Below are 144,179 nucleotides of genomic sequence, written 5' to 3' on the forward strand. Positions count from 1 at the left end.
GGCAGCCAGATAAAATGTCTGTCGGTCTGACAGACATTTTATCTGGCAGTGTATGCCCAGCATTAGATATATAAAAATGGAAACTGAAACTTTTATCAAGTCATACCTCCCAATTGTCCCATTTTTGGCAGGACAGTCTTTATATGAGGGCTCTGTCCAGCCTTTCCAATTAGGTTTGCATCGTCTCGATCGGCCAGGCAGTTGGGGAGATACTGTAAGTTCCATTAAGAACTGCTTTGCATAGCAGTGAATGGAACTTAATTAAATGATTGAATTAAAGCTTACATATAAATCTTTTAGGTTTCTTTATCTGAGTTTCGCTGAGATGTACCATTGTGTGCCACTGTACATAGAATGGGGAGGCAAAATAAATCTGAAAGAAGAATGATGTGTGACCGATGTGCAACCGATTTTTCCGATGTTTTCGCTGTTCTACTTAAGCAGCGGATGTGAGATGCTGGCGATGGGCGTCCCAGTGCACAATATGGTGGCTGATTTATTAGCATATTTTGGCAAGTATGCTGCGTATGAAATCGCAGCAGCGAAAGGGATTGCATGCATCTCTGCATCAGGCCCTCTGTACGTTCTATTCATTAAATTGACGTATCGGAAACATCCATGTTTGTGGTTTTAAAATGAGTAGAGGTAGTCCACAACAATGGGCCTGATTCAGAGCCGTTCGCTATTTGCGGTCGTTCGTTCAAAAACAAGGGGTGGCTATTCAAATGATCCGTTCGCAAATTGCAGTCTGTTCACACCTCTAAGTCTGAACGAGCGAGCAAAACATACGCTCGTTTATTTGTTAAAAACGCCCCCTGGCCGCTCGCACCATACGTCATGTCCGCTATTTATTCGATTAATCGAGTACATCGACCAGCGTATGAACTGCTCGCTATTCTTGTGGTTGGTTTTTGCTACCACAATTTTGCGAACAGTTCTGGCTTAAAAAAAACCCAGTGACGTGGTCAATGACGCTGCTGTTTTAAATATGCACACCCATAAAACGCCCGTTTTGACCTTTAAGCACGCCTGCGTTCTGATTTCCACTCCCCGTTTTCAAGCACCTTCCCCTGTTACCACCCACATACGCCTCATCCTGTCACTCAAATTATCAGGCATTCGTTATTTTGCGAGCACATGAATTTCGGCCGCACTGACTGGTTCGCGCATGCGTATAACGATCCGTACGCATGCGCAGATGTGCGAACATCGCTCGGAACGAGCGTACTGCCGCTAGCGAGTGGCTCTGAATGAGGGCCAATATTCCTGTTCACACATAATTACAAGAAGTATGGAAGTGTACATGGAAATATTTGTTATGCTGTAGAGAAAACAGCTTGGTTACTGTGAAAGTTTCTGGCAGGGACATGGTTACATACTTAATGGCCACAAAGTATTCATTATCTCATCTCCTGTTGGTGTGCGAAGAGAGACTGATCATTATGTTCTTCTGTGCCACACATCTCAAGCCCACTGTAATGCTGAGAAATGACTGTTAGGTTAGCGCAAGCCACAATAATCTTTATTGAGACATTAGTAAAGTAACACTTATTAAAAACCATTATATATATATATATATATATATATATATACACACTAGTGACCTGCCCCAGCTTCACATGGAGCAGTTTCATCTTGCCACAGCTCCCTGCAGAAACTATGCCATGTCACCACAGTTCCCTGCATCTCACCACAGCCCCCTGCTTCTTACTCCTAGCCCCCTGTGCTTCTCATTCCTACCACTGGTTCTTACCACAGTCCCCAGCATCCTGCAGCAGGCTGGGGTCCGGCTACTAGGATGTGCTGGGAAGGGCAGGAGGATCATGGGATGCTGTTTAGAGTCTGTTTGTTTTAGAATTTTATGACTTGCTTTTGGTGTGGGTGAGGTTACGGGGAGGTGGGGTGCAATGCTTCACTATATATTTAGTAGAGTACAGGCTGCAAGCCTGTTACAAGGCTGCATATGTTTTTATTTCAAAGTTGTTTTTTCTAAGTGGTATTACATGCACAGCATAATTTAAAGCGTTAAACAGGAGATAAACAGGAGGAACACAGGAGGACAGCATTTAAAAATAAATCCTTACACCTTGGAAAATTGAAAAGGATCTTCTGAGTTTCTGTATACCCTGCAACTCAGCTACCAGCTTTCATTATAACCTAGACACACCTTTTGCCAACACCCTGCTTCAGCATTGCAAGCAACTACCAGTTAGTTGGCTGCACTTCAATTTTTGTATGTATGTTTTTGACTCTACACCGTTTAAATCATTCCTGTACCACTGTCAATTTATCTCTATACCACTGTACTATCTACCATTGTTTAACACCTATACATCTTTAAGAATACTTTATCCTAAATTTAAAGTCCTGTAACTTTAACAGCTCAAAACTCATTTTGTTTATTAGATACTATTGTAGTTGTGCCTTTACATCTACCAGCACTGTTCTTCCTTTTATCTGATTTTAGACATTTTAACTGTACTGTTCCTGTATCTCACTCTCATCACTACTACTGCCGTTTCTCTCCCAATTTCCTTATCTACACTATGGGCCTGATTCCGACCCAGTCGCTAAGCTGCGCTCGCTCGCTAGGGGTGATAACCGTACATCTGCGCATGCGTATGAGTCACAGTGCGCATGTGCAAGCCAGTCACTGCAATCGGGAATCGTGCGCTTGTTGTACACTGACTGAGAGCTGCTTTGAGTGACAGATAGTGCCATTTGTGGGTGGTAACAGGGGAAGGTGCTTGTGAATGGGGGAGTGGTGGTGCGAACGCAGGCATGTCTGAGCTTCAAAACGGAGTTTAATGGGTGTGCATAATTAGCAAAGTAGCGTCATTGAACACGTTACTTGGTTATTTTTTTGCCTGAACTGATCGCAGTGCTTGCGGTGGGGTAGGGGCTACCTCAAGGGCTGTGACCTGCTTTGATGGCTCTCGATGTTACAGATGATTCATACACTTTGTAGATGACATGGGTAAAGAATGGAAAGTGGGCGTCTTTAAACACTGCTCACTGCCATCGCTCTCTAAGACAAAGAGGGCATCCTTAATAATAATAATGGATGAGAGATTTGTATTGCAGCTACCTATCAGCAGCATATCCCTGGCAGTGATGTGCGGTCAGGTGAGCCAGGTCAACAGAGCCTTTCCTGTTATACTTCAGAGTTTTCACTATAAAAATGATAATAAAAATGAAAGGAAATATTATAAATATCTTCTTATTATTATAATCATTTTTATAGTCAAAATTCTGGAGTAAAAAGTGTATGGCAGGTTAGGCACTGCCTCACCTGTCTACTATTTCCGTACATCCCTGATCAAAACACACCAAAGTTACAGCACTATATACTCCTGTACCTTTGTACAATGCCTACATGAACCCTTGGGTTCATATATGTATAAATCTGGTACTATCCAGTGCCTCCCTAGTCATTTACCTCTCCATACGTCACTGATCTCCAGGGCTAGGGCACTAGTGAATATTTCAGTGCACCCTTCCCTGCCTGCTGAACATGGTGATGAGCAATATCCTCTTTGCACAAGGTACCCTGTATTTCCTGGTCTTCCTGTTGAGCTTCTTTGTCATGGTGCTCCTCTCTGAAAACAGCACTGACTTCCATGGATGGTGCCTACTGTTCACCAAGGGCATGTGGCTGACCGAGAATATCAGGCTGGAGAGAGAGCACTTCAGGGTGGAGCAATGGTGGCCAGAGTCCATCTGCAGGTTCAGCATAGGGATGGACATTGGAATCCGATGGTTACTAACCATCAATGTTTTTGTTTCGATGGTAGCATTTTTACCATTTGATGGTGGCAGTCCAAAGTATGCCACTATCTAATGGAAATAATCTGATGGTGTTCCGATGGTTGTTTTTCTTATAATTCCTAATAGCTATGCCTCCCCTGGCTCCTTCCTGGCTTCTATGTCTGCATCAGGGCTTCTTCATGGGTTCATTGTAGGCTGTCTCTCATTTTCATTCTCTGTCTGCCTCAGATGTGATCCTGCCCAGTCCAGGACTCCCTCCCCTCTCTAGGCTGCTGACAAGCAAAGGGCACATTGCTGTCTCTGATTGGCTCTCACTGTCTCAGGGAGCCAATCAGAGTGCAGCCCTCACCATGGTAGCAGCAGCAGTCAGTCACTCACATAGCACAACAGTTGTTTCTGCATCTTGCTTCAGTAAAAGGTCACTGCTTAGCTCACTTTTTCACAGATGAATGGTTATACCTAAACCTTCATTCACCAATGCTGTATAGAATAGTGAATACCCCAACAAAATCTGTCCAGTGGTTCAAGAGATTAGCCTGAACAAACACACAGACCCCTAAAATAGGGACTTTATTTTATACCTATTATTCCATCTATCTGTATGTATATATATATATATATATATATATATTATATATATATATATATATATATATATATAATATAGATACAGCTGGAGGTGCGGCACTCCTGTCCATAACAAATAACAGGCTCAGGCAATATAAGCAACGTTTCGGTTTATCACTGTCCAGGATTGGCATTGAGATCCACATATATATATATATATATATATATATATATATATATATATAAATCACAGAAGCTCTGCACTCAGCATATACATTATGAACACTCTAAACTGTATTCCCTATTCTATTCTATACTATATAAAAGCGAAAATTTGTCCTTCTGTCTTTCTATACAAATCCAGAAGATCGTGAAATTTTACATACGAGTGTATTAAAACACGGCGGAGGCAACTAAAAAAATTTGAAATCGAAATTAATTACTGTTCATTTCAAAATTAATTACTGTTAATTTCTAATTAATTAAAAAACAATTTTTGCATAGCATTCGCCCTCTACAGTTCAGGTACGGAATTAGAAAAGGATTTAGCTTATCTACTATTTTTTCTTTTCTATCTTCTTCTCTACTATACTATATAAAAGAGAAAATTTGTCCTTCTGTCCTTCTGTCTGTCTATACAAATCCACAATTTACAAGCGAAGATCGTGAAATTTTACATACGAGCGTATTAAAACACGGCGGAGGCACACAAGCTTTTAAAGGCTAGAACTCCACCAAGGATATGAAACAGATATTATTACTTGTTTGCACGCACCCGAAAAATGTGCAAGACCACATCCCGGGGCCTGTCTCACCGCTGATTGCTGTGACTTGCTTGGCTATGCAGCTAATGGCGCTGGACTAAGGTGGTGGGTGGAATGGTGTACCAGCTATTCATTTCTTAATGGTATACCGTACTGGCCATACTACTTTACTTGCACCACCAAGCATAGAACGCTCCTGACACAAGTTGGATTAAATTCAGACTTGCCTACCTTCCTGATTTGGGTACTGCTCCCGGGCCCCCTGGAAACCAGGCAGGCATCCCGTCTGGCCCTCCCCAAGGTACCAATAGAAACCCCTGCAGCAGGGGTGGGTGGTAACGCGTTTCGTGCTGCATAGCGTCATCGTGGCCTCGTCCCCTGCTTCACAATACTGTTAATTTCTGCATTGCGAAGAGGGGGCAAGGCCACAATAATGTCATCCTGTGGTAATGCCCAAGCTCCACCCCCAATGGAGTATCATCCCCATGTCACACCTCCTTTCAGACGCAACACGCCCCCCCACCGTGGAAGCCTGATGGCTCCCTCCCAGAAGGAGGGAGCTGAAAGTAGGCAAGTATGATTAAATTAATTGACACTGGGGTGCATGAGAAGATGTGACCACAAAAAGGCATTGATCCACTGCACTCCCTATTCCTGTATCTGGGGTGCATGTGGTATGTGGCCACATTGTTAAAATAAAAATAAATAAATAAAAAGAGCTCTGAAATCATCATATTGTATATATTAAAGCTATAATTAATTATACACAAGGAATGTTAGTTTTAATTATTGAAACATTTGTTAAGTTGACAACTGCGCCAAAGACTTCCCCATGCGGCCATACAATTATAGTGAAAAAAATGTCAGTCTTAAAAGAATAAATGACTCAATAGCTGTCTATGAAAGGGGTTATCAGTACAGCTTTGGAGTGATGTGTTGTAGTTTTGTAGAGTAAAATTAAACTTTAGATTGATTTTTTCCCAATTAATCTCTATCATGTGTTCTGTAAATGCATAAATTCCAAGCATGCATTCGTGAAAGAGAGTTTTGGGTTCCTGCTTAAAAGCCAGACAATAAGAAACACTAAAATATCAGGGACTAGAAGTGCAATAAAACCTCTGGGACCAGGACTCTTGCCTTATAGGGAATCGGTAAGAAATACCGACAGTCGGGATCCTGGCGGTCAGAATCCCGACACAGAGATCCTGACAGGGTTAACATACCAACACTTGTTGGTCTGTATGTTAACCCTCCCCATCTCCCTACCCTAACCCCCTCTACCTGGTGCCTGAACCTAATCTTCCCCCTAGTGCCTAAACCTAACCTCACCCTTCCTGCACCCTAAACCTAACCCTCCCCCCTTAGTGCTTCACCCTAACCCTCCCCCTGGTGACTAACCCTTTCCCCTAAACCTCCCCTCAACCCCGTTTCTCACCTTCGGCATCCCAGCAGTCGAGATGCCGGTGCCGGGATTCTAACCGGCGTCGGTATTCTGGCACCGGTAAAGTAAGCGTCGGCATCCCGACCTCCGGGATGCCGAACACATACCGTCATTAATAGCACTACAGAGTTCTTGCTGAGAACCTGTTGAGATAATGGGCCTGATTTGCAGGCAGACATGGCTGGGTCTTTTGCCGAAGCTGCGTCTGCTTCTTTATGTTAATGCCACCACCGATTTTCAATTCCGAGACATCCACTTGCACCATCTTGCTCCTGCGGTAGTCTATCTCGGTGTGTCTTTAGATGCACCATCAAAACTTGCACTATGCAAGGTGCAGGTTCTCCGTCCTCTGTTTAATAGCCCCCTGTTACCTCAAAGAAATGGCCACTAAAAACCACACTCCGTGTGTCTCATTACGGTAACAATCTGGATGCATGCGCAGTGTGTTAAAGTGCTCTGATCCGAGTCTCCAACACATGTGATGATTGCAAGCAGTTCAAATAAGCGCTCAATATAGCGATTGTTAGCCATTGCTCATGCGTTTAAGTTGCAGTGTGCACACGCAATGATTGATTTGTGAGTACGCTCGCACAGAGGATTCGTTCGCAAAGTGAGTGATAAGTAGTCAGCGTTTGGGGAGGTAATGGGGGGGTAGTGGTTAGAAAAACGCAGGTGTGTCGCATTGTTTAAACACTGTTCTGTGCATCCATAAATTAGTCACTGCATTCTTACAGCCCTCTGCATATCTGGAGACCCACTATGTCTGCAACAGCTTAGACTTACTCAGAATGCTGATGGTCGCCTGATCTGCGCTCCATGTTTCTGTTTTTTGTACATGAGCAGCATATGTGAGATGCTTTCAGTGGGCATCTCTAAGTACTGGACAGCGAGTGGCTCATTAGCATATTTTTGCAAATGCAATCTGCAGGTCTCCGGGAACATGGCATTCGTGCTATGTTCCCAGAGACTTTTCTGCTATGCATGCACCAACCAAATGGAAAATAGCCAATGCACCATTTTGCCGGTGATTTCTGTCTAAAGCGTTGGCCAACATGGGAGTTGGGACTCCAGAGAGGTGAGTATGATTATATGGATGCCATTACAGTCCAAGTGTTTAGAATATCGATGCTTGAGTCCAGATGGTTGAATCAAATTGACTTATGTACTAATTAAGGCAATGTCACGCTTCCAAAGCAGAACAATACAGTCCACGGAATGGAGAGGATGATGGCGGGGGTACCCTTTGCAGGAAGGTTACTGACGCAGCCTCTGGCTGTGAAGTAATCTTGAGGACTAATAGCAGATGCAGCCCCAGGACTGCGTAGCAGCCTTGAGGGTGGAGGAGGATTTGGCTACTGGACTGTGTTGCAGCCTTGAGGGCTGGTAGCGGATGAAACCTCTGGGCTGTGTAGCAGCCTTGAAGGCTGGTGGAAGATGCAGCCACTGCGCTGTGTAGCAGCCTTGAGGGCTGATGGAAGATGCAGGCACTGGGCTGAATAGAAGCCTTGAGGGCTGGAAACAGATACAGTCTGGGCAGTTTAACAGCCTTGAAGGCTGATGGAAGATGCAGCCACTGGGCTGTGTAGCAGCTTTGAGGGCTGGAAAACAGAAGGAGCTTGATCGGTCAGCAAAGACGCAGGGGTGCGACTTGTGCCGCCGAGATTACACAAGCGGCTGATGACGCTGGGGTTTACTAGTGCTGCCGAGACGACACAAGCAGCAAAGTAATTGGTGAGCACACTGGAGATGCTGGGTTTTGGCTTGTGTTTCCAGGATGACACAAGCAGCAGGAGACACTAGATGAGACTTGTGCCGCCGGGATGACACAAGCGGCAGGACGCTGGAGTGTGACTTGTGTTGCCGAGATGATACAAGCGGCAGGACGCTGGAGTGCGACTTGTGTTGCCGAGTTGACACCAGCGGTGGATGTCGCTGGAGTGCAACCTGTGTCGCCGAGTTGACACAAGCGGTGGGTCGCTGGAGTGCGACCTGTGCCGCCGAGATCACACAAGTGGTGGATTTCGCTGGAGTGCAACCTGTGCCACCGAGATAACACAAGTGGCAGGACTCTGGAGACAGACAGGCTGAGGTTCAGGACATTCGACCAACACGATGCAGACACCAAAACCGGAAACACATGGAACGCTATCTCAGGCATCTGACAATGCATCAGCAAGGTAGAAAAACAAGGATGCACCAATTCTCTTCTATCAGAAGTGATGTCAGCCAGATGGGAGGACTTCACGAGCTTACAGCGAGGTGTCTCTGTCTCCCAGCAACCGGCCTGCAAGAACCGCCATCCAACAGGACATGACTGCGGCTTGGGTCAGTCACCTGTGCACAAGCATGGATATCCTTAAAACCTGGACTGTAATGGCAGAGTTTGGGAAACTCTGGAGTAGAGGTAGGGACGTTAACCATCTAGGCACCTCCTCCCTGTTATATCATTTGCAGTGAGGTCATCCAAGTTGTTCATCAAAATCTGGAAAATCATACATAATAAAAGGCTATGTTAGCATTAGATCTGCATCCAATATCTGCCATCAATGCATCTGGTTTTAGCTGATTAGTTGAGGTCATGTGTCTATGCTACCAAATTCTATCTCGATGTTACCAGAACCGCAATTTCTCCCCTGTTCCAGTACATTAAACAAAAACGTATTCCTTGCCTAAAAAATGCCATTGTACCGACTATCCACTCAACTACAGATATGTAGTAAGCGGAAACACACACTGAGGAAAAATCCTCACAAAGGCGCTAATGTGACTAACAAAATAAACGGTTAAACACAAATTATTAATATAAATAAAATCCCACTTGAATCATAACATGCGATTACTGTATTGGTAACAGCTACTAACGGATAAGGAGGAAACAGCCCCTTTTTGCCGTGGCTGAGAAACGCATCAAGCTCCACCCTCTTCAACATTACAACCTAGGACGGGACCTTATTCAACTTCTTTAAAGACCGGACTACAGCCGCTATTATCTGGGAAGAGAGGCAGGTGATCAAGGTGCTCCGGCACTTGGTGTACACCGTGGCACAGCAGCCGAGGCTTACGCTCCACTCCAGACTGTGACCCAGAGTAAGAACTGTACCTCTGGAGTTTCCCCATGCGGTAGCGGTAAGCTGCATTTATCTAACAAGCCTTAGCCCAAAAGTCTCTTCCATGCTAATAGTGGAATTGAGCCCTATACGGAGGGTAAATACAAATAATTAGCCTGGGAGTTGCTTTGCCTGCCGGTTATGTTGAATTACTCTGATTGATTAAAAGAATATGGAACTTTTTTCAGACTATCTGCTGAATTAATGTTATTCATTAAATGCGGCACATTGTTTCAATCTAAGTTTATACTGCACTCAGCTGGCTGGCCTATTGACTGTTGCTAGTTTTGCAACATTGTAAATCGTATGCTGCTGATCCGGTTCATTAATATCTTACCTTGTAACTTAATCTTTGAGAGCAAGAGAGAACCAAGGAATAATTATCCCTTATCAATATTTTTCATGACATTATGCCAAGGATTTTTTAATTGTTGGCTGTGGAACACCATCCATCAACTCTTTAATAGAAGGAAGTTTTTATTTTTATTTTTTATTTTTATTTTTTATAGGTCTCCAGGCTCCTGAGGCTGTGTTCTATTTGATGTGTATTCCAATGTACATATGCTGCACAGTACCACTACTATATTAGAGGTTATTATTTCAATTGGGTCATTTATGTGCAGCGTATATAATAGTGATTTTATATATTGTGTTTCCTATTTTTTATTTTTCAATTATCTATCTATGTATTTATATTTGCAATATTGTGATTAGGTCTATGTGACCAGCAATTCTTATTGGTATATATAGTATAGTGAATTGTTGGTATTAATAAACTGTGATACTGTTAATGGTTAGCGCTCTTTCTTTTTTGCTGTATATGTAGTAAGCGGTACTGGTCAAACTCAAGATTACATGACTGTGACAGCCCACTGGGTGGGTGTATTGCTTCAACAGCAGTATCTAACACACAGCGCCCGCCAACTTATTCACAGTCATGTTACTAGCTGTATCATTGGCTTCACTAAGAGGCATGTCAGTGTCAATATGTTGGAAAAACTCAAGGATGTGATAATAAAATGGCTTAACCCTGTGCCGCACCCCTTCCCTCCCCCTGAGCGTTTACCCAATAACTCCAACAGGAGGGTGGGGGGTGAACTTTTCTGTCGGGCCCAGCCGATAGTGACCTTAGGCAGAACTGCGCTCTTTAGGCTATGGTGCTCCGGGCAATGGCCCTGCTTGCCCATGCCTAGAGCCGCCACTGGCCATAGTTAGGGAGAGAGAACAGTTTACCTCAGCCCACTGGAGAATTTTATGCAAGCTACTGAAACCATTTGAAATTGAAACCTATGAAAAGAGTTCAGACACTGCCAGCCAAGTCTTAACCTTAATAAAACTTCTGAAAAAGTAGATAAGTAGAAGATGAAAATAAGTGATTCCGCTATGTTGGACTTGTAGATCAAATTCTTTTTTCACTTTGTCAGGACCAAAGGGTTTGCAAAATCTGGCAATTAGATCGCTACATTTTTTCAACCATGCATGATTCTAGATTTAAGTCCTATGTAATGTCTTTCTTTCCAACTGACACAGATCATAAGAGATGCAAAAAGCTATTTGTGAGCGAGTTGTTAGGTCATATGGCACATGACACAACATCTTCTGCTTCAGGTTCTCCTGCAAATGCTACTGCCAGGAAAAAAATTACCTTTTCCAAGAAACCCACTGATGATGACGAGGCTTAAAATAAATGCTCATATACATTGACACCTCTACTGTGACTCAATAGAATGGTGGAGGATTACTTTAATGTCAATGTACAAATTAGAATCTCACAGTCCCTTTGAATATGGGAGGAAAAAAAGCAATTTGGAGTTCCTTGTACAAACTAGGTATGGTATAATTAAGCTGCCCACCATCCAGTATATACTCGGAAAGACTTTTAAGCACACTTGAGAACCTTGTGAGCAATCGTGTTGTAAGCTACTTTTAAAAAAATTTGGAAAACTGATGTTAATCAAAATGAACTAGAAATTCAAAGAGGAATACCTTTGCCACCAATTCAAACAGAGACTTTAATGTTGGATTCCAGTGGGGATGAGCTAATGTTGCATGATATTATCATATACTGGTTTTACTATTTTTTATATTTTACTTTGTCTCTGTCTGCTACCTGTGTTATTTAACTATGTAAGAACCGTGTGATGTGGTTATATTATGTGCAAGATATCCACCTACAGATGTGTCCTGCGGCATTTTGGCTTCCCTGCCGCAGCATTGCAATGCGTATTATGGCATGGTGTACTGTATGCCGCAAAATTCTACACGCCATGCAGTACACAGTTTAACCACTGGGTGGCGAATGGTCCATGGATGAAAACTACAGTACTGCATACAATACTGTAGCAGTGGACGGTGATCTGTGAGAGGCTGGCCAATCACATTCAGTTATTCTTCCAGGTGCTTGAAATGATCTATTTGTTTCAAGACTAAACTGCTATGGACATGAAACTCATTATGGGCTGTCCATACTGTATACTGTCGCTACATGGTATAAAGACACCTGGCCTAAAGACGCATGGGCAGTTTTTCCATCAATAGAGATCATTTGAGGTGTACTCTGCTCAACTTTATGCTTTGATCCGCACTTTCCACGTCCCTTCATCTCCATGTTATGACTATAAACTGCTCTCTATACATGACATGCACAATAGATGTCACATCTGCTATAGCAGGCTTGCATGGGTGAGTGGGACACTTTCCAAAGCTTGTGCCTCTGGTTTGAGGCCCGGAAAATGACAATATAATTTTTTGCAATTCAGTATGTTTTAATAATTTTTTTTTTATATCTTCAATACAGGGTTAAATAAAGAGTTAAATCACTTGGTGTATGTCCTGTGTTTTACAAGAATACATATCTGCATTGGGGTGAATATGTACACACAGCATTTCAAAAAGACAGAGGAAGTCAAGTTCAATATTACCATGTTTCCCCGATAATAAGACACTGTCTTATTTTTTTTTTTGGGTCAAAAAAACTCCATAGGGCTTATTTTCGGGGTAGGGCTTATTTTAATTAACACTGACAGCATCATGCCCTCAGTCCTGCTTTTATCCCCATAATGGCCTCAGTCCTGCTTTACAATTCTTTACTTACCATTATTTTTTTTTCCTCTTTTTTTTTTGTTAGGGCTTATTTTGGGGTAGGGCTTATTTTGGACCGTTTTTCAAAAGTAAGGGTAGGGCTTATTTTCGGGGTAGGTCTTATTATCAGGGAAACATGGTATTAAGGTACTCTGCCAAACTTAATACTTTGTTTCGAACTTGCCACCACCTTTCATTTCTGTTACTGTGTCCTACCCTGCTGCATTTTACTCTAAACTGCTATAGACATTGTATTGTACTCATTACGGGCCATCCGTACAATATACTGCTGCTACATGGCTTAAAGATGCATGGCTTAAAGATGCACCTGCAGTTTTTCAAAGAGACAGATCATTTCAGGTTTAATACTTTTAAAGTACTCTGGTCAACTTTATGCATTGCTGTAAACAGGGGCGGATTGGGCCGCCGGGGAACTGGGCTGGTTCCCGCTGGGCCGGTCCCCATAGTGGCCGGTGGCCACCCAGCACGTGCCTACCTCCCCGCTGCCACGATTGGAGCTCAGCTCCAATTGGACAGCTCTGCAACTTCAGCAGTGCATGCGCAAACGCTGCTGATGAAAAAGAAAAAAGGCTGATGGGGAGCTGCTGCACAGCTGTAGTAGCTCCTCCCACAAGCCTGTCAGTCATCACTGATGGCTCCACGTCCATGCAACCCCTCTGCGGCCTGGCCCGGCTCCCCACCTACAGGACACAATGACACGGTGCCACGCGACCAAGACAAGCAGTGGGCAGAGGAGCTGCAAGCAAGTAAGTACCGGTGGCGGTGGCTGCATGGGGGGTGATGGGGGGGTTTGCAAGTTTGGGCTGGTGGAATGAGGCTGACACTGACACACATTGGGGCTGGGCCACATGGGTTGCTTAGACTACAGGAGCTGGGGGAATGAGGCTGAGACACACTGGGGCTAGGGCACACTGGAACTGATACACACACTGGGTCTGGGAGGAATGGGGCTGAGATACACACTGGGGCTAGGAGGAATGAGGCTGGCACACTGGGGCTGAGACACACACTGGTGCTGGGGGGAATGAGGCTGGCAGACTGGGGCTGGTACACACACTAGGGCTGGGTGGAATGAGGCTGACACACTGGTGCTGGGGAATGGGGTTGAGACACACTGGAGTTGGGGGGAATGAGGCAGGCACACACTGGGGCTGGGGAATATGGTTGAGACAAACACGGGCTGGGAGGAATGGGTCTGAGGGAATGGGGTTGAGACACACTGGGGCTGAGGCACAGGCTGGGGGAATGGGGGGTCTGAGAGACACACTGGGTCTGGGGAATGAGACACGCTGGGGGAATGAGGATGAGAGATACACTGGGTCTGAGGGAATGGATGATAGTGCACAGTCTGTAAAGTGACAACAACACCACTCTCTTTCAGCCAGGCCTGGATATTTTATGTTGTCTGGTTTTCTTTTTTCATGTTAGCAATTATCTTGCTCATGGATTTGCTGATTTTTGTCGGCATGTTTGAGGACATGAACTGTGGAGAGACCAATAGATATACTGTTATTGAGTATTGTAAATTTAATGTACTGTCCAGTATCTTAAAAAAATTAATACTGTATCACATACTGTACTGGGAAAGGGATTGAAATAACAGTGGCTGGTTCAAATCCTGACAGCAGATGCCCGACAGATGAAGATCCCAACTGGGGCAGGTAAGTACCCTAACCCCTCCTATCTCACCCCCTAACCTTCCCTTAGTGGTGCCTAACCCCAACCCCCCCTAGTGCCTAACCTCTCCCTGGGGGTGCCAAACCCTAACCCTCCCCCCTAGGGGTGCCTAGAACTAATCTAATCCCCCCCAAACCTGACCCTAAGCCCACTAGACTCCCTAATTCTAACCCTCCCCCCCGCGTCTAATGCTAAGGGCGCCCCGGACTTACCTTCATTCGGGCTGGTATCCTTGGCATTCTGGCGTCAAGATTAACATACTGTAGGCATTGGTATTTTGACGCCTATGTTAAATCCCCTGCTGGGATTTTACTGTCAGTATTGAGACTGGCAGCCATGCGGCCACTGATCTCATAACTACATTCCCTGTATTGTATTTAACAACACACAGGGGGATATTCAATTATTGCAATGGGTTGGGTACGGGATGCTGGCGCTCAGGATCCTTGCTGTCAGACATCCAGACCCTAACCCCGCTACTGTATCCCGTCCTAACACCCATGATACACTATAATTAATGGATGCCCTCAGAGCAAACCTCAGAGCAATACAAATGTTCTGGGCAGACATAAATTAACATACTGTACTCCTCTTACTCAATTATACCACTTTCAGGTGCTAAATCCATCTTAGGGTGCGTACACTAGTTTTGGTAAGAATCCTTCCACGTACAACACTGAACCATGAACACAGCAATAATTGCATTGCACGATCGGATGCTGCAGCTCTATGAGACTACTGCAAGTCATACTGTACCTCCCACCATGACCCATTCCAGAAAGGACAAAATGCTCTGTTCCTAGACATCCCTCAGTTTCTGAATGCCACCACCTGTGTTGTGAAGTACAGTACTGTATTTAAATGAAAAGAAAGATGATTCACCACAAATGACAGCAATTCTCCACAAGTTACAGCAATCATAAATTAAGAGTGAAGTCCAGGAAACAGAGCATATTTGAACCTCCTGGAATAGGTCATGTAGGGAGGGATGTAGTCAATATACCGACGGCCGGGAAGCTCTGATTAAATCCCGGCGTCAAAAATCCCGATTTGGGACTAAAGATAGGCGTCTAAGTCCGACGCCTATCTTTAGACCGACGACGGAATCCCAAAAGACGGCCTCCCAAACAAAGGTAAGCTTTCCACTGTTAGCTCTTAGCCGCGAGAGGGGAAGGGTAGGTTTAGGCACCATCGGGGGGACTTTGCGTTAGGCACCCCCTCGGGGAGGGTTAGGTTGTGGAGAGGGAGGGTTAGGCACTACTGGGGGGAGGTTAGGGAGGGTTAGGTTTAGGGTGTGGGAAGGTGGGGTTAGCTTTAGGCACTCCTGTGGGGACTTAGGGTTAGGTACAACCCTGGAGTTTTAGAGTTAGGCACCACCAAGGGAGGGTTAGGGTTAGGGGGGGAGGGGTAGGGTTAGCTTACTTACCTTAGCCATCAGGATTCTTCATGTTCGGGCTTCCGGCATCGGTATTTCACCCGCCGGCTATTCAGCCGCTGGGATTTCATACCCAACCCTATAGGGAGACTAGGAAGATGGTCTTTGTAAGAGAAATAAGTAGCAATCATGCTATAAGTTTATAGTACATTTCTTGTGCGACTAAATACTGGACTAAATACTAGATGATGTGTGTATGCGGCAATATTGTCTGCAGCGGGACCCGGCGGGGGGTGCCGACATTGCCAATATCGGCCACGACGAACGATGGCTAGGGGGCATGATGCATTCAGCAGCATGGCATCATTAACTATATTCCCAGATTGAGCTGCATGTTCAGCCAACTGGGGATATCGTTTACGACCCGCGGGAGCGTGCATCATTGGTCTTTCAGCGCATACACACTGGACAATATGAACGACATGAATGATAACGATATCGTTATCATTCAGAAATATCGACTAGTGTGTATGCCCCTTACAGTAGGCTGTGTTCATTAAGAATATTGAACTTGAATTGCTTTATTTAATACTGGGCAATACTGAGCATGCGTCTTCTGGCCAACACTCACCAAATGATTTAATTCTTTATTTAATATTGTATTGAAGATTAAAAAAATAAATAAATACTGATGTAGAAAATGACATTGTCCCTTTCTGGGCACCGGCTCTGTAAGGCACTCACCTTACCCACTTAAGTGTGCGACTTTACAGCAGGTAAAGTGTACAATACAACATCACTAGCGGTTTTGAATGTAATGTAGCTGGGTAACATACAGTAACTTAGAGATGAAGGGAGGGGGAAAGTGCAGAGCAATATACAGTATAAGGCTGAGCAGAGAGTTTTAAGAGTATTGAACCTGAAAAAAAATCTGTTTTTATGATAAACTTCCAATGCGTCTTTTTACATCACATTAGGACAGGTTACTGTGCAGACGGCCCTGTACAATACAATGTGTATAGCAGTTTAGCGTAAAATGCAGCTGGGTGAGATAGGGTAGAAATGACAGTTGGTGGGAAGTTGGGATCAATGTATTGAATTCGGGAGAGTTCTTTAAGAATATTGAACCTGAATTGCTCTGTCTTTATTTAATACTGGGCATGTGTCTTCTGGCCTCCGCTGATATGTAGCTCACACTCCAAATTATAAATTCTTTATTTATTCATGACAAAACGCAGTTCAGTACTACTGTATAGTGTAGTGAATGATAGGTTCCATCAGCCATTCAGCAGACAGCGCTACAAAAGCTTCGCTGGCTATTTGACGCATGCGCTGTGTAGCTTAGGAAATGTGACATCTGGTGGACAGAAAGTTGTATTACATGCTACGGCTTTTCCAGCACTTCAGTACATTACGTTGGGCCTTACTGCAGCATGAAGCAACTTAGAATGCCCATCAACAGCATGACAGGGAGCGACTAGCATGGCGCGCTACATGGCGTATGGAGCAAAGATGTAGCAGGACATCATCTGTACTTCTCTCAAGGTGGAATTGATCACCTTATTTAAGGAGAGTATTTATATGTGCATGGTGGATAGACCTCATTATGCCTCTAATGAAGCTGTGTAATACAGATAACCTAGTTACTCTAGCTCCTCCTGAGCTGAAATTACTTAATTTTGCTGTTACAATCCTTTGCCACTGGACCTCATTTCATCATAAGAGACCTATATCCAACTCCACAGAAGTCCTTATACAGAATACTCAGCCATCCACTGAAGGATTCACCAAAAACTCTGGAGGGACTGCACACAGCTGCAGAGATGTTATCTCCCCCATTTGGTATCTCTTCGCTTTCATTGCTTTGAACTTCACATATGGAAACAGTAACTACTCTCTTCAATTAATTAATTAATTTGTTTGTAGAAACACCAGTGACTATTTCAACACACAGATATACAGCTCATTCAGAGGCTTTATATATCTTTTATACATGTGACTTTTACCCTCTATATTCGTGCAAATATTTTTATTATTGTTATGATAAATACTGTAGTGTTTTAGCTCCAATAAATGTGTATTTATTTATATCTCACATAGTTATATAATATATATATTTTTTTCAATATACAGTATAGTGCACACTATTGCGCTGTTATTATTTTGTTGTTTACACCTGATGATGATTAGGATGATGACATCTTGAACTTATTTAACCAAACCATCAAAATGTTTTCTTTTGTGGGGGCCCAAACAAACCAAGCACTTCAGTCACAAAAGTGATTGTCCCTGTTGCTGAAGTGCTTGGTTTGTTAAACTGTGCATGTCCTTTTGACTACTAGCCTAAACTCCATCTCCATTTACCTGTACTGGCCTGAGAACTGTCATTTGCTGGTTGGAGAAATTTGTATTATTATTATATTTTCTACTAGGCTGTTACATTGACTTAAATCACTTGTAATGGCCCAAGGCATGCGATTTGTTGTTTGAATGCAGTTTGCATTTGAAAACTTATATTTGGAAGCTTGGTTTTTAATAGTGTGTTTCCAAATATTTCTTATAATAATCAATGCATTACCATCCACTAAATACTCCACCTCAATTCACCTGTACTGGCCTTGGTCTTGTAATCTGCTATTTGAAATACGTTTGATGGTGATCTAGTTATTTACTAGACTTTATTCTGGCAGAAATCACCTCCACTGGCCTGAGGCCTTTAATTTACTGTTTGGAGAAGTGTGTTGGTAATGCATTATATTTTCTACTAGTCTTTTACTTTTAGGCTATTTGATTAATGAAAACACTCTATATGGTCATTTAGTTTATATTAAACTGCCATCCTGTCTGCCACTGCTGTGACACTATGTTTCATAGATGTCCTTTTAAACTGCCGCTGCCCTATCACTTAAGGTGCGTACACACTGGGCGATAAAGTGGACGACTGAACGATAACGTTATCATTCAGTCGTCCACTTTATCGTTCATTTTTAACCCCAAAAAGATGAATGATGACGACGACGACGCGCGTTCCCGCGGGTCGTTCGTCATCATCGTTCATCGGGCTGACATGCAGGCCAACCTGACGATCTCGTCAGGTTGCTGCATGTCAGGGAATGGGGAGAGAGCCCGGCAATGAACGATATCGTTAATGATATCGTTCAGCGGCTGTGCTCAATGTCATGAACGACATTGAGCACAGCCTGCCGGGGACAACACTACACGATATCGCTCAGGTTTAGTCAGCCAACTCGCTGCAGCTTTTGCCAATATTGGTGAAAGCAATGTTGTGGACTGTGAGGTGGTCAAAAATGACTGGAAATCAATGTTATTGATGTTAAATGTACTGTAGGAACAAAAACAAACCCAAATTACATGATTTTGGCTGTTTTTATACATTTTTTTAAAGAAATCCAAAAGCAAAACATTTGAGGGTGATCAGTGACTATGTACAATAGAAAATGTAAGTCCATCTGACATAGTGTTAGGCTGGCCATGCACATCTTTCTGATGTCACACACATCCTGGCTTGCTGTTGACTGGTGGTGCTAAAAGTTTTTATGATATCTTTTGGAGGTATTATATAAATTTATGCATGCAGTTTGAGCAATCTTTCTGTCCAGGACATAATAAAAAGTGGCACGTTAAACCAATGTATTCAGTGGTCACTAATTAATATTTAATTAAAGGGCCCAAACAATTAATATATATATACTTATGTGGCACAATTATATAATAATTTTTATGGGGGGGACAAATTAATAATAGAAAAAAAATACTCAAATTGTGCGTGCTGGCACTTGTAGTATTACATATTTATAACATAATTGGTGCCAACACAATAGCTTGGGCGTCCTTCTGGTACATATAATTTGTTTTTCAAAACTTGACTGACTCCTTAGGTCTTAGATAAGCCAAGTGAGAAACATTTTTAGAGTTGAATTAGTATAACTCCTTCAAATAAGAATGCACATAATACTGCAAAGGACCTGCAGAAATACAGTCAGGTGCATAAATATTGGGACATTGACAGAATGTTCATATTTTGGCCTCTATTCACCACCACAATGGCTTTGAAATTAAACAAACAAGATGTGCTTTAACTGCAGACTTTCAGATTTCATTTGAGGGTAATTACATCCAAATCAGGTGAACGGTGTAGGAATTACAACGGTTTCTATATGTGCCTCCCACGTTTTAAGGGTCCAAAAGTAATGGGACTATCAACTCAAAAGCTATTTCATGGACTGGTGTGGGCTATTCTCTCATTATTTTATTATCAATTAAGCAGGTAAAAAGTCTGGAGTTGATGCTAGGTGTGACATTTGCATTTGGAATCAGTTGCTGTCGACTCTCAATATGCGATCCAAAGAGTTGTCACTATCAGTGAAGCAAGCCATCATTAGGCTGAAAAATCAAAACAAACCCATCAGAGAGATAGCAAAAACATTAGGTGTGGCCAAATCAACTGTTTGGAACATTCTTAAAAAGAAAGAACGCACCGGAGAGCTCAGCAACACCAAAAGTCCCGGAAGACCACGGAAAACAACTGTGGTGGATGACAGAAGAATTATTTCCCTGGTGAAGAAAAACCCCTTCACAACAGTTGGCCAAATCAAGAACACTCTCCAGGAGGTAGGTGTATATGTGTCAAAGTTAACAATCAAGAGAAGACTTCACAAGAGTGAGTATAGAGGGTTCACCACAAGATGTAAACCATTGGTGAGCCTCAAAAACAGGAAGACCAGATTAGAGTTTGCCAAACAACATCTAAAAAAGCCATTACAGTTCTGGAACAACATCCTATGGACAGATTAGACAAAGATCAACTTGTACCAGAGTGACGGGAAGAGAAGAGTATGGAGAAGGAAAGGAACTGCTCATGATCCAAAACATACCACCTCATCAGTGAAGCATGGTGGTGGTAGTGTCATGGTGTGGGCATGTATGGCTGCCAATGGAACTGGTTCCCTTGTATTTATTGATGATGTGACTGCTGACAAAAGCAGCAGAATTAATTCTGAAGTGTTTCGGGCAATATTATATGCTCATATTCGGTCAAATGCTTCAGAACTCATTGGACGGCGCTTCACAGTGCAGATGGACAATGACCCAAAGCATACTGCAAAAGCTATCAAAGAGTTTTTTAAGGCTAAAAAGTGGAATGTTATGCAATGGCCAAGTCAATCCCCTGACCTGAATCCGATTGAGTATGCATTTCACTTGATGAAGACAAAACTTAAGGGAAAATGCCCCAAGAACAAGCAGGAACTGAAGACATTTGCAGTAGAGGCCTGGCAGAGCATCACCAGGGATGGAAACCAGTGTCTGGTGATGTCTATGCGTTCCAGACTTCAGGCTGTAATTGCCTGCAAATGATTTGCAACAAAGTATTAAAAAGTGAAAGTTAGATTTAGGATTGTTTAGTTTGTCCCATTACTTTTGGCCCCTTAAAAAGTGGGAGGCACATATAGAAACCTTTGTAATTCCTACACCGTTCACCTGATTTGGATGTAATTACCCTCAAATGAAATCTGAAAGTCTGCAGTTAAAGCACATCTTGTTTGTTTCATTTCAAAGCCATTGTGGTGGTGAATAGAGGCCAAAATATGAAAATTCTGTCAATGTCCCAATATTTATGCACCTGACTGTATTTAGCTGATCGTGCACAAAAATTATCCGCATGGAAGAGTTGTTAAAAGTCAATGTAAAGAATTTAAAATAAATAAATCAATAAAATGAAGTATTTAGAGAAGTTAGAATGTTTTGGAACAAAGTGCTGTGGATTGATGAAATACAAATGTTACCTTTTTTGGCCACAACCACAAAAGACACATTTAAAAAAAGAAAAACAGGAGAAAACAATTCAATTAAAGAGCACTTTGCCGTGAAGCATCAGAGTGGATCGTTTATGCCTCGAGGTTCTGCGGAGCTGGAAGTATTGTCTGGATGTCATGAAGAAAGGATTTACTGCGAAAAGAGGCTGCTTGTTTCAGAAAAACCACCATCCAAAACATATGTATTTAAAATCATATGGAAAATACAATTATGAAAAATTAAAGCTTAGGAAAAGGTTTCACTTCTCAGAGTACAGATGTGTCCTCATACCCTTATCCCTTTTGATCGATATGTCACAATTCCCAAACTGCATACTTTTTTCTCTATTTTTCTACTTTCCTCAAATTTGCATCTTAGTTCACAAATAGTGTACTAGGTAATTAGGATTACTTTTTTTGTTGCAAATAAATTGGTATAAATACTGTACTCAGATAAAGCATTGCATGGCATAGGTCACTCATATCGGACCTGTATTTTGCCTTCTTACACAGACTGCCTACTTTTCCTCAGTTTTGCTAACTTCTACTTAATTTTGTGTCTTAGCGCCTGATTCACTATCATACACAACTCCGCTTACCCACGCAATCTGCCGATTGTTTTGCACTGCCCATGCGTACACATCGCAGTGCACGTGCGTGAACTGGCTGCCGTGATGGGGACTGCGATCGCAGTGACTACGCAGACCCATCACAGAGTGATTGATAGGAAGTGCCATAGTTTTGCAGTCTTGCTAAACAGTACGTACTGTACAGTATGTCTGCTGTATAAAGTGGGCGTCCTTGTGCAGTGCTGTGACAGGATAGCAACTGCAATGTATTAGCATACTATCGCAGTTTAACTGGCTACGAGCTAATTCGTGGATCGCAGACCGGTGGCCAATCAGCAACGACCGACGGCATATTGAATTTGGCACCTACGTAGCCGCCCCTAATTGGCTGCCGGTCCACGGCTGGAGCTAAATTCAATATGCTGCAAGGAGTGAGGAGCAGAGGGAGCAGCGCCAGTCAGCAAAGTGCAGTGCGGCACTGGTCAGCAGAGTGCTGCGTGGAGTGGTGTGTGCTGGGAGGGGAGGTAAGCTGGAAGGTGACCTGGGAGGGACTTGGAGGTGAGCTGGTAGCTGTGCTGTGAGGGCAGGTGAGCTGGTAACTGTGCTGGGAGGTGTTAGGGCAGGTGAGCTGGGAGGGCAGGTGAGCTGTAAGATGTGAGGGCAGGTGAGCTGGGAGCTGTGCTATGAGGTGGGAGGGCAGGTGAGCTGGGAGTTGTGCTGTGAGGTGGGAAGGCCGGTGAGCTGGGAGCTGTGCTGGGAGTGAGGGCAGGTGAGCTGGGAGCTGTGCTGGGAGGTGTGAGGGCAGGTGAGCTGGGAGCTGTGCTGGGAGATGTGAGGGCAGGTGAGCTGGGAGCTGTGCAGGGAGGTGTGAGGGCAGGTGAGCTGGAAGGTGTGAGGGCAGGTGAGCTGGGAGGTGTGATGGCAGTTGAGGTGGGAGGTGTGAGGGTAGGTAAACTGGGAGCTTCGCTGGAAGGTGTGAGGGCAGGTGAGCTGGGAGGTGAGCTGGGAGGTGTGACGGCAGGTGAGCTGGGAGGTGTGAGGGCAGTTGAGCTGGGAGGTGTGAGGGCAGTTGAGCTGGGAGGTGTGCTGGAAGGTGTGAGGGCAGGTGAGTTGGGAGGTGTGAGGGCAGATGAGCTGGGAGGTGTGAGGGCAGGTGAGCTGGGAGGTGTGAGGGCAGGTGAGCTGGGAGGTGTGAGGGCAGGTGAGCTGGGAGGTGTGAGGGCAGGTGAACTGGGAGGTGTGCTGTGAGATATGAGGGCAGGTGAGCTGGGAGGTGTGAGGGCAGGTGAGCTGGGAGGTGAGGGCAGGTAAGCTGTGAGGGGAGGAAGTGGGGGTATGAAAATATAATGGGGGCTCACGGTATACAGTATGCACCAGGTTACTGTAGAGAAAGTGTAGAGATGTGGCCTGACGGTGTTACAGTAATAATTGCATTATCCTAATTGTAAACAATGTAATAATTTATGAAGTGTCATATACCGATGAGAAGAAAGTGTCTTGATAGTGTTGATAAATGCAGAAATTACATTGATAATATAAAATATGATTAAATCCAAAGAGCCCATTATCAAACAGGAATCTTCTTTTTTTGACATAGTCCAAATAAATATCAATTAAGTGGTGGGCATACAGTAGATGGTCGCAACTTTATATTAAATAGCAGCCACACAATGAATTATGTACTATCAATGGGAGGGGTCAATACGCAATCAGAAGTGGCTAGATAGTGATGCTCATATCATCATCATGTACAGAAATATATACTTTATGTACGTCAAAATCTACATGAGCCTTGTGAAGCCACTTGATCAGCCTTCAGGAAGCAATCAGGTTCTCCATGGAAACCAAAGGTTGTCTAACAGACCCTTCCAGAAAAGAGATGGGAGAGTAGCACAAACAGTACTGCCTGGTTTTGTGATGACGTAGATAACCTGCAAAGTCTGTGGCTGACTTGGCCAATTAAGATATCTATGCACACATAAAATGCCATAAAAGGGCCTTTTTATTATGACCAAAACATAAGTTTAAACAAAAAATAGCAAAGCAGACAAAATAAAATAAATCCAATGATCCAGTTCACAGAGAAAATGTATATAATGAACATGTCCAGGTTGAATCGCCAGCCGCGACTTTCATCTTCAAAATCAAATCTGTGTCCCCCGTGCGGAAACTGCCTTCTTGCTACAGGATCAATGTGTCTTCTGAAATCTGTCACAGAGACAAAGAATGTATCAGAAGAGGAGCCTCAGTCAACAGCATCATTACTAGAAGCAAGGGAGTGACTACCATAGCTGCTATGGGGCTCCATAGATGGAGACCACTGTTCCCTGTGTGTATGGGAGTTTATTAAGTATTGTGCAGTATTTGGAGGCCCATACAAAGCTTTGCTATGGTGCCCAACAAATGTATATTACTCCCCTGACTAGAATATATTACTAGAAGGCATGGCCCATGCACAGGGCACATTTATTTATTTATTTATTAACAGTTTCTTATATAGCGCAGCATATTCCGTTGCGCTTTACAATTGGAAACATTGATAGAACAAAACAGGGTAATAACAGACAGACATAGAGGTAAGAGGGCCCTGCTTGCAAGCTTACAATCTATACTGTATGTAAATCTAACAATTAACTAATACAAAATAAGCTTTTACATTTTTTGTTTTATTTTCTTTTCCTTATTATTTGTATCATTTATTTTGGTGCAAGGCTGAGCGGGTGGTGCATGTGCCTGCTGGTACCTTTTGCCAGGTGGATGGAGAGATTACATAGAAAGGTGCCTGGCACCCACCTTCCTGCTCCCGCTGCTTTTTCTGTGATGCCATGACGTTACTAAATCACACACTCTCTGAGATGCTACAATGAGGTTTATACTTACCCTTTTTTATCTGTTCATTTTATTTACAATTACCTCTTTTGTCAAAAAAGTTGCACATCATACTGTAAGTCTATTTTTTATGTGTGTGAGGGGATGTAGTCGGCAGCCCGGTACACAATGTCTGCAGTCAGAATCCCGACAGCAGTCAGAATCCTGGCTCCGCGGGATTACACTGCCAGGATTATCAGCAGCAAGATCGTGGACCCAACCCACTGTAAATAATATTTTCCACTATTATTGTTGTCTATCACTTGAATATTGATTGTATGCTACCAGGTTTTATACTAATAATAATAATTATATGATTATGTATGGCTTTGAAGGAGGCATTGGTAACTTATATTCACAGTTCAAAGAACTATAATAATCACCAATACATCTTACCAGTTACAATACAGAAGGATGGAGATAGGTTAGGGATGAGAAACCTACTTGTACTGCAAAAGCTTACATTCTAAAAACACACTGTGCTCCGTATTCAATTAGCTGCGATGTGCGGCTGCAATGTTCAGAATTGGCGAGTCGAGGATTTCTAACATGTTGGATATTGCAGATCAGAGAATTGGAGATCGGAGAATCAGAATAGAGAATCGAATCAGGGATCGGGGAATCAGGCTTGTTGGTGTATGGGCCCCTTTACACTTAAGCTGATGTATGGGCCCCTATACACACTAGATGATATGTCACCCGATTTGGTGGATCAGGCTGACATATCGTCCACATCGGCCAGTGTTTACCCACTATGTTGCTGACTATGCACGCTCATCAGCAACATCCTCCGTCAGACCTCCATGCAGATCCAACGGGCGTTGTTCTGACGCTGCCGGGATTGGAAAGCATGTATGCACTGGCCGATGCCGGCACCCCTGCTGCTTCCCGACACTGCCGATGTCGTACACTCTATAAATCGTCCAGTAGTGTGTAACCAGCATTAGAGAAGGCAAAAAGTGCCAGTATGCTTTAGCATTGTACACGGGCTCATTTTGACCACTGGTCTTACCTCCCAAAACTCTGAACAGTATATTGCAGCTAGGTAGGGGCCACTTTGCACAATTTGCTCTCTGAAAGCTTTGTTTTCTTCTATGATATTCATTTGGAAATAAAGCGGCAGAAGATTTGCTGAGATCTGCAATTAAACAAAGAAAATAAAACGAGGTGATGTTTCCAATTAATACTTCTACACAATCTTCTTACAGTCAACATGTTGGTCCGCCCCTCCCCTTTAGATTGTAAGCTCTCAAAAAGAAAAGTGCAGGTGCAATTCTGCAATTTAAGTCAAACTGAGTACTTAGCATAATTTTGGCCAAAATATGGGCCTGCCCACCACATCCAGGTGACCTAATTTGAAAGGCCCCTAACATTCCTATGGTACAACTCCAGGGCACGGGACACCCCTGGTCAGCACAACCAAACCACCCTAAGGCATCACACTAGGGGATGCAGTCAGGATACCGGCGGGCGCTGTCCCACCCGCCAATATCCTGACATTAACAGCCCGGCAGGGGACTAAAGCTAGGTGTCGAAATCCTGACACCTATCATTAGCCCCACTACAAAATACCGACCCCCGGCATACCGAATGAAGGTAAGCCGGGTGTCTTAGCGTCTGGCCACGGGGGGAGGGTTAAGTTTAGAGACCCCCAGGGGGACTTAGGGTTAGGCACCCCCTGGGAGAGTTAGGGTAAGGAAACGGGAGGGGGTTAGGGTTAGACACCACTAGGGGCGTGTTAGGGTTAGGCACCCCCCCCGGGAGGGTTAGGTTTAGGGTGCGGAGACGGGGGATTAGGTTTGGGCACTAACGAGGGGAGTTTAGGGATAGGTACTAAAGGGGGGAGGTTAGTGTTAGGAACCACTAAGGGAGGATTAGGGGGGGGGAGAGGGGAGGGTTAGGTTACTTACCAGCCCCAGTCAGAAATTAGGTTCGTCGGGGTTCCGCTGTCGGTATTTGATCCGGGGGCTATTCCGCTGCCTGCATTAAATACTGATTCCCACACTAGTGAGAGATAACAATTAAAATGTTAAGCTGGGCACACACTGGTTTCATTGAACGGGCGATATATCTATAGACCCGCTGATCGCCCGTACCTGGCGGTGATTGACAGCTCAAATGGTCGGGCACTTTGAATGCCCGCCCAGTTGAGCTGTCAAGCCCCACACTTCAGGTAGATGATTGGTAAATGTGTGTACACTTACCAATCGTAAGATAGGTCAACCTGGTGTGTACCTAGCTTTATGGAGAGTTAGATATTAAATAAGTTGCAGCTATGTGTGAGGAGTCTATGGGTGAGAGGTGGTAATAAGAGTGTTAAAACTTTAAAATAGATTAAAAAAAAAAGTATTAAAGAGTGCTGAAATGAATGTTACATTATGATGCCCTGAAGTGGCCTGGCCACACCAACCCAAGGAGCTCCACGCTCCAAACTCTCCCCCATACTGACATGCTAAATAGATTTATTAAGGTCTTAGCATAATAGTGCCTTCTTCATTATGCAGTCTGAAAATGCAAGGATTCCATGATCAACAACACCCAGGGTCAGGTGAGAGGGGTGCTAACCCAGGTGGAAGGAGACTCCCCCCATTGTCAGGTATGGCCAACACCATTTTGAGAAAAGGCGAAAAGTGAGTCTTTTCTCCACTTGTTACACTGACTAAGGGCCTGATTCAGACCCGCTCGCTAGATGCGATCGCTTGCATCCAGCGTTTGCAAATTTTTCAAAGTGAGGACATGGGAAGCGATCGCTCACCAAGGCATAAGCACACCCACTTTGGCTGTGCGAGCGATCGCTCGGTGTATGCAGACACACATTAGCATATGTTGAGACGCCCACTTGAGCATGTCATCTCCAGGAAGTGTATTAAAACATTGGTACATCGAGCACCATCGGAAGCTAATGCAGTGCTTGTGGTTGCTTTACCCTGCCGCAAACACTGTAAGCAGTTCAGGGTAAAAAACAACCAAGTGACGTGTTCAATGATGCTACTTTGCTAATTATGCACACCCATTAAACTCCGTTCTGACGGTCAGACACGCCTGCGTTCGCAGTACCACTCCCCCGTTCACAAGCACCTTCCCCTGTTACCACTCACAAAAAACCCACATATAGGGAGTTTGCAGTACACACAGCATTGGTGGGTCTCACGCCACCGTCTCAAGCTGTTAACAAAACTCTGCCCCTAGCATGCAATGCAAACTCTAGCAGCAAATGTTGCCTACCCTCGCTATATGCAGTAATTTATAGATACATTTTTAACAAGTATCTTAGAATTACCTGGCTGGAAAGCTACACTCGCAATGTTTGTTCTGCAAAGGGGACACGGCGTTCTTGTGGGATTATCTCGTGCAAGCGTCCGTAAGCATGGCTCACAAAAAATGTGATGGCATGGAGAACACATGTAGGGGTTGAAATACACATCTAAGCACACAGCACACGTGTAGCTTTCCTTTTCCCTGCTAAGCTCATCATCCTCTTCTGTGGTTATATATGACTTATTGATCTGCAAAAGAAAAATAAAATAGACTACATTGAATATATATATTACTTTTTTGCACACACCCCGTAATTTCACACGAGCATCTAATGACTCATACTGTAAACCCATACGAGCGTAGGGAGTCAATTTAGCACAGAATTAACAGGCACTTCACAAAGTCATGTGAAAGCCAGTTATTATATCTTCCCAGTAGTGAAGGCAGTGAGTGGGCAGCAGGGGAGGGAAGGATCCATGTATCACTGCGGACGAATCTCAGACTGCCATCAGTAAGTGGAAAGAAGCCTTTTCCATACCTAGAGTAAGGGGATAATGAATACTCCGTCACTGACATTTGCATAGTGGAATGTCTACGACATTGCTAACATGATCTTCTCTGCAAGCGGCCCACAGTGATTGATGCTTCATGGGTCCTGGCACATTTGTCACACAGATAATCAGCTGAGTCTACGGTATTTCTAACAGAGGTCTATCATGAGTGTATTCAGAAAAGGCTCATCCTTCTATGCCCACTCCTTTCACTAAGATGAGTGTCAGAGCCAGCGTGATATGCAGAGCCGTAACTAGACTTTTTGGTGCCAGAGAGAGCATTGTCACCCCCCCCCTCCTCCCATTTTTTAAATAGGAGCATAAGATAGTGCACCTTAAAAAGGGCCATGGCCTCATGGGGAAGGGCCAGGGGAGAAATAGGAGAGGCCAGGAGATGCTGGGGATAAAAGAAGAGGAAGCTACAAGTGAGAATGATAATAAACAGCAAGATTGACAGGCCCATACAGCGCCCCCTGCCCTGCGGTGCCCTGTGCCATGGCACTGGTCGCACTACCCTAGTTACGGCCCTGGTGATATGAGATTGCACAGCGTAGTCAAAGGCGTGGTGTTTCATGTAAAAGAATGTATGCAATAATGTATAATATAATTCCATAATATAATGATATTATAACAGCATACATCACCAGGGACGTCATTAGGGTCAGTGTCACCCAGTGCGCCACATAGGCCATGACTCTCGGAGATGCCAGGATGCCCCCAGAGACTCGCCCTGAACTGCCGGTTTCTCCTTAGTGAGCTGGGGTGCTGCACAAGATTGTCACAGTGCTGTACCTGGCTCCTGGTCACTTGAGGAGAAGCCGACATATTGGTGCCAATCCCTCGGATGGTGACACCTGGTGCGGTCTGCACCCCCCCAACCCCTTAGTGTCGCAACTGTACTGTATAATCACTCTAGCTAACATGCAAGGGGAGATGTATCAAACCTTGAAAGTGATGATAAAGAACCAATCAGCGTCTGTCATTTTTCAAACACATCACAGCCTGTAAAATGACAGTTAGGAGCTCACTAGTTGGGACTTTATCTCTCTCCACTTTATCTTTCTCCAAGCTTGGTACATCTCCCCCTCAATCTGTTATATTGTTATTACAGTCATGGTTTATTCTGATACTTCTTTTTGAAACACAACTAAAAGTCCAAAATTGACATGTAAAATACATTGCTTACTGTTATCCTGACATTCCACTGCTGTTCAGTTACAAAGTAACTTCATTAGGATAGTGTTCTGGTGAGATCTGACACAGGACAAGGGGCCCATTTATTAATGATCGCATTTGCAATGCGATTTGGGCATGGTATTACCGCCCATGATCGCATTGCAAGATGAGATCATATCGCCAGGATGTATCATCGGGCACCCGCAGGGTCTGGAAGGAGCATGTCCCTGCAATGTACCTGGAGTGCTGTCGAGGCTACTACGCAGTCCTGCTGACGGCACATGGTGGTGTGTAGCCCATAGGCTACTGCCATCTTCAGATGGCGTTAGCTGCGTGGTCCAATAAAGTTGATAAATCTGGCAGCATCGCATTCCTCATAGAAACCTATGGGGCATGCGGCTGCCTGCAGGAATGGATGGATCGCAGCAGGTATCGGAGATATCTGCTGCGGACCCTCCTTCATACATGGGGGTGATACTAAATTGTAACTGAGTTTTTGTGTCATCACTGGCTCCGCTCCTGTGTATGCATTGGCCAATCCAATCTGCTTTTCTGCAACATAAACCGCTGTATGCAGGGGCACCGAAAAGCCTCTCTGGGGAAACGTGCCGGGGATCACATGGTCACACCCCATCCACCCACCGTAGATGCAGTAGTGGGCAACCGATGTATGCTTTATGTTATTTTAAAATATTACTGTAGTCCAATAATATATAAAATAAATAATTATGACCCATTGATACATTTGTAATTACTGGGTATTCAGTAGTGACCGGGTAATACATATGTTTAATGTGTTTAATATGTTTAATGTGTTTAATAAGTTTTGCCCAGATAGCTTGCATGCATTGTGACCAATATCCAACCAGAGGCATTTCCTAGAGAGTTTGTCCTTTCAAAGCCGCCGCAAATAACCGGAAGTTTGTCAGTTATCCACAGACTCGCTGCATATTACATCCAGCGACTTTGAGCTCAAACTCAGTGACGAGTTCCTGCAATTTGTGGAGTAATAACTTGCCATAAATTTGTTCCTATTGCCGTCTGGAATAAAAAAAAATGACAGCCAAATCAACTACAAACCTAAGCTATAGATTTTCCTAGGCTACTCATTCCAAGAAGCATTAATCCAAACCAAGCAAATCAATAAATCAGACTTGTTCAGATGTACTAATCTTTGTCAAAGTTCCATTTCAGTGAGCTCAGATTTGTGTGTGTTGAATGACTCATTGGGGCTTATCTAATAGCCTGTGAGATGTAGGAATGGGTACGATTCCAGCGAGTTAGCCCTATTTTTAAAGCACCAATTATTTAAATGGCAAAACCAGGTTGGTTTTGCCTTTTGAATGATTGCCTCTTTAAAAATATGGGCTATCTTGCCGGAATCACATCCATGCCTGCATCTCACAGGTTATTAAATAAGCCCCATTGTCACCACATTCCACACAAAATAAGCAGTTATGGTGCGTACACACGTAGCGATTTAAATGATCGATTTGAATGATAATGATATTGTTATCATTACCGTTATTGTTCAAACCGGTCATTTAAATGGTCCCTACCAACTCACCATCGACCAGTGATGCGCAGCCATGTATGGACAATAGCGATATCGTCCATCAGCCGTGCATGCCGGTCAACTTGCTCGATGTCGTGTAGGGTACTATAGGGACCCTATAGTCGTCGGTGACTAGGTAGTGTGCTGGATGATCGATATCGATCATCCAGCACACCATGGAGGGTGCATGACGATCAGCCAGCGATATTGTATCGCTGACTGATTGCTACGTATATATGCACCATTACTGGTATCTGATTTGCACATTTTACAGAAAAAGGTGTGATCGTGCATACTGTAGTTATATTTATATGGATGGGTGTATATCACTGGCCGACAAAGGCAGGCATTAGCAGCCCTAAAGTGGAAGTCGTGATTACTGAAGACATGATTTGCGGCAAATCGTGTCCTCGGACCCAACTCCTGCTGCAGAAAAACTAAAAGAAACAGTGTAGTAAGTAAAAAAAATCTATGCAAGGAATCCCTAACACTTCTAGGCCTGCAGGATATTACATGTATTATTCAACAACTTAGTTATTTTTAAGCACATCATCATTAATATTGGTATATCCTCCAGCAATGTAAACTGTGGCGAATAAAATCCAGCGCTGCAGAACCAAAGAACAGGTAGTGGAAATTATAACTAGCATGAGAATAAAATTTACTGACAATTATATTTGGGTCCCTGGTACCAGAAACAAGCAATACTGCATAATTCATCATCTGTCACTATAAATCCTGCTAAGCACCAGGAGCTGCTAATTTAGCTGATTGGCCAGTATTATACACTGCCATGAAGCTATAAGATGTGTATGTATCTTAGCACCTATAATAATACATGCGGTACTGTACTGTATTGTAGAATGGGTACTGCATACAGTATATACTCCTGGCAGCCAATTTATGTGAAAACAGAAATTATATGTGATTTTATTTCATTGGTTGAGTTGTCCTTGTGTAGCAGAGAAGTGGGCATCCCTCTGTTCTAGCCTCTACTGCTGCTGCTGCATAATGACCTCCAGTATTTGCTATCTATAGAATGTGGATACTGGAGTTGCCAGGAAACATTGCGCTGTTATGGAGAGGCTGATAAGGTGCTGCCTGGTTGGACTTCCATTCTGATATCCTCATTGGCTGCTGGCCATCAGCCCGCAGCAACTCAAGATAATTCAAGCAAGTCCCAGAGCTGTATCGAAGTAAAATAAATAGACAGATAGAAAATATACAGTAATCGTCACATACCAACTCTAAGATGCAGACCAAACGGGCACTTATATGAGGCCACGTCCTCCAGTCTATACCCACCCAATGCACAGATGGCAACTCCATTAATCCAATCACCAGTCTCATTGTAAACAACAAAATCCACATTGCATATATCTTCAGACACAGGACCTCATTCAGAGCCGCTCGCAAAATGCGAGCGAGCGCTCGCTCTGAATGAGGGCGGCCGCATCTGTAAAAAGAGCCGGCCTCCTGGCCGCTCGCTAAGCTGTGGGTGACCACCCACAGCTTTAGCGAGCGGCCAGGTTGATGGTCGCGATGGTCAAGTCCATCGCGGCTTGCGACGAGACCCTTGTGGTAGGATCTCGTCTGCCAGAAGCCCCAGAGAGCTTCTGGCTCAATAGAGCCGGAAGCTCTCCCACTGACATCACTGGTGATGTTAGTGGGCAGGTGTTCATTTGGGAACGGCTCTCTTTGTGAAGCTACCCTCCGCCACGCCTACAAAACGGGGGGCGAGCTGTCGATCAACATTGACAGCCACCCCTTTTGTAGTGAGCCCCGGAGCGAGAGAAATTCTCTCTCGCTCCGGGGCTTGCGCGCTCGCAGTGCGGCTGCTGCGTGTGCGCAGAGCCCAACATCGACCCTCTTGCGAGCGCTCAGGCGCTTGCGAGTGGGTTTGAATGAAACGCACAGTACACTGACCCCTACCTACATTTCATTGATACCCCCAGGCACAAACAATGACCATTACATCCATTGCTCAGTAGTATGCATCTCAGTTCTTTTTCACCGATAACTGAATGGACATTATTGGTTGGCAATTGTGCAGCAATGGGGCCTTCGCACATTAGAGAAATGTTTTGTGGGCATGTTGCTAGAGAAGCGACCTACTCTCAGTAGTGCGCATGCAGAGTCCGCGCTATTTTCTTTCACATCTTACCTTATCTTATCATCGTACCTAGCATGGGGTAGGTGTAAGCGCCATTACTAGTGAGGACGACTGCTCTCCGGGCCTGAGCAATGGGAGTGGTGCGATCCCATAAATGCACATGACTTGGAATACTAGCGGAGAGCCGCATAACACCTATGAGGACCTATATGGTTAATATTTGTTTCAATAGAACCCAGCAGGTCTTACAAAAAAGAAGTTAAAGTTAAAATAATAGATCTCCGGCATATGAGACTATAAATCACACAACTTTCTTTTACAATGGGATCAATGTTTTACTTACTCTTCCCCAGAAGAACTACTGCATATGCAGTTGTAGCTATTAAAGGAAGAAACCATTACTGGGAATGTAAGAAGCCTTATTGCTGAAAAGTAGATCATTAATCAGACATGTCAGTGCAGTCTTTAGATGTGAAATCAAATTATCAGTCCAGTGAACAATTTTTACTTAATCCTTGAAGTTAGTTTTTAGCTAATCAGCATTTCTGCTATTTTTTCTGCCTCTGTGATAATTAAAGGGAGTGTATATATTCATATACTTTTTTAAAATTTATTTTTTAAAGTTGCATTTAATAAGGGTCTGGGGGGCCTATTTATTAACACTTAAATAAAGTTTTTAAGTACATTTTCCTTAATTACCGTTATTTTATTTTAGTATTCATGAAGAGACTTAACATAGGAGATATCACTGATATCTTCTGGTTAAGTCTCCCTGCGTTAATTTCCACACTCCCCATACATTAGTACAATAGTATGGGGATATGGAAATTATGCTATTCGTCAAATTCCGAAAATTATGTATTTTCGGAATTTGATGGAGTTGCTATCCGCCACTGTGAGGTGGCATACAGCGAGTTACACTTACCTGTGTCAGTGTGTGCAGGTCCCCCGGCGTCTTCCTCCATTGCTCTGGTGTCTGCTTGAACACTGTGTTCTCCCAGCAGAACACAATAAAGTTTAGAAAAAAAAAAAAAAGTTTTTTTTTCTTTCTAAACTGTGCCGCGGTCTGCTGGGAGAACACGTGCCAGCCACCGGAGGCAGAGGCACTGCAGCAGGCAGGTAAGTGCGGGGGAGGGGGGACGGGGGACACACAAAATTACCGCAGCTGTGGGAAGCTGCGCACAAATGTAACAGCGCCTGCGCAGCACAGATTCCAGCTGCGGTAAGTTAGTGTAGAGAGGGAAAACTATCTATTTCCTGAAAAGCTGTCATCGCAAAAATTACAGCTTTTCAAAATAGATAGTTATGGGAGGAGGAATGATGAATTCCTCCGTTATTAATACCCCTTTTCCACCTAAATTCCGGGTCTGACCCGGAGTTGGAGCACTCCATTACATTACAATGAGCGGATTAGCTAGTTTCTCCTCTGTGCAAGTCCTCTTAAAAAATGGTTGCATGGGCTTGAAAATTGCAAACAACAAAAATGGTCAGACCTCTGTTAAGCACATCTTAAGAAACGGAAGACTCTAAACAAATGCTGACTCAAGCAGATTAAATAACACAGCTTTCACAATGTAATGTACATTAGCCATCCACAATACGGCCCTACTGCCAGAGCATGACATCAGACACATTCCAGTAGGCAGATAGAGAGCAGCCTAATCAATGTTCTCATATTCCATTAAACTATTCAGCAAGAACCATTTTTTTTTCTCTGGCAAGGAAAACAAAATGAATAATTAAAAGAGCTTTTAAGTGCCACAATCAATACCACTATTTTTAATGGATCTTAAGAAAATACTGCATAAAGAAATTACTTTTTCATCAACGGTTGCCGTGCAGATAAGTGTAAATTGGTTCAGGAAATTGCCAAATCTATGAAGCCAGCTGTGGATTAAATGAGATACTTGGCATAAAGACCATCATCACTCGCCCCAGCAGTTCCTCCATAAACACCTGCCACTGATAGCATCAGGTATTTACAAGTAACTGCAATGTCATTTGCTGCAAAAGGGTGCGTTTTCTTCAATGAACTCCAGCAGGCAGTCAGAGTGTATTATGCAGCGGGCAGCGTTGGTTGTAGAATATCTAAGAGAGTGTGTTCAGGAGATCAATAAAGGAAGGTGCAGTCTGTGAGGTTTCCAGAAAATTACGCCACAAAACCCCCTATTAAACAAATTATATTTAAATAATATGTGGTACACTACTCAAAGCTAGGGTTATGTTGTGGGAGGGTTGGGTTAGGATTAGGGTAAAGGTTAGGGCTAGCCTAAAAATATTTACGGAAAATGGCCTGCATTTTCACTGTCGCTGGGATTCTCACCGCTGGGATTCTGAATGCCGAGATGCTGTCCCCAACCCACCCCCCAGGGTGCTTCCTAGGTCCTTTTTTGTTTCTCTCTTTACAAATTATTGTGGGCCTGATTTAAAGTTGGATGGATTTAGAACATTGGCTGCGAGCACATAGGGGTCTATTTACTAAGCAGTGTTAGGAGACAGAGTCAAAAGTGATAAGGTACCAACTAGGGGTGAGCGGGTTCGGATTTCTGAAATCCGAACCCCCCCGAGCCCCCCCCGATCCGAGTCCGATCCGAGTCAGGCTCGACTTTTCCCGCCTGACTCGGATCTGACATCGAGGCAAAACGTCATCATCCCGCCTTCCGAGTCTCGCGGGTTTTGGATCCTATATAAGGTACCCGCGTCGGCGCCATTTTCTCACTCGGCTGTGGACAGTGAAGAGGGAGGGTGGGAGTTAGTGCTGTGTAGTGTAGTGTAGTGTAGTGCTGCTGTTGTCCACTACTTCAAAGTCCATAGGGGCTGGCTGTGTTGTGCTGTGCTGCTGTTGTTAATAGGGGCTGTGTCCACTACTTCAAAGTCCATAGGGGCTGGCTGGACTGTGTTGTGCAGTCAGTTCTCCATAGGGGCTGTGTCCACTCCAAAGTCCTGTGCAGTGTCCCAGTCCTAAAGGGGTGCTGTAGTGTTGTCCAGGGGGTGCTCTGTCCATCAGGGGTGCTCCCCCCAAGTGCTAAAAAAATAATATATTTTCTGTGTTTGTGAATTGTGTGCGCAGTAGCCGCACGTGCATCAACAAAGTAGTGCCAAGCGTGCGCCTGTGTCATAAGTAAAGGGCCGGCTGGCTTGACCGTTAAAGGGTGCTGTAACCCCCGAAAGTACACTCCAGTCCAAACCAAAAAAAAATTATTTTCTGTGTTTGTGAATTGTGTGCGCAGTAGCCGCACGTGCATCAACAAAGTAGTGCCAAGCGTGCGCCTGTGTCATAAGTAAAGGGCCGGCTGGCTTGACCGTTAAGGGTGCTGTAACCCCCGAAAGTACACTCCAGTCCAAACCAAAAAAAAAATTATTTTCTGTGTTTGTGAATTGTGTGCGCAGTAGCCGCACGTGCATCAACAAAGTAGTGCCAAGCGTGCGCCTGTGTCATAAGTAAAGGGCCGGCTGGCTTGATCGTTAAGGGTGCTGTAACCCCCGAAAGTACACTCCAGTCCAAACCAAAAAAAAAATTATTTTCTGTGTTTGTGAATTGTGTGCGCAGTAGCCGCACGTGCATCAACAAAGTAGTGCCAAACGTGCGCCTGTGTCATAAGTAAAGGGCCGGCTGGCTTGACCGTTAAGGGTGCTGTAACCCCCGAAAGTACACTCCAGTCCAAACCAAAAAAAAAATTATTTTCTGTGTTTGTGAATTGTTGTGCGCAGTAGCCGCACGTGCATCAACAAAGTAGTGCCAAGCGTGCGCCTGTGTCATAAGTAAAGGGCCGGCTGGCTTGACCGTTAAAGGGTGCTGTAACCCCCGAAAGTACACTCCAGTCCAAACCAAAAAAAAATTATTTTCTGTGTTTGTGAATTGTGTGCGCAGTAGCCGCACGTGCATCAACAAAGTAGTGCCAAGCGTGCGCCTGTGTCATAAGTAAAGGGCCGGCTGGCTTGACCGTTAAGGGTGCTGTAACCCCCGAAAGTACACTCCAGTCCAAACCTAAAAAAAAATTATTTTCTGTGTTTGTGAATTGTGTGCGCAGTAGCCGCACGTGCATCAACAAAGTAGTGCCAAGCGTGCGCCTGTGTCATAAGTAAAGGGCCGGCTGGCTTGACCGTTAAAGGGTGCTGTAACCCCCGAAAGTACACTCCAGTCCAAACCAAAAAAAAATTATTTTCTGTGTTTGTGAATTGTGTGCGCAGTAGCCGCACGTGCATCAACAAAGTAGTGCCAAGCGTGCGCCTGTGTCATAAGTAAAGGGCCGGCTGGCTTGACCGTTAAAGGGTGCTGTAACCCCCGAAAGTACACTCCAGTCCAAACCAAAAAAAAATTATTTTCTGTGTTTGTGAATTGTGTGCGCAGTAGCCGCACGTGCATCAACAAAGTAGTGCCAAGCGTGCGCCTGTGTCATAAGTAAAGGGCCGGCTGGCTTGACCGTTAAAGGGTGCTGTAACCCCCAAAGTACACTCCAGTCCAAACCAAAAAAAAATTATTTTCTGTGTTTGTGAATTGTGTGCGCAGTAGCCGCACGTGCATCAACAAAGTAGTGCCAAGAGTGCGCCTGTGTCATAAGTAAAGGGCCGGCTGGCTTGACCGTTAAAGGGTGCTGTAACCCACAAAGTACACTCCAGTCCAAACCAAAAAAAAAATTAATTTTCTGTGTTTAGCCGCACGTATATATCAAATCGATATAACATAAATGGAGGACCAAACTTTCTCCGATAAAAATAAAATAGAGAAAGATCAAGAACCACTTCCTCCTAGTGCTGAAGCTGCTGCCACTAGTCATGACATAGACGATAACATGCCATCAACGTCGTCTGCCAAGGCCGATGCCCAATGTCATAGTAGAGGGCACATACAATCCCAAATGGCAAAGTTCAGGAAAATGACCTTGAAAAAGACATTTAAATCAGCTGAAGAGAAACGTAAACTTGCCAATATGCCATTTACGACACGGAGTGGCAAGGAACGGCTAAGGTCGATCCCTAGTATGTTCATGACTAGTGGTTCAGCTTCACATGACGATGGAAGCACTCCTCCCACTAAAAAAATCAAAAGAGTTAAGCTGGCAAAAGCACAGCGAAGAACTGTGCTTTCTAAGAAGATATCACAAATCCCCAAGGAGAGTCCAAGTGTGGTGGTGGTTGCGATGCCTGACCTTCCCAGCACTGGACGGGAAGAGGTGGCTCTTTCCACCATTTGCACGCCCCCTGCAAGTGCTGAAAGGAGCACCCACAGTCCACTTGCTGATATGCAAATTGAAGATGTCACTGTTGAAGTACAACAGGATGAGGATACTGGTGTAGCTGGCGCTGAGGAGGAAGTTGGCGAGGAGGATTCTGATGGTGATGTGGTTTGTTTAAATCAGGCTCCGGGGGAGACAGTTGTTGTCCGTGGGATGAAAAAGCCCATCACGGTCATGCCTGGGCAGAAGACCAAACATTCCACCTCTTTGGTCTGGCAATATTTCTATCCAAATCCGGACAACAACTGTCTTGCCATATGTACCATATGTAAAGGTGAAATAAGTAGGGGTAGGGACGTCAACCACCTAGGAACATCCTCCCTTATACGGCACCTGCAGCGCGTTCATAAAAAGTTACTGTCAAGTTCAGAAACTTTGGCTCAGACCGTAAGCAGTCCAGGGACACCTAAATCCCGTTGTCCTGTTGTATCCAAGCGCCTGCAAACCACACCGTCAACTCCCTCCTCGTCAATTTCCTCCTTAGTCAGGATCGGAAGTAGTCCTGCAGGCCATATCACTGGCATGACTGACTCTCCTATCCGGGATTCCTCCGGAGGATCCTGCATTGCTACGCCTACTGCTGCCGCTGCTGCTGTTGCTGCTGCTGCTGGGAGTCGTTCATCATCCCAGAGAGGAAGTAGGAACACCACTACTTTTACTAAACAATTGACCCTCCAACAGTCCTTAGCGAGGAGGATGAAGTACGACAGCAGTCATCCTGAAGCAAAACGTATAACTGAGGCCTTGACTGCTATGTTGGTGTTAGACGTGCGTCCGGTATCCGCCATTAGTGCAGTGGGATTTAGACAATTGATGGAGGTAGTGTGTCCCCGGTTCCAAATCCCGTCTAGATTCCACTTCACTAGGCAGGCGATACCGAGACTGTACAGAAACGTCAGAAAAAGTGTCCTCAGTGTCCTGAAAAATGCCGTTGTACACAATGTCCACTTAACCACGGACATGTGGACAAGTGGAACAGGGCAGACTAAGGACTATATGACTGTGACAGCCCACTGGGTAGATGTATCACCTTACGCAGCAACAGCAGCAGCGTCACCAGTAGCAGCATCTCAGAAACGCCAGCTCGTTACAAGGCAGGCTACGCTGTGTATCACCGGTTTCAGTAAGAGGCACACCGCCGACAACCTCTTAGAGAAACTGAGGGAAATCATCGCCCAGTGGCTTACCCCACTTAGACTCTCCTGGGGATTTGTGATATCTGACAACGCCACCAATATTGTGCGGGCATTACATCTGGGCAAATTCCAGCACGTCCCATGTTTTGCTCACACAATAAACTTGGTGGTGCAGAATTTTCTGAAAAGCGACAGGGGCGTGCAGGAGACGCTTTGGGTGGCCCGAAAAATTTCTGGCCACTTTCGCCATTCAGCGACTGCGTGCCGAAGACTGGAGCGCCAGCAAACACTCTTGAACCTGCCCCGCCATCACCTGAAGCAAGAGGTTGTGACGCGGTGGAACTCAACCCTCTATATGCTTCAGAGGATGGAGGAGCAGCAAAAGGCCATACAAGCCTATACATCCACCTATGACATAGGCAAAGGAGGGGGGTATGCACCTGACTCAAGCGCAGTGGAGAATGATTTCCGTGTTGTGCAAGGTTCTTCAGCCCTTCGAACTTGCCACACGTGAAGTCAGTTCAGACACTGCCAGCTTGAGTCAGGTCATTCCCCTCATCAGGCTTTTGCAGAAGCAGCTGGAGAAAGTGAAGGAGGAGCTAAGACGGAGCGATTCCGCTCGGCATGTGGGACTTGTGGATGAAGCCCTTCATTCGCTTTGCCAGGATTCCAGGGTGGTCAATCTGTTGAAATCAGACCACTACATTTTGGCCACCGTGCTCGATCCTAGGTTTAAAGCCTATGTGGTGTCTCTCTTTCCGGCCGACACAAGCCTGCAGAGGTGCAAAGACCTACTGGTGAACACACTGTCAGCTGAAGCGGAACGTGACACGTCAACGGCTCCTTCTTCATTTTCTCCCGCAACTGGGGCTGCCAGGAAAAAACTTAGGTATCCTAAGCAACCCGCTGGCGGTGATGCAGGGCAGGCAGGACCAAGTTTGGACATCTGGTCCGGACTGAAGGACCTGGCAACAATTTCTGACATGTCTACTGTCACTGCATATGATACTGTCACCATTGACAGAATGGTGGAGGATTACATCGGTGACAGCATCCAAGTAGGCATGTCAGACAGTCCATACCTGTACTGGCAGGAAAAAGAGGCAATTTGGAGGCCCCTGTACAAACTGGCTCTATTTTACCTGAGTTGCCCCCCCTCCAGTGTGTACTCCGAAAGAGTGTTTAGTGCAGCCGGGAACCTTGTCAGCGAAAGGCGTAGGAGGTTGCTTCCACAGAATGTGGAGAAGATGATGTTCATCAAAATGAATTATCAGCTCTTCCAGGGAGACCAGCCTCCAGAACGTACAGAGGGACCTGTGGTGGTGGATTCAAGTGGGGACGAGTTAATACTTTGTGAGGATGAGGATGTACACACTGAAGAGGGTGAGGAATCGGTGGATGAGGAGGATGAGGATGACATCTTGCCTCCGTAGAGCCAGTTTGTGCAGGGACACATTAATTGCCAGCTTGTTTTGTGGGGGCCCAAACGAACCAATCATTTCAGCCACAGTTGTGTGGCAGACCCTGGCGCTGAAATGATTGATTTGTTAAAGTGTGCATGTCCTGTTTATACAACATAAGGGTGGGTGGGAGGGCCCAAGGACAATTCCATCTTGCACCTCTTTTTTCTTTGCATTATGTACAGTTTGGGGCCTAGTTTTTCTAACTGCCATCCTGTCTGCCACTGCAGTGTCACTCCTAGATGGGTCACGTGTTTGTGCCGCCCACTCGTGTCGCTTAGCATAGTCATCCAGCTACCTCGGTGCAACCTTTTGGACATAAAAACACTATTGTGAGGTGTGAGGTGTTCAGAATAGACTGGAAATGAGTGGAAATTAAGGTTATTGAGGTTAATAATAGCATAGGAGCAGAAAAAGCTACAAATTCTGTGATTTTAGCTGTTTTTATGCTTTTTTTCAAAAAAATACAGATCCAAAACACAAAACCCAGAACCCAAAACACGGAAGGGTGGTTTTGGCAAAACCAATCCAGATCCAAAACACGAAGAAAGATCCAGATCCAAAACCAAAACACAAAACACGAAAAGTGGCCGGTGCACACCCCTAGTACCAACCAATCAGCTCCCAAATGCTCTTTTTTCAAACACAGCCTGTGAGATGGCAGTTAGGAGCGGATTGGCTGGCATCTTTTCACTGTCTCCTAACACTGCTTAGTAAATAGACCCCTAAATGTTTTAAATGTTTGCATACGCATACCTTCCAAACTTCCCGCTTCCAGCGGGACAGACCCGTTTTTCTGGGACTGTCCCGCCCGCGGTGGGGGGGCAGTTGGGGGAAGCATACACTGCTGCTCTGCATAGCAGAGCAGCGCATATGCAGAGTGAGAGTAGATGCGCACAGCATCTATTCACAGTATGGGGGGGAAGCCCAGCATCTTGGAGATGCTGGGCACGCCCCATTAGTGATGTAAACGGGGGCGTGTCATTGGGTCACGCCCCCTTTACGATCACACCACGCCGCCTTTTCGGGCGCGCGCACGTGCCAAAGGTCCCGAATCTGGAGCATCAAATGTTGGGAGGTATGCATATGTCCCAATGGTTACCGCTGGCAGACGCATATCGGTATGTACCAAAAACTGACATTTGCCTGCATGACACATGCATACATATGGACACATTTTTGTGTGCACAAGTTATTTACACTTAGCACAATGATACACAGACAGACAGACTCATAGGGGCCAATTTTATTAGGGGCAATGCACCGAAATATAAGAGGACACCCCCGATGCATTAAAACTAGGGATGTGAAGGCTCAGATAGGTTCGAATATTCCCGTCAAGTTCGGATTTTTCCCCCCAAAAATCGGGTCTCAGGAAGAGGCAAAACGTCATCTTTCATAGGCAAACATCATCTTCCATGGACTTTTGTCCAGGAATGATGTTTGTCCATGAAAGATGACGTAAAAAATGTATAAAAAAAATTGAGCAAAATACTGTATACTTACTATGTAGGATTAAAATCATATATATTCGATCAAAAAACAAAATAATTCTAAAACCTAGGATTAAGATAAAATATTTCTCACTAATAGGAAAAACTGGATGCGTTTCACAGGTCCTGTCCACTTTCACAAGCAGTAAAAGAGTGAAACCATCAAAAATTAGCTACACAAATTATCCCATTACGACATCCCAAAGTTTTCCTGTGCACCTCTATGGAGTTTTCCGGCACATCAATGCCAAGCCAATAACTAAATTGACAACATAGTGAACAATTTTAATTTAATCAATTACAAATTACAGATAAAGTCTAATGTTATAAAGCAGTGTTCGCAAATACGCGCTATAGCTATAGCGCGTATTTACCGGCTATTGGGCACTGGGGACTCACTTTTTTTAAAGAAGCTGGGTCAGGTAGGACCCCATTTTTTTTAAAGTGGAGGGTCCCGGGGACCCACATATTTTGTCACTCACCACGATCACTGTAAAGTATAAAACATTAGTTAGAAATATTCATATAATTCATAATGTGATTTTTTTTTTGCATATTTAATAAAATTTTAATAACAATACATTATATATAACTAGTATAATTTACACAACATATGCTGGGACACCTTAGTCTCAGCTCCCATTCACTCCCTACCCCACTCTGGCTGGCCCTGCCCTATCTCTGATGTCCTCCTACTCCCTCCATTGTGGCTCTGCCCCGCTTCCATCCCAATGCGGATCTATCCTGACCCCTCTGTGCTTCAACTGTGCGTGCATTAAGGAGACAGGACAACTTGACACAATTATTATATAGATTATAAGAAAGAATAAACAACCTAATACATAATGGCCTTAACCTCTGTATCCACACTTACACACTAGAGCCCCCCAAACCCATTTGATATCAATAAACCCAGCATAATCAAATTAACATTCCACCTGACACCTATTGTGACCACCACCCTACTAGGCTATATCAATTCGTTATGGGCCCAGGCACCATAAGTGCAGTGGCGTAACTAGGGTATTTGGAGCCCAGGGCAAATGTAAAAATGGAGCCCCCCCTATGTGCGTGCGCCGAAGGCGCACGTCGTTCGAAAAATGGGCGTGGTCACTTAAAAATGGGGTGTGTCAACATGACACACCTCTTTATCATCACATTACTTTCCATATGCACCTTAACCCCAGTAGTGCCCCTTATACAGTACCCCCAGTATGCAATGTCCCCAGTTGTGGTCCCTCTTATGCAGGCCCATAGTAGTGCCCCTTATACAGTACCCCCAGTAGTGGTCCCCATTAAGCAGCCCCCCATTAGTTCCCCTTATACAGTACCCCCAGTATGCAATGCCCCCAGTAGTGGTCCCCCTTATGCAGCCCCTCATTAGTTCCCCTTATTCAGTGCCTCCAGTAGTGGTTTCCCTTATGCAGGCCCCCAGCAGTGACCCCCCCTATCCAGTGCCCCTTATACAGTGCCCCCTGTAGTGGTCCTCCCTATTTAGTGCCCCCAGTAGTGGACCCCTAGTAGTAAGCCCCTTATATAGTGCCCCAGCAGTAGCCCCCGCCATGCAGTGCCCCCAGTAGTGGTCCCCCTTATGCAGGTCCCCAGCAGTGATCCCCCTATCCAGTGCCCCCTGTAGTGGTCCTCCCTATTTAGTTCTCCCAGTAGTGATCCCCTAGTAGTAAGCCCCTTAAATAGGGCCACCAGTAGTAGTCCCCCCCCAGTAATGGTGCCCCCAGTAGTAGCTCCCCCCCAGTAGTAGTAGCTCCCCCCCAGTAATAGTGTCCCCAGTAGTAGTAGCTCCCCCCAGTAATAGTGTCCCCAGTAGTAGTAGCTCCCCCCAGTAATAGTGTCCCCAGTAGTAGCAGCCCCCCCAGTAATAGTGTCCCCAATAGTAGCAGCCCCCCCAAGTGATAGTGTCCCCAGTAGTAGCAGCCCCCCCTCCAAGTGATAGTGTCCCCAGTAGTAGTAGTAGCCCCCCCCGTAGTGCAGACACAAAAGTAAAAAAAAAAATATATACATACCTGAATCCACCCCCCTGCTCCGGACAACGCTCCCGCTGCCGCACGTCAGGCCTCTTGGGCTGGCGCGCTCTGCATTATGGGAGAGACATCATGACGTCTCTCCCATTACCCCCTGCAGGAGCCGAAAGGGAGCCGGCTTTTGCAGTGGGCGCGCAGCAGTCAATGAGAGTCTGACTCTCATTGGCTGCTGATTCACACACATCTCCGCCAGCGCTGGCGGAGGATGTGTGTGCAACAGCAGCCAATGAGAGTGTCTGGCTCCTATTGGCTGCTGAATAACACACACACATCGCTACCGTGCTGGCGGCGACGTGTGTGTTAGCACAGCCTGAGGCCGCCTGCCACCCTCCTCCTGGTGCTATTGAGCAAGCGCTCAGGGGGAGGGAAGGGGCTCAACTGTGCAGCACAGGACCGGCGCTGGAAGCCTAGTGCCGGTCCTGTGTAAATGTGTAGCACTGGCCGCACTCACTGCGGTCGGCGCTACACTGGCTAACTAGGGTGGGCTGGGACAGTAGCCAGCGGCGCCCCCCCGCACCGCCGGTCCCACGGCGCCCAGGGCACGTACCCCGCTCGCCCTGCCATAGTTACGCCACTGCATAAGTGTGAAGTAAACAATAAATTCCTGAATTTGAATCAGCATATACAGAAAGAAACAAACACAATACAGCTGCAAGCATGACAGTCACCAAACAGAGGTTCAGAGAACTACGCCACGTGGAAGTTGACTATGGGGTTGCAGCTGCAGCGAGAGAAGGAGAGGCCATAGAAAATCACAAATGGTAATGGTGACAATACAAATTCTCATAAAGTAGATAGGGCCATGGTGACCATAGGAGCAGCATGTGTATTTCAAAATTCACAGCAAAATGTCAGCACATGACATATGGATAGCCCTGCAGGCAGCATATGAAGATAAGGGTCTCACAAGGTGAATAAACTTGAAGCATACACTGCATGGTACTAAACTGAGTGCATACAGAAACATGAATGAGTACACTGGCAAGATGTTATCCATATATCAGTAACTGATTCAGCGTGTACTGCTGAACGCTGATTCCCGATGTTTGGTTCATTGGCTGAGAGAAGTCAGGCCCCGCCTCTCAGCCAATGAACGGCTCCTCCATTGAACTCAATGGTGGGAGCCGCAGGATAAACTTTAGTTACCCTGCGGCTCCCACCACTGAGTACCATGGAGGAGCCGTTCATTAGCTGAGAGGCGGGGCCTGACCTCTCTCAGCCAATGAACGCACAGACAAAGGAGCTTCAAAGGAGGAAGCCGAGTCTGTGTGCTTCATTCGGGAAAGAGTAATCATTCTGGTTAGCATGATTATTCCTTAATGCGATGGTCGAGTTTTTCGTTTCCTTATTTTATCCCATGGATGCCTACTGGACAAGGGACCACTGGAGGTAATATAGGTGAGTATGTGTGAGTGTGTATGTATGTATGTATGTATTAAACTTATACTGTGTAAGGTGTGTGTGTGTTTCTTTCAACATTTCTTTACAGGTGAACTACAGGTCCCAGTGGGCCCTTAATGCTCCACATGCTGGTACTTGTGGTTCTCCAAGTACCAGCATGCGGGGGAGGCTTGCTGGGACCTGCAGTTCTACTGGAAAGACATTGTTTTATTACTTCTATTTTTACACAACACTCACACAATCAACCTGCCACCCACCGTCCAGGGGTGGCAGGGATAACACCGGGCTATCAGCCTAGGCTAGGGGTGCCCTGGAGAGGGATACCCCTTTTTTTGAAGGGGTCTCCAACTCCCCAGGGATCCCTGGCCTGGGCTGATGCTGCGGCTGGGGGGCCCGGTGATAGGGCTCTCCTGGCTGTGGCATCAGTCCCCCATTAGAAAGGGTCCGGGGCTATTTCTGTGATTTACAGGGAGACCCTACGCAAATTTTTCCCTGTAAATCCAGAACCAGTCCTGCTTCCCATAGCCCAGTACTGGTTGTACTGAGTACAGGGAGACCCTACGTCATTTTTTCCCTGTACTTAGTCAACCAGACCTGGGTTTCAGCAGTCCGGGGCTGGTTCTGTTTTGGGGGGTGACCTCACGTTTTTTTTTTTTAATTTTAACTCTTTAAACACTTATTCAAGGCAGATACATGCAGGCATCTCACTGATGTCTGCATGTATCTGTGTGAGAACGAACTGCACATGCTGAAAATGAAAGCATGAAGCAGTTCTAACGTGTCGGGGATTTGCAGTTCGTTTTGAAGGGTGATTTGCCATTCGATTTGTACATGAACATGCCAAATCGAACAGCAAATCACTGTTCAAAACCGACTCAAATCAAAATTTGTTTTGCAAATCGCAAAACAAATCAAATAACAACAGTAAATGCAGTGAAAAAACGGTTTTCACTGCATTCGATTTGAGAAGAGGTAAATCACTCCTCAAATTGACCTGCAAATCGACCTTTAGTAAAGTTACCCCTTTATGTGAATTAGGTCTTCTGGAACATGATGAAACCATCAACATAGAGTGTGACAATAGAGGTGCAATAGACTTGTCCTACTACACAAAGCCCCATGGATGGTCTAAGCACAAAGCTATCAGACAGTACTTGATCAGAGAGTTGGTAGAAAAGAGGTCTGTCAGCATTACCTTTGTGGAGAGTGATGAAAACTTTTCAGAAATCATGACAGTGACAGACGTCACAAGTTCTGAATATGTTTCTTAAAAGCGTGTGGACTGGAACACATTTAATATGTGTTGATATGTTTCATTGTTTTTATGCATAACCCAAATGTTTCTTGTTGCAGGATGGACTTTGCCAAATGATAATTCAGTAAAGTGCGATATATGTTTTATATAACCGGAGACAACCCAGATCGAGGGGGGCGGGTGAGGTTAGGGAGCAGTGCACGGTCTCCTCTCCTCTAATATGCATGCTGGGTACTAGGACCTAGAGCTAGAGTGAAGCTCCATCTTCACTGTGTAGACTGTCACAGTAACCATGCGATACCCCTATTTTGCTTGTCGCTGTGTAATTACTGTTACATGTTACCCTTTTGATATCAATAAATGTGATTAAAGGAATCTCCGTGTGGCCTAACAGTCACTTTCACATTCTGCCTGTCACCTACTGTGACCACCACCGCAATAGGCTATATCAATGCCGAAAGGGGGTGGGGGGCCCAAGCAAAAAAATTTATATATATGAAAAATAATGGATGGATTGTCAGAGGCAGATAAGAAAAATAGGGGGAGATAGGAGTGCAGGACAGGGGATGGAGGAATAGGGGAGATGGGAGGATTAGGGGGAGATGGGAGGAATAGGGGGAGATGAGAGAGAGGGATAGAAGCAATAGGAGGGAGAGGGAGTTGTGAGGAATAGGGAGAAATGGTACAGGGGATGGGAGGAATAGGGGGAGATGTGAGGAATAGGGGAGATGCGAGGAATAGGGGGAGATGAGAGAGAAGGATAGAAGCAATAGGAGGGAGAGGGAGATGTGAGGAATAGGGAGAAATGGTACAGAGGATGGGAGGAATAAGGGGAGATGTGAGGAACAAGGGGTGATGGGAGGAATAGAGGGAGATGGGAGGAATAGGGGGAGCTGGGAGGAATAGGGAGAGATGGGAGAGATGGGAGGAATAGGGGGAGATGAGAGAGAGGGATAGAAGCAATAGGAGGGAGAGGGAGATGTGAGGAATAAGGGGAGATGTGAGGAATAGGGGAACATGGGAGGAATAGGGGGACATGGGAGGAATAGGGGGGACATGCGAGGAATAGGGGGGACATGCGAGGAATAGGGGGACATGCGAGGAATAGGGGGACATGCGAGGAATAGGGGGACATGCGAGGAATAGGGGGAGATGGGAGGAATAGGGGGAGATGGGAGGAATAGGGGGAGATGGGAGGAATAGGGGGAGATGGGAGGAATAAAGGGGAGATGGGAGGAATAAAGGGGAGATGGGAGGAATAGGGGGACATGCGAGGAATAAGGGGAGATGAGAGGAATAAGGGGAGATGAGAGGAATAGGGGGAGATGAGAGGAATAGGGGGAGATGAGAGAGAGGGATAGAAGCAATAGGAGGGAGAGGGACATGTGAGGAATAAGGGGGGATGGGAGGAATAGGGGGACATGGGAGGAATAAAGGGGAGATGGGAGGAATAAAGGGGAGATGGGAGGAATAGGGGGACATGGGAGGAATAGGGGACATGGGAGGAATAGGGGACATGGGAGGAATAGGGGGACATGGGAGGAATAGGGGGACATGGGAGGAATAGGGGGACATGGGAGGAATAGGGGGACATGGGAGGAATAGGGGGACATGGGAGGAATAGGGGGACATGGGAGGAATAAGGGGAGATGAGAGGAATAGGGAGAGATGCGAGGAATACGGGGAGATGGGAGGAATAGGGGCAGATATGAGAGAGGGATAGAAGCAATAAGAGGGAGAGGGAGATGTGAGCAATAGGGAGAAATGGTACAATGGATGGGAGGAATAAGGGGAGATGAAAGAAAGATGGCAGGAATAGGGGGGATGAAAGGAATAGGGAGCAATTGTAGAGGGATATGGGAGAGGGAGACATAGTAAGGTGGAGGAAGAGAAAGAAAAAAAAAACATGAAATGTCATCCACTACAGCAAGTGTCCACTATAACAAGCGGTCCAGCAAATTACGTGTCTAAAATAGTACTTATAATATTATGGGATAAATTAATTTAGCTGTAAGTTGTTTTGTGGGTTGCAAGCAGAAATAAGCATAACTGCAGCCTCGGGGCTGATCGCACATCTGTAATTGAATAGCTCCAAGCAATTCCCCTTCAGTGCAATTAGAGGGTCTGTGCTCATACCTTATACTTACTCAGTCTGCCTATGACAGACATTTTTCATTTCCAGTCATTAAACTGTTTGTTTGTTTCTCTGTTGCAGTTCCTGACTTTATTCCCCTTCTGTCTATCCTAGAAGTCGGTGCGGTTCAAGTGCGCTACTTTAAATGACTGACGTGTATACAAGTACATAAATTAAATAATTTAAAAATGACTGCCAGGACATTATAGACCACTGTGTAACAAATAATATGTAAATACCTATGTGTCAATATATATATATACACACATACACATACATACATACACACACACACACAGTCAGGTCCATAAATATTGGGACATTCACAGAATTTTCAGATTTTGGCCTCTGTTTCATTTCAAAGCCATTGTGGTGGTGAATAAACAAGATGTGCTTTAACTGCAGACTTTCAGATTTCATTTGAGGGTAATTACATCCACATCAGGTGAACGGTGTAGGAATTACAATGGTTTCTATATGTGCCTCCCACTTTTTAAGGGGCCAAAAATAATGGGACAAACTAAACAATCCTAAATCTAACTTTCACTTTTTAATACTTTGTTGCAAATCCTTTGCAGGCAATTACAGCCTGAAGTCTGGAACGCATAGACATCACCAGACGCTGGGTTTCATCTCTAATGATGCTCTGCCAGGCCTCTACTGCAAATGTCTTCAGTTCCGGCTTGTTCTTGGTTCATTTTCCCTTCAGTTTTGTTTTCATCAAGTGAAATGCATGCTCAATCAGATTCAGGTCAGGGGATTGACTTGGCCATTGCATAACATTCCACTTTTTAGCCTTAAAAAACTCTTTGGTTGCTTTTGCAGTATGCTTCGGGTCATTGTCCATCTGCACTGGAAGCGCCGTCCAATGAGTTCTGAAGCATTTGACTGAATATGAGCATATAATATTGCCCGAAACACTTCAGAATTCATTCTGCTGCTTTTGTCAGCAGTCACATCATCAATAAATACAAGGGAACCAGTTCCTTTGGCAGCCATACATGCCCACGCCATGACATTACCACCACCATGCTTCACTGATGAGGTGGTATGTTTTGGATCATGAGCAGTTCCTTTCCTTCTCTTCTCTTCCCATCACTCCGGTACAAGTTGATCTTTGTCTCATCTGTCCATAGGATGTTGTTCCAGAACTGTAATGGCTTTTTTAGATGTTGTTTGGCAAACTCTAATCTGGTCTTCCTGTTTTTGTGGCTCACCAATGGTTTACATCTTGTGGTGAACCCTCTATATTCACTCTTGTGAAGTCTTCTCTTGATTGTTGACTTTGACACATATACATCTACCTCCTGGAGAGTGTTCTTGATTTGATTTGTTGTGAAGGGGTTTTTCTTCACCAGAGAAATAATTCTTTTGTCATCCACCACAGTTGTTTTCCGTGGTCTTCCGGGTCTTTTGGTGTTGCTGAGCTCTCCGATGCATTCTTTCTTTTTAAGAATGTTCCAAACAGTTGATTTGGCCACACCAAATGTTTTTGCCATCTCTCTGATGGGTTTGTTTTGATTTTTCAGCCTAATGATGGCTTGCTTCACTGATAGTGACAGCTCTTTGGATCTCATATTGAGAGTTGACAGCAACTGATTCCAAAGGTAAATGTCACACCTAGAATCCACTCCAGACCTTTTACCTGCTTAATTGATAATGAAATAATGAGGGAATAGCCCACACCTGTCCATGAAATAGCTTTTGAGTTGATAGTCCCATTACTTTTGGCCACTTAAAAAGTGGGAGGCACATATAGAAACCGTTGTAATTCCTACACTGTTCACCCGATTTGGATGTAATTACCCTCAAATTAAATCTGAAAGTCTGCAGTTAAAGCACATCTTGCTTGTTTCATTTCAAAGCCATTGTGGTGGTGAATAGAGGACAAAATCTGAAAATTCTGTCAATGTCCCAATATTTATGGACCTGAGTGTGTGTGTGTGTGTGTATATATATATATATATATATATATATATATGTATAAAAATAGGACATTTTGTGCACAATACATATAGCTATATTGGGTAAGCTCAACTGCGAATGTCAAGGCATCTCCTGTAGGTTAGTCTATAACCTCTGTAACAAAAAGGGTCATCAGGGTGTCCTTCCTGAGTCTCAATTATAAAGTGGGCACCAGCCACGGCTTGAGGTGTCTGTCCGATTCTGTCTTTTCACATTCATTTCTAACTGATAATTACATGTGCACACAATACATGAGCGCATAAAAACATAAAACATATATATTAATATGCTATGTTTCATAATGAGCTTAAAAAACATTCTGAATTATTGCAATTTTTCGAACCGATTGTTTGCAATAGAAACAAAGTGTATTTGTAAAAATATATTTGCCTTATTTTTCTAAACTATTATAACACTAGTATACAGTAGCATGTAGAGAATGAGATTAATATTTATGGAGAATGAAGCATGAAGTCTGGTGCCCTCTGCTGTTACTAAATAAATATGCCACCTGGAATTCTATTGAGCTAAATTACATACAATACTATTACCAATAAACTAGAAATATCAATGAATACACAGCTGAGCTGACCAGCGACAATTTTCTGACACTCCGAAGGACACCTATGGTATCTGACCATAGTTTTATATTTCATCTCTGATTTCTAAAATCAGCATTATAAAGCATACAAAAGCATAAAAAATAGTAAAATAAAATAAAGCATATAACAAAGCAATGGTACTGACAATAAACATCAATTTACTTCAAACTGAAGAATTGTGTAATCAGAATGTAATGTAAGCTTCCAGTACACTTGTATTACACAGTACACTATTTTAATGTTTTTTCAGGCAAAATGCATATTTGAGTTTGAAAATCAAACTCAAGCACCGGGGGGGGGGGGGGGGGGTTGCGGCAAGCCTTGGATAGAGATATAGGGCCCCATTCAGAGGCGGTCGGAGGATGCAAGCGGTCGCTCGGAAACTGGGCGGCCACTTGCATCCTGACCGCCCGCCTCTGTTGCGGTCGTTAACCCACAGCCTAACACCCACAGCTCTAACGACCGCTCGGCTGATGGTCGCGGTGGTCATTGACCATCGCGACCATCGGGGCTTACGACGAGACCCTAGGGTAGGGTCTCACTTGTCGTAAGCCCCGGAGAGCTTCTGGCTCTGTCAGAGCCGGAAGCTCTCCACTGACATCACTAGTGATGTCAGTGGGGCCTCCCCCAAACGGCAACGTTCCCATGGGAACGCCTCCGTTTGGGCTGCCACCCCCCCGGCCCGCCTTCCAAACGGGGCGAGCTGTCAATCAACATCGACAGCTCGCCCCCTTTGGAAAGAGACCCGCTACGACCAGCGCTGTCGGTCGTAGCGGGTCTCACGCATGCGCGCGAGGGAGCCGGCTCCCTCGTGCGCATGCGCACTGGCAAAACATCGAGGCGGCCGTGCGGTCGTAGCAACCAGGACATCCCTTATCTACTTGTATATAAAGGAAGGCAATGTGGCGAAGGGTAATAAATTACAAGGGAAGAACGGGAATGAAGTACAAAGGGAGATCGAAAATTAATTACATCTGAGGGGGGTGGAGAATGAATGATAGTTGGGAGGGAGACTTAAGTTTGGGTGGGGAGAACTGATTACAAGAGGGGGCTGTTGGGGAGAAATAATCTAGAAATGATTATTTCCAAATGTAAACTTTTATAGCTTTCATTGCGTTCTCATCTCTTATTTTCCCCTCTTTCGCAATTTTTAATTTGTGCTGGCAATGTTAGGGTTAATGTACTATTCCGGTGAGAGTACTAATGTGTGATGCTAGTGTTAGTTTTATGTGGGGTGAAGTGCTTGGGGTGCGTCTTAGTTTGCGGCATCAATGCCTATTTTAGAGGGTGGTTTCTATGCTTGGGATGCTCTGGCAGCTTGTTCCCTGTGTGTGGTCTCACTGAAGATGCGTGTTGTGCTCTTTCCCTGCCTGTATATTGGAGTGGGCTTTAGTGGTGGGTGCGCTGAGCAGGGGGATGACTCTATATCAGTACCTTAGAAAATAGAATAAAATAAAACCTGCATTAGCACTTTTCGCAGAACGTGACCTTTCATAAAAACTCTTGGCTTTCCCTAAGATAATTATATGCTTAATGGGTCGCGAACGCTGGGTCTGACTCAGATTGACGCAATGGCGATATTTTTCGCAGAACGAGTGATTGTTTGCTATTGAGCATGCGCAGCAATCACATTGTGACGTTTGTACGGAGGAACCACTCACAAAGTGAGTGACAAGTATTCAGCATTTGGGGGTAGTAACAGGGGGTTAGTTAGATGGACGCAGGCGTGTCTGACCATTTAAATATAATTTTACAAAACTTAGCCATTTTTGCAGTGTGAGCGCTCTGTGTGTCACGAGAGCCGCAGCGTTCGAGGCAGGTCAGACTTGATTTACATGTCGCCTGGCTGCCCGAGGTGCGTCGATAGTACTGATGTTTATGCTGTTGCACGTCGGATGGACATGAGAAGGCAGCAGTGGGCGTCCCTATGCTTGGCTGTGCTTTTGGAAGTCATTAGCATATTTTAGCAACTGCGATCTGTGGGGCTAATTCAGCATTGCACGCAAATGTCATGCAGATTATCGGGAATATGCAGAACAGGTCCTGCATGATAACATGCAGTCCCTTCTATGCCTGATTGACAAGAGGCTGAGGCTTACTCAGCTGGCCGATGGCCCGGTGCCGTCCATCATTGCAACCAATAGTCGCGATGGTTATCCCAGCCTGCGATAAAATCACATGCCAAGTGCTGCAGCTACAATAAATGTTCTTGAAGTTAAAATGTGGCGACAGGAACACACGTTTTTTTTAAATATACAGTATGTGACTAAAATACAGATTTTTGTTATTATTGCATCAGCAAGAAAAAATGACTCATCTTAGAACGTTGTATGCATTACTTCAGTTTGCCAATAAGAATGTTGCTAAGTCTATACATTACTAAAAGCCAGCAATGATGACTTGTTATTCAAATGTATTTAATAACTACGTTATGGCATTATATGTTCTGCCACAGTCCCATGTGCTGTGAGTGCAGTACCTTAGCTAGTCTCTATTGCAAAGTTTTTATTTAAACACAGAAACTTTACACACTACACAGCACTTTACAGCCAATATTTTTATCATTCACACTCTGGACCTCATTCATACCCGCTCGCAAGTGGGTCGATGTTTAGGCCCTGCACGTGCGAGGCGGCCGCACTACGCGTGCGCAAGCCCCGGAGCGAGAGAGAAATTCTCTCGCTCCGGAGCGCACTACAAAAAGGGGCGGCTGTCGATGTTGAGCGACAGCTCGCCCCGTTTTGTAGGCGGGGCAGGGGGGTGGCTACACAAACGGAGGCGTTCCTGACGGAACGCCTGCCGTTTTGTGGGCGGCCGCACTGACATCAGTAGTGATGTCAGTGGGGAGCTTCCTGCTTGATCACCTGGTCGGTCGCTAAAGCTGTGGGTGGTAACCCACAGCTTAGCTAGCGACCAAGATGCCGTACTTGAAAACACAAGCGGCCACCCTCATTCAGAGCGACCGCTCGCATTTAGCGAGTGCCTCTGAATGAGGGCCTCAGTCCCTGCCCCCAGCAGAACTTACAAATTATAGGGGATATGTATCAAACCTTCTAAAGAGTGTAGAAGTGGACAAGTGGAGAAGCTACCCATAGCAACCAATCAGCTTCTACCTATCAATTACCAAGTACATTCTATAAAATGATAGGTAGAAGGTGATCGGTTGCTATGGGAATGGATAATATGCCTGTTTCTCTCACAAAGGAACTATTATGTAACTGCAGCAGGAAACAGTTGATATTATATTGCAGAACGAGATGGCAGGGAGACCCTGAGTAGCTGAGCCATGTGAGAAGAGAGGACCCTGTGAAACACACCAGAGAATAGGTGCTATGCTATACTAGGCTTGCCTACCCTCCCGATTTAGCCGGGAGCCTCCCGATTAACGGGTGCCGCACCCGGCCCCCCGGAAAGGCAGCAACCCTCCCGACCAACCCCCAGAATAAACTAGATACCCCCGCAGCGGGGGGGCCGGTGACGTGATATGCGCTGAATCGCGTCATCGTGGCCCAACCCCCTGCTTCACAATGCCGAAAATAAAGGTATTGTGAAGAGGGAGCGGGGCCATGAAGACATGATTGTGCGGCTCCGCCCTCAATGTGACATCATTGACCGGGTATGCCCCCCGCTGTTAGCTCCCTCCTTCTGGTAGGGAGCTGATTGTCGGCAAGTATGTGCTATACTAGCAAATACACAAGCTTAAACTGAATAAGAAGAGGTTACAGACGCTAAATAGAAACAAACCTAAGGTGAAGTATATTAAGCCGGAGTACACACTAAATGACCTGTGTACCCAGCTGACGGCAGATGCGACGGAGCGGCATATTGTGTGGTCCCTACACACCACACGATCTGGTTAATGGATGCACGATATGTCGTTCTACTGCAGCATCCAAATGCATGTGTGGCAGGTCTGAAGATGCGATGGACGAACTGCGGAAACGCGCAATAGTATGTACATATTTGACAATTTGAATGATTTGTCATTCCGATCTGTTGGCAATTGACAAATCGTTCAAAAAAATCATGACTGCCACCTCAGTAACCAACATGCACAAAAACTTAATTCAGAGTCTGACATCTGTCCACTTGTCCATGCGTACCAAAACATTTCCATATTTAGATTTAAATGCAAGTTAAATTTATGGATCCCCCACATGCATAGAAGGTGAACAAGGGTATGGACAGCTTAACTAGAGCACAGAAAGGACATGTACTATACTTGCCAGCTGACCCAGAAACTTCAGGAGAGTCTAGGGATTCCAGTCCTGAAATAATTTACAGATTTCGGGATTACTGGGCTACAATATACAAAATGGTAAAAAACAAAACAAAACAAAATGGTAAAAAAACTCAAATGTCTACACTGGAAATTGGTTAGTTAGTTGACTAGACTGATGATGTAATAAAAACTGCAATGTTCTAATATATGTTGGAGTCTTTGCTAAAAGTACGACCTAAGGAAAAGCCAGGCGTCCAGGGTGTCATCGCTAATTTGTCTTCATAATTTAATCCCTATACAGACTGCAGAGAAAGCATGTTCAGTCTCTTTGCTAAGTATGTCCATAACTTCAGCTGCAATATCGCCTGCTGTTTCAGCTGTGCCTGTGTCAGACTCATTACTATCAGGCAGAGCTACATGACGAGTTACAGCTGTACAAGAGGAGGACAGATCAGTCATTGTTAAATATGTATGCAAAGTACCTTTTGTAGAACTGCCGAAGGTTATTAAAATAGCACTGCAAGTTTTACATCTTGTTGTTTGATTATCAACAGCTGTCAAAAATGAAACCAGACGTCTCACACGTAACTTTTTTATGGAGTAATGTACAAAGTTGGCTTTTTGTACTATTGCCATAATATAAAATTCCAAAGTGGAACTGTACAGATGGTACAGTAATGGTACTGTAGGCATAGGCTTTTTGCTGCTATTAAGCACCAGACAGTGCACCAAAGGCCTGATTCAGATACATACGGTATTGCAATCACAGTTACTGTGCAAAATCATGTAAGTGTCGCACACGCCGGGATATGCATTGAGACGTCCACTGGGAATGGCCGGTGTATTCACGCAGCTGAAACCAGTGAATCTGCTTACAAGGACGCAGCCACTGGCTTCAGGATGCCTAGAAAACAGGGCCAAAATGCCTCGGTTTTCAGGGATGCTGCCTGACACCACCCCTGTTCCACCCCTACATGGCCGCAGCCTGTCAATCAGGCTGCAGCATCTGGGCACTGCGAGTGACATCGCAGAAGGAGAACTGCGCACGCACAATCTCCAAACATCGGTGTTGTACGTAAACTCTCGGGTTTGTGAACAAATCTGAATCAGCCCCTCGGTCCACAAATAGAATTCCACAATGGTAATACTGACGGATACTGGACTATAGATAGACAGTTAAAAGGTCGACAATGTCTAGATAGACACCAGTTGTTAGACAGGCAATAGGTCGACTGGGAGTCTAGGACAAATGGTCGACGGGGACAAAATGTCGACACACTAAATGTCGATATGGAAGAAGGTCAACAGATAAATGGTAGACATGGTCAAAAGGTTAACACTAAAATGGTAGACACACAAAGTGTCAACATTTTTTTTTAGGGCTAGAGTTAGGGACTTACTGGAGGGTTAGGGTTAGGCACTTACCCCAAATGTTAGGGTTAGGCACCAAGAGGGAGAGTTAGGCACTTAAGGGAGGATTAGGGTTAGGCACTAGAAGGGACAGTTAGGGTCAGGCAATGGGAGAGTTAGGGTGAATAGGGTTTAAAAAAAAAAAAGTTTCAACCATTTTCACGTCAACCTTTTTGACCCATTCGTCCATTTGTACTAGGGATGTGCAGGCTCGGATAGGTTCGAGTTTGCACGTGGAGTTCGGATTTTTCCCTCCAAAAAAACGGAACTCAGAACGAGGCAAAACGTCATCTTACATGGACGAACATCATCATTCCTGGACAAAAGACCAGGAATGATGATGTTCGTCCATGTAAGATGACGTTTTGCCTCGTTCTGAGTTCCGTTTTTTTGGAGGGAAAAATCCAAACTCCACGTGCAAACTCGAACCTATCCGAGCCTGCACATCCCTAATTTGTACCTGTCTACCTTCTTCCATGTCGACCTATTGTCCCTGTCGACTTATTGCCTGTCTCACACCTGGTGTCTATCTAGACATTGTTGATCTTTTAACTGTCCATCTTTTATACCACACCCACTACTGACGCACTTTGAAAGTAAAAAAGTTTGTGTTTTAATTTTTTTAGACACACCTTTAATGTTATTACTGTACAGTATATACAAAATGTAGGTGCGTAGATAGAATATTATCTTGCATGATGTCATGCACCAGTGTGTAGTGGGACACCTGCTGGAATGTTTGCAAAGTGCAGAATAGCCAGATGGTAGATGCTTGAGATGAATGCGGACTGAATGGATACGGGGTGCACTCATACGCAGGTAGCTGGAGATTATGCCTGATACAGAATGCACTTGAATGCAGAACACTGAAGACTTAAGCTAGGCACTCACTTTCCGATTGTTTTGATCGGGAGGACAGCCGGGGCTATTTTTCGGCAAATCGATAGCTCCAATATCTGTATTACACATAAAAAAAATTGCATTATTAAAAGCAACCGATTTTCCGCCACACCACACTTATTTTGCATATGTCCGCCCACAAGGAGGAGAACAGTGACAGGAAAACATAGAAATATGGGCAGATTACTGAGAATGCACACAGACTTCTCCATAACGGGAAATTTAGGCTTAGATTTTCGGTCTTGATCGGATAATCGAAGGAATGAGTTTGTGGATGTTTTCGATCCGATTTATCTGTGAAATGCTGAAACGATCCTTCATACACACTATACAATATATGAGGCCGATCACCCAATTATTGGCAAATCGGCCCATTAATTGTATAAGGTGTACCCAGCTTTAGTCAGATGCAAATGCACTTTGCAAAGGCAGAACACTGGAAGTTGAGTCAGATGCTGATGCACTTTGTAAATGCAGATTACTGAAGGCTGAGTCAGATGCAGAAACTGGAATAGAGCTGGAAGTCACTGCAGCCAGGAGACTGTTCTCAGGAAGAAGAGTGTTGTCCTGGCAATGAGCTGGACAGTTGAGATCATTTAAATAGGGCTCAACCAGTGCTTACTAGCTGAGAAGATCTTGTGAGCGTGGCTGCTGGAATCTGGTTGGCAGATGTACAGTAGTCATGTGGGAAAATTCAAGATGGCTGTGCCCATGGTCCGCCTCTGCAGGAACTGACAGGAGGGTAAATGCCGGGCACAAATGCAGTAGTGCCAGCGCAAGTCTCAGGGATGCCATATTTGACATGACACTGCCAGATCCAGTAGCTAAAGCCCCTATGTGTGACAGGCATATTGACATGACATTTGTACATCTGATCTAGAGCTGAACCATCTCCATGTGATTGTGGACTCATTTTAATATCTTTATTGCCCGAAACCCACTACACGTCTTATTTTGTTTTTTTATTTGTTGAGGAATTATTGAGGATCCATCCCTAAAGGGGAAGAAACCAAAGTCACAGTGCCCCAATTGGAATAAGACCCCACAGAGACGCACTGAAATTATTTAATTTCTCCTATGTTTTTTAAATGATAGAGGGTGTCGCCACATCAATTCAAGCTACACTGACCTTTCTGTATGGGAATATTGCCTGCTGTTGAGTGAAGATACTAGATCTGATGAAAATAGAAGCAATACCTGCACAGGTATGAGTAGAGTTAATGCCCAGAGCAACCAAGAAACAGGAGCAGCACTATGACCAGCACCTGAATGTAAGTTCTCTGGCTCTTTATTGGGAGGATACTCTTGGAGGAAGTCACTGGCTCTTCCACAATAGAAGCATAAATTATTCTGCCATTGTCTGTACATTCTTTTATCCAAAATAAGACCCCAAATGCAGTAAATCCTCTTTGTACAGATTCTTGTTCATTCAGATTTGTCATTTTGGTTGGTCTTTGGGAGAAGATGACGTACGGGTGACATGACTGGTGGCTGAGTGATAGTGCTCTTGGTGTTTCTCTGCCCTTCATTCTGATAGATGACTGTAAATGGTAATGCATCTTCAATGAATTCATCAAAGTATAGTGGTGGATTCATCCATGCTTATTTATCTTTAATGTCTTACAGATCACAAAGAAATTGCTGATACTGGGCGGCCGCATTTCATGCATTCTTGTTCACCCACAGACTAAATTCATTCACCTCACCAGACACGGGACAAATTACCTTGCTTTATATGTGTCAGAACACACAATATGGATTTGCATTCTAGAATATAGGCTATTATAATGCTAACTTTAATGAATTAAACCTTGAGGTGTTGACAACTCTTTTGGCAGATGTTTTCTTTTATTTTTATGGCGACGGTGTACCCACTCTGTCTGTGGCATCCCCTGGGAGCGTGCCTAGGCTGCCCCACCCTCCCCCCCTTAAAAGATCATTGCATTGACTTAAGCAAGGTAAGTGGGACAGACCTCCAAAAATTCCCACTATTTGAGAAAAACATTCAGTGTATAGATCGGTTTGGTATGTTTGTTAGACATTCACAGTGTCATCTTTCATTATATCGACATGGTCGTGACGTTGCATGTCTACCTGTCATTCAGTCCCTTACCCTTACAATAACCCAGACGCTAACCATAACAGCAACCCTTACAGTAACCCTAACCCTAATGTAAATGTCTAAATTATGACAATGTCAACATTTTCAATGGCGACATTCTGTCAATGTCAACATTTTACAGATGTTGACATTCACTCTGTCGACATTTGAACCATGTCACCATCATCAATGTCGACCTGCTGCCGACATTATAAAGATCAACAACAACAAACAGAAAAAAATAATAATTTTATGTGGTGATGCACATTAGGCTGTATTAATATCAAACAATCCTATGGGTGAATTCAATTCAGTGCGATGTTGAATAGCCGTGGGAGGGAGCTCCCGAAGCTATTCAATGAACCGCGCTGTTTGGGTGGGCAAAGGATTTCTTTTTGTACCCCCCTGGGGATGCGAGGAGAAATCAGACAAAAGTGCCGCAGCTGTTTTACTGCTTAGCGCAACGCTAACAGCCGCGTGTCCGGCACTTTAGTCAGAGAATGCCGGTTCTGTGGCCTAAGGGCCTGATTCAGACCCGGTCGCTAGATGCGGACGCTCGCTCCCAGCGTATGCAAAAAGTGATGTCAAGGCAGGCGATCGCAAGGCAAGGCATAAGCACGCCCACTATGTCTTGGCGTGCGATCGCCCTGTGAATGCAGACGCCTACCAGCCTGTCTTTAGCCTCACATTAGCGCACGTCATCTCCAGGAAGTGTATGCAACCATCGGTACATCGGGTTGCATCAGAAGTGAACGCAGCGCTTGATGTTGACTGTACCCTACCACAAGCACTGCGAGCACTTCAGTGTTTAATTCAACCAGGTGATGTGTACTATGACGCTGCCTGTTAATTATGCACGCCTCTGAAACGGCGTTAAGATGCTCAGGCACGCCTGCGTTTGCACCTCCAATCCCACGTTTCCAGTGGCTTGCCCCTGTTACCACCCACAAACGGCCTCTCCTGTCACTCATTCAGCTGGGCTGTCTCTGCTGGGCGAGTGATTGATTCCCGATCGCTCGGACTAGTTCGCACATGCGCACTGCGATGCATACGCACTTTGCAAAACATCGCTCGCTCCGAGCGTTCGCTTGCTACTGAACGGGTCTGAATCAGGCCCTAAGTGCATTACCACATCAAAATTATTATTTTTTTTTTTATTCTTCTTCTGTGTATTACAATTACACTTAAGAATTAAGTGATAGGTCTCCCTATATTAAACTAAATAAAAAATCATAAGAAATTATTATTACAAATAAAGGATATAGGCCTAATATTGATAAATAAAAAATATCTGGTGCGAGGACTCTCTCAATTTTTGACCTCATGACGGTGACTTCCTGACTGCATAAGGTCTAGATAGCCGCTTCAAATCCAGACTGTTCCACCTAATTCGGAACAGTCGGGAGGCATGGTGCTGTGGTGTATGGCCCTTTTGTACCCCTACCTTGGCTATTTATACATAACAGCTAAGGATAAAATGGTATATTAGTTGAGAAGTGCTCTTACTGTATAACATATGCATAGAGAATCTGGTTTGAATTCTGGTGTCGGCTCCTTATAACCTGGGCACCTCAGCTTATCTGAAGGTGTTCCAGGCAGAAACAATAGACTGTAAACTCACGTGGGCAAATTAACTACAGTATGCCTTTGTAGGGTATTTTGCTCAGCGCGACACTGTGTAAAATAAGCAATATATGAAATCAATAGACTAAAATACATTCAGGGTCAATGCAGAGTTAGAAGAAAAATGGGTGTAAATTACTCAGAAGAAAAGTGCATGTAGAAATAACGTATCTTATCCCATATATAGAGCTCTACGCATGTCCATGTGCATCCGCCTCTGCAATGGCAACATATACTCCTTGTTGGCTACTAGTCATCATCATCATCATCATCATCATCAATGTGTACTAGCCCCTGCCCTATACTAGGTGCAGATTATATGACTCCTAACAAGCATAAAAACACCTAATTGCTGGTCTGCATTTGCCCTTACTGACACGGCTACTGTACGTGAGATCACTTGTCCCTTCCACATTCCACCACTATGGTCATACAAGTTGATATGTGCAAAACGTGTGCAGGGGTCTGAATAGCCGCATATAGATGCATTTGTTTTCGGAGCATGTGAGTGCATAGTCATACACCCTACATCAATGTTCCTGCAATACCTGTATAGTTAGGAACTACAACATTTTCTGCAATTAATCGAGAACATCAATTTTTACATTCTTTGTTTCACAAAGTTATATTTACTTCCATAAACAAAGTTATAGAGCAATGCTACGTGCTTTAGTAATGTATTACGTGCAAAGGTTACCAGTGGCGTAACTAGGGTATTTGGAGCACAGGGCAAGATGAAAAACGAAGCCTATGTGCGTGCACACCAAAAATTACATGTGGCCACATGTCACAAAACGGCATAGTTACTAAAAAATGGGGGTGTGTCAACATGACACACCACCGTTTCTCGTCACTCTGGGAACATTCCTTTCCATAACCACCTTAATGCCCCCAGTAGTAGTGCACCTCTTGCAATGCTCACTGTAGTAGTGCCCCTTATGCAATGTCCCCAGTAGTAGTGCCCCATGTAGTAGAGTCCCAGTAGTGCCCCTTATACAGTGCCCCCAGTGGTGCACCCTTATACAGTGCCCTTTATACAATGTCCTCAGTAGTGCTCCTTATAGAGTGCCCCCAGTAGTGGTCCCCCCTATGCAGTGCCCCTTATACTGTGCCCCTTATACAGTGCCCCCAGTAGTGGTACTCCCTATGCAGTGCCACCAGTGGTGGTCCCCCTTATGCAGTGCCCCCCTATGCAGTGCCCTCAGTAGTGGTCCCCTTATGAAGTGCCCCAGTAGTACCCCTTATACAGTGCCCCCAGTAGTAGTCCCCTCTATACAGTGCCCCCCCAGTAGTGTCCCTGAAACAGTGCCCCCAGTAGTGGTCCCCCTTTTGCAGTGCCCCTAGTAGTGGTCCCTCCTATGCAGTGCCCCCAGTAGTGCCCCTTATACAGTGCCCCCAGTAGTGGTCCCCCTTATGCAGTGCCCCCAGTAGTGGTCCCTCTTATGCAGGCCCCCGATAGTGCCCCTAATTAAGTGACCCCAGTAGAGCCCCTTATACAGTGCTCACAGTAGTGGTCCCCCCTATACAGTGCTCCCGGCCATTTCTGCCTCTTACATATATAACACACAGACATCACACACACAAAACACATACCTGAATCCCCGCTCCTGCCGCTGTCCGCTCCTCAGTCCTCCCGCTTGGTACTATGGGAAAGACGTCATGACGTCTCTCCCATCACCTACTGCAGGAGCTGGAAGGCGGAGTTCATGAGTGAGCTCCAGCGGCCAATGAGAGTCTGTCAGACTCTCATTGGCTTCTGAAACAAACACAGCCACCGGGTAGTATGAGTGTACTATCGTGCGCCGGGCAGTACACTTTGTTACTGTGTAGTGCAGACCACACTCACTGTGGTCCGCACTACACTGACTTTAACGGACCAGGACGGAGGCCGGTGGCGCCCCACTCCCAAGACCCCCCCACTCCCCCCCCACCCCTCACCTCCCCTCGCAAGCCGCTGGTCCGACCGCAACCAGGGCATGAGCTCCGACCAACCCCACCTGGTTACGCCACTGCAGGATACTATCAATTTAACACTACGTTGTCATTTTAAACAGAACACACAATGAACTGTATGTATTTGAAAACAACGCAGATTATAGGGAAGGTCATTGGTATGACGGGGTGTTCTATGAATGCGATTACTTGTATTATTGTGCACACATAAGATAGTGTAACTTAATGTATGAATTGGTTTACCTGTTTATGTCCATGCAACCACTTCTCTCTTTTCTTCTGTTTCCTTCTTAGGCTCTTTAATTTGTTTATTTCCTTCTTGTTTAACCTTTGGCTAACAGTCATCAATCTGGGGGGCGCTGGCTGCATACTCTGAGTAGGAAGGTCCACTGAGGCGCGAATACAATCTCCTCTGGGTGCTGGGGCGTTGGACACTGCAGATGAAGACTGACCATTGTCCTCTTGAAGTCCTGAAAGTGTGGTGGTTGTTCTGTTGTAAAGCAATTCACTAACTCCTGAACGGTTTTCTGCAGGCACTGCAAATCTTACTAGTGAACTATTAATTTCAAATGTATGGCAGTTGTTATAATTATTATTACAACTAGCACTGTCTGAGCTAAAATGTGGTCCTTCCGATTGTCTTTGTCTGACGTTAAATGTCCCCTTCATACTGTTATAGAGTTTCGGCAGCACTTGTTTTTTGAAGTCTAAGTCCAAGCTATTTGATTTTCTATGAAACAGATTTCCTCTATGGCTTTCCCTCTTCTCCTTTGATGCAGAATTAGATTTCTTGACATTTAAGGTGAAGAGAGATTTTTTCCAACTTTGCTCACAGTGTTTGTCAAATGCTGGCACTTCAAGGCACAATGCCTCCACTAAGGTTCCTGGGGCATCCTTAATACTGTCCATAGTTGAGAACGTTTGACTCCAGTTGTTGATGAGTTGTTTCGCTATCCCATGTCTGGTGTGCTTGTCAAATTGTGTCTGAGATGCAGAAGCAGACAGAAATGGGCATTGCATTATGGCTCTAATGTCTACATCGATCTTGCTCTTGCACAGACGTATGACTGCGAGCCGGCCGCAGGAACATTTTGTGCTGTCCAAAAAGTTAAAGGCCCGAGACGTGCCCTGCAATAGGGACAGTTCAGCTTACCAGTCGCCCAGTGTACCTAAAAGGAAGGAAGAGATAGGAATAATCATTCTACACAATGACACAATACTACTACGCTGATGTTTTGTTTGTCTACAAAAGAATCGCCTTTCCTGGTTTGTTTTATGTGAAAACATGAGCTCGTCAGCAGAAAACACACTTTTCAGTGAGCATTGAAAGATAAATACGTAGCAACATAGACGTCCCTAGAAAAACCATCACGGTGTTAGTACCATCTGTGTCAGGCAGCAGCATAAGAATAATCTATTTATAGCCCATGCAATGTAATATGCAAAACAGGATTATTTAATGGATGAGGTCATTAAACTAGGCAAAATCACTATTCTGTTATGAGGATTACACACAGAGCAGGGAACATAAATCTGGTGTCTGCAGCGATGTTAGGCAGTTGGTCCAGGCCACTATTGATCAGATCAATATCAGGCGTGTTGGTGACTGCAGCTATTCCTTTCACCCAGTGACCTAGTAACTCAGCCTGGCACCCAAATGGCCGGATCTCATCCAGTTGATTGCTTGTGTGTGTGGGATAATTGGGCAGTAACCCTGCTGCAGCATTGCTATGACTGTGGTCAGCATAAGTATTGGTGCAATAGATGCCTTACTAGAGCAGCAGAGAAAAAGTTTGTAGCTCAGGGGTCAAACTCTAAACATTCAGCAACAGAATATATTATTTGCTTCCCCTGCATCGATACCAGAATTTCGACATTCAGAATGCCAACATGTCGTATGTCGACACTCGGCCATTGGCCATGTGGTTTTGGTAAATATCCCTGACTCTTAAAAACTAAACCTAGCCCCAGTTTAACCGGATTATAAAAATCATCGTTTGACATTCTATTGTCAACATTCACAATGTCAACTTTATGTCACGTCGACTTTGGCATTGCCGACATGTTGAATGAGATTATGGGCCTGTTTCAGAGATGTACGCAATGCCAGATTGAGCGATTGTTTGCCATCGCGCATGCATATAAGCCGCACTATGCATGCGCAGCGATCGCATTGTGATTACGGATGCACAGAGGAATCCATCGCAAAGTGAGTGACAGGTTGTCAGCGTTTGGGGGGCGGTAACGGGGGTGTGGTTAATAAAACGCAGGCATGTTGGACCGTTTAACTGCCGTTACATGGGCGTGCATAAATTACACCTTGCGATCACCTATGCAGCATGAGAGCCCTCTGCGTGTCAGGAGAGCTGCCAAGTCTGCGGCTGGTCAGACCTGCCGCAAGGGCCGGGCGACCGCTCCATGTGCGTCAATGTTACCGATATTTCTGCAGGTATGCGACGTTGTACGCATATTAGAAGGCAGCAGTGGCCGTCTTTATGCTCGGGTAAGCTTCTGTACCGATTACCATATTTTCAAAGCTGCGTTGCATACGGAATCGCAGCTGCGATCGCATTAGCGTCCATCTCCGAATCAGGCCCTAGGTCAATATCAACATTCTGAATGTATAAATAATTCAAACTGTGGCTCTAGAATTATATAATCTGCCCCTACAATATGGAAAAAGTCAGACTATCACCCAGAACAGAAAAGGAGGCTGTACACTACCTTTTCTATCTCTTGCTTTATCCAGCCTGGACTTGCTTCAGCCTCCAAGTGCCATATATTACATCTCCCCTGACCGGTGGACGAATCAAAACCACCCTGCAAAACACAACAAAGAAGTGAAATAAAGCAACATTGAAAAGTACAATCTCCTATCAAAACCACATCATATAATTAAGTGCTTTAAAGATAAGCACGCCAAGCTGTCTAATCCCGCGAGTCTTTATATTTCTAATTTTCTTTTTGTATTCTTATTGAAGTTCTGACTTTAAACCTAATTAGAGATGGATTTGTGGTTCTTGAGATATGAAACAAAGGGGAATACGAATCTGCGAGAGGTGGGCATAGCTTTGCTAAGCTAGGATACAATGAAAGGCCTGCTTGTCTGATTAAGTGGGCTTTTGTAGAAACACAGCCCATAATGAATGTAATTTAATTTTATAACTTATTGGCATTTACAAAAGAAACTATATTGCTCTATTACACCCAATTAAGTTTGTCATTCAGATAGAATTGTGAGAAACAGCTACATTACAATATAAGGGCTGGTATTCTATGTCAGCGCAGATGAATACGATGGATAAATATGAATAGCGTATTTTGCTTCCATTGTAAAGGAGGAAAAACAACTCTAGCAGAGTTCTTTTCATATTGTTCTGTATCTAGTCTATTGAGGCTATCAGATCAGTGACAGACACTATGAGCCAGCTGCGTAGGCAGGAATCGCCCAATGAACAGCACACAATGCATAGAACATGTAAGGTTTTGTCAGGTCAGGCATGACTAAGGGCAGCCTGACCCCAGGGACATTGCTTATTTAATGCAGACTACACCAGCAATAAGACCGTAAGGAATATGTGTCCTTTTTACTGTCGCTATTGTATTGCATACACAATCGTTACTATTATACACGAGAAAATATCCTGGTAGGTTATTTTGATTAACAGCATATACTCAGTTAAAGTAAATTTTTAAAGGGAATTGCGAGTGTTTGGTAGGGCTAGGGCATCAGGTTTGAGTCTTCCCTTAGCACACAGGAGTGTATCTGTGTGGATGTTAACTGTGTTCTCCTACAGATGTGTCATCATTCACCCAGCCTTTTAGAGAGTTGGGTATGCGATCACGGCGCACACAATGGCAGCAGTCGGAATTCCCGGCGCCGGAATCCCGATGGTTAAAATACAGACGACTGCAGGTAAGTAATTTAATCCTTCCCCTAACCCACCTTTCCCGCAGCCTAACCCTCCCATCCCGCCACCAACACTTACCTTCGGGATCGCAGCCGCCGATATCGTCAAGCTGAGATCCTGACCCGCGCATTCAGCGCGTCGGGATGCCAACTACGTCCCCTTTTAGCACCATATGGCATGAAATGGTGGTTCTGACTTAGATGCTTGGCTAAGTGTAGCAATTCATACTTTTTCCTGAATGTAACGTCTTACTCCATTGCAGCTGTATACAAAGTCGCTTACAGTGTACCAGGCACAATAGATTAGCTTTTCTGTCACAAAGGAATTGGTATACATTGACAGACTAAGCATATCGATGCGTGGTGCGAGGCACGGCGCAGGGAACTCGTATCGGATCTCTGTCTTTTTCATTTTTACCCAGATTGGCCACTGAGTTGCAGACTGAAGTACATGAAATGCCAGGACCGATAGTCAGTGTACCCCTGCACTGTACATTTGTTGCATCGGTGATGCAAATAAGACGCATATTTTAAGAAAAAGTTTCTGTCGGGACGATTGGCGCAGCGAAGTGAAAAGCCTGTGGTTAGCTAAATAGCTCCGTTTGGCATGAAAGACTTTTTGATTTGAGGATAGCTGTATGTGGACACATCTATAATCTTTACTTTGCTTCCAAAGATACTGGGAGGTTAACTGGCTTCTGAATAAATGGGTAACAATATATAAAGGAGGAACGCTGGTCTAAGACAAAAAATGTGAAGAAATAACAAACCAATACATAATAAAATTAAAATATACAAATTTACTTAATAAGCATAAAAATTTTATATAACAATAAATCCACATAGTAAGCAATCCACAATAGGTCATAGTCGCCAGTGGCAAACGTAGGATTTCTAGAGGGGGGATTTCCAAAAGCTTGATTTTAGAGTGAGTGTGGCCAGTGCAGCACATGAAGAGGGCAGAATTAGCACTTATCCAGCTTTAATATGCATCATATAAAGTGTATTGAGTGTCATAATTCCCGCATATACAGGACCAGGAATCACAGTAAGCCATTATATGTGGCAGTAGGGCCATCCTGTCTGAGCAGAATGTTTTTATTTCAGATCTGGGCATCATTCCAGAGCATTGGAGCACGTTCGGGAGTTTGGCGGAGCAGCAGAAGAACCTAGTACTGCCCTGGAGATATATGTACATATTGGTCTCCATTTGCACTGGATAATGTATTATTAAATAGTATTAATAAGTAACCCTATTGATGGTCTATAGCAGTGCATGGTTTTCAGATCTCCAAGTTGGTGCATAGGTGTATTTGTTACTGGCCAACACATGTTAAATATTATAATCTCTATTGTGGGGGGTTTTCCAGGCAACTGGAACCCGTACCCCCCCCTGTCTGCCAACTCTCTCTGATTGCTAGACTCTTTAGGGAGTCACCCTGACAATCTCCCTGATTGCACCTTCCCCCATTATGTAGCCATACCTCCCAACTTTTCATCCTCCCAAGGAGGGACAGGTCGTGCGTGACCAAAAAGGGGGTGTGACTTATGTAAAAGGGGCAGAGTCTACTGAAAATGGGGCAGAGTCTTGCGGCTTCCCCCATTTTCTTCACCATGGGGGTGTACCCAGCACTCTTCGAGATGCTGGGCAGCCCCCAGGCAGTCCTAACACATAAGAACAGCATCTGTTCTCCTCCTGCACACCAGCAGAGAAGCGGTTTGTGCTCTCCCAACTTCCCCCCCACCGCGGGACACTGCGGCCCGCGGGTGGGACAGCCCCAGAAAAACGGGACTGTGCCGCTGGATTCGGGACAGTTGGGAGGTATCTGTAGCGGTTACTTGAAAAAAAAAAAAAAAAAATCAGAGTTATATACATTCACATGGTATAATCAGTGCCATTTCCCTGCATTGGTTATAAGTCACAATGATCTCTAAGGAAACATGCATTTTCATATAAGGTTTCTCTTGAGCACACATATGGAACCCTAAAACACAATATGAGCAAGCCCTGAAAAGTATCAAGAGTGTTTTAATCAACAAATAGATCTTACTAACTGCTTTGGGTCTCGTTTACCTTTGGATCATGTCAGTAAATTTTATGACACGCTACTCAGGCGCAGCAGTACACATCTACTTTAATGCCGCGCTCATAGATGGTGTTTTCACAATCTCCCTGAAATGTTCTTTCAAAAGTAGTCAAGTACAGTATGCAATAGGTGGGATGACAAACCCTGGAGATTCTAAAATATTATTGTTAGAAATCGCAGTGCCTCAGAGGTTAATTGAAGATACCATAAAGCCACAGCATGATTCCTTTCAAAAAGGCCATGGTAAAGTACACCTGATGTGATATCGCTGATGGATTATGGATTTTTCCAATGGATGGTAGTAGGCGTCTGCAGGAAACTGTGCAAAGGGACAACATGGAGACAGAATGTAGTTGTCAAAACACGACTGGTTAGTCTGTATACATTATGATCTGTGGCCACTTGGATCAAGCTAAGACGTTTTCTATGCAAGGATATAAGCTGGCTGATCAAGTCGGGGGCTTTGGATATGCAGTTTTCAGTCTTACAGGCAAAATTATAAACTTCACTGCAAAGTCCAGCACTATAAGTATCTGAGGTATATGTACCTCATTTCCCAGGGACTGTGCGTACCCGTTTTGTGGGATCTGACTCGGATGATTTCCTTCGCAAAGTCCCAGCACCTCCAACTCACCCATCATATCTTATGAGTTATTGTTTGATGTTCTTATAGAAGGCAGCTGTAGTGTATGTAAATATTCTTATTGTGTTGACAGCACAGTGTTATTTGTCAGGGATAAAAATCACAACTATTCCAAGGTGAACTTTAAGGGAAAAGGCTTAAAAAGCATTTGATCTACAAAATTGCCATTGTGACTTCAATATCATTCTTAATGCCACAAGTAATAGGCATCAGGTTTTTGAAAGTACCGATATTTTGTCATGTTAGCAGTCAGATTTATAGTGACAATGTTTATAAAGATAAAACCAGGATGGACTTGCCTTGGTAAAACTTGCTTTTTAAAATCTGGCTGCTAACTTGCGAAATCTTAACACTTCCAAAAATGGCTCCTAATCTGGAGTTATAGAAAATCTAGTAACCTTACTGTAAGAACGCCTGCTAAACTAGAAACATTTCATCCCAATCTTCACCCTTTCTAACTCATTTGAATATCTAATTCCACAACAGAGAATCTCAGGGGGGGGGGGGGGATGTATCAAACTTTACAGAGAGATAAAGTAACAACCAATCTGCTCCTAACTGTCATTTTTCAAACACAGCCTGTAAAGTGACAGTTAGATGATGATTGGTTGGTACTTTATCTCTCTCTCCCCAAAGCTTGATACATCTCTCCCTCACTGTTGAAATAGGGGGTCAGTATCAGACATTTGACTATGACCTACATATAATAGTGTTCATTCTAGCACCCTGCACCTGTCACAACCGTGCAGTTCATCTTTCCTGCATATAGGGTGTCGGTCTATGCTCTGGTGCTTCTAGCGCACTCTGGTCTGTATTCCAGCAATTTGTCAAATCAGCTCAGGGTGCTAGAAGCACCAGAGCAGAGCGCCACACCCCAGACAGGAAAGAGGAACTGCACGGGTTATGACAGGTACAGGGTGCTAGAATGAACACTAATATAAATAGTACTACTCTTTTGCAGTCTCGACTTTGACAAACTTAGCTATTTTTTTTATACAGTATTGGTACTATAGGACCCAGTCATACAATAACAGGTGCATGATTATTATACAAAATAAATTATGCTGCACACCACAAGTCTGCCCAACTGTTTATTTGTTTGTTAAACTTCCTTATTGCTTTCTATGGGCACATTCCCATTGTTTGGCTTTAAAGTAAAGACCATAATGGCGCTCTCCCCTCCCAGTACAGTGTGCTGTCACTTCCATCTGCTAATGTACAATTTGTATTCAGTCTTGCTCCATGTGCATTTTTGATGTCTTTATGTGTCACAAATTGATAGCTGTAAAATGTAGTTACCCACATCTGAGTATGATTTACTCAGACACTTCTCACAAGACAATGAACATCGGAACATGCAGAAATTGTATCATCACACTTCAAAGAATGAAAGAACTAGTGAGCCGGGCACTTTCATATCGCATGTGCAGCTCCTGCATGTGCCCACACTGGGAGAGTGCTGATCATTAGTTCATCAAAAAGGTTTTCATAAAAAAATGAATTACTACAATACATAGTACTCTTGCACATATGAGAATCCTTTGGTTTTATTAAAAAAAAAAGGAACTGTTCTCCATCCAACAACATTTTCTGGTATGTGGGGTACATTAGACAACAAGGGCGTTCGTAACCTACGGTCCCTTTAGAGGTTAAAGGGTGGCATATATATATATATATATATATATATATATATATATATATATATATATATACACACACACACACACACACACATACACACACACACATATATACATATACACACACACACGAATATAATATTTAGAAAGGAAGGCACTAGAAATTTACTTAAAATAAAACTTATCCTGTTGAAAACAAATTTTGGCCAGGACATTACATCATAGTTAATGAGAGGTTCAGTAGCGGAGTTCCTGCTGAAAAGTAGCACTGCGCACACACACACACACACACACACATTATAATATATATTATATATATATATACACACACACATACACACACACATACTGTACATATATTTTATACTGTAACTTCCCTGGGAGCACTTAATTTTTATAAATTGTCCAATGGTGCAAACCACCTATAGTGTGTCCAACCCAATAACGATTTTAATATTTTTACTTTTTGGTGATGGTTCAAGGTAGATGTGGCTAAAAGATCTTCTGAAAAGAAACCCTCGCACCAAGAATTCACCTGATAAAAAGCAATCAGCCTTGCGGTTTTAAAATTCAACCAATATACTTATTAATTGACAATGTTAACATTTATTATTGACAATGTTAACCACTTAACTGACTAATTTTCTTTCCAAAAACCACTCCAAAATTGTCGTTCTTTTTAATGATTGAATTAGGTCAGGAACATCTTTTGAAAACTATTCCAACGCATATTTTTTTTTGAAACACCATATACCATAAAATAAAATGTTTTATGGTATACTGTAGTTTTGGTCATTGACAGCTGTACCATCGATTGCCGATTGTATATATATCGATGGCTGAACCAATGTCAATTGTTTCTATATATATATATATATATATATATACACACACACACACACACAGTATATGTATATATATCCATGTGTATATATTACACACACACACACACATATATACTAGGGGTGTGCACCGGCCACTTTTCGTGTTTTGGTTTTGGATCTTTCTTCGTGTTTTGGATCTGGATTGGTTTTGCCAAAACCACCCTTCCATGTTTTGGGTTCTGGGTTTTGTGTTTTGGATCTGGATTTTTTTGAAAAAAAGCATAAAAACAGCTTAAATCACAGAAGTTGTGGGTTTTTCTGCTCCTATGCAATTATTAACCTCAATAACCTTCATTTCCACTCATTTCCAGTCTATTCTGAACACCTCACACCTCACAATATTGTTTTTATGGCCAAAAGATTGCACCGAGGTAGCTGGATGACTATGCTAAGGGACACGAGTGGGCGGCACAAACACGTGGCCCATCTAGGAGTGACACTGCAGTGGCAGACAGGATGGCAGTTTGAAAAACTAGGCCCCAAACAGTACATACTGCAAAGAAAAAAAAAGGGGTGCAAGATGGAATTGTCCTTGGGCCCTCCCACCCACCCTTATGTTGTATAAATAGGACATGCACACTTTAACAAACCAATCATTTCAGCGCCAGGGTCTGCCACATGACTGTGGCTGAAATGATTGGTTCGTTTGGGCCCCTACAAAACAAGCTGGCAATTAATGTGTCCCTGCACAAACTGGCTCTACGGAGGCAAGATGTCATCCTCATCCTCCTCATCCACCGATTCCTTGGATAAAAAGGGAAAAAGGGATTTAGGTGTCCCTGGACTGCTTACGGTCTTAGCCAAAGTTTCTGAACTTGACAGTAACTTTTTATGAACGCGCTGCAAGTGCCGTATAAGGGAGAATGTTCCTAGGTGGTTAACGTCCCTACCCCTACTTATTTCACCTTTACATATGGTACATATGGCAAGACAGTTGTTGTCCGGATTTGGATTGAAATATTGCCAGACCAAAGAGGTGGAATGTTTGGTCTTCTGCCCAGGCATGACTGTGATGGGCTTTTTGATCCCACGGACAACAACTGTCTCCCCCGGAGCCTGATTTAAACAAACCACATCACCATCAGAATCCTCCTCGCCAACTTCCTCCTCAGTGCCAGCTACACCAGTATCCTCATCCTGTTGTACTTCAACAGTGACATCTTCAATTTGCATATCAACAAGTGGACTGTGGGTGCTCCTTTCAGCACTTGCAGGGGGCGTGCAAATGGTGGAAAGAGCCACCTCTTCCCGTCCAGTGCTGGGAAGGTCAGGCATCGCAACCGCCACCACACTTGGACTCTCCTTGGGGATTTGTGATATCTTCTTAGAACGCACAGTTCTTCGCTGTGCTTTTGCCAGCTTAACTCGTTTGATTTTTTTAGCGGGAGGAGGGCTTCCATCGTCATGTGAAGCTGAACCACTAGTCATGAACATAGGGAAAGACCTTAGCCGTTCCTTGCCACTCCGTGTCGTAAATGGCATATTGGCAAGTTTCCATTTCTCTTCAGATGATTTAAATGTTTTTTTCAAGGTCATTTTCCTGAACTTTGTCATTTGGGATTGTATGTGCCCTCTACTATGACATTGGGCATCGGCCTTGGCAGACGACGTTGATGGCATGCTATCGTCTATGTCATGACTAGTGGCAGCAGCTTCAGCACTAGGAGGAAGTGGTTCTTGATCTTTCTCTATTTTATTTTTATCGGAGAAAGTTTGGTCCTCCATTTATGTTATATTGATATATACGTGCGGCTAAGGCGCACACAAACACAGAAAATATTTTTTTATTTTTGCTGGAGAGTAGTGCACTTTGTGGGTTACACCACCCTTTAAGAAATGAGCCAGCCGGCTCTTTACTTATGGGACACAGGCGCACGCTTGGCGCTGCTCCTTTGTTGATGCACGTGCAGCCACAGTGCACACAATTCACAAACACAGAAAATATTTTTTTATTTAGTTTGGAGTGTACTTTGGGGGTTACAGCACCCTTTAACGGTCAAGCCAGCCGGCCCTTTACTTATGACACAGGCGCACGCTTGGCACTACTTTGTTGATGCACGTGCGGCTACTGCGCACACAATTCACAAACACACAAAAAATATTTTTTTTTTTAGCACTTGGGGGGAGCACCCCTGACGGACAGAGCACCCCCTGGACAACACTACAGCACCCCTTCAGGACTGGGACACTGCACAGGACTTTGGAGTGGACACAGCCCCTATGGACAACTGACTGCACAACACAGTCCAGCCAGCCCCTATGGACTTAGAAGTAGTGGACACTGCCCCTATTAACAGCAGCAGCACAGCACAACACAGCCAGCCCCTATGGACTTTGAAGTAGTGGACACAGCCCCTATTAACAACAGCAGCACAGCACAACACAGCCAGCCCCTATGGACTTTGAAGTAGTGGACACTACCCCTATTAACAACAGCAGCACAGCACAACACAGCCAGCCCCTATGGACTTTGAAGTAGTGGACACAGCCCCTATGGACAACAGCAGCACAGCGCAGCACAGCACAACACTACTCTGCACTACACTACACTACACAGCCCAGCCAGCCCTAACTCCCACCCTCCCTCTTCACTGTCCACAGCCGAGTGAGAAAATGGCGCAGACGCGGGTACCTTATATAGGATCCAAAACCCGCGAGACCCGGAAGGCAGGATGATGACGTTTTGCCTCGATTTCAGATCCGAGTCAGGCGGGAAAAGTCGAGCCTGACTCGGATCGGCCTCGGATTTCAGAAATCCGAACCCGCTCACTCCTAATATATACACACACACATATACATATATATATATATATATACACACACACATACTGCATATACACACACCCATATATATATATTGATTCTTAATACACGTTTTATCACAAGTCTTGGAGTGCCTCCTCATTTGGCTATGTATATATACACAACCACGCACACACACACACACACACACTATTTATATATATAATACTATATATACACACACACAGATATATAATATGGCCAGGGCTCTGCTGTTTATTCATGGGGGGTGTGGCTTGCAAAAATGGGGGAGAGGCTGCTGCTAGCGGGGGTGGAGAGAGAGAAGGACAGCGCTGTTAGCGCTACCTTCTCTGCCCGGCGGCTGCCGGAGGGGGAGGAAGAGAACGACAGTGCTGCCTTCTCTGCCCCGTCAGCAGCCGCCGGGCTGCTGCTAGCCGGAGAGGACAGCGCTCTCAGCGCTGCTTTCTCTCCACTGTCCTCTCGGTAGCCGCCGGGGGGTGGGTACGCCATGGCTGGGCTCTCCAATCACTGCTAGCAGTGATCGACCCATGGGGAGGAACAGTGTGCAGAGGGATGAGGAGGTCCTTCTGTGATTGGCGGCTGCTAGAAAATTATTTTCCAGCAGCCGCCCACAGTGCTTTTCTAACTGGTCGTATCATATACGACCATGTCAGGGAAAGCCCAGTCTGGTATGGTCGTATCTGATACAACTGTGCCAGGCAAGTGGTTAAAATTTCATCCTTACATGACACAACATTGGTGTGACTTCTCTTGAAGAATGATTTTATATCTTCAGCTACATAACCCCTTTCGTTAGGAGCTCCTTCTAGTAGCAGCAATATACTTTATTTTAATAGAGGGTCACGCCCAATTTAAATATCCAATGCGTTTAGTCATATAATTGACTTCTTCAGGGGTGTTTTTTATCTGCTTATAAGTTTCTCGTGGTTTCCCAGGTATTTAAGGCAGCAAGAGATATTTTTTAATCCTGCAGAGCATATATCTCTTGGTTGATTTTACTGACGATTCCAATGAATGTATGAATATCCACTATAATATTTTGGAATGCCAGGGAGGAAATACGAGTGGGGTGCTGCCCATGGACAGTAGCGCATGTCAGTGGTCGGACCTGTCTGGCTGAGATCCAGCAGGTCAGTTTACCTTGCAGGGTACTGTATAGGAGACAGCAAAGGAGCGCACTCCTTCCAACATAAGATGCATTGTAAATTAGGACCGATGGACGAACCAGGGGAACAAAAACTCAGTCAGTGTTGAATTTCCCATTAGGCACATGAGATGTTCCTAAGGGCACTTCTTGCTTGGTGTTGGCACTCAGATGCATGTTTTATTATGGTCAGTCCCAAATTAACCATTAACAACAGAATATTTGCACTGTACAATACTGTATGCCACCTTGAGTGGAGTGTGGACCAGTAGGATATGTACAGACTGCCCCTGTACTCAGTAAATATTGTCTGCTATAGACAGAGAGCCGTAATACAAACACCTTACTTATGAAACTGCCACCACTGATGGAAACGATTTAAAGAGGCCACTGGTCCTCTATTGTCCCAAGAATTGCACAGGCTCGGCAACAAGATTCCCACGCAGTTAATCTTTTGCTTAACCACTCCACAACAGCGCAGACTCTGCGTCCCAGATGACCACACAGTTTGCTGAGACCAACCCTCTGCTTCCCGTACTTAACAATAAGTGTAATGTCACCCTAGCGGACTAATAGTCTCTTCAAAGACTAGGTTTCGGAGCATATATGAAACAAACTAATAAAGAATACTTTACAGTAAAAGGAGTACAATGCTTAAAAAAGAATGTTACAAAGAAAAGAATGGCTACAAAGTTACATACAGTACATGTATAGCAATATTAAATAAAAATGGTAGAGGTTGACTTACAGACTGTGATCGCGGTGAGTGACAAAATATGTGGGTCCCAGGGACCCTCCACTTTAAAAAAATAGGGTCCTACCTCACCATTTCTGTGTCCCATCATAATTTATGCTTTAGAGCTCCCCATATGCCTCTCAGACCTCCCCTAACCCCTTACATATGATGCCACACAGCCATGCCCGGCCTTTAAACATTTTGCCACACAGCCATGCCCGGCCTTTAAACATTTTGCCACACAGCCATGCCCGGTTTTTAAACATTATGCCGCACATTAATGCCTGGTCTTTACACATTATGCCATGCAGTAATAGCCCTTACAAATGATGCCACACAGTCATGCCCGGGATTTACACGTTATGCCGCACATTAATGCCCTTTACACATTATGCCGCAAATTAATGCCCTTTAGTCCCTCTATGCAATGCCCCAGCAGTAGCCCCCCTATGAATTGCCCCCAACAGTAGTCCCCCTATGCATTGCCCCCAGTAGTAGTCCCCCCCATATGCATTGCCCCCAGTAGTAGTCCCCCCCATATGCATTGCCCCCAGTAGTCCCCCCCATATGCATTGCCCCCAGTAGTCCTCCTATGCACTGCCCCCAGTAGTCCCCCTATGCACTGCCCCCAGTAGTACCCCTATACATTGCCCCCAGTAGTAATCCCCCTATGCATTGCTCCCAGTAGTAATCCCCCTATGAATTGCTCCCAGTAGTAATCCCCCTATGAATTGCCCCCAGTAGTAACCCCCCCTCTATGCAGTGCCCCCAGTAGTAACCCCCCCTCTATGCAGTGCCCCCAGTAGTAACCCCCCCTCTATGCAGTGCCCCCAGTAGCAACCCCCCCTCTATGCAGTGCCCCCAGCAGTAGTTTACCCTCTATGCATTGCCCCCAGTAGTTTACCCCCTATGCATTGCCCCCAGTATTGGCCCACCTATTTGCCCTTTCACACCTTCAATTGGGCCTAATGCCCCCTATGTAGCCCGGGCCTTGTGCCCACCTATATACCCTCAGGCCTATTGCCTGAATTTATCCCACGGGCCTAGTGCCCGACAACCCTGGTGGTCGAGGGAGGGGTTAAATAGCGTTGGCCCAAGGCCGACTTCCCATACGGTGGAAGAGGTTGCGGGGGGGAGCTTCGTTAGCTCTTTTTCTTTCCAACCCTGCAGTCCTCATCGGTCCTCAGCTTAATTCTTCTGCCGCTGGCCCAACCTGGCCAGCGGCGCTGCCTCTTCCTTTCTTCCTCCTTGATCGCGCCGTCTTCTGGCCTATTGCGCGGCCGCCGGAACTGTTGCCGCGCTCTTGTCTTCGGGAGGTCTTCACTCCTCCCCTCCGCCGCTGGTACTGAAGTTACCGCTCAGCGGCATCTAATACAAGATGGCCGCAAGTGGGCGGGGCTATGACGCGGCGAGCCGTGATTGGCTCATCGCGTCTGCCTCCTATTGGCTGCTAGACAGCGAGCAGTGTTTGACTCGCAGCCAGTGCCAAACAACCGCCGCTGCTTGGCTTCAGGGCAGCGAATTCCGCACAGCTTGTGCCCGGAGCCAAGCTTCTCCCGCTGCCACTTTACCGCCGACACTGGTGGAAGGGACCAGGCAGTCCCTTCACCAGGTACCCGGTGGCTTACCCGGCGCTGGGAACAAACACACTGTCCTAGCACCGGGCACGAATGCTGTGCCGATGCTGGGATCGGCCACTTGATCCCAGCACGGCTTTCCACAGCAGCAGCCAATGAGAATCTCATTGGCTGCTCTAACAGACAGCCTTGTGTCTTTCTCAGGGGGACGCGCTGTGCTGCAGCCAGCTGTCAGGGATTGGCCACAGCACAGCGTGTCCCTGGGGACCCGGCTTCTTTAAAAAAGTCCCCAGTGCCAAATAGCGGGTAAAATACGCGCTATAGTTCGTATTTGCGAACACTGATAGAAAACATGCAGCGTTCTACCCAGGAGGAATGGTAAGGAATGCAGGTTAAACTTCAATGTGGCATTGATCCCCCAGTTTTGACCCCAAACCCAGGACTTCAATCCCTTTTATCAGAAGAGCATCACACCTCAGGTGATGTCATCACAGTCCGTTCTGATTGGTGGATGAGTTAATTGGAGGATAGGCACCTCCCAGCCCACTTTTAAATCCCTTTAAATTTAAACCAGAATAATCCTAACAACTTCCCCCGCGAATGGATTACCTAAAATATGGTGGTGTTAATCGTACTGGTCCTTATTTTAGCTATTATACAAGTGTAAATATTATGGGTTTGTCATAGGGCCTTGAGATATCTCATATCTTTAAAACTGTATGGCTCAGTGATCTGGGAATCGCACGCAACCTGAATATGGAGTCCAGTTATATGTATATAATTTCCCAAGCTTCCAGCCAGTGGCGGGCTGGGCCGGGGGGCAGGGTGCCATGTGCCCCCCGGGCCGCAGCGTCATGCGGGCCGGTGCAGTCTGTGTCACTGTGACACAGACTGCACCGCGAGTGTAGCGCTGGTCAGCGCTACACAGCACAAACACACAGCCGCCGGCGCCGGCAGCTGTGTGTTTGCTGTAATCAGCAGCCGCTGAGAGTCTGGTAGACTCTCATCGGCTGCCGCTGCTCCCACTGCGGGAGCCATCTTCTGGCTCCCGCAGTGGGTAATGGGAGAGCCGTCATCATGACGACGTCTCTCCCATAATGCAAAGCGGCCGGAGGAGCCGGTGGAAGCGTCGGGACCAGGGAGGTTCAGGTAAGTGTTTTATTTTATTTTATTAAGTCTCTCTCTACTGGGGGGGCACTATCAAGGGGGGGATTACTATGGGGGCACTACCAAGGGGGGGGGATTACTACTGGGGGCACTACCAAGGGGGGATTACTATGGGGGCACTACCAAGGGGGGGATTACTATGGGGGCACTACCGGGGGGGGGTTACTATGGGGGCACTACCAAGGGGGGGGTTACTATGGGGGCACTACCAAGGGGGGATTACTATGGGGGCACTACCAAGGGGGGGATTACTATGGGGGCACTACCAAGGGGGGGATTACTATGGGGGCACTACCGGGGGGGGTTACTATGGGGGCACTACCAAGGGGGGGGTTACTATGGGGGCACTACCAAGGGGGGGGTTACTATGGGGGCACTACCAAGGGGGGGATTACTAAGTGGGCACTACCAGGGGGGGGGGGATTACTATGGGGGCACTACCAGGGGGGGGATTACTGTGGGGGCACTACCAGGGGGGGGATTACTATGGGGGCACTACCAGGGGGTGGATTACTACTGGGGGCACTACCAGGGGGGTGGATTACTACTGGGGGCACTACCAGGGGGGTGGATTACTACTGGGGGCACTACAAGGGGGGGGACTACTACTACTGGGGGCACTACAAGGGGAGGGGACTACTACTAGGGGCACTGCATAGGGGGGAGGGGACTACTACTAGGGGCACTACATAGGGGGAGGGGACTACCACTGGGGGCACTGCGAGGGACCACTGCTGGGGGCTCTATATAAAGGGCAATACTGGGGGTACTGCATAGGGGGGAGACTACAACTGGGGCCACTATTTAAGGGACATTGCATAAGGGTTACCACAATTGGGGGAACTGCATGGGGGGGGTGGACTGCTACTGGGGGCACTGCATTGGGGGTACCACTATTGGGGTCAATATATAAGGGGCTTACTACTGGGGGCACAAGGGGCACTGAACAGGGGGGACCACTACTGGGGGCACGAGGGGCACTGCATAGGGGGGGGATCACTACTGGGGGCACTACTGGAGGCCTGCATAAGGGTGTTATCTCCTGTGGCACACGGGGGAACTGCATATGGGCACTACGACAGGGGGCTGCCCCTAATCTTTATTTTTACCTTACATTAATCCCATATGGACCCGCCTCCTCCCTGAAACACTTGAGGGGGGGGCGGCGCCATAGCACGCACGTTCTTCGGGCACCCTGGCCACACGCTACTCCTCTGCCAGGGCCGCCTGCATGCATTTGCCCCCCAGGCTAAAAGTTGCCAGCCAGCCCCTGCTTCCAGCTATCACTGATACATCAATTCTGTCACATAAACCATCCAAATATGACTTTGTTTGATCTGCTATATCCCATCACACCTGAATGTCAGCCTGATTACTATTTGCTTTACCCCATATGGTGCTGGCTGTCTATAGATACACACACAAAGGGCTGATGTCCTGGTGACAATTTTACCATAATTGAGTGGACACACAGATGGGCTCTGAGCTAGACAAATCTGTGTAGTTATCTCCTGACTTTGTTAACAGGCTAGTTTGAACATGGCCTGTCCCTGTTAATTTCATTACCTGGGCAAGACTCACCAAAATGCTTCCTGCCTTGTACACTTCCAAGAATAATTATGATGTGAGTCATATGACATTTAACAATTCTTAAAATTAAGCTGTGGCTCCGAAATGTAAAATTAGGCCTTTTCAGGAAAATACAGAGCTACGTTCCATTTGCATGCCATTAGCTTCCCATCTTTCCTGCCTTTCATTAACCTTTAACAGGACTCAAAGGATACATGACCTAATAAAGACAGTCAGCTCTCCTGCCCCTACATTTAGAAAACCAGTTATTCTATGGCTTTTAAATTACCACTCTGTTATGACATGAAACTATAATTCGCACTATGGGCCTGATTCAGAGTTGGGAATAGAGGGCCTGATTCAGACGGGTCGATGTTGGGCCAGTGCGCATGCGCACGACGGACCCGGCTCCGTCGTGCGCATGCGCGAGACCCAGATAGGGACGGGCAAGCCGTCGCTATGGGTCTCGCTACAAAGGGGCCGTGCTGTCGATGGTGAGTGACAGCACGCCCCCTTTGGTGGGCGTGCCGGGGGCGTGGCTGGCCAGATGGAGGCGTTCCCATGGGAACGCCTACCGTCTGGGGCTGGCCCCACTGACAAGTGATGTCAGTGGGAGTGCTTTTGGCTCTGATAGAGCCAAAAGCACTCCAGGGCTTGCGGCAGCGAGACCCTACCACAAAGGTCTCATCGCAAGCCCAATGGTCGTGATGGTCTTGACCATCGCGACCATCTTTTTCGCCGCTCGCTATAGCTGTGGGTGGTCACCTACAGCTATAGCTATAAAAAAAGAGAGGGAGGGCACTGATTCAGAGCGAGCGCTCTGAAAGAGCGTCCGGCTCTGAATCAGGCCCAGAGAGAGCTCTCTCTCTCAACTGATCATCTTGGTGAAACCATGTTGCACTGCAGGTGGGGCAGATTTAAAATTTGCAGAGAGATTTAGATTTGGGAGGGAGACTGACATCTAAATTGTAGAGTAATAATAAAGCTGTGCAGTATTTGTGGGTTACATATAAAAGCAGCCAGTATTTACCCTACATGCAAAAAAGATATATATATTTACACCCCTTGCATTGCAACATGGTTTGCCCAGGTACACAGTTAAGTGCTATCTCTCTCTCTCTATTCCCAACTCTGAATCAGGCCCTATGTGCCATATCGCTATATTCCTCACAAATATGTATACATAATTAAAGTAAATTTAAATGCCATAGCTCATGGCTTGTTTTATCATTATATTAAACATCCAATCGCCAAATTATTGCTTATAACCAAACAATAAAATTAGGCAGTGGGGACAGCCATTACTGGTGCCTTGGAGCACCATGACCCCCAAATCCACCCCTGAACCCAGCTCTTTTCAGTATACAAGGCATAACTAGAACAGCATAATTTATCTGCAACACATCCAAGCAACAAGGATCATAACACAGAAGAAGAAAGAGAAAACATAGGTAACACATTGAAGTCAAACTACCTAGCAACCATTTCCTCTCAGGTACGAGAGGGAAAACTGTTTGTTATTAGGTTACCCTTGATCTATTAGAGTAAGTGAGGAGAGGTATTAAACCTTTGAGAGAGATAGGGAGATATGTATCAAGAAAATTGAAAACCCATTAATATTTCGCAATAAATATTGTCAGAATGTAAGAAGCAGTTCCACTATAATTTTCAAATTTTTTTTTGCGATATTCAAAATTGGGAAGTTTCTATTTTGTATGGGAAGTGAGTGGGAATCGTATGTATCATTCTCAGATCATCGAGAAATCTACCCAGTGTGTAATGTGTATTATATACAGCAGCTACTGCTGGCGTTAATAGGAAAAGACCCTCTGATCGATCAGTGGAAAGATTTTAATACTATATAAACAAATAATTAATAATTAAATGACCATTGGTTTGTAATATCTGATGAAGGAGTTCACTAATTAAGGATGTTTCTATGGTGAAGACCATTGACTACAGCACACAGAGGAAAAAACAATGCCTCCTGCACCTGTTTCACCTGAAAACACAGCCCAATAAATATTCTAAATATGAAAACTTTGGCACTGCTGATGTATTTCCTAACTTATATCTGTACATGTCACTTACTTTCTTTTGTCACCTTATTCTGTCAGGAGAGGAAACCATTCGTCCGCTCTGTAACTTTGGCACTGGGCATGTCCAACACACAAGCAGGTCATGCGCAGTTCATTTTTCTTTAATCAGAATTCTAAAACTAAAATGCGATCTTATCGCATTTCAGGGAGTTTATCGTTTTCTTATTCTGACTGAAATAAATAGGATGATAAATTTTACGGAAATTAGTCCAAAATGTACATTTGATGGAAAATCTCAGGGATTTAACGCAAGTGATACATATCTCCTATAAAGTGTAGATGTTGCCTATAGCAACCAGCTTCTAACTTATTTTATAAACTGTGCTAGATAAATGATAGCTGGTAGCCGAATGGTTGTTATGGGCAGATTCTCTACTTCACCTCTCTATAAGGTTCAATACATCTTCCAGAGTGTCTGGGGAGATCCGATCAGAACATTCCTTACACTGCCTCTGGAGTACTTGTGGTGCCTTGAGGTGCGGGGAAGCTGGAAGTGCCAAGTAGACCTCCCCAAGGCCCTTTGCCTCCATCAAGGACTCTGCTCTGGCCTCTCCTGGGCCATGCTCTTTCCTTCTCTGCTTTTTTGAGAGCGGTTACACTGGGTACAGGTATGTCCTCCTTATACACTATTACTGAAGTCGCGCCAAACAGCCATCTCAGTATGCCAGGTCCCGTGCAACTGCTAGAGTAGAGAGTCTTTGTCGCCCGAAAATGAGTCTTAGTCGCAATTGGATGAGACAAACCATTTCATATAACACTTGTATATCTGTGTGCTACTTAGGGCCTGATTCACTACCGTACACAAATGCGTATGCAATAGCTATTACGCACGCAGTTCAGCAATAGTATGCTAATCCATTGCGATCGCACTGCATAGGGATGCCCACTTTACTCAGCACACATTTGCAATGTTTAGCAAGACTGCGAAACCATCCGTACAATCGAGTACCATCGCAGCCTCACGCAATGTTGCACAAGCCCTGACCTTAATCAGAAATTGCTAACTACCACGCACGCTATGAGACCTCAGGCTGCGTAGGCCATCGCAGTGGATAATTTATGCACGCCCCTGCAACGGCGTGCAAACGCACTGGCACACAACCGCGTTTCCCAGACCAACCTCCCATCATCACCCACAAATGGCAATTCCTGTTAATCCCTCTGCAATAGGTCTGCATAGCCTCTGCGATTGCAGTCCCGATCGCAGTGGGTAGTTCGCGCACTGCAATGCATACACATGCGCAGAGCACAACAATCGGCCGATTGTGTACGTATTTCCAGTTGCATACGATATTGAATCAGGCCCAGAGACTGAATCTGTATGCGAAGTGCTACGATGCTGCGGTCGCGGCTTTTTTTCACGCACAGTAGCATTGCATCTGAGTCTTTATACGATGCACACACAGATATACAAGTGTCACATATCATATTAATCATTGCAGGCTGCAGGATTGGCTTATCCGAATGCAACTAAGATGCATTTTAAGGCGAAAAAGACACACAGCACATGGTGAGTCACATGGGACCTGGTGGCGCATGAGGCTAGGAGGAGTACACATCTATACACATATTTTACTACGATACCTTCCCTGACCTTACCAAACAGATAATTACTGATTTCATCATGACGACATCACCAGGTTACACGGCACTCTCTTTCCACTGGCATCATCAGAATGTTGACAGCCAAATTGTCGACACCCCCCAATTTTAGGGTTAAGGCATACATACACCGGAGGCGTTGCAAAGGTGAGTTTATAGGCGAAGCAGGTGGATGTGACTGCTACACAATGCAGAGATTACTGCAGTAGGGGGCAGGCCCATGATCACGCAATTCAGCTCGAATCACCCACTTGTAATGTATGTGGGGGGCTGCAGGGGAAAAGTGGACGCCGGTGGAGAGGGGGCGCGGGCGGATTTTCGGGAGCCTCCCGGCCATTCCACCCTGGGGCGTTTCTAGAGAGGAAGGGGCCCGTGTGCAGTCTCCGACACGGGCCCCCTCCTCTCTGCCCGGCAGCGCACTGAGCTGTGCGCGGCCAGTGCCGGAGTTATAGACTCTGGGCACTAGAGTGCGCCCAGAGTCTATAGAGTATGCGCAGGTCACTGGGAAAATGGCCGCGGTGGCCATTTTCCCTGTACTGTGCATGCACAAACGATGGGAAAATGGCCGCAGCGGCCATTTTCCAGTCGTTTTTACAGCGCCGGACCCCCGCCCGACGTGGGACTCCAGCGAGGTAAGTCAAACTATGGGTGCAGGGTGTGTGGTGCGGGGCCCTTCTGGACCCAGGGGCCCGTGTGCCCCGCACACCATGGTCCCATTATAGATACGCCCCTGATTCTAAGAGAATATGCAATTATGGGTTAGGGTTAGATTAGGGTTAGGCTGCAATTAGGGAAAGGGTTAGGTTTAGGGTTAAATGAAAAGTGTATATATAAATCGCATGCTGTCGTCATTCTGAGTGTCAACCTAATATACCACAATCAGCAGTAGGTTGTACCATGATTTCCTTTTAAAGTGAAAACTTCCTTTAATATTAAGAATCTACAGAAGAATAAATGCTTTATTCTTGGAATAAAACATTTTTTATTCAATAGTGTTTAATATATAATTCTAACAGTAAATACATCTTGCCAGGATGGGGCATAGTAAATGGAAGCCAAGTTGCTACTTCAAGTTACATTTTTGAAGGCAGCTTCAATTACCGTATATATAACATAGCTGAAATTCAATGCTCACTGTTTTCTTTTAAATAAAACATGATCTGTCACATCTTTCTAGATCTATTGAGCAAGCAATATACTTCCAATCAAAGTGCAGGTTTTGACCCGTGTTTAACCATCTATTTCTAAACACAAGCTGCTGAAAGCAGTTTTAAATATAAATTAAGCAGCCCAAGGTGATCCAGCAAAAATACATAAATAAGATTTTTAGAAAAAATGAGCCGTGATTGATTTGAATCAATGTACAGTAGCTGTAGCATATTATATTCTAGCCCCATCATGAAATCACACTTTTCAAGCTTGCTCTCACTTGCTTTGAATGCCCGGTGTTAATACAAATGTCATTTAGCTAGTGCTTAATGACATGTGACAAGAACAACATTAATATATTAAATTTCTACAGGGTTCTATAGCTCCCAGTCGGATTTGTTGGCGTGAATTCCTGCGGAGGGGTCACATTCCTCAAGTTCACAATAAATAACAGGAAGATACTTGTATAATCATGAAAAGTCACCAGTGGGAGCTGGAGTGCGAGGAACATGGAATGCCTTTCATTGCAAAATACAATTTAAAAGCACAGTTTTATGAGTTTTTTTTTCCCCATGCTGGGGCAACCTTGAGATCACTACCACTGTTTAAATGAATCTCAGGGATTAATGTTTTGGGTGTCAATGCTATGCAATGTGGCTGCATCAGTCTGTGCAGGAGAGTAGCATCCAATTAGTGATCTGCAATACACATCCCACTGGGTGTCGAGGGTCCTGTGACTTTTGCTAGATGGGAAAATCTAGGCAATGCAAAGATACATATCAACCGTTTCGGGGGAAACACACAAAATTTTGTTCGTCACAATGGGAAATATCGGAAACCTAGAGGTGGATTTAATTATTATAAAATATCTCGCATTGCGCTTCCCTTCTATGACAGTAAACAATGGTCCCTATGATGTTGTTTTTTAAAAAATTGCATAAATTCATAAGTCCCAACAAAGAGGCTAAAGAGAGACATAAATGTAGATATACCGTACTTTCTTACGTATATTTAAAAAAAAAAACAGGTTACACAGCTACAGATGTGCCCCCGCCTCTCAGCCAATGAACACTCAACCAAAGCATTTATTTAGGAAATGCAGCAGCTGAGCCCCTCATTAGTGAAGTATCGTCCTTAGAGGACTGTCCCTGTCCGTGGGTTTGGGTAAGGCGTTTTTTATTTTCAGAAGATGCTGAATGCCTACAGGGACTGAAGAGGACAGAAACAAGGGTTAGAGGAGTATGGAATTTTTTTTATTTTTTTTTACAGGTGCCGTGGGTTCTACTGGACAAGTGGACGGACGTAAATGGCTACAGGGATTCTAGGTGAGTATGCGTGAGTAAGGTGTGGATGTGCATGTATGCTTTAGTAAAATTTTACTGTCATGGTGTGTGTATCTTGTGGTTATTTTAAATATTTATTTTTCAGGTGAACTAGAGGTACCAGCAGGCCCTTAATGTCCTACATGCTGGTACTTGTGGTTCTCCAAGTACCGGCATGCGGGGGTGGCTTGCTGGGACCTCATGTTCTCCAGCAAAAGACAATATTATTAATTCTATATTTTACACACACACACACATTTACACAATCAACCTGGCACTCACCAGCCAGGGGTGCCGGGGATAGCCCCGGGCTATCAGTCCAGGTCTGGGGTGCCCTGGAGAGGGTGGAACCTTTTTCTTGGGGGGCCCCCACCTCCATAGGGATCCTCGGCCTGAGATGACTAGTGGTCAGGTGTAATGCTTTGGCCGGTAAACCCGGTGAAATGGTTGCCCAGCTGTGGAATTACACCCCCGCTAGAAAGAGTCTGGGACCCTTACTCTTTTTGACCTGTGTATTTCCACAATTAGGACCAGCTCAGAGGCTGGTGCTGGTCCATGAAATACAGGGGAACCCTACACCTTTTTTCCCTTGTATTTTAAGAACCAGGACAAGCTCAACAGAGCCTGGGGCTGGTTATGCTTGTGGTGGGCTGGTTATGCTTGTGTTTACTATTTTTTTAACATAGAGAAGCCTTCACGGATCTCAGTGATCTGTGAAGGCTTCTGTATAACTCGGTCCTTTAATGCTAGTCGCATAAAAAGTTCAGACATAGGGGAAAACTCGCACAGACTTGCATAATGTAGTAGCCTGTAATAAAATTCACAAATTCGCAGACTATTACATATGGTGACTTGTGGGACAAACTCAGACCTTTAAATGTGTGAGAAGGTCCAAGTTTGTTCCGCAGGAAAAACTTGGACCCTATTACATTTACCTCAATGTCTCTTAGCAGGCCTGCTTCCTCTTTCCCCAGGTAGTGAGACAGAGAGTAAAACTCCTGATACACTTTTATCAGCCTCTTACAGGTGCATGTACTAATTAGTCTGTTTTCAAGATGTTAATTATCGGGGTCCGTTCTAAACATTCTAACTCGATGCAAGCGCCGGAGCAATTCATCATTGCTCCGGCGCGGAGACAGTTGATCTGAAAATTATCTGTCTCCCCGAAGTGTTCCACTGCTACTCTCGGAGCAGTGAAACTTTTCACTGCTCCTTTTTGAGTGGTGTGACAAGTGCACATTCGTGACCCGACGTCTGGTGGGTTGCGAGCCCAGAGTGGGAGCATTCGCCATCTGAAGATGGTGAGAGCTCCATCACTCAAGCTCTGAAAATTTTGTACTTTCGGAGCTTGATGAATTGTCTCCATACTAGTGTATTATGACAGCTGGCCATTCTACAAGAGGAAGGTAAGCAGAAGATATCTGTGATACTGTATCTCCTGCTTTACCTACTTGACGAATGGCCCGATAACTAAATTTCTACAATTGCAGGTGAAAATGTTAATTTTCACCTGCTTTTGTAGACGTTAAATGATGATAAATAGACCCCTAAAGCCCTGAAGACCCGAAATGGGCCTAATGGTTGGAGCCCATCCTCACTCTCCATCCTTAACCCCAGGAGCCCTTATCCAGCTATCAAGTCTGTTTTGAAATCACAGACATTTTCCTGGGGTTTGTAAGACATATAGGTCAGAAACCTGGGACAAATATACCAGTGCTTTTGTCATATATATATATATATATATATATATATATATATATATATATAATGACAAAAGTACAACCAAGGTAGCATGAACTATAACATAATCTACTCATGCATATAAAAGAATATAGAGATTTGAAACAGAATCAGTTAACTAAAAAGGTATTTATCAAAATGCCCAATAACAATACTAATTTTTCTTTATTGCTGAAATCGTGAGAAAGATTTATCGGTGAAAGCTGGCACAGTAAAAAAAGTGGGAGACACCTATAGAAACCGTTGTAATTCCTACACCGTTCACCTGATTTGGATGTAATTACCCTCAAATTAAATCTGAAAGTCTGCAGTTAAAGCACATCTTGTTTGTTTCATTTCAAAGCCATTGTGGTGGTGAATAGAGGCCAAAATATAAAAATTCTGTCAATGCTCCAATATTTATGCACCTGACTGTATATCTGTACAGTAGCGGCAACCTGCAGCGAGATGTATAATTATTTTGTGGTGGTGCCATAAGGGCCTAATAATGAATAGGCCTCTAAAAGATGAAAAAAAAAACAAGAGATATTTTGTAGGCAGGGTAATTGTAAGATTGTGTTGTTCATATTAATGGAATACTATATGAAAGTCTCGCCAAGTTCGTATCCCAAAATGAGGCAAAACGTCATATTCCTGGCGTCGGATCTCGCATGTTTTGGATTGCATATAAAAGTCCCTCGTGATCGGGGGCCATTTCACACAGGAGATCAGAGGGAGAGGGTGTAGGAAGCACTGTGTTATGTGTTACTGTTTATTCATTGTTAACTTAGGGGCACGGTGTAATTTCACAAACTTCACAAATCCCTGAGTAGGGGTATATTTACTAAAGTGTGGGTTTTAAGAAGTGCAGTTGTTGCCCATAGCAACCAATCAAATTCTAGCAATTATCTTTAGAAGGTGGTAGATAAATAAGTAGAATCTGTTTGGTTGCTATGGGCAACAACTCCACTTCTAAAAACCTGCACTTTAGTAAATATACCCCCAAGTGTGTCCACAAGTGCTATGTGTGAGTCTGACATTTCTGACAATGTACTCCTAGAGTAGCCTTCTTCCACCATTTTCACGGACTCTGCAAATGTGAGGATAAGCAGCAGTAAAAGTAAAAATGGTAAATTAGAAATTGAAGATTCTACTCTGAAGTGCAAAAGTATGAGGGAGATATTTGTGCATCTGAGGATGATGATGATGTTGTATGTGTAAAAGTAAGTCAGTTACCAATGGCAGCAGTTCTTGTCTGTGATAAGAAGAAGGTCATTGTCATGCCTGGGAAGACGACCAAAAAAAGCCACATTCTTTTTACCCAAATCCTGCAACATTTGTTAAGCCATCTGTCCCATTTGTGAAGCCAAATTGAGTAGAGGTGGGGATGGTAACCATCTATGAACCTCCTTCCTTTAATTACTTCATTTGCAGTGAGTTCATGCAAATTATTTGGAAAAATCTAAAAAATCCTGCAAAAAAAATAACAGTCCAGTATCAGCTGCCAGCACCATGGATAGATCCCAGCACATGCAATCTCCACTGTCAACACCTTCATCATCAATTTCTTCATTAATGATCAGAGGTTGTCCTCTTAACTCCTCCCCTATCCAGCATTCCTCAGAAGAATCCTTACGCACTAGGGCTGCTGCTGAGGGTGAATCTTCATCCCAGAAGGGGACCAAGAAACAACAATTAACTGTGAAACAATCCTTTGCAAAACGATGCAAGTTTGAAAGATGCCATCCAGTTGCACAGTGGATCACTGAAGCCATAAAGGTTCTGCTAATATTAGATCTGCGTCCAATATCCGTCATCAATGCATCTGGTTTTTAGACAGTTAATTGAGGTCCTATAGCCATACTACCAAATTCCATCTCGATTACATTCTACCAGAACAGCAATTCCTCACCTGTACCGGGACGTTAAAAAAAAAAAAAATAGTTCTTGGCCTAGAAAATGGCATTAGCCCATGATCCACTTAACCACAGATATGTAGACAAGTGGTACTAGTCAAACTAAAGATTGCATGACTGACAGTCCACTGGGTGGGTGCATCGCCTTCAGCAGCAGCAAAAGCAGTATCTAACACACAATGCTGGCTTATTCACAGGTAGGCTACTCTCAGGTTAACACTGGTAGTGAAGCCAGTGATACAGTTACAAAAACTCAGGGATGTCATATCAAAATGTCTAACCCCACTAGGATTGTATTCAGGATTTGTCTTTCCCGATATCGCAAGTACAGTAACATTGTGAGAGCATTACATCTGGGTGTATTTGAACACATCCAATGTTTTTCCTACAGAATACACTTGGGAGGTTCAGAATTTTTTTTTTTTAAATAAAGGGGCATGAAGGAGATGCTGTCTGTGGTTTAAAATATTTGTGGACATTTTCGTCATTCAGCAACCACATGTAGAAGATTGCAGAGGCTACAAAAACAGTTCAATTTCCGATGCCACCAACTGAAGCAAGAGGTAGTGACCAGGTGGAATTCCACCTTTTATATGCTTCAGCAAATGGAGTAACAGCAAAAAGCCATCCAAACAAGCCATGACACCGAGAGAGAAGGGAGAATGTACCTTAGTCCAGCACACTGGAGAATACTTTCTGTTTTATGCAATCTACTTAAACCATTTGAATTTGTATCTAATGGAGTGAGTTTAGACACAGCCAGCTTGAGTCAGGTGATTCCCTTAATAAAACTAATGGAAAAGCAGCTAGAGAAACTGAAGGAGATGAAACAAAATGATTCTGCTAAGTGCGTTAGATTTCTACATCAAGTTCTTTTTTTGCTTCACCAGGACCAAAGGGGTTGTCAAGATCTTGCAATTGGATCACTACATTTTGGCAACCATGCTTGATCCTAGGTTTATAGGAATCCTAGGTTTATGTTGTATGTAATGTCTTTCTTTCCAACTGACACAGATCTTAAGAGATGCAAAGCGTTTCTTGCCAGCAAGTTGTCAGCTCAAATAGCACATAACACGATGATGTTTTCTTCTTTAGTTTATCCTGCAAATGCTTCTGTCAGGAAAAAACTGACCATTTCCAAGAGATCCACACTTGGGAAGTGAAAGATAGGTCATCTTGCACCAAAGTGGACTTGCACCAAAGTGAAACAAAATGTTGACATTTGGTGAGGCTTAAAAGAATTGCCCACAATATTTTACACCTTTACTGTGATTTAGTTTGATACACTAAGCATCAATATAATAGTGGAGAATTATATTAATGACAATGTACAAATTAGCATGTCACACATTCCTTTTGATTACTGAGTGGAAATAAGGCAATTTGGAGCCTTATGCACAAACTAGTTTTGGTGTACTTAAGCTGCCCACCCTCTAGTGTGTACTTATAAAGATCATTTAGCACAGTCGGAAAACCTTGTGAGCAATCGGCGAAGAAGACTACTTCCTCAAAATGTGGAAAAACTCATGTTCATAAAAATGAACTACAAATTCTATGAAGAGAACCTTTGCCGCCAAATGCAACAAAGTACAGAGACTTCTGTAACAGTGGATTCCAGTGAAAATGAGCCAATATTGTGTGATGATGATGTTAACACTAATGAGGATAAGGAAGATGAGGATGATAATGACATCTTCCCAGTGTAGAGTTGATTAACAATGCTGTTAGCCGCCTAAAACCAATTGGTAACTTATTTTGTGGGGGCCCAAACAAACCAAGCTGTTCAGCAACAAAAACGGCAGTCCCTGTTGCTGAAGTGCTTGGTTTGTTAAACTGTGCATATCCTTTTTAATATACAACATAATCCCAAGGACAGTTCCATCTTGCACCACTTTTTATTTCATTATGGGCTATATTTTTGGGGGGCATTGGTAACTTTCTGTTTTGCATAGAGAAATATTTTTATTGGTTATTGCTCTAATACATTACTAATTTGTAAAACATTTTTATCCAGAAATAATGTGGTGACTCACAAAAACAATTAATAATAATACTGCATTATGGAGCATATTTAGTATTATTCAGTAATATGAATAAACAAGATATATTGTATTAATTTATGGCCTTTTCTCAGTTTCTACAAAACAAGGCCACATCTCAAATTAAATTTTCTTAATCAATGAAGCAATCGAACAGTCAGTCATTTACCTCTCTTCCACTACATACATCAACTCCATTTCCCTGTACTGCCCTCTAACCTAGTTTTTGATTAATGACAACATTCTTTCTATTGTGTCGTATAGTTTATTAAACTGCCATTCTGTCTGCAACTGCTGTGCCACATTTCATACATGTGCTATATTCTTTTAAACTGCCAAGTGTTTGTGCCTCTGCTCTTTTGCTTAGTTTAGCCAGCTAGCCTTTGGCGAATATTGGTAAACAAATTTGTGAGCTGTGAGGTGGTCAAAATTAACTGGAAATTAATGTTATTGAGATAAATACTGTAGGAAGAAAAACAGGCCCAAATTACATGGGTGAGGGTGGTTTTGGCAAGCCAAAACACAATGATGAATTACAACGAAAACCAAAACATGGGGGTTCACGCAAATTTCTAGTTTAAATTGATGGTAAGAGGACAGCAGGAGTGAGTAACAATGTTCTCCAGCATTGTTTCAGTTGAAAAATTGTGATGTAGGAAGGGGACAGTCAGTAAAGAAAGATGAAAGAATCTTGACCATACAGAATATGGACCATACATCCAGTAACATTATAGCGAAAATAACATTTCTTGGACTCACCTGAGATGTTTTAAGTTCTTGATCATTGATGAGGCAGTCTGAGTTTGCTACACACTTTCTGCATTTCCAGCAACGCATAAGTACTGATTCTCCTTTATGGCTCATTTCATGTGTCTTATTATTTTATTGGCTTTTCAGGGCATAAAAAATTCTAAGAGTATGCAAAATGCAAATATATTAGTATTGTTGAATTATTGACTTTTAATATTGACATTTGTTTCTCATTTTAACCTTTTTGCTACGAATACATTTTTATCCCCTCTGTGCTTAATTTGGCACCTTTTGGGATGGTTGCATTACTTGAATTTTCATTAATGTTAATCATTTGTTTGTGCAGTACCCACTCAAATAGCACTTTGTATTTTACATAAGTGCCATTAGTTTATTTATAACCCAAGACTAAAATGCACAGTCGGGTTTTTTTCTACACTGTTGCATTAACATTTATACATATAGACTCATTCTAATTTTATTTATGTAGTGGGTATGTTGTCTGCGCTCACAAGTGAGTCATTTCGGAATCAGGCCCAAAACTAGCTATTTGTCCCCAAAGAAATTAACAATCTGGACAGGTCAAGTCTACCATATCCAAATATTCCGAATTACAGAATATTCGGAAATACAGATTTTTTTTTTTAGCATGACTGAGATAGTGAAACCTTTGTTTTTTGATGGTTCAATGTACACGAGCCTTGTTTAAGGCACAACATTTTTAAAAATAAAGTATAAAATTACCTTCAGGGTTTGGGTATAAGGTGTATATTAAACATAAATACATTGTGTGTTTAGATTTGGGTCCCATTCCCAAGATATTTCATTATGGTATGCAAATATTCCAAAATACGGAATACTCTGATATTCAAAATACATACAAGCATTTTGGATATGGGAGACTCAACCTGTAGTAAGAATCATCACTACAAAGTTATAACTTTAGAACCTCCTCATTTTTAATACAACCTTTTTCATTTTTTTATCCAAAAATATGGCTCCTTTTAGATTAAATAAGTCATGAGAGAAAGGAAACATTGGGATCATATACATTTCAGGCATTACATTAGTTTTTAATGGCAAAATTCTACTTGTACAAGTAAACCAGAAGGGGTATATTTACCCCTAGCAACCCACTGCCCATAGCAACCAATCAGATTCCACTTATCATTTATCTAGTACCTTCTAGAAGATAATCACTAGAATCTGATTGGTTGCTATGGGCAACAACTCAACTTCTAAAAACCCGCACCTTAGTAAATATACCCTGCAGTGTGCCTAGATGGTGTAAAACTTCTCTGGATCCCTTTCTGGAAGCTGGCGAGCGTGCTTACACAATCCAATGGCCGCGCATTCACAGTGCATAAAGCTCTTTTACTGCCACACTAAACAATCGGTGAAGGAGCTGCCAAAATGGAAAAGTTCCTTGCATACAGTCTTTATTGGAAGCAATGTCCCAGTGTGACTTCAATGCTTCAAAAAGACATCAGCTATTGCAGCAAATAGCAACAAGTACAGATGTTAATTAATGGGGCAAAAATGTGAGAAATGCCAAATAGGTACTGTAGGGGGTCTATTAATGGCCCTTCACATTTTGTCACTGTTTAGTATAAATCTAATTTTCTCTGCATATATAACTAAAGCTTTTAGCAAGCTTACTGATGTCATAACCTGCTCGAAAGTCCTATGACAGTAAAAAACGAGTTAGTTATAGAGATGAACGGATTGGTTCCTGTTTGGTTACTGTATGTTCGGTTCTGAAAAACGCCATCTTATTGGCTATCCGGCTCTCACGTGTTTTGAATAGCCAATAAGATAAATCCGAACTTGTCAAAAAGAACTAGTAGAACTGAACCGCTCATGTCTAGTTAGTTGGGTGTTCAATGATCACTAAATATAACATTTTTATTCACTGCTGTAACTAGTTATTTGTGGGCCCCGCAGCAACATTTGTAATGGCCTCATATACTGAGCAATAGCAAAAAAATAAATAAACCTTAAATAGAAAGGAAACTTGGGATAGACAAGGAAGACAAGCCCATCCACCAGATGTGGTCCTCATAGCAGCTGCACATATGGTAGTTATGCCCTTGGTTTTATTTTAGGTATGAAAATAAAACCCACATATACAGTAAGCCTGTTTAGTTATAAAGGGGTCTATTCAGCAATAATTTTTTTTCATACAAAATGCGGAAACCATAATTTTAAAATTTTTTAAGTAAGTCCACTATTCAGCAATGGGTTAATGGATAAGATAACGTAATTATTTAATCCATTAATTCCCATATTGCTGAGTACCGCACTGTAAAGCCACGTATCCACATGCCGATAATGAACGATAATGACCGCTATCGTTCAGTCGTCCATTAATCGTGCATAAATCAGGCAGTCTAATGTCGGAAACGACCAGCAATGCGCACTCCCGCTGGTGGTTTACGGCATCAACCATTGCCTGAATATGCCGGTCAATCTGCCAATAACGACAGATTGACCATGTTCAGGGATGAGGGAGGGTGCCTACACTGAATGACATATCGTTGAGTGTAGGCACTACAGGGAATGAGGAACGACTGTACGATGTCGTAATCGTACTGTCTTTCCTAGTCGGCAAGTGGATACGCACCTTAAGGATCATGACATTGATCTCTATAGTGCTTTAAAGCTATTCAGCAAAGCAAAAAGCTTTAAATTACTTGAAAAATATTTACTTTCTATAACGCCATCTCAGAATGGCGTTATATGAAGGAAATACTTAAATTTCCCAAAAACTGCCGGAACAGAGGGAGATTTTACCTTAAGTCCCTGCAGGATCTTGAAACTCCGCCCAGTCTCCGTCCCTGCTTTGCAGTGGCCGCCGTGGGTAAGTACATCTGTATAAATTTATATTTAAGTGCTTTTATATTTAAAATTGATTTATAAATTTTAAATATAAATAGCATATAAATATAAATGTATACAGACTAATGCAGTGTTGGCTAACCTTGACACTCCAGCTGTTGTGGAACTATATATCCCAGCATGCCCTGCCACAGTTTTAGCATGCCCTAATAGCAAAATTGTAGCAGTGCATGCTGGGTTATGTAGTTCCATAACAGCTGGAGTGTCAAAATTAGCCAACACTGGACTAACATAAAGCCTGTGTACACATTTCAATCAATTTGGACAGGTTTGACAGGCTCTAGAGTGACTTACCTGTTGTCGGTCACCGCAAATCAGGGAAGGAGACTATTCGGAAGCGCATGACAGAGCATGCACAGTAGCAGTAACAGAAGGTATTGTTTTCGGGATCCTGAAAACAATGCCTCCTGCAACATTGCAGGGACAGCGTGCATAAAAAATGCTGAATAGCAGCCATAAAATGTAATAATTGATAAAAAATTGTGACAATGTTATGTGATAATATTCGTGGGCAACATCATTACTGTTACTGAATAGACCTATTAAACACGCAAATTACTCATGACCACTCCCTGCACATTCCTCTCTGAAAGCATTAAAATATGCCCCCTCCTCTGCATTGGATTGTAAGCTCTCCTGCATGATATTTGATGTGTTAGGTACAGCATAACGTTTACGCTGTTTAATATGTTCCTACTTTGCCTGCTGTTTATCTGTGTGATATGCTGACACTACACTGCATATTTTTGTGATCATTAATATTCATTTTTAATTAGCAACAGGTTTCAATAGAAGCCACAGATTTACAGATTAGCGACAGGCTATTATTAAGGTTTATTAGGGCAATGTACTGTGGCCCTCATTCAGAGCCGCTCGCAAAAAGCGAGTTCTCGCTCTGAATCAGGGCGGCCGCTTTTTTTTTTTTTTAAACCAGCCTCCTGGCCACTCGCATAGCGGCCAGGTGATGATCGCGACCATCAGGCTTGCGACGAGACCCTTGTGGTAGGGTATCGTTCCCGCAAGCCCCAGTGAGCTTCCTAATAGAGCAGTAAGCATCACTAGTGATGTCAGTAGGGCCGCCCTCAAACGGCAGGCATTCTTTCGGGAACGCCTCTGTTTGGCCAGCCACCCCCCCTCCCCGCCTACAAAATGGGACGAGCTGTCGATCAACATCGACAGCTGCCCCGTTTGTAGCGAGCCCCAGAGCAAGTGAATTTCTCACTCGCTCCGGGTGCTTGCGCATGCGCATTGTGCACGCCGTATGTGCGCAGTGCCCCACCATCGACCCACTTGCGAGCACATAGCGCTTGCAAGCGGGTCTGAACCTAAAGATTTATGGGAGTGACTTTTTCAGATCTCAACTAAAGGTGCGTACTCACGGTACGATATCTATGAACGATATCGATATCGTTCAACGATATACATCGTTCATTTTTATGCAGTGAAAGACCAACGATGCGCGTTCCCAACGATATCTACGATCGTTCGTACATGCAGGCCAACTTGCACGATATTATCAACTTTGCCTGTTCAGAGATGTGGCAGGATGACTTCACTGAAAGATATCTTTCAAGTCGTTGGTAGTACAGATCGTACCGTGTGTATGCAGCTAAAATTCCACTGCGTGTACTTCAGATGTATTGCACGAGACATAGGGTCTGATTCATTAAGAATCGCTATTGCTGCGATCGCAGCTCTAATCACTCACAGGTCTGCTGTAAAAATATGCTAATTTTTTTTGCTATCGCTATGCCATCGCACTGCCAGCATAGAGACACCCACTGCAGTTATGTCATATCCGTAATACCTTGTAAACTTTCATAAACATCGAGTACCATCGGCCCCTCATGCAGAATTACAGCAGCCCTGACCTTAGTTAGAAACTCCCGCAGTGAGTACTCAAGCTGCGTATGCAATGGCTAATTTATGCACGCCCATGCAACAGCGTACAAACGGTCAGGCACGCCTGCGTTTCTCCGACCACCCCTCCGTCACCGCCCCCAAACGCTCACTGCCTGTCACTCACTCTGCGATGGCTCTGCGTGGTCTCCGTGATCACATTGTGATCGCAGTGGTGCCTTTGCGCACTGCGCTGCATACACAACAATCGCCCGTCTGCGTAAGCTTTAGCAGCAGCGATCCTTGATGCATCAGGCCCATAGTTTGCTTTACAACTGAAGTCAAATCATTGTGCAATGTTTTTAGAATATTATTCCTGCATGAGGCAATGTACAGTTTACTATTCATTTAATTTCCTCCTATACGTCAACAAAAATAGTGATTTATCAAAATTCCCAAGTTGCAGTGTTCATTAATGAACTCAAGCTTTATATTGAAACTATACTGTATAGTGTTACTTGTCAAACAAATTAGGAAATATGTGTAGCAATATAACAGTACCTTTTCATGGACAGAGGTTTCCTCAGTGAACTCGGTGGAAGCCTCCAGACTGAACATATGTGATGTTATCACATGAGTGCTGTCATTGTGCCCAACAACAACATGTAACGTCACAGCAGAGTATACCCATTTACACGCTGCACTAAGTACTTCCTCACTGGAGAGACAGGACAGCCCTTGGAGAAGAGTCACATGGTTAGATCGGCCATTCACAAAATGGTAAACGTTGCTATGGTTTTTTTATGCTGTGTTATGAGTGTGTCATTATTGGATTTCAGCTCCCTCTTATGAAACATTATATGAGTCATGCACATACTTGTACAGAATAGATATAGAAGTATAGCAGCTAAGCTTTTTTATTAGACCAGCATTCAAAAAAAAGACACTCAGTAGCTGAACATACTAAAGCCCACACATTCCTGATTTTAACCCTATCGCTGCTGGTTTTCTTTTAACCCCCTATGCTGAAACTCTCTTGACACCCACACACAATTATACTTTTTTTTTAGATAACGCTATGTAACAATTTTTTTGTCCTTGGATAACAAGTGCTGTTTCTTAATTGCTTACAGTATGTCTCAAAAGTACGAAAAATGGTATTTATTCCCCTCAGACTTTGCTTTTGTGACCAGGACCTTTTATACTGTGAAATTAACCTATTTCAGATGAGAAAAAGGCAAATTTGCATTTTGTTTTGCACAATGTGAGAAAAAAACCAAAAACAAGGTATGTATGAAAACTAACATATAAAGTTATACAAATATGACCACAAAAGAATTAGAAGTGAGCAGCTTTTCGAGATTTACTATTAAACAGTACATCACTTTCACGAATGAGCAGGGGCATAACTAGGGTGGTGCAACATGTACCACGGCACAGGGCACCGCAGGACGGGGGACGCTCTTCGGGCCCATCAATTTTCTGTTTATAATTATTCTCACTTGTAAGTTCCTTTTCTTTTATCCTCGGGATCTCCTGGCTACCCCTATCTTCCCCTGACCAACTCCCCAAGCACCTTTGCCTTGGTGTCCCTGCTGTCCCAAAGGCAAGGAAAGCAGGGAAACTTGGTAGGGATGCGGCTGAATGCTCTGTCCTGGCAACGGCTATCATGTACACTAAGCTGCTCCCCGGTGAGCTTACTGTTCCCGCAGACTCCCGGCAATATGAAGCAGCATTTGGAGGTACAGTCAGTATTATTGGGCTCCCCTCTGGCAGAGTTGGAATGCCCTGCAGCCCCCGTGTTGAAGCTGCACTGAAGTATCAGAAATGTCCTGGAAAATTAGAACATTTCAAAATATCTCTGACCAGGTCACAAAAGCATAGTTTGTGTTATGGGAACTCTCCAGACAGGCTCTAGAGTTACTTACCTGTCGTCGGTCACCGCAAATCAGGGATGGAGACTATTCGGAAGCGCATGACTGAGAATTATTATTATTATTATTATTATTAACAGTTGCTTATATAGCGCAGCATATTCCGTTGCGCTTTACAATTGGAAACATTTATAGAACAAAACAGGGTAATAACAGACAGACATAGAGGTAAGAGGGCCCTACTTGCAAGCTTACAATCTACAGGGAAATAGGCATTGATACACAAGGATAGGTGCTATATATTGCAATTTGGTCCGGCCAGAATGCAGAGTTTCTTGGTGGGCTGCATGATCCAGTCACACAGGAATGTCAGCCAAATGTCAGGAGTATGTGAAGGAAAGACAATATGTGAGGTTATGTGTGGACTGTGAGAGGGGATGTAATAAGACATGGAAGCTATGAAGGTTATGTGGTCGGTTCTGGAATCTGATAAGCTTGTCTGAAGAGGTGAGTTTTCAGGGAACGCTTGAAGGATTGAAGACTAGAGGTAAGTCTTATTGTGCATGGTAAGGCATTCCATAGAGTGGGTGCAGCCCGAAGAAAGTCCTGTAACTGTAAATGGGAGCAAGTAATGCGCGGGGATGAGAGACGCAGATCTTGTGCTGAGCGGAGAGGTCGGGTTGGGAGATATTTTGAGATGAGTGAAGAGATGTATGTTGGTGTAATTCCGTTAATGGCCTTATGTGTAAGTAACAGTATTTTGTATTGAATACGGTGGAAAACTGGCAACCAATGGTGGGACTGACAGAGCGGGGCAGCAGACGATGAACGTTTGGCAAGGAAGATAAGTCTTGCAGCTGCATTCATAATGGATTGTAATGGTGATAGCCTGTTTTTGGGAAGACCAGTAAGGAGACTATTGCAATAGTCAATGCGGGAAATAATGAGTGCATGGATTAGAGATTTTGCAGTGTCTTGTGTGAGATATGGTCGAATTTTATATATGTTTTTTAGATGTATGTAACATGATTTTGAGACAGATTGAATGTGGGGAACAAAGGACAGTTCAGAATCAAGGATGACACCAAGGCAGCGAGCTTGTGGGGTGGGGTGGGGTGGATTTTTGAGTTATCAACAGTGATAAAGAGATCAGATTGGTAACTGTTATTGGCCGGTGGAAATATAAGTAATTCTGTTTTAGAAATATTAAGTTTCAGGTAGCGAGATGACATCCAAGATGAAATGGCAGAAATACATTCAGTGACACGGACCAATACAGATGGTGATAAATCTGGAGAGGATAGGTAGATTTGAGTATCATCCGCATACAGATGGTACTGAAATCCAAAAGAGCGGATTAGTTTGCCAAGAGAGGTGGTATAAATTGAGAATAGCAAAGGACCTAAGACAGAGCCTTGCGGTACTCCAACTGATAGAGGTAGCGAAGAGGAGGCAGAATCAGAAAAACAGAAAAAGAGCGATCAGATAGGTAGGAAGAGAACCAAGAAAGAGCTGTGTCCTTAAGACCTAGGGATTGTAATGTTTGTACGAGAAGAGAGTGGTCAACAGTGTCAAAAGCAGCAGAGAGATCTAGAAGAATTAAGAGTGAGTAATGGCCTTTAGCCTTGGCAGTGACCAAATCATTTACTACCTTAGTCAGTGCTGTCTCTGTGGAGTGCTGGGAACGAAAGCCAGACTGAAGTGGGTCCAATAAGTTGTGGGTGTTAAGAAAGTGTGTGAGGCGGGTGTAGACAAGTCTCTCCAGTAGTTTGGAGGGGCATGGGAGCTGGGAGATAGGACGGTAATTTGAGAGAGTGTTAGGGTCAGAATTTTGTTTTTTCAGAATGGGAGTAATCACTGCATGCTTGAACAGTAATGGAAAGATGCCAGTAGAAAGAGAGAGATTACAGATTTTAGTTAGGGTTGGGATGAGCACAGGAGACAGAGCTTTACTAATCTGTGAGGGTATAGGATCTAGAGGAGAGGTAATAGAGTAGGAGGATAAGAAGAGTGTAGATACTTCATCTTCATTTGTGGGGTCAAATGAAGAGAATGTGCCAGAGGGTTCAGGTAGGGAATTGAGTAGGTCACTAGCTGAGGAAGAGAATAACATTTCATTTCGGATATTATCAATCTTGTCCTTGAAATAGGAGGCAAGATCTTGTGCACAGATAGTAGCAGGTGGCTTGGGTGAGGGAGGGGTAAGAAGCAGTTTAAAAGTATTAAAAAGTCGCTTGGGGTTAGAGGCTTGAGCAGAGATAAGAGATTGGAAATATGTTTGCTTGGCAGTGTCCAGAGCAGTACGATAAGAGCTGTAGATAGACTTATATGTGAGGAAGTCGCGTGGAGTGCGAGACTTTCGCCACTGACGTTCTACTTTACGTGAGAGTTTTTGTAGATGCCTTGTTAAGTTAGAATGCCACGGTTGATGTCTAAGTCTACGTGGTGTGTGATGGGTAGCTGGAGCTACTTCATCGAGGGCTTTTAATAGAATCTGGTTTAGGTGTGATGCAGCAGTCTCAGGAGAAGTAAGTGCAGAAATTGGTGAGAGTCGTTGTTGTAGAGAGGTAGATAGTTGTTGAAAGTTAATTGCATTAATATTTCTGCGGGTTTAGGAGGTTTGGTTGATTTCATTGACATTGAGGTTGATGTAATGGAGGAAAGTGTGCAGGTGATAAGATTGTGATCTGAGAGAGGGAAAGGAGAACTAGTGAAATCAGAAACTGAGCATAGTCTGGTAAATACAAGATCAAGGCAGTGGCCCTCCTTATGAGTAGAGGAGTCAGTCCGTTGGGAGAGGCCAAGAGAGGAGGTTAGAGAGAGTAGTTTGGAGGCATGAGGAGATTGTGGACTGTCAATGGGGATATTGAAATCACCCATAATGATGGTGGAGATGTCTGAGGATAGGAAGTGAGGGAGCCAGGCTGAAAAATGTTCCAGAAATTGTTGCGGTGGCCCAGGCGGGCGATAGATAGCAGCAACTCGCAGAGAGAAAGGGGTGAAAGTCCTGATAGAATGTACTTCAAATGATGTAAATGTGAGTGAAGGTACCTGTGGGAGAACTGTGAATGTGAAAGATTGGGAGAGTAATATTCCTACACCACCTCCTTTACAATTGCTAGGCCTGGAGGTGTGTGAGAAGTGTAGGTTACCATGTGAAAGTGCAGCAGGGGAGACAGTGTCTGATTGTGTTAGCCATGTTTCTGTTATTGCCAGAAGGTTGAGGTTAGTTAAAATAAAGAGGTCATGGATGGATGTTAGTTTGTTGCAGACAGAGCGTGCATTCCATAAGGCACATTTTAGTGACTTGGAGGGTGAAGGGAGGCACGCAATATTTATGAGGTTAGCTGGATTTATAGTTCGTTGTGGGTGTGGCATGTGTGTTGGGCCTGGATTTGGAGATATGTCACCAGCTAATAGAAGCAACAGGAGTGAGATATAAATATATTTGTGGGATTTGTCTGAATGGTTTTTATGGCAAGAGGTTGAGGATGTTATTGTCAATGTGTATAGATAAGTTAAAAGCTCATATGTGTTTGTAAGAGGAGAGGAAAGTAATGAGGCACCAATATGTACAGAAGGATGAGCTGCAGGGAGAGTAAAGGATGTACTAGCCTAAAGCTGGCCACACATCTAAAGATTATCTGTCCAACCAGCCAACTTGTTGATTGGTTGGAATGAAAATCTGGTAAGGTATAAAAGCAAATGAAAATGTGCAATTTGCTCCCAAACACCGGAAAATGGACAAAAACTGTTGTTTGAACAAATTGTTTAGATCAAACATTTAACAAACTTGTCTGGACGACCATTTTCATCTGTTTTCTGGCATTTAGGAGCAAATTACTGATCATCATTTACTCCCATTCCTTACCAGATTTTCATTCCAACCAATCAACTAGTTGGCTGGTTGGATGCAAGTTGGTCTAGTGTGTGGCCAGCTTTAGAGATGATTCCATGGAGTGAGATCATTAATAGAAGTTTCTGATACATTTTTTCAAAACACTCAAAAATGTACAACACACAAACTATGCACAGTAGCAGTAACAGAAGGTATTGTTTTCGGGATCCTGAAAACAATGCCTCCTGCAACATTGCAGGGACAGTGTGCATAAAAAATGCTGAATAGCAGCCATAAAATGTAATAATTGATAAAAAATCGTGACAAAGTTATGTGATAATACTCGTGGGCAACATCATTACTGTTACTGAATAGACCTATTAAACACGCAAATTACTCATGACCACTCCCTGCACATTCCTCTCTGAAAGCATTAAAATATGCCCCCTCCTCTGCATTGGATTGTAAGCTCTCCTACATGATATTTGATGTGTTAGGTACAGCATAACGTTTATGCTGTTTAATATGTTCCTACTTTGCCTGCTGTTTATCTATGTGATATGCTGACACTACACTGCATATTTTTGTGATCATTAATATTCACTTGTAAGTTCCTTTTCTTTTATCCCCGGCATCTCCTGGCTACCCCTATCTTCCCCTGACCAACTCCCCAAGCACCTTTGCCTTGGTGTCCCTGCTGTCCCAAAGGCAAGGAAAGCAGGGAAACTTGGTAGGGATGCGGCTGAATGCTCTGTCCTGGCAACGGCTATCATGTACACTAAGCTGCTCCCCGGTGAGCTTACTGTTCCCGCAGACTCCCGGCAATATGAAGCAGCATTTGGAGGTACAGTCAGTATTATTGGGCTCCCCTCTGGCAGAGTTGGAATGCCCTGCAGCCCCCGTGTTGCAGCTGCACTGAAGTATCAGAAATGTCCTGGAAAATTAGAACATTTCAAAATATCTCTGACAAGGTCACAAAAGCATAGTTTGTGTTATGGGAACTCTCCAGAGTATACCAGAAAACGGGATATAGTTATGTGACCGGTTACATTCCCGACAGCAGCATGCCGGCTAGGTATTTATGATAGGCATCGAAATACAGACGCCTATCATAATCCCAATGCCGGAATCCAGGACGAGTGTCCGAACACAATGTAAATAGGGCCGATGGGCAGTGGGGGTGAGACTGAAGCTGGTTTCACACTTGTACATTCATACTTTCGATGCAACTTTACTTTCGATTTCACTTACATTCAAAAGTCCCAAATGAAGTTCCGATTTGTGCGTACACACGCTTACAATGTAACTTGCAATCCACAAAACTCATCTGTCTAAAATATATACTGAAAATATTGTAACATCGTACACTTCCAATCTTTGGCAGACCAGCTGCCACTCACAGAAATTTGCATGATAATGGTCAGAGCTACATGGCGGAGTATGATCTGTGCAGGCTAAAGTAAAGATCAATTTAAAATAAAATGTGTGGGGACCCCCAAATTCAATTACCAGCCCTGGACCTCTGAACTTGGTTTGGTATTAAAAAATAGGCCAGTGGTTCCCAAACTGTGCGCCGCGGCACCCTGGGGTGCTTCAAGACAATTGCAGGGGTGCCTCAGGTTGGTGGTCTAGCACCGAATCAAATTATTTATGGTCAATGTAATGTAAATATGTGGACAAACAGAAGCGCAAACCTGTACCCACCACATAACTGAACCTAAGGATGACAGGTCAGCACAATTTACTTCACTTTGCTACTTTACTAAACAAAATTCTGAATTTCTCAATAACAAACTTTTGGCTTGGGGGTGTCGTGAAAATATTGCTGCTACTCCAGGGCGCTGTGGTTCAAAAAAGTTTGGGAACCACTGAAATAGGCTGAAAAAAAACAAAAAACAAAACACAATGTGGAGTTCCCAATTTTTTCAAATTACCAGCACCAGGCTGAACCAGCCCGGGGGCAGGGGGGTAACACTATAGCAGGGAGACACACAGCATAGTGTCCCTCTACCATAATCTTAACCAGCCCTAATTTGCACATTGCAGGGCTGTAATCCCTTGTATTGTCGAGACCACCCAAAAATGGTGTCCCCCATCCCAAATTACAAACAGCCCAGGGCTCTTCTCTGCACCCCCTGAGCTTTGTGTTCATGGGTAATAGTAAATAAATAGCAATAGTAAATAATATTTTTTTACAGGCACACTACAGGTCCCAACAAGTCTGTCCCATCATGGTAGCACTTGTCGAACCATAAGTGACATTTTTTACACACCACTTTTCCTGTGATATTGTACCATAGCATCTGGTGAATATTAAACTGCACATAAAACCTGATCTTCATATGCAACCATGTTTCTTTTGATAAAACATAAACATGCATATACACTCTTAAGATATCTCATGAACGGGTTGGGAATCAAAATAAATGTCCGACAATTGTATAGGTGTGTACAGTACCTAGCTTTACCTTATAGTCACTATCTATATAGTGTGAGCTTACAACCAAGGCCCTCTTAACTATTTGTCTGTTATTACCCAGTCTTGTTTGAATAATGTTTTTCAAAAACAACAGAATATGTTGTTGCTATATAAGTAACTGTTAATAAATAATTATCCAATCTTCTCAGGTTCTCCAAGCTGCTGACAGAATACAGTAGATGGATCCCCATATTGCAGCTGCTCTTAGTCATTGATAAGTTTGAAGCTCACTGCAGTGACATAATTTCTGTACAGCACACTACCAGCCAATCAGTGACTGAGAACAGCCGCATCACATGACTACAGCTCTTCTATTGCAGCTGGGCCTGGGAGAGGAACAGGAACTGGGAGAGAAACAGACAATGCATCCACTGACAAAGAAACCCCTTCTGAACACCTCTATGTGATTAAGGAAAGTGAAAGGTGAGGGGTAGGAGAAAGAGGGTTGCCAGGGGATGAGGGATGCTTCAGATGGAAAGCAGGGGGGGGGGGGGGGGAGGATATCATGTGGCACACATGAGGGAAGGCTAGCATGGAGGACAGGAGGGGGGAGAAGGCTAGCATGGAGGACAGGAGGGGGGAGATGGATGGCAGAGAGGACAGGAGAGGGAGATGGATGGCAGAGAGGACAGGAGGGGCAAGATGGATGGCAGAGAGGACAGGAGGGGCAAGATGGATGGCAGAGAGGACAGGAGGGGCAAGATGGATGGCAGAGAGGACAGGAGGGAAGGCTAGCATAGACGACAGGAGGGGGGAGATGGATAGCAGAGAGGACAGGAGGGGCAAGATGGATGGCAGAGAGGACAGGAGGGGCAAGATGGATGGCAGAGAGGACAGGAGGGGCAAGATGGATGGCAAAGAGGACAGGAGGGAAGGCTAGCATAGAAGACAGGAGGGGGGAGATGGATAGCAGAGAGGACAGGAGGGGCAAGATGGATGTCAGAGAGGACAGGAGGGGCAAGATGGATGGCAGAGAGGACAGGAGGGGCAAGATGGATGGCAGAGAGGACAGGAGGGAAGGCTAGCATAGAAGACAGGAGGCGGGAGATGGATGCCAGAGAGGACAGGAGGGGCAAGATGGATGGCAGAGAGGACAGGAGGGGCAAGATGGATGGCAGAGAGGACAGGAGGGGCAAGATGGATGGCAGAGAGGACAGGAGGGAGAGAGGACAGGAGGGGCAAGATGGATGGCAGAGAGGACAGGAGGGGCAAGATGGATGGCAGAGAGGACAGGAGGGAAGGCTAGCATAGAAGACAGGAGGGGGAGATGGATGGCAGAGAGGACAGGAGGGGCAAGATGGATGGCAGAGAGGACAGCAGGGGCAAGATGGATGGCAGAGAGGACAGGAGGGGCAAGATGGATGGCAGAGAGGACAGGAGGGAAGGCTAGCATAGAAGACAGGAGGGGCAAGACGGATGGCAGAGAGGACAGGAGGGGCAAGATGGATGGCAGAGAGGACAGGAGGGAGAGAGGACAGGAGGGGCAAGACGGACGGCAGAGAGGACAGGAGGGGCAAGACGGACGGCAGAGAGGACAGGAGGGGCAAGACGGACGGCAGAGAGGACGGGAGGGGCAAGACGGACGGCAGAGAGGACGGGAGGGGCAAGACGGTTGGCAGAGAGGACGGGAAGGGCAAGACGGACGGCAGAGAGGACAGGAGGGGCAAGACGGATGGCAGAGAGGACAGGAGGGGCAAGACGGATGGCAGAGAGGACAGGAGGGGCAAGACGGACGGCAGAGAGGACAGGAGGGGCAAGACGGACGGCAGAGAGGACAGGAGGGGCAAGACGGACGGCAGAGAGGACAGGAGGGAGAGATGGATGGCAGAGAGGACAGGAGGGGGAGATGGATGGCAGAGAGTAGAGGTCTGAGAAATGGATGGAAAAAAAAATATATAATGCTTTTAGTGACCCTTTTCCCTTATTCTAAATCCCAAAATGAATCTTTGTATAAGAGCCCAGTAATCCAGAATTCACAAGTTTATTAAAAAATGATCACTGGAATTCCTATATACACCTCAAATACATTATACACCCCTAACATATTAAATGCTAGGAAAAACAAAAACAAATGTAAAGTTTTCTTACCAAACTTCAATAAGATTGGTGGTTCTAATGGTAACTGAATTAGGACAGAAAGGTCCATTGCAGATAGAATCAACTGTTGTTGTAAGCAGATAATTTAGACGACATACAACCAATTCCTCTTCACTTCCATATGCGTCCCACACAGCTCTACCTTGGAATCTGTTTAGGTGCTTTAACCACTCAATTTTTCCTTTTATCCCATCTTTCTTCAGAAAAGGCTGATGAACTTTCAGTAGTGATGCTTGAATCCTTGGTTTTTAAAATATCTATTTAATTAAAAATCCAATCATATTTTCTTAGTGCCATATGAGTTATGAATAGCAGATTGTCAATGGTGCCTGTGTTGCGTAGGGTAATAGTCTTTTTTCCTAGTTTCACTATCCCTGACCAAGCTGGACATTTGTTTGAGCCACTTGTTTAGTAGATTTTGGTGTGGGTGGCTGGTAGTATTTTGCCTGTTTACTTTTACTTACTGTTTTTCTTTTCTGCCACCTTTTGTACTGTGTAAGAGGCTCCTGTTGTGGTCTATTAAGATGATTTTATTACTGTCTCTAGAAAACTTAAGACCAATTTCTCACATTCTTCCCTGCAAAAACTCCTACATGCACTGAATAAAATCTCCTGGCTTTTAAAATGATCTTCTTTGTAGTCCTGAACCAATTTTCAACTGTTGCGTTGGTGTCACGTGTTTTCTGAAGACTGAGGTTTTTCAACATTATCCCACTCCATAATGGGATGGTTGCAGCATATGTTTGCAGCAGAGTTATTAACGCTGGACAGTGCAGCAAATTATCAGGTGCTTTTGCCCTGTCATCGTCCTCTTATGCTCTTGTTTGAGTGAACATTTTAGAAAGTAACTTTGAAAATGGGGAATCCCGCTTGATGTTCCGTTGTTTATCAGGGTCATTATCTATTAAATCTTCAGTTGTACTATTCTCATGAATGTTTTCCTTCCCTTCTATTTTCTGAAGGTTGATTGTCTCATTCAGTTTTACAATGTGTGTGTTGTATGCATCGGTTTCTTTCTTTACAGAGAAAACATATGTCATTCGTAAGAGTTGAACTTCGATTTCACAAAGAGTACTTGCATTCTGTAGTAAAGGAAACATTGTTTTGCACCTTTGCTTGCTTTCAATTTTGACAGCTTGATGCTTATGCTTTTCATCATGTGTGCAGCACATATATGCAGAATTGTAAATATGCACACTATTCTTCCTTCACAAACAAGGAGACATTTCTTTAAGTAGTCCATGATGTTATTTTGTTGCTGCATGGATTACAGCCCAGCTAAAATCTATTTCAACCTTTTGTGGACTAAATGGCATATGTATCAAAGCTTGATGTGAGATAAAATTGTGAAATATATATCACCAACCAATCAGCTCCAAACCATCATTTCTTAAACACAGCCTGCAAAATGTAAGTTAGAAGCTGATTGATTGGTGATATATATCTCACAATTTTATCTCACATCAAGCTTTGATACATACAGTATTCCCCTAAGTTTGTTCTTACACACTTTAAAAAAGTCCCGACATAAACAAGACAGCCAATGCTGAAGAGTTGGTGTACTTTGATCTGAAGTCAACATTTCAGCCACATAGATGGTAGTCCTCGTTTCACATGTCAAAGAAATACAAAGTAAATAATACAGAATTTTATTTGGCATTTCTTTTGGCTTCATTACTACAGAACCAGTGGCATCTAGATACAGAAAATACTGACCCATAGCTTGCAAATCTTTCACCATATGTAAATGTGAATCACAAAACATATGGAGGACAAATGGGCTCATGCCTATGGGGTCTATTTACTAAGTAGTGTTAGGAGACATAGTGAAAAGTGTTAAGGTGCCAGCCAATCAGCTCCCAATTGCCATGTCACAGGCTGTGTTTGAATAATGACAGTTGGGAGCTGATTGGCTGGCACCTTATCACTTTTCACTCTGTCTCCTAAAACTGCTTAATAAATAGACCCCTAAATGCTGTAAGTAAGCATGCTTTGTAGCAATCAGATTTAGTTATTTATTTTTCATCCAGTTTTATTTGGATTAACAAACAACTCAAGTATTCATTTATGTCAAGCCGATTTTCTAAGTTGTTTTCACTTGATAATTTTTAAATCACATCAATTGATTTGATTTCATTTATGTTGCCTGCAATTAGCTGTTCTGTGTCAGCATTAGCCAGCTTCCTTGGTGTGTAATAACATTGGTCTAATTTCTCTTAGCTGTGCTGTTAGTTTATCCCTCTCTTCTCCTCATGTGTGCCTCTTGAATGATTGAATGCCCTTATGGTTTATTGAACCATTAACATCTACTGTCATAAACACTTTGCAAAGCTTTTTACTAGGTTTTTCGGGCAGTTTAATATTGTACTCCGTACATCCTGCAAACTTGCACTGTGCTCTCGCACGCCAGTCAACAGAATTTCTTTTTTTGGAACCAGATTGTCTGACTCGATTATACTTGAAAATTAGAATGCAGAACTTATTAATTTTCTTTATTTTATGGCATACTGTCTCAGTCCAGCCAGTCTTTAAGACACGATAACCTGTCCTGTGTTCCGGTTTTATTTTGTTCCATTCCTCGGCTGATAGAGTTATTGTGAAGTTGGATGGACATGTGTCTGTAGTGAATTCGTTGGTAAAGAGATGATCTGCCTTAATCATGGACTGTATAGTGTCTTTTTTTTAGAAAATTAAGTACTAGTGATTTTTCTTGAGAACTTGCACTACAGTATTTGGTATATTGCATTCCTCTTTTGAATTCATATGCTTTGTTTCTGTTGCTTGCTGCCCAGATTCTAATAGAGATGTGCACCGACCCCCGTGTTTTGGTTTTGGATCTCCCCTGGTTTTGGATCTGGATTGGTTTTGCCAAAACCTCACCTCCATGTTTTGTTTTCGTGTTTTAGTTCTGACTGTCTTGAAAAATAATTAAAAAAAACAGCTAAAATCACATACAATGGGCCTTTTTTTGTTACTACAGTAATAACCTCAATAACATTTATTTCCACTCGTTTCCAGTCAATTTTGACCACCTCACAATATTGATTTTTTTCATCTAGTTAAAGGGCCAAAAGGTTGCATGCAGCTTGCTGGCTCAAAACTCATTAATATAATTATTAATAGAGTTGAGGACTGTGCAAAGATGATGGTTGGTATACCTTTGAGGATTGAAGAATTTCATAGTTGATAGTTGGTGCAGCCCCTGGCTATAAAATTGATAATAAATTAATTATTAAACAATTAATTGGTGCAGCCCCTGGCTGTAAAATTAATAAATTAATTAAAAAACAATTCATTGGGTGCAGCTCCTGGCTGAATAATTAATAAAAATAAATTCATTGGTGTAGCCCCGGACTGTAAAATTGATAGTAAATTAAATAAAAAACAATTCATTGGTGCAGCCCCAGGCTGAATAATTAAAATAAATTCATTGGTGCAGCCCCTGGCTGTAAAATTGTTAATAAATTAATTAAAAACAATTCATTGGTTTCAGCCCCTGGCTGAATAATTAATTAAATGAAATTAATTGGTGCAGACCCTGTCTGTAAAATTGATAATACATTAATTTAAATACAAATCATTGGTTCCTAAAACAACCATAACATTAATAATGGAAAGGAAAAAGGGGCAAGATGGAATAGTCCTTGGGCCCTCCCACCCACCCTTATGTTGTATACGAAACATTTGTGCAGTAAAGGCCCCCATACATCAGCAATTGATTGTAATCGATTGAAAAAGGGATAGATTTTTTATACACAATCGATTGCAAATTGCACGATTGCTGCAATCAATTGCTGATGTATGGGGGCCTTAACTCTCTGCTGCTGGGGAGGGACAAGTCATGTCACACCTTAAAGCAACAGTATCAGTTATCAACATTAACTAAAGGTGCATACACACGTAACGATTTTGTAACCAACGATTATCTGTCAGATTTTCCCTTGAAAAAGTGAACGATTTTTTGAAGTGTAATGTTCCTTCCCTTAATGAAAATCATTATGTTGGACAGTCTGAAACGGATGATGAACTGCAAACTACAAACGGGAGTGCGCTTGAATGATTATCGTTCATCGTTATAACTCAGAAACTGAACAATTTTTTGAACGATAATGATGTCGTTAACGACATACGTTAAAAAAATCGTTACGTGTGTATGCATCTTAAGACTATGCAAAAACACCTAATTTCTTTTACAACATTATGGGGTCTATGTATAACCATATTTTTTTTTCTTACATAAAATGATTTAGAGACGGCATTTTCACAACTGACCAAGCCCTAGTTTAGCAGTTGTAAAGGATTAGATAGAGATCACTATAGGAGTTTTTTAGGGCAAGGGAGCTGAACAGGGAGGAGGACACATCTGTACAACCAAAGCAGACCTGAAAGTACATATTTTGGTGCTCTGTGTCCCACCTCAAGGAGGGGAAGAGCGCGCCGTAGGCGCGCTTTGAAAAAAAAACCCAGGATGATTGTCCTGCATGTGTTGGATGATCGTTATCAAGCATCCAACACATGCATTAACTCCCTAATGACTATAACGACCCGCGATTAACGATCACGGGTCCCTATAGTAAACAGGCTAACCTGGTCAATATCGACCAGGTCGGCCTGCATGCACGGACTATGGTCGATAACGACCATTCGTGCCCGCGCATTGACTGCAGGGGCAGAAACTGTCAGATTTTAACGATAGGATCGTTAATGTTAAAATCTGACAAGTTATCTGACCACCTGTGCATTAGAGTACTGCACTAAAGTTCAAACTCCAATAGACAATCAGCTCTCTAATGCTGCTTCAATTAACCAAGCGCAATGTGTATATATATATATATACACACACATATATATACACATACATATATATATATACACACATATACATATATATACACCTATATTTCTATACACATACACACATATATATGTATATACACACACACATATACATACACACACACACAGCACTGCAAGGGGGTTTCAGCATCAGCACCTACCTGATGATTGGTGCCGCTGTTATCATGGACAGGGTCAGTGGTGCTCCTGTGATCATGTGGGATGGGGTGCTACTATGATCACGGTGGGAAGAGGGGAGGCGGCACCCGCGTGGGGCTGTTTTGATCGCGGAGTGTTATCTGCGGCGATGTGCACTGTTGTTATCACGCGGGGGAGGGTACCCACGGGGATTTGGCGCTCTTGTAATCGGGGGGGTGTGCACCTATATTGTGCAACACCCAAGGAACCAATAGCTCCGCCTCCAGCCGAGCTTGTGCTGTAATACGGACACTAGAGCCCACCTCTCCCTCGGGGCTCTGGCTATTACAGGGCGGCCATTTTGGGAGGGATTTTTCTTATAATTTTTTTTTCACAAGTGGTGCGCGCCGGGCATCTCAGGAACCGGACCGGCCCATCTTGGCATCGGCCCTTCTGGCATTTGCCAGAATTGCCAGATGGCCAGTCCGGCCCTGTATTTCTCCATGCTTTACTTGACATATTTTGGAATTACTTGTCTGGACTACAACAATGCAGGCAATGCGTTTACACATGTGATCAAAAGATGCTTGATGAGATCACATAGGTAAGGCTAATTTGTTTAAGCTTCAAACTTAAATACAATGGTTTATTTAGCTTAACCACATCAGATACCAGGCCTACAATGGCTAACAATAGCTTAAATGCCTAACAATTGTTTCCAAATTCACTCTGAGTATATTAGTGTCTTTGTGTATTCTTAATTATTTGCTACAGACAAATCTACAAAACCTGTCTTGTCATCACTGAATATTTAATGTAAGGATTTTTTTTTTAGTTGTAGCTAAAATGGCGTTTTGCGACCAGTTGCAAAATGGCGTCTTGCAGATCTTTATTTTAACAGATTCTGTCTTAGCCAATCATCCGGCTTCGACACCTTGTTGGTCAAGGCAAATGGGTCATATGTACCAGACCACCCTCTGTGGGTTTCAAGTGTAAAATTTGATGACCGAAGCTAGTTAACCCCTGCACAACTACAGCTTCTTATTCAAAATGATAAAATGTGGTGCCTGTGCCCACTTTACTGCCCTATTCATGCTAAAATCCTTGTTGGTCAAGGCAAGTGGCAAGTGGGTCAACCCTCTGTGGGGTTCAAGTGTAAAATTTGATGACCGAAGCTAGTTAACCCCTGCACAACTATAGCTTCGTATTCAAAATGAGAAAATCTGGTGCCTGTGCCCGCTTTACTGCCCTATTCATGACAAAATCCTTATTGTGCCAGGAAAACAACAATTGAAAACTGTAAGGGACACAATTCTTTGTTTACATAGAGCCGTATTCAATATGGGAGCGAAAAGTCCATGATGGACTTTTCGCTCCACATCAGAGATTTTCTAGGGATAAAGTATCGGGCGCGTACCCGCTTTATCCCCGTATTCAATTTAAAATGAGCAAAAATGAGACCCGGCGAATTAGGATCGGCGAAAAAAAATGGGAATTTTCGGGAAATAATTGTATGACCCCCCTAAAGATGTCCAGACCTGGGGGATCACTATGGGTACCCCCATTTTTGGCTGCAGAAGAAAGTCGGGTTTTCAAATAGCTGCGCCAGGTGTTTTTTTCCCGACATTGAAGAAGTGATGCAGAAGAGCACTTAGGTTTTTTTTTTCCTTTTTTTAAGTGTTCCCATCAAATTTGGGGTACAAGAAAATGGGTACTAGCATATTTTTAAGTCCCTAAACTCATTTTTAAAAAACTGCCGCTAATAGCCTATTCTAGAAAACACCTGCCGCATACTTACAGAACACCCCTGAACCTATTGCAGTATTTTTAAACAGTGTTCCCCATTTTTTTTTTTACCCCAAAATTAAAAGATTTTTTTTTACTTGTTTTTGCACATTTCACTTTAAAGGGGCCATTCCCAAGGGTGCAAGCTATTTTTTTTTTTTAAAAGCCTGCACCCCTAAACCCCAATTCTGCACTTTTTTTTCACCTGCTAAAGGGAAGTGAAAATTTATCCCCGTTTTTTTCTATTTGACCTATTGCACCATCTATGAAAAAAAAATATGTGAATTTCCAGGAAATGTGCCTGGGACCCCCCTAAAGATGTCCAGACATGGGGGACCACTATGCGTACCCCCATTTTTGCCTGATGACGGAAGTCAGGGTTTGCAATAGCCGCGGCAGGTGCATATTTGCGGCTATGAAGAAGGGTTGAAGAATAGCACTTAGGAATATTTATTTTAACAAAAAAAAAAAAACTCAAGTTTTGAGGTACATGAAAATGGGGGTAAGCATATTTTTAAGTCCCTAAAGCTATTTTAAAAAAATTCAGCAAAAATGCACCTGCTGCTATTCTGAGCATGAAGAAAACACCTGCTGCACACAAGGGAACCCCTGTGGATTTAATTTGTCTATTTTAGAAGTGTTTTTTCGTTTTTTATTTTTTCACCCAAAAAAAAAAAGGTTAGTTTTTGGGGGGGGTCCAAAGTTTTTTTTACATGGTTTATTTTGAAATGACATTCCCAGGGGTGCAGGCTATTTTTTTTTAAGCCTGCACCCCTAAACCCCAATTCTGCATTTTTTTTTGCCATGTGAAACATGGTGAAAACTTATCCCCGTTCTTTTTCAAAGACTTTTTAGACCCGGTGAAAAGTCTTTGAAATTGAATACAGGGATAATTGAAACATGCGAAAATTACGCAATCGGCAATAATTTAGCACCAATTTCAACTTTTTGCAGCCTAATTGAATACCCCCCATAGTGTTGGTTTAGTGATATAACTTTATTTAAAATGTTTTAATGTAACATTTTCTGAATAAGAAGCTGGAAAATGAATAAGAAGTGAATTAAGAAACTGGAGCTTGAATAAGAAGTGAATAAGAAGCTGGCCGAATAAGAAGCCAACTTCAGCCTCATGACAAACTGGAGTTAGGGTGAGCTGTCCTCTAGAAATGACAGGCACTGAAGTTTTAAACAAAGTCCTGAACAGTGAAGTATGTAGAAACAGGGATCCAGTAACAGACAAATACTGTAATAAGGACATGCTCAGACACAGTGAGTCAGTACTGACATGAAGCCTACCCTCCAACATGACCCCTTCCACCAGGTATATAATGCTCTGCTCCAGGACTTCCCACCTAAGGTATGATTGCAGTCACCTGTGTTAACTAGTTAATTGATGAGAAGGGTGTTTCAACACAGGTGGCTGCAATCATAAATTAGGTCCAGGAGCAGAGAATTTTGTACCTGGTGGAAGGGGTCATGTTAGAGGGTCTGCATGAAGCATACCCTCTTACTGAAGCTGCAACCATGACTTGAAAAATCCAGGGAGCATGAACAGGACCAGCAACCTTCTCACATGACAAAACAGGAAACTGAAATAATGACCAGCAATGTGCCTGGTGAGAAGCAGGGTTATATAGCAGTGACCCAGGTGCAGGTGATTGCAATAGACACCAGATTAACTCCTACAATACTGTACATTAGAGGAATGTCCAAATATTACAGCAGCACCTCTGGTAGCACAGAGGTACTGCAGGTGAACCAATACAATGGCAGAGTCATGACAAACAAAAAAAAATGTGTTACATAGTGTAATCATGTGGGCTATTTAAGGCTTTATGGCTCCATTAATCCTGTCTATATGCAGGGGCATTTTTTAACCCTGCCTCAGGCGCACCTCTGGGACTCCCAGGTTCGGGCGCAGTGCGCCTGACAGGCGTCTGTTATAAAATCATCATTAGCACCTAATTAACTCAATTCTAACATTCTTAAAGTGATCAGTGACCTTCATTAGGATGTACAAAGAGAGAATATACGGAAATCTGATTCACAAAACCACATTTATTAACCTTAGAACAAGTAAAACAAAAAATACTACATTTTAAGAGGCGCAGTGTGCCTAAGAGGCCACCCTAGACAAAACTACATATACCCACAACCTTCGTAATTTTCATTCATAAAATGAACAAAATATACAAAAATGTGAGAAAATACAAAGAAATACATACCTTCAAAAGTCTGACGAGTTCGGGCGCAATGAGCCTGAGAGGCCAGGAAGGTCACTACTGCACTCCACGCAGGCGGCAGGAAAACTGACTAGGGGGGTTTCAAACAGCACCTAGAGACAGGAAAGTACTAGGTGCGGCAGGCCCCTGCGCTCCCTTGCGGTGGAGAGGTGAGTGAGAACAGCTTTGTGTCGCCTGTCAGGCCAGCTGTGCCTCACGAATGGTTAAGAGAGGAGGGGGCCGTGTGCATCCTCCGTTTGGGCCCCCTCCTCTCTGTCAGCTGTAGATTCTGGCTTCATGCCAGAATCTACTCATACTTGCCTACCTTCACGATTTGGCCAGGAGCCTCCTGAAAATCGGGTGCCGCTCCCAGCCCCCCGGAAAGGCAGGCAAGCCTCCCAGCATCTGCCCCCCGCCCCCCCGCGGTTATAAGAGAATCCCCGCAGCAGGGGGGGGCGATGATCTGATTCTCGGCAATTTGCATAATTTTGGCCTCTCCCACTGCTTCACAATGCTGGTAATCCTGGCATTGTGTTGCAAGGGCGGGGCAAAATGACACAATCACGTGGCCATGCCCCCTGCTCTGCCCACAAATGCCAGCCACGGCCCCTGATTTGCCAATCTGACTGCCCCCTCCTGGGAGGGGCAGCCAGAAAGTCAGCAGCCCTGAATCTACTGCTCATGCCCGGGTCTCCGGGAAAATGGCGCCGTCTTTATTTTCCCCGGGAAATCTTTTCTGTGCATGTGCAGATCACTGGGAAAATGGCCACCACCGTCATTTTTCCAGTGAGATTGTCATTTTTCCAGTGAGATTTTGCTGCTCTGTAGAGCCGGTCCAGTGCTGTGGAGAACCACATCAGAGTTTGCGGAGAGGTAAGTATATTATTAACTATGGGTGCAGAGTGTGCGGTGTGGACCCCCCTGGACTCAGGGGCCCGTGTGCACCACACATCTTGCATCCATTATAAAGACGCCTATGCCATCAATGGAGAAATAACAGGTGTTTGCATTTGCTCTGAGAGCTGCTTATCGGAACATCTGTCCCGCCAAGATAGTGTTGTTAAATAATAATAAGAAATAATTTTGATACAGTGGGCTCTATTTACTACAATCCGCATATTGAATGCGGATTGTAGTGTGATATTACCGAGTGAATTCGCATTGCGAATTCAGGTAATATCAGTGGTCGAAGTGGGAATTTGAAGTGGGGGTATGGGGATTCAGTGTGCGTGCCTTTGGCGTGCGGGAAGAATGGGCGGGACCACACATCACAGCGGTGTGGTTATGTGTCATAAGGGGCATGGCCACTCAAAACGGGGAGTGTCATGCATCCATCTCTCATTTTTTCCTTTCATCTCTCAAGCTTTGCACCCCTCACTCCTTCCCTCCCTCCTTCCATCTCTCACCCTTTACACATCTCACTTCTTCCTTCCATCTCTTTGTAACCTCCTGCATCGCTCACTCCGTTTCCTTTTTTCATCCTCTTTACCTTTTACTCTCTCCTTCCCTCTCTCACTCCCTATATAATGTTACTGAATGCTATAGACAGGTCGTACACCGCTCATAGATAGTACATACACGTCAAACTCATTACCTGACTCACTGCAGCATATCTGGAACAAAAACACATGCAAGGGCTTATGTAATCGGTTGTAATCGGTTGTGATCTGCAGCCACTGCATGGATTTATAAATCCAAGTGTTCCCGTATTTTTAAAATGGCAAACATTTTAAAGGCAAAACTACCTTGGTTTTGCCTTTAAAATAACTGACACTTAAAAAATACGGGAAGACACGCATAAATCCCTGCCGCAGATGCAGTTCACAAACTTATTACATAAGACCCATAGACTTCGCAAGTGAAACACACAAACATTGGCAATGATAACAAAATAACCACATAGGGCCCAAATATAAACATGCATTTTGCATGAAACACACATACACAGGCTTTACATGAAAACAAAACTCACATTAGCACCAATAGGGGAATAAAGAAATACATAGGCCCTCACAGAAAATATATAAATCACATAAGCTTTGCAGACAAAAAAAATAAACACAATGGCACCCATATAAAAAAACGCATAGGGCCCCTGCAGAAAATATCACATAAGCGTTGCATGGAAATAAAAAAATAAAAAAAACACACACACATTGGTACCCATAGGAAAAACCAAACACATGGGCCCCGCCGCAGAAAGTAAAAAAATCATATAAGCTTTGCATGGAATAAAAACACATTTTCAACCATAGGGAAAAAAAACAAAACTCATAGGCCCCCGCCACAGAAAAATAACTAAATCACGATGTTTACATGAAACAAACATATAGGTTGCCACAGGATATAAATAAATCACATAAGCTTTGCATGAAAAAAAAAATCACACACATTGGCACCTGAAAAAAACAAACACATACAGGGGAATTTAATTGTTCTGGGTGGCACCTAGATGCATCAATTCAAATGCTTCTCCTTCAGGCACGCATTACTCTGGGTGACACAATGCTTCTCGCAGCGTCCTGAAGGGCCAGGTTTAGACAGGTCTGGCCGCTATGCACAGCTAAACCCGGTGTTTCTGGGTGCTTCAAAAGTAATGGACGCCCGAATAAATATAATTGAGCCGTTGGGCGCCCATTACTTTAAACATCACCCAGAGGAATTGAATTTCCCCCATAGGTTTTGAGTTCCCAGTCGGGAGATGCTGGTTAGTGCGCCCTAAGAAAGGTGTTTAGACGCGCAACCTGGCATTTTCCAACGAAAGTGCCCGTTGCGAAGCTGTCAGTGCCTCGCTAAACTGAAAAACAGCATCACTAACGTCACTTTAGTTAGATTTCTGCTCACACATTCAGGAGGGTACAAGCATAAATCCTTTAGCCGGACTAAAGTTGAGTACACATTAGACAACGTGTGTACCCAATGATGCGACCGGCGACTCCCCTACCAACAGGCCGACATATTGGGTGGCCAGTAAACATTAGAGAATCTTGTACCCGATCACCCGATATGACAGCCCCCGCCGCATCCTACTGCTTGAGGTCGTCAGCCCAGGGGCATTTCTAGAGAGGAGGGGGCCCGTGTGCAGTCTCCGACACGGGCCCCCTCCTCTCTGCCCGGCGGCCGGCAGCGCACTGAGCTGTGTGCAGCCAGCGCCAGAGTTATAGACTCTGGGCACTAGAGTGTGCCCAGAGTCTATAATGTATGCACAGGTCAGCGGGAAAATGGCCGCTGCAGCCATTTTCCCTGTACTGCGCATGCGCAAACGACGGGAAAATGGCTGCCGCGGCCATTTTCCAGTCGTTTTACAGCGCTGAACCCCCGCGCTGACGTGGGACTCCGAAGAGGTAAGTAATATTATGGGTGCAGGGTGTGCGGTGAGGGGCACCCCTGGACCCAGGGGCCCGTATTCCCCGCACACCCTGCACCCATTATAGATACGCCCCTGCGTCAGCCGCATAGTCAGGTTGAGCTGCATGTAGGGACAACCTGATGACTAAACGTGAGCGCGCAATGGCTGACCTAGTGGTTACACATTAGACTATTTTGAACGATTTGTCATTCCGATCCATCGGAATCACCCAAATCATTCAAAAAAATCATCTAATGTGTACCCAGGTTAACCGTGCGATAAATTGAACAGCTCCGGGAACCCAGAGCCGGAGCTATTCAACATCGTGTTGAATTGCCCTCAATAGCACCAATAAGAAAATAAAGAATACATAGACTACAGGGAAAACAAAACACACACACATTGGCACCAACAGGAATATGTTGCAAGGTACACAGGGGTGGGAAGGCACACAGGGGTAAGGATGTACACAGGGGTGGGAAGGCACACGGGTGGAGGCACACAGGGGTGAGGAGGCACACAGGGGTGGGGAGGGCACACAGGGGTGGGGAGGGCACACAGGGGGAGGGAAGGCACACAGGGGGAGGGAAGGCACACAGGGGGAGATAAGGCACACAGGGGGAGATAAGGCACACAGGGGTGAGGAGGCACACAGGGGTGAGGAGGCACACAGGGGTAAGGAGGCACACACTACTTACATAGGAAAAATAACAAAGCAAGTATTACTCACCAATTGCTGCTGCAGCAGAGCTGAGGAGGAGGCTGGCTGACTCCATCTAGGTGGAGTGGAGAGGGGGTTTATTCAGAGGAGTGAGGAGGGAAGCTGGGAGAAGTACAAGAGCCAGTGGCAACAGCTGGAGGGGGGAAGCCCCAGCCCCCAGCAGTAGAACCAAGCCTCAGGACTCCCTCATCCAGCACACAGTAAACGCTGAGGCCAGTATGAGGGGCTGTATGGCTGTGACTCCTGTCACTGAAATCGGCGGGGGATGGGCACACACAGACGGTCGGGAGGGAGGGCAGTGATGGAGACACAATTCCGGTCTCTGCACCTCCTGCAGCATGTAATGGATGCTGCAGACCTTCCGGCAGACACAAATACCAGGCATGAGCAGGTGGGGGAGAAGCACCTAGGCAGACACACGCTGATAAGTAGGCGGGCTTTGATGCTGCATACTAGGGGTGAGCGGGTTCGGATTTCTGAAATCCGAACCCCCCCGAGCCCCCCCGATCCGAGTCCGATCCGAATCAGGCTCGACTTTTCCTGCCTGACTCGGATCTGAAATCGAGGCAAAACGTCATCATCCCGCCTTCCGAGTCTCGCGGGTTTTGGATCCTATATAAGGTACCCGCGTCGGCGCCATTTTCTCACTCGGCTGTGGACAGTGAAGAGGGAGGGTGGGAGTTAGTGCTGTGTAGTGTAGTGTAGTGTAGTGCTGCTGTTGTCCACTACTTCAAAGTCCATAGGGGCTGGCTGTGTTGTGCTGTGCTGCTGTTGTTAATAGGGGCTGTGTCCACTACTTCAAAGTCCATAGGGGCTGGCTGGACTGTGTTGTGCAGTCAGTTCTCCATAGGGGCTGTGTCCACTCCAAAGTCCTGTGCAGTGTCCCAGTCCTAAAGGGGTGCTGTAGTGTTGTCCAGGGGGTGCTCTGTCCATCAGGGGTGCTCCCCCCAAGTGCTAAAAAAATAATATATTTTCTGTGTTTGTGAATTGTGTGCGCAGTAGCCGCACGTGCATCAACAAAGTAGTGCCAAGCGTGCGCCTGTGTCATAAGTAAAGGGCCGGCTGGCTTGACCGTTAAGGGTGCTGTAACCCCCGAAAGTACACTCCAGTCCAAACCAAAAAAAAAATTATTTTCTGTGTTTGTGAATTGTGTGCGCAGTAGCAGCACGTGCATCAACAAAGTAGTGCCAAGCGTGCGCCTGTGTCATAAGTAAAAGGCCGGCTGGCTCGACCGTTAAAGGGTGCTGTAACCCCCGAAAGTACACTCCAGTCCAAACCAAAAAAAAAATTATTTTCTGTGTTTGTGAATTGTGTGCGCAGTAGCCGCACGTGCATCAACAAAGTAGTGCCAAGCGTGCGCCTGTGTCATAAGTAAAGGGCCGGCTGGCTTGACCGTTAAAGGGTGCTGTAACCCCCAAAGTACACTCCAGTCCAAACCAAAAAAAAAAATATTTTCTGTGTTTGTGAATTGTGTGCGCAGTAGCCGCACGTGCATCAACAAAGTAGTGCCAAGCGTGCGCCTGTGTCATAAGTAAAGGGCCGGCTGGCTTGACCGTTAAGGGTGCTGTAACCCCCGAAAGTACACTCCAGTCCAAACAAAAAAAAAAATATTTTCTGTGTTTGTGAATTGTGTGCGCAGTAGCCGCACGTGCATCAACAAAGTAGTGCCAAGCGTGCGCCTGTGTCATAAGTAAAAGGCCAGCTGGCTTGACCGTTAAAGGGTGCTGTAACCCCCGAAAGTACACTCCAGTCCAAACCAAAAAAAAAATTATTTTCTGTGTTTGTGAATTGTGTGCGCAGTAGCCGCACGTGCATCAACAAAGTAGTGCCAAGCGTGCGCCTGTGTCATAACTAAAGGGCCGGCTGGCTTGACCGTTAAAGGGTGCTGTAGCCCCCAAAGTACACTCCAGTCCAAACCAAAAAAAAAATTATTTTCTGTGTTTGTGAATTGTGTGCGCAGTAGCCGCACGTGCATCAACAAAGTAGTGCCAAGCGTGCGCCTGTGTCATAAGTAAAGGGCCGGCTGGCTTGACCGTTAAGGGTGCTGTAATCCCCGAAAGTACACTCCGGTCCAAACCAAAAAAAAAATTATTTTCTGTGTTTGTGAATTGTGTGCGCAGTAGCCGCACGTGCATCAACAAAGTAGTGCCAAGCGTGTGCCTGTGTCATAAGTAAAAGGCCGGCTGGCTTGACCATTAAAGGGTGCTGTAACCCCCGAAAGTACACTCCAGTCCAAACCAAAAAAAAAATTATTTTCTGTGTTTGTGAATTGTGTGCGCAGTAGCCGCACGTGCATCAACAAAGTAGTGCCAAGCGTGCGCCTGTGTCATAAGTAAAGGGCCGGCTGGCTTGACCGTTAAAGGGTTCTGTAACCCCCAAAGTACACTCCAAACCAAAAAAATATATATTTTCTGTGTTTGTGACTTGTGTGCACTGTGGCTGCACGTGCATCAACAAAGGAGCAGCGCCAAGCGTGCGCCTGTGTCCCATAAGTAAAGAGCCGGCTGGCTCATTTCTTAAAGGGTGGTGTAACCCACAAAGTGCACTACTCTCCAGCAAAAATAAAAAAATATTTTCTGTGTTTGTGTGCGCTTTAGCCGCACGTATATATATCAATATAACATAAATGGAGGACCAAACTTTCTCCGATAAAAATAAAATAGGGAAAGATCAAGAACCACTTCCTCCTAGTGCTGTTGCTGCTGCTGGGAGTTGTTCATCATCCCAGAGAGGAAGTAGGAACATCACTACTTTTACTAAACAATTGACCCTCCAACAGTCCCTAGCGATGAGGATGAAGAACGACAGCAGTCATCCTGAAGCAAAACGTATAACTGAGGCCTTGACTGCTATGTTGGTGTTAGACGTGCATCCGGTATCCGACATTAGTGCAGTGGGATTTAGACAATTGATGGAGGTAGTGTGTCCTCGGTTCCAAATCCCGTCTAGATTCCACCTGCATCCTCAAAGCAGCAGCGACAAGCGTGCGTCTGTCTGTTAAAGGGTGGTGACACCCTCAAAGTGTGCTACACAAACAATTAAAATATTGTTCTTTTTTTTCTGTCTTTGTGAATTGTGTGGGCTGTAGCCGCACCTGCATCCTTAAAGCAGCAGCGACAAGCGTGCGTCTGTCTGTTAAAGGGTGGTGACACCCTCACAGTGTGCTACACAAACAATTAAAATATTGTTCCTTTTTTTTCGGTCTTTGTGAAATGTGTGGGCTGTAGCCGCACCTGCATCCTTAAAGCAGCAGCGACAAGCGTGCATCTGTCTGTTAATGGGTGGTGTAACTCTCAAAGTGTTCCAAAAAATAAAAAAACTATTTTTTTTATGTGTTTGTGACTTGTGTGCGATGTAGCCGCACTTGCATCCTCAAAGCAGCAGCGACAAGCGTGCGTCTGTCTGTTAAAGGGTGGTGACACCCTCAAAGTGTGCTACACAAACAATAAAAATATTCTTCTTCTTTTTTCTGTCTTTGTGAATTGTGTGGGCTGTAGCCGCACCTGCATCCTTAAAGCAGCAGCGACAAGCGTGCGTCTGTCTGTTAAAGGGTGGTGACACCCTCAAAGTGTGCTACACAAACAATTAAAATATTGTTCTTTTTTTTTCGGTCTTTGTGAAATGTGTTGGCTGTAGCCGCACCTGCATCCTTAAAGCAGCAGCGACAAGCGTGCGTCTGTCTGTTAAAGGGTGGTGACACCCTCACAGTGTGCTACACAAACAATTAAAATATTGTTCTTTTTTTTCGGTCTTTGTGAAATGTGTGGGCTGTAGCCGCACCTGCATACTTAAAGCAGCAGCGACAAGCGTGCGTCTGTCTGTTAAAGGGTGGTGTAACTCTCAAAGTGCTCCAAAAAATAAAAAACTATTTTTTTAATGTGTTTGTGACTTGTGTGCGATGTAGCCGCACTTGCATCCTCAAAGCAGCAGCGACAAGCGTGCGTCTGTCTGTTAAAGGGTGGTGACACCCTCAAAGTGTGCTACACAAACAATAAAAATATTCTTCTTCTTTTTTCTGTCTTTGTGAATTGTGTGGGCTGTAGCCGCACCTGCATCCTTAAAGCAGCAGCGACAAGCGTGCGTCTGTCTGTTAAAGGGTGGTGACACCCTCAAAGTGTGCTACACAAACAATTAAAATATTGTTCTTTTTTTTTCGGTCTTTGTGAAATGTGTGGGCTGTAGCCGCACCTGCATCCTTAAAGCAGCAGCGACAAGAGTGCGTCTGTCTGTTAAAGGGTGGTGACACCCTCAAAGTGTGCTACACAAACAATAAAAATATTCTTCTTTTTTCTGTCTTTGTGAATTGTGTGGGCTGTAGCCGCACCTGCATCCTTAAAGCAGCAGCGACAAGCGTGCGTCTGTCTGTTAAAGGGTGGTGACACCCTCAAAGTGTGCTACACAAACAATTAAAATATTGTTCTTTTTTTTCGGTCTTTGTGAAATGTGTGGGCTGTAGCCGCACCTGCATCCTTAAAGCAGCAGCGACAAGCGTGCGTCTGTCTGTTAAAGGGTGGTGACACCCTCACAGTGTGCTACACAAACAATTAAAATATTGTTCTTTTATTTTTCGGTCTTTGTGAAATGTGTGGGCTGTAGCCGCACCTGCATCCTTAAAGCAGCAGCGACAAGCGTGCGTCTGTCTGTTAAAGGGTGGTGTAACTCTCAAAGTGCTCCAAAAAATAAAAAACTATTTTTTTAATGTGTTTGTGACTTGTGTGCGATGTAGCCGCACTTGCATCCTCAAAGCAGCAGCGACAAGCATGCGTCTGTCTGTTAAAGGGTGGTGACACCCTCAAAGTGTGCTACACAAACAATAAAAATATTCTTCTTCTTTTTTCTGTCTTTGTGAATTGTGTGGGCTGTAGCCGCACCTGCATCCTTAAAGCAGCAGCGACAAGCGTGCGTCTGTCTGTTAAAGGGTGGTGACACCCTCAAAGTGTGCTACACAAACAATTAAAATATTGTTCTTTTTTTTTCGGTCTTTGTGAAATGTGTGGGCTGTAGCCGCACCTGCATCCTTAAAGCAGCAGCGACAAGCGTGCGTCTGTCTGTTAAAGGGTGGTGACACCCTCAAAGTGTGCTACACAAACAATTAAAATATTGTTCTTTTTTTTTCGGTCTTTGTGAAATGTGTGGGCTGTAGCCGCACCTGCATCCTTAAAGCAGCAGCGACAAGCGTGCGTCTGTCTGTTAAAGGGTGGTGACACCCTCAAAGTGTGCTACACAAACAATAAAAATATTCTTCTTCTTTTTTCTGTCTTTGTGAATTGTGTGGGCTGTAGCCGCACCTGCATCCTTAAAGCAGCAGCGACAAGCGTGCGTCTGTCTGTTAAAGGGTGGTGACACCCTCAAAGTGTGCTACACAAACAATAAAAATATTCTTCTTTTTTCTGTCTTTGTGAATTGTGTGGGCTGTAGCCGCACCTGCATCCTTAAAGCAGCAGCGACAAGCGTGCGTCTGTCTGTTAAAGGGTGGTGACACCCTCAAAGTGTGCTACACAAACAATTAAAATATTGTTCTTTTTTTTTCGGTCTTTGTGAAATGTGTGGGCTGTAGCCGCACCTGCATCCTTAAAGCAGCAGCGACAAGCGTGCGTCTGTCTGTTAAAGGGTGGTGACACCCTCAAAGTGTGCTACACAAACAATAAAAATATTCTTCTTCTTTTTTCTGTCTTTGTGAATTGTGTGGGCTGTAGCCGCACTTGCATCCTCAAAGCAGCAGCGACAAGCGTGCGTCTGTCTGTTAAAGGGTGGTGTAACCCTCAAAGTGTGCTCCACAAACAATAAAAATATTCTTTTTTTTTTTCAGTCTTTGTGAATTGTGTGGGCTGTAGCCGCACTTGAATCCTCAAAGCAGCAGCGACAAGCGTGCGTCTGTCTGTTAAAGGATTACATCGGTGACAGCATCCAAGTAGGCATGTCAGACAGTCCGTACCTGTACTGGCAGGAAAAAGAAGCAATTTGGAGGTCCCTGTACAAACTGGCTCTATTTTACCTGAGTTGCCCCCCCTCCAGTGTGTACTCCGAAAGAGTGTTTAGTGCAGCCGGGAACCTTGTCAGCGAAAGGCGTAGGAGGTTGCTTCCACAAAATGTGGAGAAGATGATGTTCATAAAATGAATTATCAACTCTTCCAGGGAGACCAGCCTCCAGAACGTACAGAGGGACCTGTGGTTCCAGCAGGGACGAATTAATACTCTGTGAGGATGAGGATGTACACACTGAAGAGGGTGAGGAATCGGTGGATGAGGAGGATGAGGATGACATCTTGCCTCCGTAGAGCCAGTTTGTGCAGGGACAGATAAATTGCCAGCTTGTTTTGTGGGGGCCCAAACGAACCAATCATTTCAGCCACAGTTGTGTGGCAGACCCTGGCGCTGAAATGATTGGTTTGTTAAAGTGTGCATGTCCTGTTTATACAACATAAGGGTGGGTGGGAGGGCCCAAGGCCAATTCCATCTTGCACCTCTTTTTTTTCTTTGCATTATGTACAGTTTGGGGCCTAGTTTTTCAATGCCATCCTGTCTGCCACTGCAGTTTCACGCCTAGATGGGTCACGTGTTTGTGCCGCCCACTTGTGTCGCTTAGCATAGTCATCCAGCTACCTCGGTGCAACCTTTTGGACATAAAAACACTATTGTGAGGTGTGAGGTATTCAGAATAGACTGGAAATGAGTGGAAATTAAGGTTATTGAGGTTAATAATAGCATAGGAGCAGAAAAACCTACAAATTCTGTGATTTTAGCTGTTTTTATGCTTTTTTTCAAAAAAATACAGATCCAAAACACAAAACCCAGAACCCAAAACACGGAAGGGTGGTTTTGGCAAAACCAATCCAGATCCAAAACACGAAGAAAGATCCAGATCCATAACCAAAACACAAAACACGAAAAGTGGCCGGTGCACACCCCTACTGCATACTGACTTTGCGGACGGGAAACAGCACCCGCGCGTGGGCGGGGATTTGGAGACACAAGCCAGTAGCCACAGCACTGAACTGAGGACTCGCTCCAGAGACCTTCCGACGGGGGATGGCTCCCAGCACACATGGGCGGGTGGACGGGCGTGAATGGGCGGGCTGATGGGTAGGAATGGGCAGGTAGCAGCACACTGCAAACAGTTCACCCTTTTCACTGAGCCAGCCACAAAAACAAACGCTGCGGCTGGCTTTAGGGACTGTCCTGCTCATACGTCTGTCCTATTAACTAGAAAAAATGTTTATTGCTTGAAGTGCCGGTATGCCATACCGTTGTATACCGGCACACTTCGAGCACTGGGTAATATCACAGGGATTTACTATAAATCCCTTGCAGGGACAGAGCTTGCGATAAAGCTCTGTCCCTGCGGATCCCATCCGCACTCTAGTCGCGGTATTTTCGGAAAAAATACAGCAACTAAGAGCCCGCGCATGCGCCGACCGAACACCGCTACTTCCCCCCCACCGACGCTAAGCCCCGCCCCCCGGCGATAAGCCCCGCCCCCCGCGATCGCGGACCCCCGCAACCCCCCCTCCCCCCCCCCGCGACCCCCCCTCTCCCTTCATTACACTTACCTGCATCCTCCTGGCCTCCGGTGGTCTTCTCCGGGCTTCCCGATCAGGTGATCTCCCATACTGCACTGGGGCCCGATCACCTGATGACCGGGCCCCAGTGCACTGTGGGAGACCAGCTGACCGGAGAGGAGCCATCACCGGAGCCCCGATCACCGGTCCCTGGATTCAGGTAAGTGAAAAAAAAAATGTTTAATTTTTTTTTTTCTTTTTTTTACAGCAATCAGCTTGCGGTCTCTTTAGACCACATAGCTGATTACTGGTACCGGCTCCCGCCTCTGCTCTCCCCGTTAGAGCAGAGTGGGAGCCCGGTAACCGGGGGAGACCCTGGTTATTATCACAGGGCTTCCCCCGGTATTTTTTTATAATTTATTTTTAGTAACTTGCACACAGATCACATTTCCCATTACAATTATGGGAAATACGATCTGCTTTACTAAAAATAAGTGATACTGGGGGTTGGAGTAGAATTTTACTAATTCTACTCCAATTGCCCTGTAATAAATACAGGTGAAACTAAAATAATGTGAAAAGGGTGTGAAAACACCCTTTTTCACTTTATTTTAGTAAAAATAATGTTAATAAATAGAGCCCATTATGTGTTGATGAGATATGATACTTTTGGGGGCCTCTACTGCCACCAATGATAAATAAGCCCCTTTGTGTGTTACAAGCATATGATGGTTTCTTTACAACACCTGACAAGCCTAAGAAAATCTACCTAAAATGATCAAAACAATGTTTTGAAATGAAAACTGTAAACGTATTATACTCTTAGGTTTTTTTTTTTTTAAATAATTTATTTATTTTACTAGTTTGAACCTACTTGCTACATTTTGTTCATATCTGGAACTCTTGAGACTCGATGAAAACTCTGCAGTAAGCAAAGATTTTCTCCCTCTGGGCCTGATTGAGAGGTAGGCGCTGTGCCAAAGTTTGCGCGGCTGAGTGATTATTTGCTACTGCGCATGCGCAGAAAGTCCTGAGAACCCCAACGCCGCATACGTTCCCATGAGTGTACATAGAGGCCGCTGCTATGTACGGAGATGCTGGCATTAGAACTGGCGAGGTAAAACATGGGTGTTCCTGGGCAGGTGACTGGGAGGTGGCCTGAAGTGAACACAAATAAACCACCTGTCTCATGGGGGTGTTATGAGAGGCAAGGGTTAAAGTGGGCTGGAATGGGGCGGAACTGCTTTCCGTCAGATCCATTTGAAGGTGGAGCCATTTCTGCCTCCTCCAGCCCACCTTAACCAGCCAGTGGCCCTGCGCCTCAGAAAGGCTCCATTTGCCGGGCGCCTACTGAGATTTTGTTACTAGTGGGAGCCTGGTACCTTGCCCACAGCGGCAGCCGGAGGCTGGAGTTCACTCCTGAGCTCCAACTTCCGGCTCCCGAAGTGGGCACTATGGGAGAGATGTCATGACGTCTCTCCCATAATTCCGAGGAGCAATTGGACGGGACGGCAGCGGAGGCAGGAGCGGGACTTAAGGTAAGTATTGTGTTTATTTTTTTAATTTCATTTTTTTTTGCGTAAGGGGCACAACTAATGGGGCATTAATACTGGGGAAACTACTACTGGGGGCACTTCTAAAGGGGCATTACTACTGGGACACTACTACAAGGGGCATTACTACAGGGGGAATTACTACTGCCAATGGTGCACGCTGTCCCTTTATTAATATAGCGCAGAGAATGGGGGGTCACAGGGCATGTCGGTGAACACGGCTGCATTCCCAAATATAGAGCCACAGCCACGGAGGCCATGTTCAGAGGAATTTCAGACGGAGATGCTACGCCTGCCATAGGCTGGTGCAAAGGTCGGTGGTCCACGCGATGGTGGAATGTTCGGAACCACTGGTGGAGTTGCACTTTCCACAGTCATTAAAAGTGGGCATCCCAGGGATTTCACAGTCCGACACGCTGCTATAGAAAGTTAAGGCTAAAACTAGCATTTGCATATTATCGCCACTGTGACTCCACAAAGACCTGCAGCAATAACGTCCAACTCTGAATCAGGCCTTCTGGCTGGTAGCTTAACAGTGCTGGCATAGAGTACAGTATATGCGCATACATGGCCATAAAGATTTGACTCGGAGCAAGCCTTACACTAAGGATCTTATAGAACTGTACAAATATGTTTTCTTTTCCTTTTCTAGACCATACTAGATAAATGAAAGCTCGAATCTTAGAGGTTTGCTATGGTCAACACTTCCACTTTCCAGATCACAGAATTGTCATTGCATGTAACACTGGGCCTGATTCCGCAAGGAACGCACAGATGCAGACGCACGCATCCGTCCATTGAGAGAATATGCTAATCAATGCATACGCACGGAGACAGCAGCACAAGTTGCAGATGCCCAGCCCCATACTAAGCCGCCCATCTCCCTTAACTCACAGCCTGATCAGCACGCAAGATAGCGCAAACATCGGTAACATCGAGAACCATTGGAGACATTAGCATAATAGTGATTGACCTGACCTGCCGCAGGATTTTGGCAGCTTCCTGTGTACAGCTTACGGTATGGCTGTGTATGCCGCCGCACTGCCTTAATTATACACGCCCCTATAACGGCATTATAAGGCCTGCGTTCACCTGACCACCCCCTGTCACCACCCACAAACGGCACTTCCTGTCAATCAATTTCGGAAGGGTCTGCGTACACACTGCATGTAGTCTGCGTACCATAACTTGATCGCACTGGCTAGTTTGTGCACGCGCAGTGCAAAAATATCGGCCGAGTGTGTGCGTTCTCTCCCTTGCGTCCCTTGCTGAATCAGGCCCACATTTCACTCTGATGGGTTTTTTTTAATATCTTAATCCTGGCTTGAAAAAAATAGGTTTTAAATGTATAATGTAAAAGTAAAATGTATAATGTAAAAGTAAATGGCAAGGTAATTTTATTGATATGGAATTTTATTGATATGGAATGATCTAGTGGGTAGGGCATAGGTAAGGAGCACAAAGGTGACAAAGCCAGGCCCGTTACGAGCCAGCCCGGCTCTCTGTACTTTCTGGTGGTGTGGCCTAATCGCAGGTGTGGCCACGTCCCCCTTTAGGGAAAAAAATTCTCTTTGTGGCTCTGTGCGCTTAGGAGGGGGGCGCTGTAAGCCCCTCAGCCAGAGGCAAATATAAGGGCATGTCGATCAGTGTGATCACTACCCCCCACAGACAGAGGAGACTGCTGTTACTGCTCAGTGGCAGTGGCCTCCCTGGTGCCAATGCAGCCCAGCATAGAGCAATGCGTGTTTGGCTGGAGAGACACATGCTGCTAACTGGCATCATCAGCCCGGGTAATTAGTTCCCCCCTCCCCTTCCTCTGTGCCCCTGGGCATAGCAGCAAAGGTTAGGAGCACACAGGACATAGTAATGCAGGTTAGCAGCACACAGAGGGTCTCATTCAGACCCGCTCGCGAGCGCAGGACGCTCGCAAGTGGGTCGATGGTACCCAAAGGCGCATGCGCACGACGGAGGGAGCTCCGTTGTGCGCATGCGCAAGACCCGGATAGCGACAGCCAAGCTGTCACTCCGGGTCTCGCACCAAAGGGGGCGTGCTGTCGATGGTGAGTGACAGCACGCCCCCTTTGGTGGGTGTGCCGGGGGCGTGGCTGCCAGATGGAGGCGTTCCCTTGGGAACGCCTACCTTCTGGGGCCGGCCCCACTGACATCGCTAGTGATGTCAATGGGAGTGATTTGGGCTCTGATAGAGCCAAAATCAGTCCAGGGCTTGCGGCAGCGAGACCCTACCGTAGGGTCTCGTCGCAAGCCCGATGGTCGCGATGGTATTGACAGCTATGCGAGCGTCCAAAAGGCCGCTCCAAATTTAAATAGGACGGCCCTGATTCAGAGCGAGCGCTCTGGTCAGAGCGTCTGGCTCTGAATCAGGGCCAGAGGCCATACATATTCTTCCAACCGTCCCATCTTCAGCAGCACAGTCTTCATTTTCGGCACGTTCTTGCAGAACCAACCACGGGCCGCAGTGTCCCAAGATCCCAAGAGTGGTTGTCAGGGGCGTAAGGAGGGCGGCTCCGGTGGAGCGCAAGCTCCAGGCGCCGAAAAGGACAGAAGGCGCGGCAGCCTGACTGGCGCCGCAGCCTGACTGGCGCCGCACGGCAGCCTGACTGGTGCCGCGCGGCACCTGCTACAAGCCCGGCCGCCCGCAGCTGTCTGTTGGACAATGACAGCCTGAGCGCGCATAGGCTTCCTCATGCTGCGCTCCCGAGTGGTGTGTGTGACGTCACACACACGCACCACTCGGGTCAGGAGCACAGAGTGACGTCAGGTGGGCAGAGACTTACGGGAGTGTGGAGAGAAGAGCTGCCCGGGACGCGCCGCGCAGCACCGCTCCGGGGATAAAAACTGTTCTGGGTCTGGCTGCACTGTCTGTCAATATAGGCTTAGGCTTAGGCAGCCACAGGATAATACAGTATGTATCTTCTTACAATCTATTGGGGCGGTCAGTGAACAGTCCCCAGTGCCGCCCCCCCTCTGATTGTAGCAGGTTCATGATACCTTATATTAATTATTGCACCCCTATACTTATTATTGCACCCATCAGTCAGTGACCTGTTAATTATATGTCAGTGCGCCACATATTATATATATAATATATATATAGGGCAGCACAGATGGTGTAATGGTTAGCGTTACTGCCTCACAGCACTGAGGTCGTTGGTTCGATTCCCACCACGGCCCTACCTGTGTGGAGTTTGTATATTCTCCCTGTGCTTGCGTGGGTTTCCTCCGGGTACTCCGGTTTCCTCCCACACTCCAAAGATATAAAGGTAGGTTGATTGGCTCCTAACTAAATTACCCCTAGTGTGTGTGAGCATGTGGTAGGGAATATAGGCCCTCATTCAGAGCCACTCGCAAACAGCAGTACGCTCGTTGCGTTCCGATGTTGACTAACCGCGCATGCGTCGGTGTTACACTGCGCATGTACGTACGGCAGATTGCGAGCTTTTTTTCTCTTGTTCCTAAAATAGCGTACAGGAAGTGACATGTCAAATGTGATTGACAGAACAGGGCGTTTTTGGGTGTTGACGGGGGTGGAGATGGAAAAACGCAGGCGTGGCGAGGCGTTTTTGGGACGTACATACATTAGCAGATGCGAACGTCAAATGTGTTCGGACCGTCACATACGTCACTGGAACATCCTCTTTCCCTTCAAAATGCTCGCACAGTTTAGGGTCTGGATTACTCGACCACATTGGCGATGGCCTTCTCCTCCGTCCCGGGACTCCATGATGTTGCAGCGATTAATCGCGGGTGGTCACAAAAGCAATTAGTGTTGTATTGAAAACCGGCTTGGTATGTGTTTGGAAAGCAGTTTATTGGGATAGCACAAAACCGTACGCAGGTGGAAATCATACCTGCTAATGTCAGGATTACACAATCAATTAGCGTACATTTTTGGGGGGGTTTTTTGGCCTCAATTTGTTGTTTATGGCCTATTGTGACAATAATGTCATCATGTTTTAATTAGCTCCCCTTTTTTTTTTTAATGTGGAATTTGCATCGTTATGTGATTTTTTAAACGTTCCTTCAAGAGGCCTTTTTTTTATACAAATGAAATGGTTTTTTGTGTCCTTTTTTGCCTTTAGGGCCAGGATTAAATGTAACCCATTTGTACAATAATGTCACAATACAATGTCAGATTTTTTTCATAAATTTATTGTTTAAACACAAACCAATTGGCATAATATATATATATTTTTTTTTCTGCCAAAGATACTTTTTATCAAAAATAAATAATCAATAACTGATAACATAAACGTACAAAAATAACTTAAAAACATTTCACAAGAAAGGAGAGGGAAGTTTTGACCAGAAAGGAATATGAGCCAAGCACAGAAGGAGTGTGGGAAAAGTTGCCATTGCTGTCACCGTTTTTTTGCCCGTTTGGATGGGGGAGGGTGGGCGCCAGACCGGGTCCGGGATGCCATCGGGCTGGCCTGTCCAGAGGCAGATGTTGTGGCCTCTGGACTAGGCACAGGGCTAGGCACATTTGGAGGATTGGCTGATGTTGTGCCAGAGGTGGAGGATCCTGATGTTCCGGCAGGAAGGGAGGTCGGCTCCACCATGTGCTGGCGAACGAGCTGCTCCAGGGCATCGGCGATGCGGATGTTGGCCCTGGTACTTTCCGCCAGGGCCTGACCAATGGTCACGTTGGCCGCAGCATTTTGCTCCAGGGCCTCAGCCACCCGTATCAGACTGGCGTCCATCCTCTGCAGAATCTCCGTATGGAAATCCGATTTGAAATTGAGTTCTGTGAGGAGGGACACTGCCTGCGAGGGGGATTGCCCAGGACTGGCTTCTGCAGGGTCCTCAGCTGGATGTACTTGTTCCTCCCCTGCAGAGCCTGCAGAAATTCTGCGGCCAAGGCTCCCCTCTGGAGCAGACTCATCCGCCTGTGTCTCTGTTGGTAAAATGAGAAAAGAGTCACATTAGAATCTACATATTGGCACATTAACATTTCAGAGTTGGTGACATCACAATATTTACCTTGGACAACATGAGGAGCCGCAAAGTCTGGCATGTCCGTATCCATGTTGGACACGCCAAACACCTCCACAGCCTGCACACACCCCTGTGCCAGCTCTTCTAAATCATTCAACTCCAATGACACAGGGGTGGGACCCCCACCTGTCCCCCTTGCATGCCTAGCCCTGTCAGCCATTTTTTGTTTCAGGCGATATTTGAAGTCTTGCCATCTGTGGGTGAAAAAGTAGCCATTATTCATGCATTCTTTCCCCCAGTTTTTTTGGGTGGTTAAGTTTTTACTTACCGCCGTTTGACATCCCGGGCTAGATGGACAAAATCACCCACCCTATTGACCGCAACGGCTACCTCCTCCCACATTCTCCACTTCTGGCTTGCACTCATATTCCAGTCTGCCTGTGGCAGGATGTCCACACACTTCTGAACCAAAACCTCCATCTCCTTTCTTGTGAATTGTGGCTGCCTTTTCTTTTTGCCAGCTTTGGCCGGAATACTGGGCCCAGCAGCCTCTTCCATGTCATCCTCCTCACCTATTTGTTTAAATGTTGAGAATTGTAAACTTCACAACTTGCACTATATTATGTTTCCAATTAATCATTGTTTCCAAATGCCTGAAATACTTACCGCCAGACTGTTGCCCATTGTTTCCCTGGTCTGTAGCCATGTCTTAGCTCAAAACAAGAAATACACCAGAACTTTTTGTTTGGCTCGTGATGTATTTATACATGCGTCCTTATTTTTCGGCCGCATCATTGATTGTGCGTTCCTATGATCCCTCCTTAATTTGTGCGGGAAACAAAACACTATTTATGGCTTGGGGCGTCTCGAGTCGAGGTGGCGTTTGTTGATTGTTGGAGGTTACGTTGGTCGGAGTTGATTGTTGGCGGGTTTTGGAGTTGGCGTTGGTGGGAGTTGTTTTTTTGGGCTAAATTTCTTTAATTTTTTTCTGTTCGCTTTTTTTCTGGTGGTTTTGTTTTTGGCGTTTCTTTATTTGGAAAGTTTTTGGCAGTCTAACTTTTGGTCAATTTGTGTCTCCTTCTTTTCCTGAATTTTTGAACGTTAATTTTTCGTAATTTCATCTTTGTTAGGTTTTTTTTTGGCTCTGCCCCAACGACCTTTTGATCCGGAAACTTATATATTATCTATTGGTAAGTTTATTTTTTCACTTGGTTATTAAATGTTCATGTTTGTATTTTCGCAACTTTGTTTGACCTTACACTTGTAACCTTTGTTTTGATTAGTCCGAAATGTTTCTAAAATTTCGTGTTTTTCGATCTGCGTATTTTTGTACTTGTATTTGCGAACTAATTAGCGCATTTTTAACTGTTTCTATTGTGACTGGTATTTGCAAACTAATTAGCGCATTTTTAACTGTCTCTATTGTGACTGGTATTTGCGAACTAATTAGCGCATTTTTAACTGTTTCTATTGTGACTGGTATTTGCAAACTAATTAGCGCATTTTTAACTGTTATTTAGACCCCTTAAATTGGTTGTGTTTTCCCTTTAGCATTTGTGGATTACATTTGGCCCCAATTTGAGGTATTCTGCGCAATGTCGTTTTGGTCTTTGGGCAAATGTGTGTTTTTCCCCTTGTATGTTTTGTCTTGCACCCAATTTTGAAACAGAAATGCCCAGCATACATTTATGTATTTTTATATTGTGTTTTTTTTTACAGTTTTCACGTATCATGACAATACCCCGGCATGTAAGCATAAATGGATGGTATCATCAAGCTAAGTAAAAATATATTTATTTGGGGGGTTTAAAAGCCTTACATTCAAATCTTGCCATTTCAGGTTGATCTGGGTCGGATTGTTCTGGCCATGCTCCCGGAAGCCGACCAACCTCAATCTCGTCCCAGGCGTAGGCATCGTAGGCGTGCAAGGCCCCAGATATTTCGAACACGTGTCACCCTTTTTGGAATGCTCGATGATGAGGTTTTAAGACGCTACCGTCTTCCTCCCAAAATCATCATAGACACTCTCTCATTAATAGAGAGTGATCTTGAGCGGCAAATTGACAGTCCTACAGCAATACCACCACTTACGCAATTTATGGCGGTGTTACATTTCTGTGCCTCAGGATCGTTTCAAACAACGGTGGGAATAGTGGCGGGCATCTCACAATCCTCCTTTTCCCGGATCCTGAGGGCAGTGATGGAGGCACTTTTCAAGCACCTCCATCATTTTATTCAAATGCCTTTGGATATGGGTTCCCTTAGTGTGGCCAAGGCCAATTTTTACCAAATAGCTGGCTTCCCACACATCATAGGGGTTGTGGATGGTACTCACATACCACTTCAGCCTCCAGCACGCCTGGAGGCCATATTTCGCAACCGTAAACACTATCACTCCCTGAATGTAATGGTGGTATGTGATGCCTCCCTCCAGATCTTGTCCTTGAATGCCAAATTACCAGGAAGTGCACATGACTCATTCGTCATCCGGCAATCAGGGATATGGCACAAAATAAACAACCTACAAGCTGGTGATGCGTGGCTTCTGGGTAAGTGGAGACCTTTAGTACATAACAATGTTAAGCTTGATACACAGTGATCCTGATGTTGTCACTTCTTTTTCACAGGAGACAGTGGCTACCCTTGCACGCCCTGGCTGCTCACTCCTTATTTGGCTCCCACACCAGGGCCACAAAGTAATTTTAATGCCCCACTTACAGCCACCAGGCAAGTGGTGGAGCGCTGTATCGGCCTTTTAAAAGGCCGATTCAGATGCCTCCACCGCTCTGGTGGCGAGCTCATGTATTTGCCGGATATGGTTTCGAAAATTGTGGTCCTGTGTGGGATATTTCACAACATCGCCATAAGGAGTGGTGTCCCAATGCAGCCAGAGGATGCCTTACCTGAGGATGGCTCCCCCGAGGTTGGTCGGAGGTCAGTATGTGGGGGGGCCATACGCGATGATGTGGTGGCCAGATATTTTAGGTAAATATTGGCCAAACAACAGTGTTTAGACACAATGTGGTACGGATTGTTTAATAACATCTAATTATTGTTTTTTTTTTCTCCATCTTCTGTTTGTTTTCATAATCTTTGGGGCTCCAACGATGACTACTTCCTGCTACCCTCAAAAAACCTTCATGTGGAAACTTTGGGAATATATTATGGAACCCATATTGCAACGCCACATTTGTGGAATCATGTTGGCATGGTCCTTCGTCAACCAGTTCTTGATTTGTTGTGTGATTTTGTAAAGTTTTTTGTATGTGTTGTATTTATGATTATCACTGTGTGTTTTGTTTGTGAGTGAACACTTTGTTATTTTAGTTATGTTGTGAATAAATGTCTGGAGAGTGTAATTGTGTACCTTTTTTGTCCCATTACAAGCAAGTGTAACCAGGTTCACACACGTTACATTTGCATAAGGGGTAAGCCTGTAATGACGCAAGTTGAGCTAAAATGTAAGATGTTTTCTGGGTCCAAACCAACACCCAAAGGAATCCTGTACAATCAGTTGGCTTCGTAATATCGGCCTAAGCAGCTTGCCCCCCAAATAGGAACCTGTAAAATTTAGGAATAGATAATTTGTAGAACACCAAAAAAGGCCAATCAGATTGTTACTGTTAGGTGTTTCTTGTGCCTGTTTTCCTAAAAAATACAACACACAATCTTAGTGTCAATAATTGCAAATCCTTGCTGGAAGAGTCTACTTATGTCAGTGTAAACAATCTCTGATTTGGAAACAAGGAATGAGACAGAACGTTAACTTTAAAATATTAATTTATTTATCTTTGGACCAAAAAAAAACTAAAACTGGTTCCTAAGGAGGACCGACATATGGTCAAGGACCACCAGCAGCCCAATGATGTGTTCCCGCATCCGCCCTACACAGCCGGCTAATTCAGCTACGCCTCTGTTCCTCTGTGGGTTAGAAAAGTGTGGGGATTAATACATCAATAATGAAACCACATTAAAAAACAAGCCAAACCAAGCTACCAAATAATGTCAATATTGTGGCCCAAAGCAGAATTACACCGAAAAAACCAAGCCCCCCAAAATGGTCTACCCCAAAATTACAAGTCCAAAAATCAGATTCAGACAGGTGTGATATGTGTATGGTGAAATCAGCAGGAACAGGTAAAGACAACCCGAAAACTCCCCAAAATTCGCAAAAAAAACAGAAAAAAAGGGAACGACACATGATTACATCCAAACAGTTTTTGCCGAAAAATAAACAAAAAAAAAAGCATACCGTTCAAAATAACGCCGGCTCCTGAAGCCACTCCCTCGTCCGCCTCGGAGGTGCCTCCATTCCCCAAAGAGCTGGGCGGGGTGATTTGGGAATCAGGGGAGGGGTTAGTTCGAAGAGGGGTGTTTGGAGGAGAGGGGGAATAGGGATGGAGGGGAAGGAGCCCCGAAATATCCTCCACAGGGTCTGGGCAGGCTGGGGAGGAGGGGGAAATAGGGGAATTTGGGTGTGTGGAGGGTTGGCTTGGGGTTGGGAGAGTGGGTGAGAGCGCCGTCTTGGATGGCGATGACGCCATAGTCTTCGCTGTGCCCCTAAAAGATGTGAAACAAATTGTGGTTAGTTTCAACCAAAACCGAGTAAAACACTAATTTATGACAACACAAATCTGAAAACATGGCCATGCAGATATGAGTACAATGAATAAATAGGACATACATGAAAACATGGCCATGCAGATATGAGTACAATGAATAAATAGGACATACATGAAAACATGGCCATGCAGATATGAGTACAATGAATAAATAGGACATACATGAAAACATGGCCATGCAGATATGAGTACAATGAATAAATAGGACATACATGAAAACATGGCCATGCAGATATGATTACAATGAATAAATAGGACATACATGAAAACATGGCCATGCAGATATGAGTACAATGAATAAATAGGACATACATGAAAACATGCACACGCAGTTAGGGCCACAAAGATAAACATGAAAACCACAGTCCCAAAAACTTACTTTCAGCGATCTGCATGCGAAAGCATGCCAGCAAGCGGGACGTCCGCCGTTGCAGGTCCGACCACCTGCGCTCCAGCTGGCCGGTCTGGCGGTGTGAGCCGAAGGAACGCAGGCGGCCACGTACCTCCGCATATGCGGAACGTTTCTCGCGATTTGTGATGGGTGGAGGCTGGCTGGTGATCCGCCTATCCATCACCTCGGTTAACACCAGCAGCTCGCGCCTGGTGAATGCCGAGGCTCTCATGATGGCAATGGTGTATTTGTTAAAAATCATTTTTAATAAAGACACTAAAATAAATTTGATTGGCTAATGTATTTGGGTAATTAACAGGACCAATTCTATTGGTTAGTGTATGAGTCATGTGTTCGACAGGGCAAGAAATCTCTTGAGAGTTATGATAGGCTTGATGCAGTGACATGCGTAAGCAAATTTAAATAAAGAAATGAACCCAGGAAAATATGCGTGGTTAAAAACAAATAAAACAATTGTTTAATTGGCTCTAACATGTATTTTGACAAAGAAAAGCGAATGTTTAAGCCGTACGTATTCTGCGGGTAAACACAAACACGGACAAGATTAAAGTTTATTGCATTGTGAAAAAAAACAAATAAAACAATTAAGCTAATTGATATATTGATTGGCATAATACGATTGAGGGAGGTAGGCAGAAAAAAGGAGCAGGTAATCAGAATCTGACAGTCCCACTTCCGGTTTGAACTTGTGCGTGCGTTCCCTTCAAGCCACTTCGGGGATGTACGCTCGATATTTGGCACGCTCGTTAGTTAGAGGAGGGGTCGGTAGAGTTTGGGGAGGATGTTTGGCTGCGTTCAAAAATACGTGCGAGTGCTTGAATTTACATATTTTTTTACGTACGCCGAACGTACAAACGGCCACTTGCGTCCGGGTCTGAATGAGGGCCAAAGTATCAATTTATCCAGAACTTACCTATACTAGCCCATTCTAACGTGCAATCCAAGCCCCTTCCTTCTTCTAAGTAAGTACATTATAAGAGAATTAGTGTAGGTACCCATCTGAATGAGGTCACCTTGCAGATGGCCAAATACAGTTTGATTAAAATGTGAACTAAAATGTATTTATATTTGTAAAGCTTAGTTTGCTTTAAGATAATAAAACATTTCGATGTCAAGAATTTAAATTCTAATGAGAAAAATTATATAAAATATTTATGTATTCAAAATAAATTCAAACAACAATACCAATATCATAGGAAAAAGTAAATAACTATATTATTTGTAACACTATAACTAAACCATAATTGATTCATAATAATAGACTAATTACTAATTATATTTATATTATTGTACAGTAATTGGTTCCACTTCCATCAAGTGATACCGCTTTCACACCGCATTGACGGATCGCACCTGGGATTTTGTACACGGGTGAAAACCGACTGAGACCCCTTTCAGACTGGCTGCCTGACATGGCATATTGCCGGGTTGGTGACAACACCAACGACACGTCTTGAGGCGGTGGTTGGAGATGAAATGATCTCCAAGCACCGCCTCTTCCTTTGCAATGAACGGGACCCGAGTTGCATCGACCCAGGATACCCGTTCACACAGCACAACGGGCCGGGTTGAACCTATGTTCAATCCTGCTCATTACCGGAATTGAAATGTTGGGTCACTGGACCCAGGTCATTTCACCGGGGTGCTTTCACACTGCACAATAACCTGGGTTGCTGTGCGTTCACATGC

General features: G+C 44.5%; 1 protein-coding gene and 1 pseudogene across 1 annotated transcript; both read right to left on the reverse strand.

Moving 5' to 3' along the window:
- Positions 1-24,183: 24,183 nt before the first annotated feature.
- Positions 24,184-118,746, reverse strand: RNF180 (ring finger protein 180). The gene is given in 9 exon segments (XM_088444064.1): positions 24,184-24,391; positions 26,064-26,189; positions 28,332-28,557; positions 64,879-65,750; positions 65,753-65,804; positions 67,360-67,455; positions 95,382-95,532; positions 100,671-100,846; positions 118,660-118,746. Coding segments are annotated over 7 exon segments (1,680 nt in total). The 5' UTR covers positions 95,487-95,532; positions 100,671-100,846; positions 118,660-118,746; the 3' UTR covers positions 24,184-24,188.
- On the reverse strand, positions 110,385-110,992 carry LOC148508789 (uncharacterized; annotated as a pseudogene).
- Positions 118,747-144,179: the final 25,433 nt, after the last annotated feature.

The sequence above is a fragment of the Taudactylus pleione genome, unplaced genomic scaffold, assembly GCF_031769625.1.
Source record: "Taudactylus pleione unplaced genomic scaffold, aTauple2 ptg000345l, whole genome shotgun sequence".
In the NCBI taxonomy this organism is placed as follows: Eukaryota; Metazoa; Chordata; class Amphibia; order Anura; family Myobatrachidae; genus Taudactylus; species Taudactylus pleione.